General features: G+C 44.7%; 4 protein-coding genes across 4 annotated transcripts in view; 3 read left to right on the top strand and 1 right to left on the bottom strand.

Annotated features, from left to right (window-relative positions):
* Positions 1-43,725: 43,725 nt before the first annotated feature.
* Positions 43,726-56,480, top strand: LOC141197705 (uncharacterized). Its single transcript, XM_073662791.1, has 7 exons — positions 43,726-43,794; positions 45,005-45,154; positions 45,284-45,463; positions 45,547-45,670; positions 45,754-45,851; positions 46,049-46,139; positions 53,551-56,480. The coding sequence occupies exons 1-7, from the start codon at positions 43,726-43,728 to the stop codon at positions 54,585-54,587; spliced, it is 1,749 nt and encodes a 582-aa protein (XP_073518892.1). The 3' UTR covers positions 54,588-56,480.
* Positions 56,481-74,828: 18,348 nt separating this feature from the next.
* On the top strand, positions 74,829-99,157 carry LOC141197706 (oocyte zinc finger protein XlCOF8.4-like). The gene is made up of 8 exons (XM_073662792.1): positions 74,829-74,893; positions 97,109-97,190; positions 97,320-97,499; positions 97,583-97,706; positions 97,790-97,887; positions 98,086-98,176; positions 98,298-98,341; positions 99,143-99,157. Exons 2-8 carry the CDS (start codon positions 97,113-97,115, stop codon positions 99,155-99,157), a joined length of 630 nt encoding a protein of 209 aa, XP_073518893.1. The 5' UTR covers positions 74,829-74,893; positions 97,109-97,112.
* Positions 99,158-99,733: 576 nt separating this feature from the next.
* LOC141197737 (uncharacterized) lies at positions 99,734-103,972 on the top strand. The gene has a single exon (XM_073662821.1). It carries the CDS (start codon positions 100,289-100,291, stop codon positions 102,305-102,307), a length of 2,019 nt encoding a protein of 672 aa, XP_073518922.1. The 5' UTR covers positions 99,734-100,288; the 3' UTR covers positions 102,308-103,972.
* A 24,490-nt stretch (positions 103,973-128,462) lies between these two features.
* Positions 128,463-144,179, bottom strand: part of LOC141197754 (uncharacterized) — a 17,226-nt gene continuing 1,509 nt past the window's right edge. The window contains exons 2-7 of the mRNA XM_073662843.1: positions 133,336-133,485; positions 133,102-133,206; positions 132,895-133,018; positions 132,714-132,811; positions 132,427-132,517; positions 128,463-130,054 (exon numbers count right to left, since the gene is read on the bottom strand). Coding sequence (XP_073518944.1) covers positions 128,889-130,054; positions 132,427-132,517; positions 132,714-132,811; positions 132,895-133,018; positions 133,102-133,206; positions 133,336-133,443 — 1,692 coding nt within the window. The 5' untranslated portion in view covers positions 133,444-133,485 and the 3' untranslated portion in view covers positions 128,463-128,888. The remainder of the gene's footprint in view (positions 130,055-132,426; positions 132,518-132,713; positions 132,812-132,894; positions 133,019-133,101; positions 133,207-133,335; positions 133,486-144,179) is intronic.

Consider the following 144,179-nt stretch of genomic DNA (forward strand, 5'->3'; position numbering starts at 1 on the left):
TAAACCAAGCTCAAATTCTGTGTTTTTTTCACAGGCACCAAACCAGATATGTATCAAGGTATTCTAATGTGGTTAATGGTTGTGTAGTCAATGGGAGGTATGTGTCACAGAGATGGCTGGTCTCTGATGTAACCCGGAGTGTTTCTCGGGCACATAAGCACTAAGAGGATCGTTTGGTGCACCTGGGAGCCGGGTTACGGGTAGCTAGGAGAGAATGGGCGAGTCCAGCTACCCACATACCTCACCTCTGGGTGTGGTTAACAGCCTATAAAATGGAGGCTGCTGTTTGGCACATGGTCTGTGTGTTTGGAGGGAGAAGGCCTCCTGTGTATGTTTGTCTTCAGACCAAGCCAGGATACTAGACGCTACCCCAGCTTGTGTGCCACACAGGCCTGGCTGAGCAGAGACCTGCTAAGGACATTTACTTTGTTTGCCTGATCTAAAGGCTATTTTCTTTTCTGTTTGGCTTCTGGGATTATGAAGCAATAAACCCACATGAACTTTTAAAGGAACATGCCTCCTGTTTTCCTCCTGTCACACCCAAGTGAGTAAAACTTCTACAATTGGTGTTAGACTTGCGGGCAGCGTTCCCAGCAGAGACGTGTGAGTGCTACAGGATGGACTGCATGCCCTGGGGGAAGTCTGTTGCAAGCCAGCAAGCATCGCCAGACGAAATGGAAAACCTGCTGAAACACCTAGTCCAGTCGCAGCAGCATCAACAGGAGACCAACAGCCTGTAGTTACAGCAGATCCAGCAGCACTAGCAGGAACAACGTCAGCAGATGCAGCTTCTAGCAACCGACATCCAGGGCAGGACGAGCACTCCAACCCCAGGTCCGACTGATTACTCCCATGTCCGGAAGGCGGTATGACGGGCTTTTCAGAAAATGACCCCAGGGGATGACATGGAGACCTTCCTGATGGTGTTTCAAAGGGTGGCCGAGAGGGAGAAATCTCCACAAGAACAGTGGGCAGAGGTACTGTCGCCATACTGGACTTGGGAGAGCCCCAGAATTTAGCTTTGCAGGATGCCAAAGAGTATGGCAAGCTAAAAAGTGAGATTCTTGCACCCTTGAGGTTGACAATGCTTATCAGGGCACAGTAGGTTCGTATCACCAGAACAAACCACCTCCGTCCCAAATGTTTGACTTGCTGCACCTGCACCTGCTGCAGCCAGAGTCCTCAATGCCTGCGCAGATGGTAGAGTGGGTGGTGATGGACCGGTTTGTGCACTCCCTGCTGAGGCCCATACAGCTTTGGGTTGCCCAGGGTGATCCCCGGTATGCTGATGAACTGGTCGGACTGATCGAGAGATACCAGGGGGTTGAAGTTCCTTGGGAAGGCAGCCCACTACATGCTGGAGTTCCCAACAGGGGGTGGAGGCCCAAAAGGTGGTAGGACTTCCAAGGTCCAAATGGACGAGGGAGGTGGTGCCCAAGTTCCATACAGATGATGTTGTTTGCTGGAGGTGCCACGGCCCAGGCCATATAGACGCCCGTTGTCCCCTGACCCTTGAGTCAATGGACTGCAGCATAGGACAACATATTATGTTCATATTATGCTTATCCGGCCTGCAGTGTGAACTGTCCACCCAGCGAGGGGTCACAAGCATGTCACGTGAAGGTGAATAGATGGGAAATACCGGCACTGCTAGATTCCGGGAGCCTGGTGACTCTTATGAGGGCCACCCTTCTTCTCCAAATTATCCCGGGGAAAAATGTCGGCATTCAGTGCATTCATGGTGATGCTAAAGACTACACTACAGGCCAGAGTGGACATTGAAATGGCCCACGGTACAGAGTCCCACGAGGTCGGCATCATTCAGGACTTGTTGCACCCTATTATTATAGGCTGGGACTTTTGCTTGTTTTGGGATCTTTAGGGGAAGGGTTCTGGGTTCGCTGGCTCTGATAAGAAAAAAGTTAACCCTAATGAGGTATCACCACACCCAGAGTCAGACAGGTTTCCTTTTTGTGTCCTTGTGGGGGATGAGGAGGTAGTGCCCACTGAGTCTGCCATTCCAGAGTTAGGGATGACCAGTGAGAATTTTGGGTCTGCCCAACATAGGGACCTAACTCTGAAGGAAGTCTTTAATAATGTCACTATTATAAATGGGGTTGCACAGGAGTCGGGGGCTGACACAAGGTTTCCCCATTTTATGATGAGTAAGGAGTTGTTGTACCGGGTCAAGAAAGTGAGGGAGGAGAGTGTGGAGCAGTTAATAGTGCTGGACCCCTTTAGATGGAAGGTGTTGGACATGGCCCATTCACATGTCTTGGGGGGGACATCTGGGAGTGGAAAAACGCAGGAAAGGATCGTGCAAAGGTTCTATTGGTGAACATTGGACATAATTTCAAAAAACATCACAATAAAAGATAATACCTTACCAACACCAGGTCAGATTGCCAATGCACTGCAGGATGCAGCAAGCCTGCATGATAAAGGCAGGGCCAGCACATGTGCAAAATACTGAAGCAGACAGCCACTCACTAACGTACCAAATTCATGGAGGGGGTGGCTGTGTAGTATTATACATGCACACCGATGGAGTCTGCATAGGGCGGGCGCCAGTCACACAGATATGTGTGATGCACAGTGCAAAAAAATGTGCAAAAAAGATGAAAAATAGTGTATAAGATAAATACCCCACCAGGCCTCTTTAGTGTTGGCTGGGTGAATTGGGGCATATGTCTTGTGGGCTTGCATGTATATAGTGCTTAGCAGCCCGTCTGATCTAATAGTATGGGTGTCATCAATAGGCTGCAAGCCAGACAATGTGCATCACACATATCTGTGTGACTGGCGCCCTATGCAGACTCCATCGGTGTGCATGTATAATACTACACAGCCACTCCCTCCATGAAATGGTAGGTTAGTGAGTGGCTGTCTGCATCAGTATTTTGCACATGTGCTGGCCCCGCCTTTATCATTGAGGCTTGCTGCATCCTGCAGTGCATTGGTAATCTGACCTGGTGTTGGTAAGGCATTATCTTTTAGGCTATGTGCCCACGATGCAGAAATGCTCTGGATTTTTTCTTGAGCGTTTCTGCATCTCCCTGGCAGAAAAAATGCATGCGGATTGTACGGAAGTTAAGCGTTCTTCACATGCATTTCCGCATGTGGGTTGTCAAGCGCTTTCCAAGCGATTTTAGCATCACTTCGAAAGTGCTTGACAACTTGGTAACACTATATAAATCCATGCAACCAGCATGGATTTATATAGGGTGACTGAAAGAATGGTAAAAAATAAAAAATAAATATATACTTACCTTCTGATGGCCCCCGGTGTCTTTATCCGATGCGTCCTGGCTTGTGGGCAGCTCGCAGTAGACTAAAGGACTTGCCAACGTCAGCGGTCGCGTGACCCATCACATGACTAATTGACGTCATGGCAGGTCCTTTTCAGACCATCGCGAGCTGCCAGCAAGCCGAGACGCATCGCTAAGGACACCGGGGGCCATCAGAAGGTAAGTATAATGTATATTTTTTATTTTATTCTTTTTTTTTACAGGTTCTATGGTACCCAGGTCAGGAGGAGAGTCTCCTGTTCTCCAAACCCAGGTACCATCCGCACATTGAAACGCATGGATTCCGAATCTGCAGATGCAATGATGCGGATTCCATGCGTTCCAATGCAAGTCAATGGCGGTGAAAAAGCCGCGCTTCCGCAAAATAATTGGTAGTGCTGCGGATTTTTCCGCAATGATAATCCGCGGCGGAAATTTCCGCAGCATGTGCACAGCACATGGGATTATCATTGGGGAACATGGCAGACCTTCTACCAAGCGTTTTTAAGCGTTTCTGCAGCGGAATTGCCGCTGCGGAAACGCTTAAAAAATGCATAGTGGGCACACAGCCTTACTGTGATGTTTTTTGAAATTATGTCCAATGTTCACCATTTTTAATGTTTAGTGTTAGGACTCGCAAGTATGAGGACCCTTGACGTTTGGGTTGCGAGCTTGTGTATTTTGGCCAAAATATCGACCAATACCTCACGTGGTGTATTTATCTTCTACACTATTTTTCATATTTTTTGCACATTCTTTTTGCAGGATGCGGCCAGGCCTCTTTAATGTTGGCTGGGTGAATTGGGGCGTCTGTCTTGTGGGGGTGCACGTATATAGTGCTGGGCAGCCCGCCTGATCTAATAGTATGGGTGTCATCAACAAGCTGCAAGCCAGAAACTGTGCATCGCACATATCTGTGTGACTGGAGCCCTATGCAGACTCCATCGGTGGGCATGTAGAATACTAGACAGCCACCCTCTCCATGAATTGGTATTTTAGTGAGTGGCTGTCTGCATCAGTATTTTGCACATGTGCTGGCCCCGCCTTTATCATGGAGGCTTGCTGCATCTGGTGTTGGTAAGGCATTAACTTTTTCAAAGGTTCTATTGGCCCGGATGTCACCGGGAAATATTTAAATATTGCAGGTCTTGCACTACGTGCCAGTTAACCGCCCCCACCTCTCACTTTTGAAGTCCCCTCGTGCCATTGCCCATTGTTGAAGTGCCGTTCGAGAGAATTGCTATGGACTTGGTCAGTCCCCAGGTTGAATCTGCTCGTGGGCATCAATTTATATTGGTTATCCTGGACTATGCCAAACGCTATCCTGAAGTGATTCCACTGAGTAACTCCTCCGCAAAGAATATATCCCGTGAGTTGGTCCAAGTTTTTTCCCCAACAGGCTTACCAAAGGGAGATACTCACCGACCAGGGAACTCCCTATATGAGTAAGGTGATGAGGGAGTTATGCAAAACCCTCCAAATCTCCCAACTGAGGACTTCAGTATACCATCCTCAGACAGATAGCCTAGTCGAAAGGTTTAACAAGACTCTGAAGAGTATACTGAGGAAGGACATAAAAAGGGACAGTAGAGACTGGGACTGTCTCCTACCATATCTGTTGTTCTCCAACCGAAAGGTTTCACAGGCCTCTACAGGGTTCTCGCCATTCGAACTTCTGTATGGCCGACATTCGCGGGGTCTTCTGGATGTCACAAAGGAAATCTGGGAAGCCGAATTCACGCCCCACAGGAGTGTCATCGAGCACGTTGCTCTGATGCAGGAGAGGATTGTGAAGGTGATGCCCATCGTAAAAGAACATCTCCTCCAGGCACAAGAAGCTCATGCCAGAGTCTACAACCGGTCAGCCAGAGTGAGGGAATTCAATCCGGGAGACTGGAGTCCTCATGCTAATTCCTACGGTGGAAAGTAAGTTCTTGGCCAAGTGGCAAGGGCCGTATAAGATGGTGGAAAAAGTGGGTGAAGTGAACTACAAGGTTCATCAACCGGGACGACGTATGCCGTACCAGATATACCACATCAACCTCATTAAGCCGTGGCAAGACAGAGAGGCTGTGGAAGCTCCATGCTTGCTGTGCAAGCTAGAAGGTGACGTTGGAGGAGTCGCAGTAGCGGAAACGCTAACGAAGGCCAAGAAACAGCAGTGTCGGGAGTTGATGCAGAAGAACAGGGATCTCTTCTCGGAATTGTCGGGCTGCACAAGGGTCATAGAACACAAGGTTCTGACGGAGCCACATGTGCGGGTGAACTTGAAGCCCTATCTGATACCTGAGGCCCGACAAGAGTTGATATCCAAAAGAGGTAGCTTGTATGCTGAAGCTCAGTGTCATTGAAGAATCCAAGAGCAGTTGGTCGAGCTTGATCGTCTTGGTCCCAAATCCCAATGGTGAGTGGAGATTCTGCAACGACTATTGGAAGTTGAATGAGGTCTCCAAATTTGATGCATATCCCATGCCACGCGTGGTTGAGCTGATCAAGAGGCTTGGGGAAGCAGGGCACATAACCACCTTGGATCTGACGAAGGGATATTGGAAGATCCTCATGGCACAGGTAGCCAAAGAGAGGACTGTGTTTTCTACGCTAGACGGATGCTTCCAGTATGCCCGGATGCCGCTTGGACTGCAGGGGGCCCCTGCAAAATTCCAGAGAGCTATGGATTGCATCTTTGCATCCCATAAGAAATATGCCGCAACATACCTGGACAATGTTATTATCTTCAGTCCAGACTGGGAGAGTCATCTGGAAAAGATTCAGGCTGTGTTTGATGCTCTGAGGAAGGTGGGGTTTTCAATAAACTCGAAGAAATGTGGCATGGGGAAATAAGAAGCCAAGTACTTCGGATATGTAGTGGGTAGAGGCGAGATAAAACCCCAAAATACTAAAGTAGAAGCAATCCAAAATTGGCTGAGACTGGTGTCAAAAAAGCAAGTCAGAGCTTTCCTGGGAATCGTGGGATACTACAGGAAATTCATCTCAAACTTCGCCATGTTGGACGCACCCCTGACTGACCTCCTTAATGGGACAAAATCAGCCAAGGCCAAGTGGACTGCAGAGGCGGAGACGTCCTTTCAAAAGATTAAACTGTGTAGGCAACTGGTCCTGGTTCCCCCGGACTTCAAGAAAGAGTTTATACTGCAGACAGATGTCTCAGATGTCGGGTTAGCAGCAGTCCTTTCCCAGGAGATACACGGGGAGGAGCACCCTGTCCTCTACCTGAGTAGAAAGCTGTCCTCCTGCGAGAAAAATTATTCGGTCATAGAGAAGGAACGCTCGGCTATAAAGTGTGCGGTGGACACCTTATCGTACTGTTAGGTCGAAAATTTAGATTATTATCCGACTATGCTCCACTCAGATGGATGAGGGAAAAAAGTGAAAAAATGCCAGAGTCACCCTCGGGTTTTTAGCCCTACAGGACTCCTACTTCCCTGTAGAACATAGAGCAGAGAGGCTACATGGTAATGCCGATGATCTCTCGAGAATCCCCTGTCTGGTAGTAAAAGGTGTCAAGCCCACGGCTTTAGGTGGAGGGGGGGGTATGTAAGGTGGCTAATGGTCTCGTAGTCGATGGGAGGTATGTGTCACAGATGGCTGGTCTCTGTGATGTAACCCTGAGTGTTTCTCTAGGGCACATAAGCACTAAGAGGATCGTTTGGTGCACCTGGGAGCCGGGTTACGGGTAGCTAGGAGAGAATGGGCAGGTCCAGCTCTCCACACACCTCACCTCTGGGTGTGGTTAACAGCCTATAAAATGGAGGCTGTTGTTTGGCACATGGTCTGTGTGTTTGGAGGTAGAAGGCCTCCTGTGTATGTTTGTCTTCAGACCAAACCAGGACACTGGACGCTACCCCAGCTTGTGTGCCACACAGGCCTGGCTGAGCAGAGACCTGCTAAGGACATTTACTTTGTTTGCCTGATCTAAAGGCTATTTGGTTTTCTGTTTGGCTTCTGGGTTTATGAAGTAATAAACCCACATGAAATTTTAATGGAACATGCCTCCTGTTTTCCTCCCATTGTGCCCCAGTGAGTAAAACCCCTACAATATGTATAAAGGAAAGGGTATGGCACTCACAGAATGTTGCAATAATCCGCCTCAATGCATTTTCCCAACAGGTTCATTAGGAGGTTTGATAGAGGGATGATAATTCATGATGTTCAGCATAGTGTGCCTAACAGCCAGGTGTCCATGTTTAAATATCCCACTTCATGCAAAACCCCTCCCAGACTAGGAGGCTCATTCCCATTCCTAGAGGTGAATTGTCACAGGATATACAGAATAGAGTCTGTCTACAATAATATACTGCGCCTACACTACTTCTCATGAGCTATAGGTTCGATAATGTCCATCACCTAGTGTGCATGTCGGGAAGTGATGTGCTTTATGCTGAAACACCAGATAAACTGATTGCCGCCGCGCCACTCGTACCTGTGGCTGCGCGTGCCCGCAGTTATCATTCCATCTAGGATCATTGTCCACAAATGTGCATGTCCAGATGTCTGTGTTCCACACCGGAGCGCATATGGTATTGGATTGCATTCCACCAATAGATAAATCCTCTCTCTGAGATCAGTATCACGGGAGACTAAAAACAAGTATTGCACATCCTCCCATCATGCAATCGGCATGTGGATCTACTTTATCACTACAAAATATATGGGATGGTGGCCCACAGTATACTCCTAAATGGTCATATTTGACCCCTATTGCATAATTAGAGATACACATGGAACACCACACTTGTTAGTTACTAAATAGTAGAATTTGTGATATAACTGTTAAGAAATAATTCTGATATAGAAGCTCAGATCTCTTGATGAAGTAAAACAATATGTGAACCTCGTTCACAGGGAACTGAGTAGCAATGGGTAGAGTATAAAATCCTAAAATGTAATCCAGAATGGGTCTGTATTCATACAAAACAGGCATAGGAAATTTGCTCATTCAGTCCCTTAGGGCCTAGTGAATCCAGTCTGGAAATCCACTCACTTTCCTTTTTGAGGATACATCTATTGAGATCACCACCTCTCACATTGGGTTTAACCACCTCAATGATGCAAAAGGAAATGTCTCTTGTTTCACCTCAATGTGCACTGTTCATGTGTCTCACTAATGGGGTGTCCCGATGTCACGCCAGGTGTGAGGGCAACACAGTGAGTCACGCTAGGTGTGAGTGCAACACAGAGGAGAAAGGGAAAGGGAGCCCAGATACTAGGGAAAAGGGGGAAGAGGTGACCTCCTAATCTGGACTAGCATCACCCTGTCTCCCCCTAACATCCCTATACAGCCTCCGCAACTGTCACCCATCACATGCCTCGCCCAACTATCCCTGGCATAAGGCTATAGCTGGGGGTGGAAGGAGATGAGCACTAGTCAACCCCCGCTAGCACTCTAAAGACAAAAGGGGAAGACAACACAGGGGAATTACAACTTTGCTTTAGAAGAAACTCCAAACAGGGCACACGGCCTCAAGACTCCAAAGAGGACGTGATGCTGCTTCAGCCAAGTTCCAAGTAGAAATGAGTATACCCAGCGACGCCAACATAGACACACCAGGTATATATACACCCAGACTAAATGGAGGTAGAATCTGGGTCCTAAACAAAGCCTCCCATCTAGGCAGCTGTCTGCATTGCCAAAGGTGGAGATCTCCTGCAAACCCCTGCAGGGCGACAGTCTGTCACCTCTGACACACCTGTGACACCCAACCATGGCGTATTTCACCCAAATGCCCCCTACACACTCCTCTTAGACTGCCTCTTGGTCGTGCATACATAATCTAGGAGGTAGGTGCATGTGGCCACATATACAAGTCCTGAGGTTTTACAGTTGGAATAATCCCTCTGGAAAAAGGTTTCACCTGTAGAAGAACTCAAGAAAGATTTACATGGTCTCATCCAATTACATGTACAACTTTCTACACATCTAAATAAACCACAGATTCTTCTATCTAGCCATGTCCACTTGGGTGCAGTTTTTTTTTAGAAACTATGCACTAAACGGTCTCTAATTGACCAACCCTTTCTGAAAGTTATTGTGGGAGTAGATCACACAGCACCCTCAGGTCCAGGTCGGCCACAAGTACATCCTAGTGTTTTCTGAGGATAGTAAAGATATGGTCACTCTGATTGTCACAAGTTCCTATTGTAACGGGTCTGGGAGGCGGAACCTCTGAGCTACTATACAAGGGGGCGGTCCTTGTAAGGGAGCGGGTGGCGACCAGGCAGGCAGTCACAGCAGGTGACCGGGACAGTCTCTAGAAGAACGGGCAGGAGGTCACGGCAAGTGACCGGGGCAGTCTCTGGATGAACGGGCAGATGGTCACGGCAAGTGACCGGGGCAGTCTCTGGGTGAACGGGCAGATGGTCACGGCAAGTGACCGGGGCAGTCTCTGGGTGAACGGGCAGATGGTCACGGCAAGTGACCGGGGCAGTCTCTGGGTAAAGGGTTGGTACGACCTGTGGCGGCTGATGGTAGAAGTGAGCTCCCAGGTGAGCAGGCGAGAGTCCCTGGATAAACGGGTGGTCACAGCATGTGACGGCGGAGCCTCCAGGAAGACCAACAGACAGGCGGCAGATGAGCGCTCCCAGGTGAGCGGGAAGAAGTCACTGGACAGGCGGGTGGTCACAGCACGTGACGGCAGAGCCTCCAGGTAGGCTAGCAGACAGGCAGCAGATGAGCGCTCCCAGGTGAGCGGGCAAGCTGGTCCATAGACAGACTGACAAGAGTTGGAAGGCAGACCGTCGGACCTCAGGCAAGCAGGCAGGTAGTTGATGTGCGCTCCCAGGTGAGCGGGCAAGCTGGTCCTTAGACAGACTGACAGGAGTAGTAAGGCAGACCGTCGGACTTCAGGCTAGCAGGCAGGTAGCAGAATATCAGGCAGGAATAAGACAGCAAGCTGGCAGGAATCTGGCAGGTATCTGGCAGGTAACTGGCAACGGGACCTGAGGGCTGAAGCAGAGTAGTGAACAGTGCAACAACATTGCTCGGGCACCTCCATTTTGGAGGAGGTGCCTTATATATGGTGAAGTCCTCCAGCCATTGGCCGGGGACTCCTTAGGACGGCGCGCGCGGCCCCTTTAAGAGGGAGGGAGAGCGCGCGCGCGCGCGCCCTAAGCACAGTGGCCGGGAAGGAGCGCGCGCTGCCAGCAGAGCGGGAGGAGGACGCCGGGCACGGAGCAGAGAGGTGAGGGGAACAGCGTCCCTGCCTAGCAGAGGGCAGGGACGCCGGCGCTACACCTATTACTTGTGTTATCCCATATTTTTCTTGGTGTCTTGGTTAGGTATGTAGGAGTGTCTCTCTCTCCTGTTTTTCTGCAAACAATCGTGCGGAATCCAAAATGTACTGTGGGTACCTTTTTTCCTTGAATCTGGTGTTTATGTCTATTGCCTGTATATTAATATCTGTGACATTAGAGCAGTTTCTTCTCAACTGTAAACATTGGCCCTTGGATATTGTTTTTTTTTTTTTGGTAGGATGCGGTGGTGGCTATCCCACTTTAATAGTTTATGGTAGATGAGTGTCCCTAGGGTCCAAACCAGGGCTGTGGAGTCGGAGTCGGTGCCCATTTTGCTGAAGTCGGAGTTGGAGTCAGTATAAAATGGACCCACACAGACGCCTAAAATATATAATAAATTGGGTACAATAGTTCAATGCAGTTTGTGAGGAATATTTTTTCATAAGAATTTGGGAAAGTTATGAAATGTCCTATAAATGTCTTTCCTATTCCTGATCTAAGGGTCTAGACTTTTAGCTGAGAAAAATGTGTCCTATTGTAAATTTATCACTTAAACATGAGCCATGTATGAGGGAGTCGGAGTCGTGAAGTCGGAGACGGTGTCATGGATATTTAGGAGTAGGAGTCAAAGGTTTGGCTTACCGACTCCACAGCCCCGGCTCCCATCCCGTACTTTCTTGATTGGTACATCAAGGAAAGGCAACTAGTAATAATTAAACTCTGATATAAATATAAGGTCCATTCTATGGATATTGAGTTCCCTGACAAATTCAAGACATTGCTCACTCGTCCTTGACCAGATGATAAAAATGTTGTCTATATATCTATATCATGCCCCAATATATGGATGCCACCACTTATAATCATCCCTGAGCATTTTGGTTTCCTCCCACCAGCCCAGGAATAGATTAGCAAATGAGGGGGTACAGGGGCTCCCCATCGCAGTACCCCTGAGCTGTTGGAAGTACTTCCTGTCAAAAAGAAAGAAGTTATGAGTAAGAGTGAATTTTAGAAGATCCTCCATGAAGTCATTATGTCTGCTACACTCTATTGATCTCGATTTCTATAAACATCTTACTCCTCTGATATCATCTTCATGTGATATATTACTGTACAAAGCCTCAATATCTAGTAAGGCCTGCTCCCCTACATGCCTGTATACATGCTCGAGAGTATACATGGAGGGGAGCAGGCAGAGGGAAAACCAACTCCAGAGGGATTAATCCAACTGTAAAACCTCAGGACTTATTCCAACTGCAGGACCTCAGGCGGTACTGTGGGAACATTATACTGTGTGGGGCATCATCCATACAGCATAAGGGGCATAATGGGGGGGCATCATACATACTGCATAAGGGGCATTACACTGTGTGGGGGTATCATACAGCCTGCATAAGGGGCATAATGGAGGCATTACACTGTGTGGGGGCATCATACATCCTGCATAAGGGGCATAATGGAGGCATTGCACTGTGTGGGGGCATCATACATACTGCATAAGGGGCATAATGGAGGCATTACACTGTGTGGAGGGCATCATACATCCTGCATAAGGGGCACCATACATCTTGCATAAGGAGCATGGCACTGTGTGGGGCATCATACATACTGCATAAGGGGCATAATGGGGGCATTACACTGTGTGGGGTATCATACATACTGCATAAGGGGCATAATGGGGCATTACACTGTGTGTGGCATCATACATACTGCATACGGGGCATAATGGAGGCATTACACTGTGTGGGGCATCATACATACTGCATAAGGGACATAATGGGGGCATTACACATACTGTATAAGGGGCATAGCGGGGTCATTACACTGTGTGGGGCATCATACATACTGCATAAGGGGCATAACGGGGGGCACTACACTGTGTGGGGCATCATACATCCTGCATAAGGGGCATAATGGGGACATTACACTGTGTGGGGCATCATACATACTGTATAAGGGGCATTACACTGTGAGCGGCATCATACATACTGCATAAAGTGCATAACGGGGACATTACACTGTGTGGGGCATCATACATACTGCATAAGGGGCATAATGGCGGCAATACACTGTATGGGGGGCATCATACATCCTGCATAAGGGACATAATGGGGGCATTACACTGTGTGCGGGCATCATACATACTGCATAAGGGACATAATGGGGGCATTATACTGTGTGGGGGGCATCATACATCCTGCATAAGGGACATAATGGGGGCATTACACTGTGGGGGGCATCATACATCCTGCATAAGGGACAAAATGGGGGCATTATACTGTGTGGGGGGCATCATACATCCTGCATAAGGGACAAAATGGGGGCATTATACTGTGTGGGGGGCATCATACATCCTGCATAAGGGGCATAATGGGGACATTACACTGTGGGGCCATCATACATCCTGCATAAGGGGCAAAATGGGGGCATTACAATTTGGGGCAGTAAAGGGGTCCTGTACTATGAGAACAATACGTTTCCTCCCTTCCTGTCTCTATAGTTGGGTCGTATGTATCTATTACAGGAAACAGAACAAAAACCTTATGATTCTTATAAAGGGGCAACACAAGACCCCAAAAGAGTCTCCGTGCTGAAGGGGTTAATGCCCCCTGCGCCCAGTAATAGGGGGTCTCCACATACCTCCACCTGCAGAGCCGCCACCACATATATGGCTGCTCTGTGCGCACAGGAGCTGTGATGAGGTCACAGGAGGGGAGGAGTCAGGGGTCACATGATCAGGGGCCTCAGTGGATGCAGGACTCTGCTGTGCTGGTTGTCATGGTGCTGGATGAGCTGAAGTTTATGTGTGGGGTCAGGAGGGGTTTACAGTGTGGATGTAGCAGAGCCGCGTGTGTACGAGGTGTACGGAGCAGAGCCGCGTGTGTACGAGGTGCACGGAGCAGAGCCGCGTGTGTACGAGGTGTACGGAGCAGAGTCGCGTGTGTACGAGGTGTACGGAGCAGAGCCGCGTGTGTACGAGGTGTACGGAGCGAAACTGCGTGTGTACAGAGCGGAGCCGCGCACGTAAGAGGTGTACGGAGCAGAGCCGCGTGTGTACGAGGTGTACGGAGCAGAGTCGCGTGTGTGCGAGGTGTACGGAGCAGAGCCGCGTGTGTGCGAGGTGTACGGAGCAGAGTCGCGTGTGTACGAGGTGTACGGAGCAGAGCCGCGTGTGTACGAGGTGTACGGAGCGAAACTGCGTGTGTACAGAGCGGAGCCGCGCACGTAAGAGGTGTACGGAGCGGAGCCACGCATGTACGAGGTGTACGGAGCGGAACCACGCATGTACGAGGTGTACGGAGCGGAGCCACGCACGTCCGAGGTGTACAGAGCAGAGCCACGCACGTACAAGGTGTATGGAGTGGAGCAGCGTGTGTACGAGGTGTACAGAGCGGAGCCGCGTGTGTACGAGGTGTACGGAGCGGAGCCGCATGTGTACGAGGTGTACGGAGCGGAGCCGCGTGTGTGCGAGGTGTACTGAGCAGAGCCGTGTGTGTACAAGGTGTGCATATCTGTGCGCTGTAAGGTTGCTGCCGGACAGGTCGTGGACGGGAGGTATGTGTCCCTGAAGTACCAACCTTCGGTGATGTAGGACCCGGAGAAGCAGGCTCCAGCACACATAGTGCGGAGATGGAGTTAATGGACCCAGATTAAGGGGTCGGGTTTTACGAGCAGCTGAAAGAGCTGGGGGTGGGGGGGGATCAGCTGCTCACTTACCTCCAGTCCAGGTCTTGGAAGGCCTGATTTAAGACAGTTGCGCCTCTCTCAGTGTGCTGTGTGTTGTGCAAGGTGAGCAGACCTTACATGTGCTGCTCAGAGTCTGCTGGAGGCAGAGAAAGGCATCTGCATTTAAGCGGCTGAAGCCGTGCGGCATATGGACGGGTTATTTTGAGTTTTGTTCTGTTATACCTTTTGTGCCAGAAAAAGGCTGTTATGTTTTGTTTTCCTGGTTGGTTTATGGACATTTAATAAACCACCAGTTTGCTTTGGAACCTGAGGACTGCATTCCTGTGTGAACCTGCGCCTACCCGAGAGCTAATCTGTCACAAATTGGTGGAGAATGCGGGCACAAATCCCAAGGGGCAGTGTGACTGCTACAGGAAAATGTCCTGGGTGAAGGCCACCAGCCAGCAAGATTCGTCCGACAGCATGGAGGAGCTGATAAAGCAACTGGTGCAAGCGAATATGCATCAGCAGCAAGCTCAGCAGGAGACCAACAAATTGATAGTACAACAGTTCCAGCTTCAACAGCAATAGATGCAGCAGCGACAGCAGTAGGAATAGATGACGCTCCTGGCGGAGGCCCTCCATATCAGTGAAGCCGCACCACCTCCAGGCCAAAGCAACGAGACCCAGGTGAGGAAAACTGTAAGAGGGGTGTTGCAAAAGTTGACTCCGGGGGATGACGTTGAGGCGTTCCTGGCCGTGTTTGAGAGGGTGGCGGACCGTGAGAGACTACCACCGGAGCAGTGGGCGGAGGATCTTGCACGATATCTGATCGGGGAACCACAGAAGGCGTATTTTGAGCTGGCACTGCAGGACTCTAAGGAGTATAGCAAGTTTAAAGCTGAGATCCTGGTGCGGCTGGGCATAACCCTGGCAGTCAGAGTACAACGAGTCCACCTCTGGGACTTCCACAGGGACAAACCTCCTTGGTCACAAATGCTTAATCTTTTACACCTGGGGACAGAAGTGGCTGCAGCCAGAGACTTGTTCCCCAGCCAGATGGTCGAGAGAGTGGTCATGGATCGGTTTATCCACTCTCTGCCAAAGCCGATTTAGTCCTGTGTTGCCCAGGGAGATGCCCAAAATGCAGACTTCCTGGTGGGCCTAGTAGAGAGATACCGGGCGGTAGAGGTTTCCTTGGGTGGTCAAGCAGTGGTTAGGTAACCTTTCTGGGGCTCTCAAAAGAAGGGGACTAAATCTTAACTGGGCGTTCATCCAAAGTCCAAGAGGCAGATGAATCGCAGCTGGGGAATCAGTCCCAATCCATCCTCTGTTGGAGTTGTCATGCCCCTGGCCAGCATTGCTCCTACTTTGCCTACCCTGCTTGTAGCGCGGTTCATCAACACGGCGAGAGCCCTCACGCGTGCTCAGTGAACTCAAACTCAGGAAGTTTGCTAACCCTGATAAGCGCCAAACTCCCTCATTGGCTGGTTCCTGGGAAGGTGGTGGGTGTCCGGTGTATCCATGGGGACGCTAAAAATTGTCCTGTTGCCCGGGTGGATGTAAACGCGGACTGTGGCACCACAGCTCAGGAAGTGGGGGTTGTTAAAGACTTGTTGCACCTGATGCACGGGACTGTGCATTATTCTGGGACGTGGGGGAAAGTGGTGACACCTGGTTGCTCAAATGACAGCCAGAACACCCCTGAAGAAACCTCGCCGCAGGCCGTAACCGAAGAGTTTCCCATGTGTGTTTGTGGGTGATGAGGATGGGGTAGCATCCCCTGACGCCAACATCCCTGACCTGGAGGTGTCCGAGGGAAACTTTGGAACTGCCCAACTCAGGGATTTAACTCTTAAAGGAACATTTGATAATGTGTCTATGCTTAACGTTGTTGCTCAAGAGCCGGGGGTGACACCAGATACCCATACTTTGCCGTCAATGGGGACTTGCTATACCGAGTCACCAAGGTGAGAAGGGAGCTCGTCGAGCAGTTGCTGGTGCCGGGAATATACAGTCGTAAGGTATTAGACATGGCCCATGCACATGTGTTAGGTGGTTGCCTGGGGGTAGAAAAAACACAGGAACGAATCCTCCAGAGGTTCTATTGACCCGGTTGTCATCGAGAAATTGTAAATTATTGTAGGTCATGTCCCACCTGCCAGCTGACCTCCCTGGTGACACGCCTCCGGTGCCGTCACCTATCATTGAGGTGCCCTTTGATCGCATAGCCATGGATCTGGTGGGGCCCCTGGTAAAGTCTGCCAGATGCCATCAGTATATCCTGGTGGTACTCGACTATGCAACATGGTATCCGAAGGCTGTGCCGCTACATAACTCCTCCTCCAAGTGTATAGCTCGGGAGTTGGTCCATTTTTTTTCTAGAACGGGGTTACCTAAGGAGATCCTAACTGACCAATGGACCCCATTTATGTCAAAGGTGATGAGAGAGTAGTGCAAAACTCTGCAAATCACACAACTACGGACCTCAGTCTACCATCCACAGACTGATGGCTTGGTGGAAAGGTTCAACAAAACCTTGAAGGCCATGTTAAAGAAGGTCATAGAGAAGGACGGCCGAGACTGGACAGCCTACTTCCGTACCTTCTCTTCTCAATCAGAGAGGTACCACAGTCCTGTACTGGATTCTCCCCTTTTGAACTGTTGGATGGCTGACACCCCCCAAGGACTCCTGGATGTGGCAAAGGAGACCTGGGAGGCGGAGTCTATACCCTACAGGAGTGTAATCAAACACGTGGCCCAAATGCAAGAGAGAATTGCCAGGGTGATGCCCATCGTGAAAGAGCACCTCCTCCAAGTACAAGAGGCGCAATCTAGGGCATACAATAGATCAGCACGAGTGAGACACTTCAACCCTAGGGATCGGGTACTGGTACTTACAGTGGAGAGCAAATTCCTGGCGAAGTGGCAGGGCCCCTACGAAATAGTTGAAAAGGTTGGTGAGGTCAACTATAAACTCCACCAGCCAGAGAGAAGGAAGCCCTACCAGGTGTACAACGTCAAATTGATTAAGCCATAGCGAGATAGGGAACCCGTGGAAGCTTCGTGTTTAGTGGCTGAGCCTCACGCTGATGTGAAAGAGGTCAAGGTGGCAGAGTCACTGTCAAGTGCCCAAAAGCAACAGTGCAAAGAGTTGCTACAGCGAAATAAAGACCTGTTTTCGGAGTTGCCAGAACTCACTCGGGTCATAGAGCATGAAGTACTCACAGAGCCTCATGTTCGTGTCAACCTAAAACCATATCGGAGCCCAGAGGCCTGCAGAGAGGTGATCTCGAAAGAGGTGAAACGGATCCTGAACCTGGGAGTCATTGAGGAGTCCAAGAGTGGCTGGTCCAGTCCTATAGTCTTAGTGCCGAACGCAGATGGAGAATCACGGTTTTGCAACAACTATAGGAAGCTGAACAAGGTCTTGAAGTTTGACGCCTACACAATGCCTAGGTTAGATGAGCTTATTGAAAGGCTAGGACCCGCTCGGTACATCACCACCCTGGACCTCACCAAAGGATATTGGCAAATTCCCCTGTCCAAAGAGGCCAAGGAGAAGATGGCCTTCTCGATGCCAGACGGATGTTATCAATATGTCAGGATGGCGTTTGGGTTGCAGGGAGCTCCGGCCACCTTCCAGAGAGCCATGGACTGGATCTTAGCACCCTGCAAAAAGTATGCAGCAGCCTACCTAGATGACATCATCATATTCAGCCAGGACTGGGAAACTATTCTTGGAAAAGTTCAAGCCATACTTGACGCCCTAAGGAAGGCGGGCTTTACCATCAACCTGAAGAAATGTGCCACGGAGATTGAGGAAGCAAAGTATCAGGGCTACGCGGTTGGTAGAGGGGAAATAAAACCACAAATAAATAAGGTCGTGGCAATCCTGAACTGGCCACAGCCCCTCTCGAAGATGCAGGTCAGGGCATTTCTAGGCATCGTGGGCTACTATCGAAGATTTGTCCCTAAATTTGCCCTGATAGCAGACGGATCTGCTGAAAGGGACGAAGTCAGCTATGGCCAAGTGATCCACGGAAGCTGAAGTGGCCTTCCAGGAATTGAAACTGGCCCTCTGTAAACAGCCAGTCTTGGTGGCGCCCAACTTCTCCAAAGAGTTTGTGGTCCAGATGGATGCATCGGATGTTGGGCTGGGAGCAGTCTTGTCCCAGGACATTAACAGAGAGGAACACCCTCTAATGTACCTCAGTCGGAAACTGTCCACATGCGAGAAGAACTACTCTATAGTGGAAAAAGAATGTTTAGCCATCAAGTGGGCGTTGGACACTCTGACATATTGCCTGTTAGGTAGAAGGTTCAGGTTAGTGTCGGACCATGCTCCACTGCAGTGAATGCGAGAAAAGAAGGGGAACAATGCCCGAGTAACTAGATGGTTCCTAGCCCTACAAGATTTTAGTTTCCAGGTAGAGCATAGGCCTGGGAAACAACATGGGAATGCTGATGCCCTGTCAAGGGTCTATTGTATGGTGGCAGAAGGTGCCGAGGCCCCCGCTTTGGGCAGAAGGGGGGTATGTAAGGTTGCTACCGGACAGGTCGTGGACGGGAGGTATGTGTCCCTGAAGTACCAAGCTTCGGTGATGTAGGACCCGAAGAAGCAGGCTCCAGCACACATAGTGCTGAGAGAGAGTTAATGGGCCCGGCTTAAAGGCCCGGGTTTTACGAGCAGCTGAAAAAGCTGGGGGAGGGGAACAGCTGCTCACTTACCTCCAGTTCAGGTCTTATAAGGCCTGATTTAAGACAGCTGCGCCTGTCTTAGTGTACTGTGTGTTGTGCAAGGTGAGCAGACCTTGCATGTGCTGCTCAGAGTCTTCTGGAGGCTGAGAAAATCACTACATTTAAGCGGCTGAAGTTGTGCTGCATATGGACTGGTTATTTTGAGTTTTGTTCTGTTATACCTTTTTGTGCCAGAAAAAGGCTGTTATGTTTTGTTTTCCTGGTTGGTTTATGGACATTTAATAAACCACCAGTTTGTTTTTGAACCTGCAGGCTGCATTCCTGTGTGAACCTGCGCCTACCCAATAGCTGATCCATCACAGCATGTACAAGGGGTACGAAGCGGAGCCGAGCGTGTACAAGGCGTACGTAGTAGAGCTTTACGTGTACGAGGTGTACGTAGCCGAGCCTTGCGTGTACGAGGTGTACAGAGCGGAGCCGTGCGTGTATGAAGTAGAGCTGTGTGTTGTGGTGTTTACAAGGCGTTCTTTATACTCCATTTAAAGTCTGGCAGTTGTGTGTTGTTCCAAACTATTCACACTTGGTCGCTGACCAATACCATACTACAAGGCCAGTACCTAAAACCGTGGTCGTCATACATCAGATATTACTGCGGTACTAATCCAGAAATTTTTAGGGAACGTGTCAAATATTCCCTCACCTACTGTACTCATCCCTTGTAGATTGTGAGCCCTCGTCGGCAGGGTTCTCACTCCTCCTGTACCAGTCTGTGACTAATTTTTGTTCAAATTATTGTACTCGTTGTTTGCTATGTATACCCTGTTACACATGTAAAGCGCCAAGGAATTAGTGGCGCTATAATAATAATTATACTCCGTTTAACCCCTTAAGGACCGAGCCACTTTGTAGGTTAGTGACCAGGCCATTTTTTTTCAATTCTGACCATTGTCACTTTATGAGGTAATAACTCTGGAACGCTTCAAACGGATCCCCCTGATTCTGAGACTGTTTTTTTTTGTGACATGTTGTACTTCACAACATTGGTAAAATTTCTTTGACATCACTTGCGTTTATTTGTGAAAAAAAATATGGAAAATTTCTAAAATGTCACAATTTTCATACTTTGAATTCCTATGCCTTTAAATCAGAGAGATATTTCACAAAAAATAGTTAATAAATAACATTTCCCACATGTCTAACATATCTACTTTATTTCAGCACAATTTTGGAACCAACATTTTTTTTTATTAGGTAGCTATAAGGGTTAAAAGTTGACCAGCGATTTTTCATTTTTCCAACAAAATTTACAAAACCATTTTTTTAGGGACCACATCACATTTGAAGCGACTTTGAGGGGTCTATATGACAGAAAATACCAAAAGTGACACCATTCTAAAACCTGAACCCCTCAAGGTGCTTAAAACAACATTCATGAAGTTTATTAGCCCTTCAGGTGCTTCACAAGAATGTGAATGGAAAAAAAATAAACATTTTATTTTTTTCCACAAAAATTTTACTTTTGTCCAAAATTTTGCATTTTCACAAATCTAACATGAGAAAATAGACCATGCAATTTGTTGTGCAATTACTCTTGAATACGCTGGTATCCCATATGTGGTGGAAAACTAGTGTTTGGGGTCACGACAGAGCTCGGAAGGGAAGGATCACCATTCGACTTTTGCAACAAAAAATTGGCTGGAGTCGGTAGCGGACGCCATGTTGCGTTTCAAGAGCCCCTGATGTGCCTAAACAGTGGAAACCCCCTACAAGTGACCCCATTTTGGAAACTAGACACCTCAAGGAATTTATCAAGATATGTGGTGAGCACCTTGAACCCACAGGTGCTTCACAGAAGTTTATGACGTTGAGCCGAAAAAAATAAAAAATCTTATTTTTACTACAAAACTTCTGTTTTATGCCCAAATTTAGCATTTTCAGAATAGGAAAAAGAGAAAATGCACCATACCATTTGTTGTGCAATTTCTCCTGAATACGCTGATACCCCATATGTGGGGAAAACTAGTGTTTGGGGGCTCGGAAGGAAAAGAGCCCCATTCGACTTTTGCAATGGACGCCATGTCATGTTTGGAGAGCCCCTGATGTGCCTAAATAGTGGAAATTCCCCACAAGTGATACCATTTTGAAAACTACACCCATTGAAGATTTTATCCCGGGGTATAGTGAGGATTTTGAACCCACAGGTACTACACAATGTGATAACATTAGATCGTCATATAGAAAATTTCAATTTTTTCACAAAACTGTTGTGTTAGCCCCAATTTTTTCCCTTTTGCAAGAGGTAACATGAAAAAATGGACCACTCAGTTTGTTACCCACTTTCTTCTGAGTGTGGCAATATTCCACATGTGGTCAAAAAACACTGTTTGGACAAATGGCAGGGCTCGGAGCGGAAGAAGCACTATTTGAATTTTACAACACAGATTTGGCTGAAATAGAGTTCGTGACATGCCAAAACAGCAGAAACGCCACAATTGACCCCATTTTCTAAACTGCATCGCCTAATGAATTAATTTATGGGTGTAATGAGTATTTTGAATCCACGTTTTGTTAGAGGATTTACTTCAAAATGAGTGTGAAAAAAAAAAAAATTCTTTTTTTTCACAAAGCGTAATATTTAGGACAAATTTTCAATCCATAATAGTGAGAGGTGAGGAAGTGGACTCCAAAATTCAGATTCCTCTTGTGCGCAAACGTAGCGCCATTAGCAAAGTTTGACTGAATGACCGGACCCAAAAGGGATGGAGCACCCTGTCTTTTTAGGTCATAAATTCATATATATAGGGTACAATGTCCCCAGCATCACATTTGGCAGTAAATACGACTATACCTTGCTCACAGAGCATACCACAAGTTATTTCATTAGTGCTGGAAAAAATTGCATTGAAATGAAAGGCAACATGTTTCAAAATGGAGTGTAACAATGTTGCAAAGCTGAGCATGTTCACAGGATAAAAGAACATCCGGATCTACTGCCACTCTCGGGAAAAAAGGGACTAGTTGTACAACTTCTCTATAGCGCAATCAATCCCTATATGAGGGACGGATGTGCCAAGTGACGCTGGCACACTATAGCAGGTCCCTGCCCGGCAAGGTAGGAAATGCCATGAGCGCAGAACAACCCATCCTTTTACAGAATACATAAAGAGACAGTATGCCACAGTACATGAGGGCAGTTTTTGCAGGTATAACGGGCTTTATAATAGCCAAATAAAACAATAAGAAAGCCCATTCTTTATTGACCAGAAACAGCTCGTGTACTAGGTATCCTCCATGAAAATCCGCCATTTCTATAACGCCAAACAGTAGAAAGGTTTATAATGACTTCTTTAGATGGCACGGCATAGTCAATCTGGCGAAAAAAAATAAAATGTATGCTATTTCAGTAAATTCCTCTTACAGTATTCATCTAGGGGTATAGTGAACATTAACTTTTAAATTTAGTTTTTTTTTTGGACTCCAATTTATTAATGGACGAAGAAATAAAAAGAATAAACAGAAAATGGTAGCAGGTCGCAAGGGTAAAAATGAAAAAAATAAATCCACTTATTCTAGGGATGTGTGGTAGGGACGGAAACATTCCCTAATGCAGAGGCCCGGCTTATCAGGACAAGTGTCACACTGGTAAATGGTCTCCCTTCTAACTCCACCTTTATAACACACCCTGCATCTCTTTTGGGGTCGACCTTTTTTGGCTGTCGGTGGCACTTGTGATGGAAAATGCTGCCCGGGGACAAAACTGCTGGCCGCGCTAGATGATTCAACCCCCACCCTCCCTTGGTCTCCAAATATTAAGTGTTTTATGACTTTTTCCTGGAACTCAAGATATGTTCCTTGGTTCCCCAGTTTTCTGGTATAGAACAAAGGAATTGTATAGGGCCACTTGGATAAGGTGTACGGCAAGTTTTTTTATACCATACGTGAGACTTGTGAATGGCACTGTAAGGCTGCAGCATCTGGTCCGCAAGGTCCACACCACCCATGAACTCGTTGTAGTCCTGTATGCAGACTTGCTTCCAGACAGTAGAACTTGCCCTGCGTACAGAGACCTGGATGCTTCTGTCAGCATGTATAGATGACAGCATGAGGACATCTTTTTTGTCACAAAATTTGACAAGCTGCATTTCTGCATTACAGAGTGCCTTTATTTCACCTGCCTTTAATTTTTGGGTGACAAGAGTCTTGGGCAGCGCTCTTTGGTTCCGGTGTATGGTTCCACAGGCCACGTTTTTTTTGGCAGACAGGCACCTCAACAGGGGTACACTCGTATAGAAGTTATCTACGTACAAGTTGTACCCCTTATCTAAAAGGGGATGGACCAGGTCCCAAACAATTTTCCCAGCTATGTTTAGGGAGGGTGGGCATTAAGGAGGAACAATCTGGCTATCTTTCCCCTCATACAGCCGGAATTTGTGTTTTTAGCCAGTGTCGCTTTCACACAGCTTATATATTTTTAGTCCGAATCGGGACCTTTTATTCGGCAAGTACTCCTTGAAGTGCAGCCTGTCCTTGAAAAGGACCAGAGACTCGTCCACACAGATGTTTTTTTCGGGGGTATACGTCTGGGAAAATTTATTATTAAAATAATTTATTAGGGGCTTGACTTTGTAGAGTCGGTCATAGCTGGGGTCACTGGGAGGCGGGCAATTTGCATTTTCTGTGAAATGTAGAAATCGCAGAATACTTAGGAATTGTCACCGGGGCATTACCTCTCTGTACATAGAGGTGTCAAACAGGACATCAGTTGACCAATATGATCTTATCATGTTTTTTTTTTTTTTATCAGACCCATATTGAGAAAAAGGGCACAAATTTTGAAAACATCCGCCACATCAATAGGACTCCAGTTATTACTTTTGGAGTAATAGGATGTGGGGTGGCCGTCAAGGAACTCAGCAGCATAAGAACTGGTCTGCTCAATCATTCAATTTATTCATTCTTCACTGAAGAAAATTTAAAAAAAAATCCACCTCCCTAAATTCAGCAGTGTTCACATGGATGCCCGTGGCAGAAATGAATTCTGGCACGCACGGAGTATAGGATTCGGTGGGCACCCAGTCATTTACAGCGGCAGTAGAGCGAGCATGTTCTCGACAACTGCGCTGTTGCTGAGTCTCGTCATCGCTAGAACTAGTTTACGAGGACATCTACAAAAATTGCTCGTCTGTCTCACTGGCGCTGTCTGTATCCGAACAGATCATGGCGTAAGCCTCATCTGCCGTATACATGTGTGCAGCCATTTCAGTATATATATATATGTGTGTGTAGGTCAGTGATGATGTTGGAGTGTGGGTCTAGAACGAGCTCATCCTCTTGACAATGTCTTTGACTCTAGCAGACCTTCTCCTGATAGGAGTATTGTGCTGCAGAGTCCTGGGTAAAAAGGCATGCACACAGTATTGTATTTATAATTGAAATACCACAGGCAAACGTGACAACACTTTGTTGTGATCTGCTACAAGCACTAAGGGAAGACAGGAGATCTGTCCCTACAATAGAACTAAGCTAGATCCCTACGATGTAACGGGGAACCTGATCCTGCGATCAGACCCGCTAAAGTCCTCAGCTAGTCAGAACGAAGACCTATAGATGTGAGGGAGGGATCCCTACAAGAACTAGGGACTGGGAGAAAGATGGACACCTCCTAGCAGAAATTGTAGCAGTAAAAAGACAAACAAACAACATAGAACATAGAGGTCAAAAGACCTAGCTAAACTGACTGAGAAAGGTTACAAAGCACCTGGTTATCTTAAGAGTAGAAATTACAATGAAGTCCAGCATGGCCAGAAGGGCGGATCAGGATTAAATAGGCAAAAAAGGTCAAGTGACCAGCAAAATAGAAAAAACCTAACAGGAGAGTTCTAACAGTACCCCCTCTTCTATGAGGATCCTCCGGATCCCCTAGGCCCAGGCTTCTCAGGAAACCTCTTGTGAAATGCTCTGACAAGTCTGGAAGCAGAAACATCATCCGCCCTCACCCATGAGTTATCCTCGGGACCGAAACCCTTCCACGCGACGAGATACTGCAAACTCCCCCTATACCGTCTAGAATTAAGGATGCGGGAAATTTCATATTCCCCATCCTCCACCACCGGAGGAACAGTGGCAGTGGCGTCTCTATCTGATACATCAGCTTTTTTCAACAGAGAAACATGAAACACCGGATTAATCTTCCAGGAGGTAGGAACCTCCAACCTAACAGCAGATTGGTTAACTACCTGAAGCACCTTAAAGGGCCCTACAAACTTGGGACCCAATTTTTTAGAAGGAATCCTCAATCGCAGATTTTTAGAGGACAACCAAACCATGTCACCAACCGTAAACAAAACCTCTTGACGTTTCCTGTCAAAGTACCTTTTAGATTTTTTGTTAGCCTCCTGAAGATTACCACGCACATCCGTCCAAACTCTCTCCAAATCACCGGAAAAACTCTCCTCCTCAGGCACAGCCGATACCAATTTGGAGAATGACCCAAAAGACGGATGTCTCCCAGAACAACAAAAAAAAAGGCGAACACCCAGCAGAAGAGGATGTATGGTTGTTAAGAGCAAATTCAGCAAGCGGCAGAAACTCAGACCACCCCTCTTGATTGTCTGCCACAAAACAACGCAAGAACTGCTCAACATCCTGATTCTTCCTTTCTGTCTGGCCATTAGACTCAGGATGATATCCAGATGAAAATGACAAATGAACTCCCAACCTGTCACAAAAGGCACGCCAAAAACGAGCCACGAACTGAGGTCCCCTATCAGAAACAATGTCAGTAGGAACACCATGGAGTCTGACAATTTCCTTGACAAAGGCCTTATCGAGTGTCTTAGCGCAGGGCAGTTTGATGAAGGGAACCAAGTGACACATCTTGCTAAAACGGTCCACGACCACCCAGATGACCGTGAAACCCTCAGAGGGGGGAAGGTCAGTAATAAAGTCCATAGCCAGATGTGTCCAAGGTGCACTAGGAACCTCCAGAGGGCAAAGCAACCCCGCAGCAGGAGTATGTGAAGACTTAGATCTAGCACACACAGTACATTGACGCACCCACTTAATGACTTCCTTCTGCCATCCAGGCCACCAAAAACTGCGACCCACAAGTCTCTTGGTCTCAGAAATTCCTGGATGACCTGCCAACCAAGACTCATGACACTCCTAAAGGTCCTAGGCACAAACAACCTCCCATGGGGAGTGTTAGATGGGGCATTCTCCTGTGCTTTGAGAATCTCATCTTCCAAAACGGAGTCCAATGCAGCAATCACAACACCTTCTTGTAAAATGCTCTCCTCCTCCTCAGCACCAACCATGGGAGAAAAGCTGCGAGACAACGCATCAGCTTTAACATTCTTGGTACCCGGGATGTAAGTAACGGAAAAATTAAACCGCGAAAAAAAAGTGCCCACCTAGCCTGACGGGCATTCAAGCGCTTGGCAGCATCAAGATAGATCAGATTTTTATGATCAGTGAAAACCTGAATGGGAAATTCAGCACCTTCCAAGAGATGACGCCAGTGTTCAAATGCGAGTTTAATAGCCAGCAATTCCTGATTACCAATATCGAAATTAAGTTCAGTCTCAGAAAAATTTTTTGAAAAAAAGGCACAGGGATGTACTCCATCCTTGTTTTCCTGAGACAACACCGCACCGACCCCCACAGAAGAAGCATCAACCTCAACCAAAAACGACTTAGTCACATCAGGCTGCATAAGGATGGGGGCAGAGCTGAACCTCTCCTTTAGAAACACAAAAGCTTCAATGGCCTCAGTAGTCCACTGAACCATATTAGCACCTTTCCTGGTGAGATCGGTCAGTGGTTTAACAATAATATAAAAATTTTTAATGAATTTTCTGTAATAATTGGTGAAACCCAAAAACCTCTGTATCAATTTCAAACCAATAGGCCTAGGCCATTCCTGCACAGCTTGAACTTTCACCGGGTCCATCTCAAAGCCCTCGCTGGAGATAATGTAGCCCAAAAAACTAATTCTCTGCACAGCAAACTCACATTTCTCTAGCTTAGCAAAAAGCGAATTGTCAATTAATAACTGTAATACTTCACATACGCTCCGCCAATGAGACTCCAAATCAGGCGAATAAATCAAAATGTCATCCAAATACACAACCACATTTTTGCCGATCAAAGGTCTAAGGATGTCATTAATAAGATTCTGAAAAAATGCTGGTGCATTGGTAAGACCAAAAGGCATAACCAGATTCTCAAAATGACCCACAGGAGTGTTAAAAGCAGTCTTCCATTCATCACCCTCCTTCATGCGCAACAAATTGTATGCCCCCCGGAGATCAATTTTAGAGAACCACTTGGCCCCCACTAACTGGTTAAACAAATCAGGAATCAATGGCAGTGGGTAGGGATTGCGTACAGTAATTTTATTAATCTCGCGAAAGTCCAGACAAGGACGTAAACCGCCGTCCTTTTTTTTAACAAAAGAAAAATCCAACAGCCACAGGTGACTTAGAGGGTCTGATATGACCGGCGGCCAAGCTCGTCTGTATGTATTCCTTCAAAGCCTTTCTCTCAGGAATAGTAAGATTAAATAAACGACTTTTAGGAAGAGTCGCTCCAGGGACAAATTCATGGTACAATCATAGTCTCTATGGGGAGGCAAAATTTGCGACTCCTCCTCAGAAAAAACGTTCCAAAAATCCTGAATAGGTACAGGTAATTCCCCTTTATCCACAGCAGCACCGCCCCCGGCTCTCACAGCAGCAGCTATGCCACTGACAGCGCCGAGCTGCTGCTCTGATCGTGCAGGAGATGCTGATATTTCAGCACCTCCTGAGCGATCGTGCTGTGATCGGTCAGTCACATTGACTGACCGATCGCAGCGCTATGGGTGCGCAGACCGCCGGCATGGGTCCCTGCACCGCACCCCGTACCGATCAGCTGTCTGTGACAGCTGTCGGCACGAAACTGTCACTGCCTGCTTACAGGCAGTGACAGTTTAAATGCATGACAAACACTGCACGGCAAAGAGCAGGAACTAACACACGCTAATGACATGCTGTGTCCGTCATTGAACCTTATGGGGTTAACTTCAACAACAACAGCAATTTCCATGTAATGGAAACAACAATGGCAGCTTCCGTCTAACGGCAGCAACAACGGCAACAACAACAGCTTACATCTAATGGGAACAACAATGGCAATTTCCTTCTAAGGGCAACAATAGCTACAATTTCTATCTAATGGCAACATCGACAACTTCCATCTAGTGGCAACAACAATTTCCATCTAACTGCAACAACAACTTCCATCTAACTGCAACAACAACAACTTCTATCTAATGGCAATAACATCAACAATGTCCATCTAAAGGCAACAAAAATTTCCATCTAAAGGCAACAACAACTTCCATCTAACGGCAAGAACAACTTCCATCTAACGGCAAGAACAACTTCCATCTAATGGCTACAACAACTTCCATCTAACGGCAACAACAACATCCATCTATCGGCAACAACTTCCAACTAACGACATCAGCAACTTCCATCTCACGGCAATAACATCAACAATGTCCATCTAACGGCAACAACTTCCACCTAACGGCAAGAACAACTTCCATCTAATGGCTACAATAATTTCCATCTAACGGCAACAACAACGTCCATCTAACGGCAACAACTTCCAACTGACGACATCAACAACGTCCATCTAACGCCAACAACAACTTCCATCTCACGGCAAAAACATCAACAATGTCCATCTAACAGCAACAACAGTTTCCATCTAACGACAACAGAAGCTTCCATCTAATGGCAACAACAACTTCATACTAACGGCAACAATAACAACTTCCATGTAATGGCAGAAACTTCTTCCATCTAATAACAACAACAACTTTCATCTAACGGTAATCACTTCCATCTAATAAAAAAAAGCCTACAAGAAGCAAAATGAACATAAACCCTGCTATAAATAAAAAAAAAAGGTTAGTAACACTGTTTTCATCAAAAATAGCATGAAAGCTATCCCACCAAGACATATTGATCCCATTCAGAATAGCCCTACTCTGTCTAATATTAAAAACCTTACCATGTGTCAAAGTTGATTTCAGTGCTTTAAATGTATTATCCAGCTCTAGGAATGGAGGCCACACCCTGGCTTGCACAGAATGCAAAAAATACAAAGAAAAAACACAGAATTTGAGATTGGTTTACGTTGGTGTACATGCAGCACTGAAACGCACACCCTGGCTTCCATCTAATGACAACTACTTCCATCTAATGGCAACAACTTCACCATCTAATGACAACATGTCACACTGTCACAGAATACTGGAGGTAGGGGGCCTAAGCTGACCCTAAACTGGGGCCCTGACTAATCCCTCATCCTGGAGGTACTGTTAAAGGTACAGAGGTCCAGGCCGCCAGCGTAACCCCTACCTCCTGAGGATCCCTGCACCACAGTAATCTAGTCCTGAGAAGGACCCCGATCACAACAATTGGGAACCAGCGATAATATGCCCACACACAGTATTTAGACGAACGAGACAGTACAAGGGAAAAACCAAAACCACCTTGCATACAACTTCAACAAAACTACAACAGAGGGAACACCAACGGGAAAGGAGATAAATGATAAAGCGAGGAAAGGGAAATAACACTTTCAAATACACTTATCTCAGCAACTCCAAACACCACGATCCGCTCTGTAAGTCTGAATGAAAAGCTTTCACCGACACCTCACAAACAGACCTGCAGGAATATAAAGGAGTCTCACTAACGAAGCATTGATTGCAGCTGGGCGAGGCTGGACCTCAGCTAGCCCAGAGAGAGAGAGAATTAACTCCTTCACTGCCGAGAAAACACAAAGCACCAACAAGTCAGCTGCGAGAAGTCAGGCTGTGTACTCGTGACGATCTTCGTGGCAACACACCCGTGACAGTACCCCCCCTTCTACGAGGGGCCTCCGGACCCTCAGGGCCAGGTTTATCCGGGTGAGTCGTGTGGAAGGCCCGAACTAATCGGTCTGCGTTAATATCCGACGCAGGAACCCACATCCTCTCCTCAGGACCATACCCCTTCCAATGAACCAAGTACTGAAGGGACCGGCGATTAAAGCGTGAATCAATGACCCTCGATACCTGGAACTCCAAGTTACCATTGACAACCACAGGAGGGGGAGGTAAAGGTGACGGTACCACCGGCGCCACATACCTCTTAAGCAATGATCTGTGAAACACGTTGTGAATTTTAAACGTAGGGGGGAGGTCAAGACGGAATGCCACCGGATTAATAACAGAACTGATTCTGTATGGCCCGATGAACCTGGGACCCAGTTTCCAGGAGGGAACCTTAAGTTTAATATTCCTGGTAGACAACCATACCTGATCGTTCACACTTAGGTCCGGACCAGACACTCTCCTCCTATCAGCCATACGTTTGTATCGGTTCCCCATAGTATTCAGATTCTTCAGCACCCCTCTCCATACTGAAGCGAGAGATGAGGAAAATCGTTCCTCCTCCGGAACCCCCGAAGAGCCCCCCCTACTGAAAGTACAAAACTGGGGGTGAAAACCATATGCCCCAAAAAACGGGGACTTACCAGTGGACTCGCTTCGCCTATTATTGAGAGCAAACTCTGCCAGAGGTAGGAAAGAAGCCCAGTCCTCCTGGTTCTCTGACACAAAACACCGAAGATATGTCTCCAAGCTCTGGTTCATACGTTCCGTCTGACCATTGGTCTGAGGATGAAAAGCCGACGAGAATGACAAATGCATCCCCCGCCGTGCACAAAACGCCTTCCAGAACTTGGACACAAACTGAGACCCCCGATCAGACACCACCTCGGAGGGTACCCCGTGAAGCCTCACAATCTCCCCAATGAACACCTGCGCAAGAGTTTTAGCATTAGGGAGAGCCGGAAGAGCGATAAAATGTGCCATCTTGCTGAACCTGTCCACTACAACGAGTATGACCGTTTTACCCGAAGACGGAGGGAGGTCCGTAATAAAGTCCATAGACAGATGAGTCCAAGGACGCTCCGGGATCTTCAAAGGTAAGAGGGCCCCAGACGGACGGGTATGTGAGGTCTTAGAGCGCGCACAAACCCCACAGGACGCGACAAAAGTTACCACCTCTTTATGTAAGTTAGGCCACCAAAACCGACGCGAGAGGAGATCCACAGTTGCTTTACTCCCCGGGTGTCCTGCAAAAACTGAGTTATGGTGTGCCTCGATCACCTTTTGTCGCAACTGATCTGGAACGAACAGTCTCCCCGGAGGTCCAACAGGGGCGTCCCCCTGAGCCTCCAATATCTCCTCCTCCAGCTCAGAGCATACTGCCGAAACCACCACCCCCTCCTGAAGAACAGGAATCGGGTCGTCCGTATTCCCGGCCCCAGGGAAACTACGAGATAAGGCATCCGCCTTTACATTTTTAGACCCAGGACGATATGTAACGACGAAATTAAACCTGGTAAAAAACAATGACCACCTAGCTTGTCTGGGATTCAGACGTTTAGCGGACTCCAGATATAGCAGGTTCTTGTGATCGGTGATGACGGTGACCGGATGAACTGCCCCCTCCAAAAAATGGCGCCACTCCTCAAAAGCTAACTTAATGGCCAGGAGTTCCCTATTGCCGACATCGTAATTCCTCTCAGCGGACGACAATTTTTTAGAGAAAAAGGCGCACGGATGCCACTTACCAGGGGACGAACCCTGTGACAATACTGCTCCCACCCCTACCTCGGAAGCGTCTACCTCTACAAAGAATGGCTGAGACGCATCAGGTTGAATGAGTATGGGTGCCGAGGCAAAACATTTTTTCAAGGAGGAGAATGCTTGACAAGCCTTGTCAGACCACCTAGAAAAATCCGTCCCCTTTTTAGTCATGTCTGTGAGAGGCTTAACCACGGACGAGAAATTACGAATGAACTTCCGGTAATAGTTAGCAAACCCCAGGAAACGTTGTAGTGCCTTAAGATTCTCCGGCCGATCCCACTCAAGAACTGCCCGCACTTTCCCAGGGTCCATACGAAAACCGGACGCAGAAACCAGGAAGCCTAAAAACTGGAGTTCCTGTACGGCGAACACACACTTTTCCCACTTGGCATACAGTTTATTATCCCGCAAGATCTGTAACACCTGTCTAACGTGCTCCTGATGAGACACCAGATCCGGCGAGTAAATTAAGATATCATCCAGATATATGACAACAAACTGTCCCACCAGGTGGCGAAAAATATCATTAACAAAGTGTTGAAACACCGCCGGGGCATTAGTCAGACCGAATGGCATGACAAGGTTCTCATAATGCCCCTCCGGAGTGTTAAAAGCCGTCTTCCACTCATCCCCCTCCTTCATCCTAATCAAATTGTACGCCCCCCTGAGATCCAACTTAGAGAACCATTTGGCGCCCACGATCTGATTAAAGAGATCGGGAATAAGTGGGAGCGGATACGGATCTCGGACCGTAATCCGATTAAGTTCACGGAAATCCAGGCAAGGGCGTAGGCCTCCATCTTTCTTCTTAACAAAGAAGAACCCCGCGGCCACCGGTGAAGATGAAGGTCTAATATGCCCCTTAGCCAGACTTTCAGAAATATAATCCTTCATGGCCTGCCTCTCAGGACCAGAAAGGTTATACAACCTAGCTTTAGGTAACTTGGCCTCAGGGAGCAGTTTTACAGAACAGTCATACTCGCGATGAGGAGGTAGTTCCTGACACCCATTCTCCGAGAATACATCCTCAAAGTCTGCCAGAAATGGAGGTAAGACCCAAGGAGTAACCGCACCGATGACCGTGTTCATGCAGTTTTTATTACAGAATTTACTCCATTGGCTTATCTCTCTGGTTTGCCAATTAATAACAGGGTTATGCTTAGCTAACCAAGGAAGGCCCAACACTATAGGAGTGGGAAGACCCTCCAACACGTAGCAAGACAACAGTTCTTTATGTATTGCCCCCACTTGAAGTTTTACGCCATGCACAGCTTGCAAAAAACTTCCCTGACCGAGAGGCCTGGCATCGATCGAGAATATGGGGATGGGTTTAGCCAACTCACTCAATCGCATACCTTGAACCCGGGCAAACCGAGCATCAACCAGATTAGCCCCGGCCCCACTATCCAGAAGAACAGATATCCTCTCAGTTCTCGTACCCACCACCACCTCCGCCGGTACGAGAAACTGAGACGAACCTAGGGACGAAATACCTACTCCCAGATTGCCGTCCACCACACAACCTGGGATCAACAGTTTTTTCGACGACTCTTTACTCAGCAAGGGGCGGGATGGACACCCCCCAATAAAATGTCCCTTTTTCCCACAGAGGAAACACCTTCCTGTCTTATGGCGCACCACCGGTCCCCTTCCCCGAAATGATGTCCCTCCTAATTGCATAGGCTCCTCCGGACTGACCAGGGGAACCACCATATGAGGGGACCTTATAAGAGGTGGAGACATTACAGGGGGTAGAGTTATCCCGCACCTCTCCCGAAGCCGTCTGTCAACGCGAATAGCAAGGGCCATAGCGGCTTCCAGTGACGCGGGAGAGTCATACTGTGCCAACACATCCTGTAATTTGTCGGATAAACCATGACAAAACTGGCTCCTAAGAGCCGGGTCATTCCACTGGGTGTCCGTGGCCCACCTACGGAACTCCGAACAGAATTCCTCCGCCGGACGATCTCCCTGCTGAATCCTACGTAACTTAGACTCAGCAAGGGAGATCCGATCTGGGTCATCATATACGAGTCCCAAAGCAGCGAAAAACCTATCCACTGACTGGAGAACTGGGGAGCTAGGGGGAAGAGAGAACGCCCAAGATTGTGGGTCCCCTTGTAGGAGCGAGATGACAATTCCCACCCTTTGTTCTTCACTGCCCGATGACCGAGGCCGCAGCCGAAAGTACAATTTGCATGCCTCCCGGAAAACAAAAAACTTGTCCCGCCCCCCAGTGAACCTGTCAGGGAGAGCTACTTTAGGTTCTGGTCCGGCTTGCTCCAGAGGATGCAAAACCTTGGACCTAACGTCCGCCAGCCCCATGGACAAACTCTGCAACTGCTGAGCTAGACCGGCTACTGGATCCATGGTAGCTGGAGAAAAACTAAGTTGGTCGGTGAAAATGTCACACTGTCACAGAATACTGGAGGTAGGGGGCCTAAGCTGACCCTAAGCTGGGGCCCTGACTAATCCCTCATCCTGGAGGTACTGTTAAAGGTACAGAGGTCCAGGCCGCCAGCGTAACCCCTACCTCCTGAGGATCCCTGCACCACAGTAATCTAGTCCTGAGAAGGACCCCGATCACAACAATTGGGAACCAGCGATAATATGCCCACACACAGTATTTAGACGAACGAGACAGTACAAGGGAAAAACCAAAACCACCTTGCATACAACTTCAACAAAACTACAACAGAGGGAACACCAACGGGAAAGGAGATAAATGATAAAGCGAGGAAAGGGAAATAACACTTTCAAATACACTTATCTCAGCAACTTCAAACACCACGATCCGCTCTGTAAGTCTGAATGAAAAGCTTTCACCGACACCTCACAAACAGACCTGCAGGAATATAAAGGAGTCTCACTAACGAAGCATTGATTGCAGCTGGGCGAGGCTGGACCTCAGCTAGCCCAGAGAGAGAGAGAATTAACTCCTTCACTGCCGAGAAAACACAAAGCACCAACAAGTCAGCTGCGAGAAGTCAGGCTGTGTACTCGTGACGATCTTCGTGGCAACACACCCGTGACACAACTTCAATCTAACGGTAACAACAACTTCCATCTAACAGCAACAACTTCCCCATCTCATGACAACTTCCATCTAACGGCAACAACAATTTCCATCTAACAGCAACAACAATTTCCATCTAACGGCAACAACAACTTCCATCTAATGGCAACAGCTTCCATCTAATGGCAACAACAACAATGTCCACCTAACAGCAACAACTTCCATCTAATGGCAACAACAACTTCAATCTAACGGCAATAATAACTTCCATCTAATGGCAGCAACTTCTTCCATCTAATTGCAACAACAACTTTCATCTAACGGCAGCAACAACTTTCATCTAACGGCAATAACAACTTCCATCTAACGGCAATAACATCAACAATATCCATCTAATGAAAACAACAACTTCCATCTAACGGCAACAACAGTTTCCATCTAATGACAACAGAAGCTTCCATCTAATGGCAACAACAACAATGTCCACCTAACAGCAACAACTTCCATCTAATGGCAACAACAACTTAAATCTAACTGCAACAACTTCCATCTAATAAAAAAAACTACTAGAAGCAAAATGAACATAAACCCTGCTATAAATAAATAAAAAGCTTAGTAACACTGTTTTAATCAAAAATAGCATGAAAGCTATCCCATCAAAGCAAATTGAACCCATTCAGGATAGTCCTACTCTGTCTAATATTAAAAACCTTACCATGTGTCAAAGTTGATTTCAGTGCTTTAAATGTATTATCCAGCTCTAGGAAGGGAGGCCACACCCTGGCTTGCACAGAATGCAAAAAATACAAAGATAAAACACAGAATTTGAGATTGGTTTACGTTGGTGTACAGTCATGGCCAAAAGTTTTGAGAATGACACCAAAATTATATTTTCACATGATCTGCTGGCCTCTGGTTTTTATTAGTGTTTGTCTGATGTTTATATCACATACAGAAATATAATTGCAATCATATTATGAGTACCAATAGGTTATATTGACAGTTAGAATGAGTTAATGCAGCAAGTCAATATTTGCAGTGTTGCCCCTTCTTCTTCAAGACCTCTGTAATTCTCCCTGGCATGCTCTCAATCAACTTTTGGACCAAATCCTGACTGATAGCAGTCCATTCTTGCATAATCAATGCTTGCATTTTGCCAGAATTTGTTGGTTTTTGTTTGTCCACCCGTCTCTTGATGATTGACCACAAGTTCTCAATGGGATTAAGATCTGGGGAGTTTCCGGGCCATGGACCCAAAATCTCTATGTTTTGTTCCATGAGCCATTTAGTTATCACCTTTGCTTTATGGCAAGGTGCTCCATCATGCTGGAAAAGGCATTGTTGGGCGCCAAACTGCTCTTGGACGGTTGGGAGAAGTTGCTCTTGGAGGACATTCTGGTACCATTCTTTATTCATGGCTGTGTTTTTAGGCAAGACTGTGAGTGAGCCGATTTCCTTGGCTGAGAAGCAACCCCACACATGAATGGTTTCAGGATGCTTTACAGTTGGCATGAGACAAGACTGGTAGTAGCGCTCACCTCTTCTTCTCCGAATAAGCTGTTTTCCAGATGTCCCAAACAATCGAAAAGGGGATTCATCAGAGAAAATGACTTTGCCCCAGTCCTCAGCAGTCCACTCCCTGTACCTTTTGCAGAATATCAGTTGGTCCCTGATGTTTTTTCTGGAGAGAAGTGGCTTCTTTGCTGCCCTCCTTGAAACCAGCCCTTGCTCAAAGAGTCTCCGCCTCACAGTGCGTGCAGAAGCACTCACACCAGCCTGCTGCCATTCCTGAGCAAGCTCGGCACTGCTGGTAGTCCGATCCCGCAGCTGAAACAGTTTTAAGATACGGTCCTGGCGCTTGCTGGTCTTTCTTGGGCGCCCTGGAGCCTTTTTGACAACAATGGAAGCTCTCTCCTTGAAGTTCTTGATGATGCGATAGTTTGTTGACTGAGGTGCAATCTTTGTAGCTGCGATACTCTTCCCTGTTAGGCCATTTTTGTGCAGTGCAATGATGGCTGCACGTGTTTCTTTACAGATAACCATGGTTAACTGAAGAGAAACAATGATACCAAGAACCAGCCTCCTTTTAAAGTGTCCAGTGATATCATTCTTACTTAATCATGACTGATTGATCGCCAGCCCTGTCCTCATCAACACTCACACCTGTGTTAATGGATCAATCACTAAAACAATGTTAGCTGCTCCTTTTAAGGCAGGACTGCAATGATGTTGAAATGTGTTTTGGGGGTTAAAGTTCATTTTCTGGGCAAATATTTACTTTGCAAGTACAGTAATTGCTGTTAAGCTGATCACTCTTTGACATTCAGGAGTATATGCAAATTGCCATTACAAAAAATGAAGCAGTAAACTTTGGAAAAATTACTATTTGTCTCATTCTCAATACTTTTGGCCATGACTGTACATACAGCACATAAACGCACACCCTGGCTTTCATCTAATGACAGCTACTTCCATCTAATGGCAACAACTTCCCCATCTAATGAGAACAACTTCAATCTAACTGCAACAACAACTTCCATCTAACAGCAACAACTTCCCCATCTGATGACAACAACTTTCATCTAACCGCAACAACAACTTCCATCTAACGGCAACAACAATTTCCATCTAACGGCAACAACGACAACCTCCATCTAATGGCAACAAAAACTTCCATTTAAAGTCAACAACAAAAGCAATTTCCATGTAATGGAAACAACAACAGCAACTTCCGTCTAACGGCAACATCAACGGCAACTACGTACATCAAATGGCAACAACAATGGCAATTTCCTTCTAACTGCAGCAACAACAACTTCTATCTAACGGCAACAACTTGCATCTAACGGCAAGAACAACTTTCATCTAACGGCATCAACAATTTCCATCTAACGGCAACAACAACTTCCATCTAATGGCAACAATGGCAACAATAACTTCCATTTAACGGCAACAACAACAACTTCCATCTAAAGGCAAAAACAACAGCAAATTTCATGTAATGGCAACAACAACGGGAACTTCTATCTAACGGCAACAACAACTACAACTTCCATTTAACGGCAGCAACAATTTCCATCTAACGGCAACAACAACTTCCATCTAATGGCAACAATGGCAACAACAACTTCCATCTAATGGCAACAACAACAACTTCCATCTAAAGGCAACAACAGCAATTTCCATGTAACGGGAACAACAACGGCAACTTCCACGTAACGGCCACAACAGCAACATCCATTTACGATAACTACAACTTCCATCTAATGGCAGCAAAAACTGTGACAGCAGCAATTTCCATGTAACAAGGACAACAGCAACAGCCCCAACATGACAATGCCTGTAGTTTTCTTAGCAAAATCCTGCTGACAGGTTCCCTTTAATAAGTTTGCATTAAATTACGTTGAAACCTGATAAATATGAAGCTCTATATTTCTTTATGTCTTCTCAAGGAGCTTTGTTCCATTATTAATATGACATTAGTTGCAGCATGCCACATTGTTACCATAGAATCAATTAGATAAAACTTCATTGTAACATTAAGGGCATATAGAGAATCAGTATGTGCCCATATCATGTCATGGGCACAGAATTCAGGAGCAGTTTGGCACAAGACTGAATTTGCCTCTTTTAAAAAAATGGAAGAAAACTAAAAAGTAAGGAGACTTTTTATACACTGAGAAGCTGGACTGTTCATCCTTCTGAGTCTTCGTGTGCATGTTCACATTACACTTTTGGATCACAAGCTACAACATGATGGCCTATAGACCACTGCAGACCGGACAAAGAGGGTCAGGATGACTTACTGTGTTTAGCAGTGAAACATTGATTGTCTCCATCATTTCCAGAAGGAGTAGATTCTTTGACTCCCAAGAAAAAAATCAAAAATCAAATATAATCATACATTTCTATATGAATGATTGATGTTTAATCATGCAGAATCAAATCGGTTTGCTTCTTCAAGTCCCGCGAGCAGGACGAATCTAGCACCAGTATCCAGAATGCCTCTCTGTAAGGCCTCTTTTACACATTCGGATATTTCCGTTACTGTAAATATCCGTGTCCATGTGTGTGATATGTGTAGCAACCGTGTGTTACCCATGTGCCCCATCAGTACCGGCACTTGGGAATCAGTGGTACAGTTAACGCTGTTCTCAAGTATCGGGTGCAGAATGCTGCCCTCATCATTGTCCCCTGCTTACACTGCGATCAGCGATAGCAAGGGACAATGATGAGAGTAGTATTCTGCTCCCGCTGAGCTCAGCCCAGAGCAGGGGCCTGCTCGCTGTAGCGAGTCATTCTCCCCGCCATGAGCGGTCAGGTGAATTACAGTGGGGGACATCTTCGGACAGGTGAATATAAGGATTTTTTAATTTTATTCTTATTTTTACACCAGGACACAGGGGGAGCAGAATACTACTTTCAAGATTGTCCCTTGCTCGCGCTGATCGGGGGACAATGATAAGGGGAGCGTTCAGCACCCGGTGCTTGGGAACAGCGCTACCTGTACCGTTGATTCCCAGGCGCCGGTACGTGTGATACTGATGACACACGGATGTCATCCATGTGTCATCACTGTGCACGTGTGCAAGACGTTTTGCGGCCGTGCTGTGAGAAAAAAATGGACGTATCAGCGTGTTTTGCCCACAGATACACTGTCCGTGGAAACACACTGATGTGCACAGACCCATTCATTTTAATGGGTCTACGAGTGTCAGTGTCTCCAGTACATGTGGAAACGGACACCACACGTACACGCAACACTGACGTCTGAAAGGCCTAATGAAGGGCACGCTTCCATCTCCTCCTAGTGACTGGGTGAATAGCTTAATTGAGGCCCCTGAAACACTGATGAGAGTGATGGAATGATTGCTTTATCTTTACCTATCTCCTGTCTGGCCTTATATATTCATAAGATCCAGCCAGCACGTGTCCTCTGTTTACTGTAACTGAATGAAAACATCAATTCCTGAGAGATTTGTGCACCTTAGCTGACGAGTTGTAATGAACGAACCCATGGATGTTTGGGTTCAGCAGGTTCAGCCGAACACCTAAAAAATTTTGGTTTGGGTACCCGAATGGTATCTGAACCTGAACCTCATTCATATGAATGGGGGGCCCAAACATCTGTGGGAAACACAGGCTCTGATCGGCGGTAAGATTGTTATCACTGGTCAGAGCGCTGCGGACTCACGCTGTTAGATGAAGTCCGTCTCCAGGATCCATGCCCGATCACTAGATGTTTGGAACAAACCCAGAACTTTACTGTTCGGGTTCACCCATCTCAACTGACGAGCAAGCAAATTGCTAATAAAATACAACAATAAGATCTACGTAACCGGTGCCGACCGAACCTGGGGATTCTACAGCTGTACCCACACAACTCCGCTCCGTACTCACATGGCTCCGCTCCATACACACACGGCTCTGCTCCGTACACCTCATACACACCCTGTTCAGCTCCGTACACATTATACACGCGCGGCTCCTCTCCGTACGCCTCGTACACGCGTGGCCCCGCTCCGTATGCCTTGTACACGCGCGGCCCCGCTCCGTACGACTCGTACACGCGCGGTTCCGCTCCGTACGCCTCGTACACGCGCGACTCCGCCCCGTACACGCGCGACTCCGCCCCGTACGCCTCGTACACGCGCGACTCCGCCCCGTACACCTCGTACACGTGCAGCTTCACTCCGTACACCTCCTACACGCGCGACTCTGCCCTGTACGCCTCGTACGCCTCGTACACGCGAGGCTCCGCACACCTCATACACACACGGCTCCGCTCCGTACACCTCGTACACACGCGTCTCCCCTCCGTACGCCTCGTACACGCGCGACTCTGTCCCATACACGCGCGACTCCTCCCCGTAAGCCTCGTACACGTGCAGCTTCACTCCGTACGCCTCCTACACGCGCGACTCTGCCCTGTACGCCTCGTACACACTCGACTCCGCCCCGTACGCCTCGTACACGCGAGGCTCCGCACACCTCATACACACACGGCTCCGCTCCGTACACCTCGTACACACGCGTCTCCCCTCCGTACGCCTCGTACACGCGCGACTCTGTCCCATACACGCGCGACTCCTCCCCGTAAGCCTCGTACACGTGCAGCTTCACTCCGTACGCCTCCTACACGCGCGACTCTGCCCTGTACGCCTCGTACACACTCGACTCCGCTCTGTACACCTCCTACACACACGGCTCCGCTCCGTACACCTCGTACACGCGCGGCTCTGCTCCGTACGCCTCGTACACGCGCGGCTCTGCTCCGTACACCTCGTACACGAGCGGTTCCGCCCCGTACACCTCGTACACGCGCGACTCCGCCCCGTACACGCGCGACTCCTCCCCGTAAGCCTCGTACACGTGCAGCTTCACTCCATTTGCCTCCTACACGCGCGACTCTGCCCTGTACTCCTCGTACACACTCGACTCCGCCCCGTACGCCTCGTACACACGCGGCTCCGCTCCGTACACCTCGTACACACGCGGCTCCGCTCCGTACACCTCGTACACACACGGCTCCGCTCCGTACACCTCGTACACGCGCGGCTCCGCTCCGTGCACCTCGTACACACACGGCTCTGCTCCGTACACCTCGTACACGCGCGGCTCCGCTCCGTGCACCTCGTACACACACGGCTCTGCTACATCCACACTGTAAACCCCTCCTGACCCCACACATAAACTTCAGCTCATCCAGCACCATGACAACCAGCACAGCAGAGTCCTGCATCCACTGAGGCCCCTGATCATGTGACCCCTGACTCCTCCCCTCCTGTGACCTCATCACAGCTCCTGTGCGCACAGAGCAGCCATATATGTGGTAGCGGCTCTGCAGGTGGAGGTATGTGGAGATCCCCCATTACTGGGTGCAGGGGGCATTAACCCCTTCAGCACGGAGACTCTTTTGGGGTCTTGTGTTGCCCCTTTATAAGAATCATAAGGTTTTTGTTCTGTTTCCTGTAATAGATACATACGACCCAACTATGGAGACAGGAAGGTGGAAACGTATTGTTCTCATAGTACAGGACCCCTTTACTGGCCCCACAGTGTAATGCCCCCATTATGCCCCTTATGCAGGATGTATGATGCCCCCACACAGTGTAATGCCCCCATTATGCCCCTTATGCAGGATGTATGATGCCCCCACACAGTGTAATGCCCCCATTATGCCCCTTATGCAGGATGTATGATGCCCCCACACCATGTAATGCCCCCATTATGCCCCTTATGCAGGATGTATGATGCCCCCACACAGTGTAATGCCCCCATTATGCCCCTTATGCAGGATGTATGATGCCCCACACAGTGTAATGCCCCCATTATGCCCCTTATGCAGTATGCATGATGCCCCCCACAGTGTAATACCCCCATTATGCCCCTTATGTAGGATGTATGATGCCCCCATTATGGCCCTGATGCAGTATATATGATGCCCCCACACAGTGTAATGCCCCCATTATGCCCCTTGTGCAGTATGTATGATGACACCACACAGTGTAATGCCCCCATTATGCCCCTTATGCAAGATGTATGATGCCCCCATTATGCCCCTGATGCAGTATATATGATGCCCCCACACAGTGTAATGCCCCCATTATGCCCCTTATGCAGTATGTATGATGCCCCCACACAGTGTAATGCCCCCATTATGCCCCTTATGCAGTATGTATGATACCCCACACAGTGTAATGCCCCCATTATGCCCCTTATGCAGTATGTATTATGCCCCCACCCACAGTATAATTTCTCCCCAGTACCACCTGAGGTCCTGTAGTTGGAATAATCCCTCTGGAAAATGGTTTTCCCTCTGCCTGCTCCCCTACATATAGACCCTTGAGCATGTATACAGTCATGTAGGGGAGCAGGCCTCACTAGATATCGAGGCTTCGTACAGTAATATACCGCATGAGGATGATATCAGAGGAGTAAGACATTTCTTGAAATCGAGATCAATAGAGTGTAGCAGACATAATGACTTCATGGAGGATCTTCTAAAATTCACTCTTACACATAACTTCTTTCTTTTTGACAGGAAGTACTTCCACCAGCTCAGGGGTACTGCGATGGGGACCTGTTGTGCCCCCTCATATGCTAACCTATTCCTGGGCTGGTGGGAGGAAAATACAATATTCATAGATGATCATAAGTGGTGGCATCCATATATTGGGGTTTAGTATAGATATATTGACGACATTTTTATCATCTGGTCAGGAACGAGTGAAAAGTTTCTTGAATTTGTCAGGGAACTCAATATCTATAGAGTGAGCCTGAGATTTATGTCAGAGTTTAAATATTACCAGTTGCCTTTGCTGGATGTACTAATCAAGAATGAAGGGGATGGGACCTTAGGTACACTCATCTACCATAAACCTACAAGCACTAATAAACTATTGAAGTGGGATAGTCACCACCCCATCCTCATTAAAAAAAAGCAATATCCAAGAGCCAATTTTTACGATTGAGAAGAGACTGCTCTAATGTCACAGAGTTTAATATACAGGCAATAGACATGAACACCAGATTCATGGAAAAGGGTACCCACGATACATTTTGGATTCCACACGATTGTTTGCAGAAAATCAGGAGAGACAGACATTCCTCCATACCTAACCAAGAGAGCAAGAAAAAGATGGGATAACACGAGTAATAGGAACTTATCACAATCAGAGTGACCATATCTTTAATATCCTCAGAAAACCCTGGCCAACCGGGACCTGAGGGTGCTGTGGGATGTACTCCCACAATAACTTTCAGAAAGGGTCGGTCAATTAGGGACCGTTTAGTGCATAGTTTCTATAAAAACCTGCACCCAAGTGGACTTGGCTGGATAGAAGAGTGTGCGGTTTCTTTAGATGTGGATAAAGTTGTACATGTAATTGGATGAGACCATGTAAATCTTTCTCGAGTTCCTCTACAGGTAAAATCTTTTTCCAGAGGGATTATTCCAACTGTAAAACCTCAGGACTTTTATATATGGCCACATGCACCTGCCCCCTAGATTATGTATGAACGACCAAGAGGCAGTCTAAGAGGAGGGTGGGGGAGGGGGCATTTGGGTAATTTATGCCATGGTCAGGACACCCCAATTAGTGAGACTCATGAACAGTGCACATCGAGGTGAAACCGGAAACATCTCGTTTTGTATCATTGCGGCGGTTAAACCCAATGTGAGAGGAGGTGATCACAATAGATGTATCAAAAAGGAAAGCGAGTGGATTCCAGACTGGATGCACAAGCCCCTAAGGTACTCGAGGAGCAAATTTCCTATGCCTGTTTTGTGTGAATACATCCATATTCTGATTTACATTTTTGGATTTTATATTCTACCCATTGCTACTCAGTTTCCTGAGAATGGGGTTCACATATTGTTTTACTTCTTCGAGAGATCTGAGCTTCTGTATCAGAATTATTTCTTATTAGTTATATCCCACTTATACTATTTAGTAACTAACAAGTGTGGTGTTCCTTGTGTATGTCTAATTATGCAATAGGGGTCAAATTTGACCATTTAGAAATTTACTGTGGGCCACCATCCCATATTTTCTAGAAGTAGATCTACATGCTTATTGTATGATGGGAGGATGTGCAATACTTGTTGTTAGTCTCCCATGATGCTGATCTCAGAGGGAGGATTTTTCATTTGATGGAATGCGATCCAATATCATATGCACTCCGGTGTGGAGCGCAGACATCTGGGCATGCGCAATCGTGGACAATGATCCTAGATTCGCTCCGGCGTGGAATGATAAGTACGGGCATGCACAGTCACAGGTACGAGTGGAGCAGCGGCAATCAGTTTATCTGGTGTTTCAGCATAAAGCACGTCACTTCTGGACAATCGCACTAGGGGATGGACATTATCGGACCTCTAGCTCATGAGAAGTAGCGTAGGTGCAGTACATTATTGTAGACAGACTCCATTTTGTATATCCTGTGACAATTCACCTCTAGGAATGGGAATGAGCCTCCTAGTCTGGGAGGGGTTTTGGATGAATTGGGATATTTATACATGGGCACCTGGCTATTAGGCACACTATGCTGAACATCATGAATTATCATCCTTATATCAAGCCTCCTGATGAACCTGTTGGGGAAACGCGTTGAGGCGGATTATTGAAACATTGTCGGTAAATGAGACGAGAATTAGCTTTATGGAAGATGAATCTTTGAGAAAGTGTTCAGCTGCAGACTCCAAGAAAGAAACTGCTTGTTGTCTGTGGCCTAAAATATATAGGTTTTATTACCAGATGTAAAGAAGAAATCTAAATACTGTAAAATAATATATCTCCTCATATGTTTCCCTTTATTATCTCCAGTAATTGTATTATTACACAGGACTTTTATGATGTTACATCGGCTCATCATCTTCTCATTTAGGTCCCTACAATATCAGATCCTCTCAGTGAAGGTCTTCCATTTAAGAGAATTTTTCTTATGGACCCATCAAAGATGGATATGGACAGAGACAAGATGGCGAAGAGGATATTACATCTTACCCTAGAGATCCTCTTCCAGCTTACTGGAGAGGTGAGAGATTCTGATGACGTCACATTACATCATTCTTATCTATGGGAATAACAGATGGACAGAACTGGAGAGGTGAGGACTCTGGAAATGTCTGAAGTGAGATTTAATAATGTGTCTCTCCATAACCAGGATTACATAGTAGTGAAGAAGACCTCTAGTGGGCACTGCCAGGCCCCTGTATCTGAGGGATGGGAAAGACCCCTGAGCCCAATCACAGGGCCTCCATCTCACCTCTTGATTCATGAGGACATCAATGACCAGAAGATCCTAGAACTTGCCTACAAGATGATTGAGCTGCTGACTGGAGAGGTGACACTGCTGGGAATGCTGGGACATTACACAGTAATACTATGAAAGGATCAGGGGTATGACTGTATGATTGTATGTGTCAGGTTCCTATAAGATGTCAGGATGTTGCTGTCTATTTCTCCATGGAGGAGTGGGAGTATTTAGAAGGACACAAAGATCTGTACAAAGACGTCATGATGGAGGTTCTCCAGCCCCTCATATCACCAGGTAACAGACGGGGCTAAATACACACGGTCTATAATTATCTGTATGTAAAGAATGAATTCAGTCCCTGTATGTGTTTCCTCCAGATATATCCAGTAAGAGGACAACACCAGAGAGATGTCCCCGTCCTCTTCTTCCACAGGACTGTAAACAAGAAGAGCCCAATGTTCCTCAGGATCATCAGGTAGATGGAGAGAAGGTGTCATGAGAGCTCCCCTATGATGTGTACACGGCTGTGAAGGTCTTGTGCTCAGTCTTGTTTTATCCACCAGTATTATGTGTTTTTTGCTTGTGTAATGAGAACGGTGGAGATGGCAGGATTAGAGCTGATCATAGATGTGACTTCTCATCTGTCTGTGACTTTTACAATATTTGTTTCAGGGTGAAGATCTGACCCATATTAACACTACAGAGACATATGTAAGGGGTGATGAGTGGTGTAAAGAGGAAATTCCTACATATGACTACCCAGGTGAGTAATAACCACTAAACTCAGAGAAGTCACAGATTCTTCTCAGTCACCGGCTGTGGCTGCTTTATCAGTGGTGTAGTCCGTCCGTATCACAATCATGTGATCACCATTTTGCCTCTAGACCACAACATTCTCCTCCACCCAAAACTGTTCAAATGATTTTGAGCATTAAAACCCTTTTCCATAGAACTTACAACCTGGAGAATCCACCTACCCCCTGGGATTAGTAGACGCTGATCGTTACCTGCCCAGATCTGTAAACTACAAAGCCAAATGACCGCATACATAGAATTTGCTGACAAGTTAGAAAATCACTTGATGAAAAATAATATGATGGGTCTGTAAGAGAAAGCGGAGGGTAATGATGCTGTTCCTTCCTAGATCCCTGATATCTTATTGGATGAATCCACCTTCTCTCCCTTCTGTGCTGCTGAATGTGCTCATATGGTCCCTACAAGACCAGGTCCAGTCTTTCTGGCCAAACTTTACTTTTATGATCTACAACATTAAATGTGCAGTGAGGCCAAGTGTGAATTTCTGTACAATAACAACAGAGTTTCCCTTTATCCTGATTTTTCAATTTATTTTAAAACCGACTAACTTCAAACAGGATAGTGATAAACTATATTAAAAACATTACACCTGTGCTATGATATACTGTATCTCTAAGCTAAATTTAAGACACCTCAGCTCTGCACTATTATAAAAAGTTCTCTTTGAATGTCTAATATTTCTTCATGAAATTCATCTGACAGAAAATATTGGCCCTTACGATAGTTTAGATTGCCAAGAGCCCCCGAGCCCCATACTCTAATTACCCCAGAGAGGTTTCACCACTAGTTACTCACTATTTACTGATGGAGACTGTTGAGTTTGATCATTTCAGTAGATGTGTTATTGTCTATACTCACAGTTTTGACTACAGTAATTAGTGCCAAAAATACTCTGATTTAACCCTTTCCTACAGCCAGTTTTGTGTTCCTATCAGGGCCCATTTTTCAAATCTGACGTGTGTCACTTTATGTGGTGATAATTTTGGAATTCTTCACAAAGGATAATAGGAAACAAATGGACCTTACAAATAATATTCCAACTTCTCTTGAATGTGACACTACCCCATATACGGTTGTACACTACTGTCTGGGCACATGGCAGGTTAAGAAGGGAAGAAGCGCCATTTAGCTATTTGAATGCAGATCTTGATAGAATAGTTCGCAGACACAATGTATTGGGGGCACTGTTCATAGTCACCTGGCAGCTCAAAAGATGGCTACCACGAACAGGCTTGGCGCCATCTACTCCATTTTCCTGATCCCTGGGTTTGCCTTGCTCATCACCCTTTAACCCCTCTATATGGATTTGGACTTAGACAGAGACCCCTAGGCTTGGGCCATGGTGTTACCTGCTGTTCTGTGGTGTGAGATGGGAAGAAGAATAGTCAGGTAGCCGGGTCATATCCATGAGGGCAGAGAAAATACAAAATCAGAAGACGCAAGAGTAGTCAGTAAACGGGCCGAGGTCACAACAGGAAACAAATACACAAGCCGGGAGCTGAGCACAGAGGACTGAACCAGAGGAGAACAAGCCTGTATCTGGCAGCTTCCAGCAATATGCTTTCAGCTTTAGTAGGGTGTGGTGCTTTCCAATTGGCTGAAGCAGGAAGCAGATTACTCCAGCTGGACAGCACACACACCCATACTGCCAGACTGGATAGTACTACAGGTCCCAGGCTTCCTAATCTTACTGGCTGGACAGAGCCTGCTCCGCCCAGAGCTTCTGGTTCTGACGTCTCCTCCATCACCAGCGCCGCCTGCAGGATGAATAAGGCGGCTCCTGGTGACAGAAGCAGACGTCGCAGGAGCAGATCCCAGAGGAGATGGGACCCACCATTTACAGAAGCCCTAATGTGACCAAATTTCAGAAAACCAGAGCAGTAGAAATCCCCATAAAGTGACTCCATTTTGGAAATTATAACCCTCAGTGAATTAATCTATAGGAGTAGTGACTATTTTGACTCTACAGGCACTTTCTGGATATTAGCACGCAGTGGATGTTGGAGAGTGAAAATTACAAATATATCATTTTATTGCTCAACACATAGTGTCCAGATTGTGCTCCAGGAGACACACACCATCAATTAAGTGGGTTCTTCTCACTATAGTAATGCCAAATACATGGATGCTAAATGTGTTTTGGGCGCACTGCAAGGCTCAGAAGCGAGGGGGAGATCTGACTTTGGGAGAGTGGATATTGCTGGATTGGTTTATGGAAGCCATGTTGCTTTTCAAAAGCCTTTGAGCCACTAATGATGTGGAAACCTCTGGTTTTCCACTGACAGATGATGGACCTGAGTGAGGACTTATTTTTTTGTGAGATGAGTAGAACTTTTTATTGGTATTTTTTCACCTACATAACATTGTTTGGTGGCTTTTTATTCCATATTTTGGAGGCAGAATTAACAAACAGTTGAACACCACGCTCCACTGGTTCTTTCTATGAGGTTTTCTATTAGACTGTGAACTGTTATTGTCTTGGTGAATAATGATGGCTAACATAGGGCAAAATTAAAAAAAAATCTCTGAAAAAGATACAGCCTTACCAACACCAAATCATATAACAAATGCACTAGCAGGATGCTGCAGACCCCCATGATAAAGGCAGTGCAGGTGCAAAATACTTATGGAGCAATCACTCACAAACCTACCAATTCATGGAGGGTGTGGTTGCCTAGTATTAAAGACTAGATGGTGGCCCGATTCTAACGTATCGGGTATTCTAGAATATGTCTCCCGACGGTGGCGTACTTATTTTAAATCTGGCGCCAATTGGCCGGAGACGGTGTTTAAATTTGGGGCTGATATCGCTGATTGGTCGCAGCCGCCGGTCGCGACCAATCAGCGAACCGTGTTAGTGAGGACCGGGCAATTATAGTGAGGACTTATAATGCCCCATGCAGGATGTCACATCCCCTCCCTCTCTTATAATGCGCCATGCAGGATGTCCCTTGTCCCCCCCCACCATATAATGCCCCATGCAGGATGTCACATCCCCCCTTCCATTATAATGGCCCATGCAGGATGTCACCCCCCCTCCCTTATAATGCCTCATGCAGGAAGTCACATCCCCCTTCCCTTATAATGCCCCATGCAGGAAGTCACATCCCCCCTTTATAATGCCCCATGCAGGAAGTCACCTCCCTATAATGCCCCATGCAGGAAGTCACATCTCCTCCATATAATGCCCCATGCAGGATGTCACATCCCCCTTTCCATTATAATGGCCCATGCAGGATGTCACCCCCCCCTCCCTTATAATGCCCCATGCAAGAAGTCACATCCCCCCCTCCCTTATAATGCCCCATGCAGGAAGTCACATCCCCCCCATATAATGCCCCATGCAGGAAGTCACCTCCCTTACAATGCCCCATGCAGGAAGTCACATCCCCCCATATAATGCCCCATGCAGGATGTCACATCCCCCCTTCCATTATAATGGCCCATGCAGGATGTCACCCCCCCTCCCTTATAATGCCCCATGCAGGAAGTCACATCCCCCCTCCCTTATAATGCCCCATGCAGGAAATCACATCCCCCCATATAATGCCCCATGCAGGAAGTCACATCCCCCCCATATAATGCCCCATGCAGGAGGTCACATCCCCCCTCCCTTATAATGCCCCATGCAGGATGTCACATCCCCTCCCTCTCTTATAATGCACCATGCAGGAAATCACATCCCCCCCTCCCTTATAATGCCCCATGCAGGATGTCACATCCCCCTTTCCATTATAATGGTCCATGCAGGATGTCACCCCCCCCTCCCTTATAATGCCCCATGCAGGAAGTCATATCCCCCCCTCCCTTATAATGCCCCATGCAGGAAGTCACATACCCCCCATATAATGCCCCATTCAGGAAGTCACCTCCCTTATAATGCCCCATGCAGGAAGTCACATCCCCCCATATAATGCCTCATGCAGTATGTCACATCCCCCCTTCCATTATAATGGCCCATGCAGGATGTCACCCCCACCCTTATAATGCCCCATGCAGGAAGTCACATCCCCCCCCCTCCCTTATAATGCCCCATGCAGGAAGTCACTTCCCCCCATATAATGCCCCATGCAGGATGTCACCCCCCCTTATAATGCCCCATGCAGGGTGTCACCCCCCCCCCCTGTTTAATGCCCTATACAGGATGTCACCCCCCCCCCTTATAATGCCCCATGCAGGAAGTCACATCCCTCCTCCCTTATAATGCCCCATGGAGGAAGTCACATCCCCCCCAAATAATGCCCCATGCAGGAAGTCACATCCCCCCCATATAATGCCCCATGCAGGAAGTTATATCCCCCCAATATAATGGCCCATGCAGGATGTCACCCCCCTTATAATTCCCCATGCAGCAAGACACATCCCCCTCCCTTATAATGCCCCATGCAGGAAGTCACATCCCCCCATATAATGCACCATGCAGGAACTCACATCCCCCCCATATAATGCCCCATGCAGGAAGTCACATCCCCCCATATAATGCCCCATGCAGGATGTCACCCCCCCCCTGTTTAATGCCCTATGCAGGATGTCACCCCCCCCCATATAATGCCCCATGCAGGAAGTCACATCCCCCCCCTCCCTTATAATGCCCCATGCAGGAAGTCACATCCCCCCCTTATAATGCCCCATGCAGGAAGTCACATCCCCCCCTTATAATGCCCCATGCAGGAAGTCACATCCCCCCCATATAATGCCCCATGCAGGAAGTCACATCCCCCTTTCCATTATAGTGGCCCATGCAGGATGTCACCCCCTCTCCCTTATAATGCCCCATGTAGGAAGTCACATCCCTCGCTCCCTTATAATGCCCCATGCAGGAAGTCACATACCCCCCATATAATGCCCCATGCAGGAAGTCACCTCCCTTATAATGCCCCATGCAGGAAGTCAACCCCCCCATATAATGCCTCATGCAGTATGTCACATCCCCCCTTCCATTATAATGGCCCATGCAGGATGTCACCCCCCTTATAATGCCCCATGCAGGAAGTCACATCCCCCCCCTCCCTTATAATGCCCCATGCAGGAAGTCACTTCCCCCCATATAATGCCCCATGCAGGATATCACCCCCTCTTATAATGCCCCATGCAGGGTGTCACCCCCCCCCTGTTTAATGCCCTATGCAGGATGTCACCCCCCCCTTATAATGCCCCATGCAGGAAGTCACATCCCCCCTCCCTTATAATGCCCCATGCAGGAAGTCACATCCCCCCCAAATAATGCCCCATGCAGGAAGTTATATCCCCCCAATATAATGGCCCATGCAGGATGTCACCCCCCTAATAATGCCCCATGCAGGAAGTCACATCCCCCCCCCCTTATAATGCCCCATGCAGGAAGTCACATCCCCCCCTTATAATGCCCCATGCAGGAAATCACATCCCCCCCATATAATGCCCCATGCAGGAAGTCACATCGCTCCCATATAATGCCCCATGCAGGAAGTCACATCCCCCCCATATAATGGCCCATGCAGGATGTCACCCCCCTTATAATGCCCCATGCAGGATGTCTCCCTCCCCCCTGTTTAGTGCCCTATGCAGGATGTCACCTCCCCCCTCCTCTATAATGCCCCATGCAGGAAGTCACATCCCCCCCTCCCTTATAATGCCCCATGCAGGAAGTCACAACCCCCCCATATAATGCCCCATGCAGGAAGTCACATCCCCCCCATAAAATGCCCCATGCAGGAAGTCACATCCCCCCATATAATGGCCCATGCAGGATGTCACCCCCCCTCCCTTATAGTGCCCCATGCAGGATGTCACATCCCCTCCCTCTCTTATAATGCGCCATGCAGGATGTCACATCCCCTCCCTCTCTTATAATGCCCCATGAAGGATGTCACATTCCCCCTTCTATTTTAATGGCCCATGCAGGATGTCACCCCCCCTCCCTTATAATGCCCCATGCAGGAAGACACATCCCCCCCACCCTTATAATGCCCCATGCAGGAAGTCACATAACCCCCATATAATGCCCCATGCAGGAAGTCACCTCCCTTATAATGCCCCATGCAGGAAGTCACATCCCCCCCATATAATGCCTTATGCAGGATGTCACATTCCCCCTTCCATTATAATGCCCCATGCAGGATGTCACCTCCCCCCTCCCTTATAATGCCCCATGCAGGAAGTCACATCCCCCTCTCCCTTATAATGCCCCATGCAGGAAGTCACATCCCCCCATATAATGCCCCATGCAGGATGTCACCCCCCTTATAATTCCCCATGCAGGATGTTACCCTCTCCCCTGTTTAATGCCCTATGCAGGATGTCACTTCCCCCCCCCATATAATGCCCCATGCAGGAAGTCACCTCCCCCCCATATAATGCCCCATGCAGGATGTCACCCCCCCCCTCACTTATAATGCCCCCTCCACGATGTGACACCCCCCCCCACCTCACCATTTAATGCCCTATGCCCCCATACAATAAAAAAACAAAAAAAATCCAATACTCACCTCACTTCTTACCTGCTGCTGGTGCTGCTCCGGACTCCTCAAGCTCTGCACTGCCTGTGACGGCTTAGGAGAGAGCGCAATGTAAAAACATCACCGCGCCCTCTGACCTGAGACGTCACAGAGCAGCAGCGGAAGAGACAGGAGCTGCTGCGGAAGCACGGGGAGAGGTAAGTATTGTGCCAGGTGCCGGGGCCCTGAGCAAGTGGGAGGGGAGGAGGGGGCGCTGACACCGGCACCGCACCGCTCATGGACCGGCGTCACCGCTCCCCGGTCCTCCCTTCACACTTGCCGTCGGGAGATCAGCGGCCGTTGCCGCTGATCTCCCGACGGTAGCCGAATGGAGGTCAGCGGCGCCTCCGGTCGGGGTACTTATGTTGCCAGCAGCTGGCTGCATTGCCACTGACCTCCGTGCGGCAGATGAACCGCTAACGGCCGCCATCTTTTTCTGAAATCTCGCGTCGCTGATTGGCCGCGGCCGGACCAATCAGCGACGCGGGATTTCCTGGACAGACAGACGGGATAAGATAATTATATATATTAGATGCACACAGAAGAAGCTTGCATAGGACACCAGTCACACAGGCAGGTTTGATGCACAGTGTCTGGCTTAGCCTATTGATGATGCTCATACTATTAGATCAGGAGGGCTACCCAGCACTATATAAGTGCACCCACATGGACAGACACCCCAGTACACCCAACCAACACTAAATTGCTAGTGCATTTGTTATCTGATTTGGTGTTGGTAAGGCTGATTTTTCTGTGATGTTTTCTTGGTAAATAACTTTTACATAAAGTGAATTTTTACGGAGAGTTTAAGTAGAAATGTTCATCAATATAAATTTTAAGGATATGTTATTCATAAATAATAATTGGTTTTATTCTTTCCAGATGACTGTACCGAGAGATCAGAGGGACAGCTGAAATCAAGTTTTATCAGACATAAGATAACCCACACAGAGGAGAAGCCTTTTTCTTGTTCAGAATGTGGGAAATGTTTTAGCCATAAATCATCTTTGGTTATACACCAGAGAACCCACACAGGAGAGAAGCCTTTTTCATGTTCAGAATGTGGAAAATGTTTTGGCCATAAATCAGCTTTAGTTAATCACCAGAGAACTCACACAGGGGAGAAGCCTTTTTCTTGTTCAGAATGTGAAAAATGTTTTAGCCAGAAATCAGGTTTGGTTAATCACCAAATAACTCACACAGGGGAGAAGCCTTTTTCCTGTTCAGAATGTGGGAATTTTTTTATCCAGAAATCAGCTTTGGTTAATCACCAGAGAACTCACACGGGGGAGAAGCCTTTTTCCTGTTCAGAATGTGGGAAATGTTTTAGCCAGAAATCAGATTTGGTTAATCACCAGAGGACTCACACAGGGGAGAAGCCTTTTTCCTGTTCAGAATGTGGAAAATGTTTTAGCCATAAATCAGATTTGGTTAATCACCAGAGAACTCACACAGGGCAGAAGCCTTTTTCTTGTTCAGAATGTGGGAAATGTTTTAGCCATAAATCAGCTTTGGTTAATCACCAGAGAACTCACACAGGGGAGAAGCCTTTTTCTTGTTCAGAATGTGGGAAATGTTTTAGCCAGAAATCAGTTTTGGTTAATCATCAGAGAACTCACACAGAGGAGAAGCCTTTTTCTTGTTCAGAATGTGAAAAATGTTTTAGCCAGAAATCAGCTTTGGTTAATCACCAAATAACTCACACAGGTGAGAAGCCTTTTTCATGTTCAGAATGTGGGAAATGTTATGCAGATAAATCAACTCTTAACAAGCATCAGAAAACTCATACAAGGGAAAAGCCTTTTTCATGTTTAGAATGTGGGAAATGTTTTATACGGAAAGCGCATCTTGATGACCACCAGAGAGCCCACACAAGGGAGAAGCCTTTTTATGTTCAGAATGTGGGAAATGTTTTGTGAATAAATCATCACTTCTTAGTTACCAAAGTACTGACACAGGAGAGAAGCCATTTTTATGTTCTTAATGTGGGAAATGGTTTCCTTGGAAATCAACTTTTTTTAAACTTCAGAGAAGTCACACAGGGGAGAAGCCTTTTTCATTCTAATCTAAAATTGTATCTTTTTAAAGGGGTTTTCCACTACTAGGACAACTTCTTCTCATTCCTCATGTTTGGCCTTGTTAAAATAAAAAACAATCATACGCAACTCCCATTCTGGCACCGTTCCATTGGTGTCACAACTTGCGTTTCCAGTGCTCACATAAGGTTGTTACATCACACAATCCTGCTCCTAATCAACACCACCTTTGGATGTATTGAACATCAACAGGAAGGCCATGGCATGGACATAGCACCGAGAGAACGCACACACTGAAAACACTCTCTTCAGACCGTGTTCCTGGGGGAATTATAAGCAATTTACAGCCTCAAACATGACGTCCGATATAGGAAAGAAAGAGGAGATCGGAGGTTAATCTGAGGTCCTCCACCTCCGTCAGCATGTCTGGTATGCAGCGTTTCTTATGGAAGGTCTTATCTTCCTGCTCCGGAGCCATTACTGCCTCATCTCAGCGTGGTAAAAGAAGCAGTCTTAACCCTCATGATGCCAGACAGCTCCAGCCTGTAAATCCTGCACCAACTTCTCTCTTAATGTCGGCCTGAGCAGTGCTTGCTTCACAGGGACATTTACTCCCCCAGCCACAGGGAATTCTGATATGGAGAACGCCATAATTGATTTGTATATCATATTGCATCTATCCCTACTAAACAATAGATGCAGCATTATATACAAATGCTGGAGACCAAATACAAAACTGAAATACGTCCCCTCACTTCTAGCCTGTCACAGCTTACTGACGAGGTACAGAGATTAGAGGCGGATGTCGTACAAGATGTGGGCTATCAAAATGCTCATAAATAAACAGTCTGTTTAATTTGGTTGATGACCATGAAAATCACAATAATATCTGGATAAGGGGTATACATGAAAGCATCAATGCACAAGCGATCATGCCAACACTATTGACATTAATCAATAATATCCTTGGTGACCCTATTGATAAGTAACTGGAGACTGACAGGGAACACCATACATTAGGCAATCATGGCCCAGATCCTGAGCATCCAAGGGACATTATCTGTCACATACATTTTTTCAATGTAAAAGAGGCCATTGTGAGGAAAGCAGGGGAGTTGAGTCCTGGTGATTTTCAATGGAAAACGTATACAATCGATCACATATCTATCCTGAATGACACTTGCTAAAAGAAGGGTATTGAAACCACTACTTGATGCTCTATTGAAAAATGGCCTGATGTACTTCTGCGGTACCCTTTCCAGCTGCAGGTCCGAAAAATGGAACATTGTATACTTTGAAAGATCAAAGTGACGAGACCTTTCTGTGATGTCCTAGACATTCCCAGAATCCATATATCTGACTGGCCACCTGCTCCACCATTGCCACAGAGAGTTCCAGCACGTCACAGAAGGTGTTCAATGGATCAGGAACTTGATGATGATGCAGCCAGATGGGAAAGGAACCTGCCAATCATATGAGCTCCTGAAATGAATCTTGTCTTCCCTGATGAGAGACAGTTTGCAGATGCTTACTTATTTCTTTAAGCATATAATTAGATATATCTAAATAGAGCATTAGGTGCCACTCTTCCACTATATAGAATGTCTAAGTTCATATAAGATCTTAGACCAGCATATAAGTTGAGTTCACATGATACTACTGTAATATCAGGCTGTATTACTTTACTTGCTTTATATTCCATGGTTCCACCTAATAGGAATCCTAGAACTGAAAGTTTGACTTACGCCTGTAAAGACAACCCCCAGTTAGGGACTTGCATTGGGATCTGCTTGTTTCGCAATTTCCTACTGTTTTGATATATTCATAATCTATACTTCTTAGACACTGAGAGGTAGATGTTACTATCTACCGTCTATACTTCCTCTTTTCTTTTAATCTTTCTCTCTTCCCCCTCCTCCTTTTTTTTCATATAATATGGCACAACTCAAACCTTGTTCATTGAATGTCAGAGGACTTAATGTTCCAGAGAAAGGAGCTCAAGTGTTTTATCGTAGGCATAAACAGCACGTACATTTTCTCTTTCTTCAGGAGTCACACTTTAGAGACGATCATATACCTCAGTTTTCTAACAGATATTATTCATCTTGGCGTCCCAGAAAAATGCAGTTTTGAAGTCTAAGGTGCTGAGTATAGGCCGCCACAGATCACTGCTGCATACTATTGTAGAAACACTGTCTGACACGGAGAGGAGGTATGTGTTTAAGATCTCGATCTACTCCAAAATTTTGACTTTGGTAAACGGCTATCTCGCTAATTGTGACCAAATTAAGACAGGCCGTCAATACTTACTTTTTGCTAAGGACCTTATCATCATTGGAGGTGACTTAAATTTTGTCTTGGATCCTTGTTTAGACGCGTCCCTGGGCTGGTGTCACCAATCTAAATCACAATCAAAAGCTTTGCTAAACCTGCTCTGGTCTTTCCAACTGGTCGATGTATGGAGGATACTACATCCAGACTTAAAGGATTGTACGTATTATCCTCCTTTACACAATACATATAGCCGTAGAGACTTTTCCTTAATAAGCCATCACTTGCTTACATGGAAACCTACATCTCACTATGATACTATGTTACATTTGGATAAATATCCTTTGATGGTTAAGACAAAATGGGAGGAGGATGTGGGTCCCTTATCTGAGGAGCAATGGGGGAAATACTGGATTTTGACACCGAAACTTTCATTGTCAGAGTCACAAAGATTGTCCCGAATTCTTCTCATTCATAGGGTATATAGATCCGCAAGTATTTTATTTAAAATTGAAATACAAACGGATGACACATGTCCTAGATGTGGTTAAAATGTTACCCACTTGATGCATATGATGTGGGAATATTGGCGACTACTGGACGGGGGTGATCGCTCTTGTACTATCTGTATTTGGGATATTACTTCAGTTGGAACCTAAAATCTGTATCCTAGGACTCCTGGGAGAGGACATAGATCCAGACTCCCATATGGCAATAGCTAGCTCAGGAATATTATTCCAAGACAAAAAGTTGTTAGTACTACATTGGATAGACAATTCTCCCCCAACGATAACAGAACTAAGATCCAGGATAAATAACACTCTATGGTTGGAAAGTGGATCTTATATAAAAAGGAACGCTCTCAAGAAATTCATACACATATGGGAACAATGGTTAATTACTCCAGGTATTGCTTCAGAAATACTACCCTGGATCATTTGTACATATCCCTGCAATAAACCAGGAATGTATATCCTTATATCTAAGGTGTCAGCAAATATTAATTGTCTCAGTCCACACAATTGTCCCTTCTTAGATATATTCTTTTTCTTTTGATGTCCCAATAGTGAAAATAAGCCGTCAGGAAGTATTCAGATATTTATGTACAAATGTAAAATTACTATTCCAAAACATTGTACTATAGAGCGATATTGGGATTTATATCATTGTAAACCGGTTCTTGTATTGTTTACTGGTTTTTCTTTCTTATTATTTTTTTTGTCACAAAGTTTATATGACAAAAACAAAATGTTGGTCTTTCTTTTGTTAAATAAAAATGATCTGATTGAAAAAAAGAAAGGAGGGAAGGTCTTTACTAGATCAAACGTATAGAAAATATCAAGATCGCATGTGAAGGTACTCATACGAATTCACAGATAAATGTGGTCTCTCATTGGCAAGAAGGTTACATCTACGGATGCAAAGGACATACGTATCCAAAATAAAAGGAGCACCGCGGCTATAAATTCATAACCCCACTGACATAGCTGAAGCATTTCATTGCTATTATAGCTCACTATATAATATTCATGGACAATACCACTAATACTCTTGAAACAAAAATTTATAAATATATTATGGACACTGCCGTTCCTTCCTTACAGACCCCTGAGCAGGAGGTACTAGACAAAGCTTTCACTGAACAAGAGATAGGAGAGGCCAATAAATCATTCCCTATCGGGAAGAGCCCTGGGCCAGATGGGTTCAATAATAGATTTTATAAGATGTTTGCACCTCTGTTATTACCTTTTTAACTAAATTGTTCAATAAAATCTCAGAAGACCTTACCCCCCAATCACTTGAAGCTTATATAATGGTTTTATCAAAGCCTGGAAAAGGACCAAATACCTGCCCTAATATTCATCCAATATCATTCATTAATGTAGACGTCAAAATATTTTCTAAAATAATTACAACATGGCTCTCCCACTATCTACCCTCAATTCTTAGCAACGATCAGGTTGGTTTTGTTAAGGTTAGAGAAGCTCGTGATAATATACTGTAGATAAAACATTGTTGTTAAATTCACATGCAAAAGCCGAGGGGATCCCAATGTGCCTTGTTTCTGTCTACGCTAAAAAAGCATTTGACACAGTGCATTGGACTTTCTTGAAGAGCACCTTACCACAAATTGGGTTGCGCTCTTTCTTGTCTAAAATTCGATCCTTATACGCTGACCCTAAAGCAATATGGTAAACGGCCTTCATTCTGACACATTTTCTATTAAAAATGAGACAAAGCAAGAGTGTCCCTTATCACCTCTCCTATACACATTGGTGATGGAACATTTCACGGTAGCGTTATGTAAAAATCCAGATACTAGTGGAGTTACTATAGACTCACATATCTATAAACTAGCTCTACATGCAGATGACTTGTTGCTCTATGTTTCAAACCCACTTATCTCATTTCCCTCTATAATAAAGGATTTAAAAGAATTCGGCCATGTAAGCAATTTTAAAGTCAACTACTCTAAAACAGAAGCCATAAACATAACTTTTAACGCTGAACCGACACAATAACTTATTTCTAACTTTCCCTTTAAGTGGCAGAAAGATGCTAGAAAGTACCTGGGTATACAAATTCCGGTGAACTTGGATGATCTGTATCATTTAAATTATATCCCCCATCCTTGAACAAACGATTCAAAATCTAATTAATTAGAACTTAAAACCCTTGTCCTGGTTTGGACGTTTTAATGTGATCAAAATTGGCATTTTACCAGATCTTCTTTATATATTTCAGACCGTTCCGTGCTGCGTTCCTCAGACCTTTTTCTCCCATCTCAACAATTCTAACAGCAAGTTTGTATGGGGAACATCGAGGCCTAGGATACGTGTTAAAATATTGTGTCGTCCCAAAGAATAAAATGGGGTACTAATCTGCCAGATCTAAAAAAAAATCCCATCAATCTTCGATTCTTATGAGAACAGTGGACTGATTTAGGTTTATGTAAAATAAGCAGTGGATGAAACTGGAAGAGGACCTCTCTCTCTGGACACTCACATCTCAACCTTGGATTGACAAAATACATGCAGAAACTAAACTATTAATGATACTCACTATTCTGCCACCGATGTACGTGGGGCGAGATGTGTCTCAGGGATGTGACACGGATCTCTGTATAAGCAATGGCATATAGCGTCAACTCACTGACCTGCGATTCTGTTCCTCATGACCTGCACGTGGTAATCCGGAATGATGATGCAGTGATGAATTCAACAGATTTATTTACAGTTCTTGATGAAGTGAGATGAGGGAAAGTGAAGGATGAGGAAAGGGTAGGAATTGTAGGTATTAGAGTTGCTAGGTAAAGTGGTAACAAGAGAATCCTTTCTCCAGTCCTGCAGCATGTGTAGTCAAGATGGATGTGAAGAAGAAGGAAGTGCTGAGCAGGAGATAGGAGGAGTTACAGACCGAAAGGTGTTGTGGGTAAAACACAGGAATAATACATGTTATAACAATGGCCAGTAAATGGCAGCAAAGCACAACAATACAATAATCATGTAACATTAGGTAATGCTCAAAATGGCTGAAAGTCTTTTCAAACAAAGAGCTGGACAGCACACTCCCTATCTGAAATCCCTGGATTTCACTATATTAAATGTCTTGAGGTGGAGGTGTTTTCCTCAAGTACTGAGGGATACCTCAACCTGAAAGACAAACAATGCATGCAAAGCAACAATAACAAATAACAAACGAGGTAGACGAATGTCTATAACAGTTACTTAAGCAATCCAAAGGATGCCCATCTTCGGATTGGACAAGCCGCACTAGGCCAAACTGTCTCCAACCCAATTGTAATCCAGTGGTTACAGTTCTTGGAAAGTTCCTTATGATTGAATGGATAGTCCTTAATTCTCAACTGACATAAGTAAGATGACCTCTGATATAGGCCTAATGAAAGATTTGGGGTCACCTTGCTTCTTGACTGTTACTTCCACTTTGAACACCTTGCCATCTTCACTTGAAAAGGTTTTCGATATAAGTCCCATAGGCCATGCGTTTCTTTTTGCTTTCTGGTCTCATGAGAACAAAATCTCCTACTTGTGAGCTAGGTTTAACTTGTTGCCATTTTCTCTGTCCATGAAGAAGATTAAGGTACTCCCTCTTCCATCTACTCCAGAAACAGCCAGATGTTGCACGTGTTTCCAACGTCTCTAATATTTGTTACCGGACACAGAGTCTTCAGGTGGGTTAGGAAGGGTTCCAAGTTTCTGAGTGAGGAGAGTTGCTGGTGTTAGAATAGCAGGAGATTCCGAATCCATAGATATGGGAACAAGTGGTCTTGAGTTTACAATAGCAGATACTTCTGCTAAGAAAGTGGTTAAGGTCTCTTGACTGAGTCTCGAGAGGTTTGAGTCCATCAACATAGACTCCAGTATCCAACGAGTGATGCCTATCATTCTTTCCCATGATCCGCCCATATGGGAAGCGTGAAGAGGGTTGAAGACCCACGAAAAGCCATTGTTTGCCAAGAAATCCTGGACTGCTGTTGAATCTAATTGTAGTTCTCGACAGGCACCTACAAAGCTTGTTCCACAATCAGACCTTATTTGCTTGACTGGTCCTGGTATGGCGAGGAATCGTCTTAAGGCATTGATAAAACTGGGAGGAATCCATTGATTCTATTACTTCTATGTGTATTGCTCGTACACTCATGCATGTGAACAACACTGCCCAACATTTACTTTGTGCATGTCCGCCTCTAGTCCTACATGCAGTGACTTCCCACGGGCCAAAAACGTCCAAACCAATATAGGTAAACGGTGGCTCTGTGCTTGTCCTATCAGCAGGCAAATCAGACATCTGTTGTTGTTGCAGTTTTCCTCTTGCCTTGCGACACTGAACACAAAGATGAATTAAATGGGAAACTTGTCTCTTTGCTCCCACAATCCAGAGGCCTGCAACTCTTAAGGCACCTTCAGTGAAGTGTCTGCCTTGATGTTTGACCTTTTCATGGTAATGTCATATTAGCAGAGTGGTGATGGCCAGGAATGATTAGAGGATTCTTTTCTGCCTCCTCCAACTTGGCTTTGTTTAAATGACCACCGACTCTCAGTAAACCCTTCTTATCAATTACGGGATTTAAGTTGACAATAGGGCTGTTTTAAGGGACATCTTGCTTTTTAAGTATACATTCCATTTCATTGCTGCACATTATGTATCACAAACAGTTCACTCAGAATAATGTCTTCTGCAGAGAGAGGCTTATGACAGATGTGCCAACTGCGACACTCAGCGTTACTGTCCTTATTGCAGTAGCATTGTGCGATGTGGACTAACCTTGCAATAACACGAACAAGCCTTGTCCATCTGGAGAAGCGATCAAATCGCCGACAGTCCAAGCCATCCTTTTCCTTGGAATTGGTGATGAGGGTGCTGACATCAGGACGGATCTCTGGGTCAACATCTGGATCCTGAAGACTGAAGTTGTCTTCAACGGCAGTCTCTTCACACTGGTCGCAAAGGAACTCCGGTCCTGTTAACCAAGAAGAGTTTACGAAGGCACCAACAAACACTGGCCTAGTAGCAAGGTCAGCAGGGTTAAGATGGGTTGGAACATACTGCCATTGCTCAGGTTTAGGGGATTTCCTGATCCTTTCAACGTGGTTACTGACATAGAAGCATTTTTTCTGGTTGTATATGTAGCCCAGAACAACCTTGCTGTCTGTGTAGAATCTTATGTCAACCACGTGAAAAGCTAGTTCACTCTGTATGAAGTCTGCAATCTCCATGGCTAGTACAGCCCCACAGAGCTCAAGTCTGGGTATGGTGTGCTCGGGTTTAGGAGCCAATTTAGCCTTTCCAAATAGAAATCCAACATGGGCTTCATTGTTAGAGTCTATAACCTTCAAATAGGCAACAGCTGCAATAGCTTCAGTAGAGGCATCAGAGAATATATGGATCTCTTTCCTTTGACTCATAGCAAGAGATGCTGGAGTGTAACAACGTGGTATGTGGATTTTATCCAAGGCGCAAAGAGATTCCCTCCATGACTTCCACTTTAGTTGTTTGGCAGCAGGGAGTGGTGCTTCCCAGTCCTTAATAGACTCTGAAAGTTGCTTTAACAGAAGCTTGCTTTGTATAGTCAGGGGTGCAACAAACCTGAGTGGATCATATAGACTGTTCACCACTGACAGAACTCCACGCTTAGTAAATGGTTTTTCTGTACCACTAACCTGAAAACTGAAGGAGTCCTTTAGTAAGTTCCATCTCAAGCCCAGACTTCTCTGTACTGGTGGGTTGTCTGAACCTAGATTCAAGTCTCTGAATTCTGAAGCATGATCATTAGAGTGAAAGGCCTTCATGACAACAGCACTATTGGAGGCAATTTTATGCAATCTTAAATGAGCTTTAGAAAGCATACCTTGTGTCCATTTGAGCAGATCTATGTCTTCGTCCGCTGTGGGCAGGGATTTGAGACCAATGTCCACGTAGAAGTCCTTTTCAACAAACTGTTGGGCGTCCTTCCCGAATTCTGCTTCACCATCAGAGGCGGTCCTACGTAGGCCGTATGTAGCAACTGCAGGAGGACTGTTTCCAAACACGTGCACCTTCATGCAGTATTCAACTATTTCCTTGCTGGTGTCATTGTCTCGGTGCCATAGAAAACAGAGATAATTTCTGTGATCTTGTCGCACGATCAAACAATGGAACATTTGTTCAATGTCAGCAGTAATGGCGACTGGCTCTTTTCTGAATCTCATGAGCACTCCCACCAGGTTATTAGTCAGGTTGAGACCAGTGAGGAGAACATCGTTCAGAGATACACCATCAAGTTTGGCGCTTGAATCGAACACCACTCTGATTTGTTTAGGCTTTCTTGGATGGTATGCTCCAAAGGAAGGTAGATACCAGCATTCTTCATTGGCTTGCAAGGGTGGAGCTGGCTCTGCATGGTCATTGCGAAATATCTTCTCCATCAATGCTACAAAATGGTCCTTCATTTCAGCCTTATTTCGCAATGTTCTCTGCAGTGAGGTGAACTTTGATAAGGCCTGTTCTTGGTTGTTAGCAAGCATGGCCCTTGTACCCTTGAAGGGTAAGGGAACGACCCAATGGTCAGATTTGTTCTTGAAGAATCCACTGTCCATTATTTTAATAAATTCCTTGTCTTCTATGGATAAGGCGACCTTGTTGTCATCTTGTGTTGTGTGAAACACTGTTCTCCCTAAGTCGTCACCATAGGGAGTGGGAATGATGTCAGGCTCTTGGATGAAGTCAGAGAACCTTTCTTTCACCTCGTAGTGATGAGAGCATGGTTTGAAGTGACTTGTGCAACCATTTTGAAGTACATACGTTTTAAAGGAGTTGACTTCGGATGCCTTGTGACTCTTATCCAGACATACATTGCCCACGATTACCAAGCCTAGATCAAGTATTTGGGCGTATGGAGCATCATCTGGGCCATTGCATTGTTGGCGCACTTTGTGGACCCTTAGAATGTCTCTCCCCAGTAGGATTAGAATATCAGCATTCGTGTCCAGAGGAGGAATTTCGTTAGTTAAGTGCCTCAAGTGGGGATGATGAAGCGTGGGAATTTCTTCCATGTTATCAGGTATCTGGTCACATTCAATTAAAGTTGGCAAGGGTATGTGCATGTTCCCCTTGATTGAAGAGATAATGTACCCAGAGGCTCTCCTACCAGAAGTCTCAATATGACCAGAACAGGTGATGAGGGGTTACGGAGCCGTTTGTCCTTTTATATTGAAGATCTCAAAGGGTTTTGGCTTTGCTAGAGACCTGTTACTTTGCTCATCTATTATGGCATACATTTTGGCATACATTTTAGAGGCCTTGTCGGGTTGTCCTTCTGGATAGACCTTGACCAGACATACTTTAGCGCAGCATTTAGGACCAGTCCCTTCTCCACATACTTCCATATATGAGGAGGAAACAGCAGTTGCAGCTGGATCAGAAACTTGTGGCTCCCCGCCATGATTTTGAGCAGGATTGGGTGCTGCATTGTGAATTGTGTGGAGCTGGTGTGGGATGCATAGATGTAACGTGTTTGTCACTACTGCATTCAGTGCACTTAATGACAGCCTTACAGTCCTTAGCAAGGTGGTCTGAGGAGGTGCAACACTTGTAACATATCCCTAGCTCCTTGAGAGTATCTCTGCATTCCTGCAAAGTCTTTGCCCTGAATCCACGGTATTCCTTAAGTGGGTGATAGTTTTAGGAGCAACAGCGTTTGTTTTGTTAAAAGAGGGTGCAGTAAGGGGAACGTCAGTCTTTCTCACAGATACTGTGCTCCTTATCTCTTTACGTTTGGTGATATTGTTATCATACCTTGTAGATCATGATGATGATGAAGCTGGTGGAGTAGGTTCAGTGAAGTCAAAGCTGGGATCATTCTTCTTCCAAGCTTGATCACTGACGAACCTGGAAAAATATGAAAAGGGAGGAAAAGACACATTATGCTGTCCTTTATACCGTGAGCCATGGTCTGCCCATTTATCCTGCATGCATTTTGGCAACTTGAGGCTATGTGCCCACGATGCAGAAATGAAGCAGAAAATTTCTGCAGCATTTCTGCATCTCCCTGGCAGAAAAAAACGCATGCAGATTGTACATGTGTTTTTCCTGCCAGGGACAAGCGGAAATGAAGCGTTCTTCACATGCATTTCCGCATGCGGGTGTCGAGCGCTTTCCAAGCGATTTTAGCATCACTTGGAAAGTGCTTGACAACTTGGTCACACTATATAAATGCATGCAACCGGCATGGATTTATATAGTGTGACCTGAGAGAATGGTAAAAAATAAATATTATACTTACCTTCTGACAGTCCCCGGTGTCTTGCTTCGCTCCGTTCTGGCTGCTGGGAGATCGCCGTACACTGAAAGACCTGCCGTCACATGACTATGACGTCAGCGCAGGTCCTTCAGTCCTTCGCGATTTGCTGACAAAGGAGAACAAGCGCTGCGGGGGCCGCCAGAAGGTAAATATAATCTTTATTTTTTATTTTATTCTTTTTTTTCCAGGTACAATGGTACCCAGGTCTGGATGAGAGTCTCCTCTCCTCCAGACCTGGGTACCATCCGCACATTGAACCATGTGATATCCGCTTGTGGAGATGCAGTGATGCGGATATGACGCGGTCCAATGCAAGTCAATGGCGGCGATTATGCTGCGTGTTCACAAAATTAATGGACATGCTGCAGAATTTTGAGCGCAGCATAAACGCTGCGGAAAAATCCAGTGCGGCTTGTCATGGGGGACCATGGGGGGCGGATTACCAAGTGTTTCCCAAGCGTTTATGCCGCGGAAATTCCGCAGCATAAATGCTTGAAAAACGCATAGTGGGCACACAGCCTGAGAATTACTGGAGTCACGCCATGAGCAGTATCAAGGTAGCTCAGTCCTGAAAGACGTGGGTCTAATTTTGCCAATTCTATTTCCTTTAGCAGGTCACTCAGGTCTTGAAGTTTTCGATTGTCCTTGTTAGTTATTTTTGCGAAGGCTTGCAGTTTCTTAAATAAGGCATACTCTATGGCTTCTGAGCTGCCGTGGGTTTGCTCCAGTCTCTCCTATGCTGCAATAAGACCTGCATCTGAATAGTCCTCATGAACTACCCTTATTGTCTCGATGCGCTCCGCTGATTCAGGGCCTAACCAGTTGACAAGCAAATCAAGTTGTTCCTTGCCGGTGAGATTAAGGTCTTGGATTACTGCTTGAAAGGTTGATTTCCAGGCTCTATAATTTTCGGCACAATCATCAAACTTTGAGAGACTGATGTTTATTAACTACCTGCGAATCATATATCTGGCGAATTCAGACATGTCCGACCTCCCAGTCATAGTTGCAGGATTAACTTGTGGTATCCCTGGGGAATGTAAATTCTCTGGCTTATATGACTGAGACAGGTCAGGACGGAATGATGTGGCATGAGGGTTAAGTTGTGGTTTAGTCTCTATAGGATCTGCTGGCTGCGGCCTAAATTGTGGGATAGTGCTGGAAGTTACCTTGTCGGCAGTAGGTGGCAACATTTCTTGGCTTACGGGTGCATCCGTGTGGTGGATTGGAGGTGGCATTGGTACAGATGGTAAATGTTTTAGCACATAGTCTGTAGTGCGATCAGCTGGGTCCTCCATTTCTCCTGGAATAAAGCAGTCCATATTAGCATCTTGAACTAGTGCTTGTTCAAGGACCTTCAGTTTAGCGAGGGCTGCTGCTTCTTCCCTTTCTGCTTGGCGTATTTTTAATTGAGTTTCCATCTCAGCTTCCTGCTTTTTCAATTGGGCTTCTACTTCAGCCTCCTTCCTAGCAAAGGAGCTTCTTACTCTAGCTTCCTCTGCAGATGCACGTATTTCCAGTATCTTGTCAGACAATGTTGACTTCCTGGACTGAGATGATCTGGAAGACCGAGATGTGATTTTGGTCAAGGCTGTACGATGTGATCTAACCTCTTGGAGGTGTGCGATGCGGAGTTCTGCCTTATCCTGGGCATCTCACACTAATACGGTCTTTTCTTGGAGAAGAGTCTCCATTTCAGCTCTGCTGGGGCATCATCCATATCACAGTTACTCGGGAATGCAATGTACTTAACAGACAGTCTCTGGTAGCGATCATAGGCGGCAGATAAACTCTTCAATTTGGCGGTTAAATCTGCTGCGTCATTGTTAGCACATGGAAGAGCTGCTAAATAGTGCTCAACTCTGCCCCGTAAATAATCTATGTTATCATGGAGCTCATCTCTGGTTGTCTCCAGGTTCTCTATGACCTTTTGTGTTGGCTTGGTTACTCGTTGTGGTCGTACATCCTGCTCTGCAGTAAGTGTGGACTCTGCTCCTGGAGCATCTGTGGTGTCAGGAACATGATGTGCTTCTCCACAGATGGATCCACTGTGCCTTTTGTAGACATGCTTTAGCTAAGATGGTAGACTTGCTAGCAGACATGCATATGCACACAGATACTGAAGACTTAGGTGTCTTGTTACTATTCTGCCACCGATGTACGTGGGGCGAGATGTGTCTCAGGGATGTGACACAGATCTCTGTATAAGCAATGGCAGATAGCGTCAACTCACTGATCTGCGGTTCTGTTCCTCATGACCTGCACGTGGTAATCCAGAATGATGATGCAGTGATGAATTCAGCAGATTTATTTACAGTTCTTGATGAGGTGAGATGAGGGAAAGTGAAGGATGAGGAAAGATTAGGAATTGTAGGTATTAGAAGCGCTAGGTAAAGTGGTAACAAGAGAATCCTTTCTCCAGTCCTGCAGCATGTGTAGTCAAGATGGATGTGAAGAAGAAGGAAGTGAGGAGCAGGAGGTAGGAGGAGTTACAGACCGAAAGGTGTTGTGGGTAAAACACAGGAATAATACATGTTATAACAATGGCCAGTAGATGGCAGCAAAGCACAACAATACAATAATCATTAGGTAATGCCCAAAATGGCTGAAAGTCTTTTTAAACAAAGAGCTGAACAGCACACCCTCAGATGACTTCCCTGATGGGTACAGTGTCCAAAATGGGGTCACTTTAGGGGGTTGTATGTTGTTCACACCTCGGGGGCTTTGCTATTGGCCCCCACAAGCGAGGACCAGGGCTGTGGAGTCGGTAAGCCAAACCTTCGACTCCGACTAATCAATTTCCATGACACCGACTCCACGACTCCCTCATACATGGCTCATGTTTAAGTGATAAATTTACGGTAGGACACATTTTTTCAGCTAAAAGTCTAGACCCTTAGATCAGGAATAGGACAGGCATTTATAAGACATTTCATAACTTTCCCAAATTCTTATATAAAAATATTTCTCACAAACTGCAATGAATTACTGTACCCAACTTATTATATACACTGCTAAAAAAAATAAAGGTAACACTCAAATAACACATCCTAGATCTGAATGAATGAAATATTCTCATTGAATACTTTGTTCTGTACAAAGTTGAATGTGCTGAAAGTCACACAAAAATCATCAATGGAAATCACATTTATTAACCAATGGAGGCCTGGATTTGGAGTCACCCCCAAAATGAATGTGGAAAAACACACTACAGGCTGATCAAACTTTGATGTAATGTCCTTAAAACAAGTCAAAATGAGGCTCAGTATTGTGTGTGGCCTCCACGTGCCTGTATGACCTCCCTACAACACCTGGGCATGCTCCTGATGAGGTTGCGGATGGTCTCCTGTGGGATCTCCTCCCAGACCTGGACTAAAGCATCCGCCAACTCCTGGACAGTCTATGGTGCAACGTGACGTTGGTGGATGGGACGAGACATGATGTCCCAGATGTGCTCAATCGGATTCAGGTCTGTGGAACGGGCGTGCCAGTCCATAGCTTCAATGACTTCATCTTGCAGGAACTGCTGACACACTCCAGCCACATGAGGTCTGGCATTGTCCTGCATTAGAAGGAACCCAGGGCCAACCACACCAGCATATGGTCTCAAAAGGGGTCTGAGGATCTCATCTCGGTACGTAATGGCAGTCAGGCTACCTCTGCTGAGCACATGGAGGGCTGTGCGGCCCTCCAAAGAAATGCCACCCCACACCATTACTGACCCACTGCCAAACCGGTCATGCTAAAGGATGTTGCAGGCAGCAGATTGCTCTTCACGGGGTCTCCAGACGCTGTCACGTCTGTCACGTGCTCAGTGTGAACCTGCTTTCATCTGTGAAGAGCTTAGGGCACCAGTGGCGACTTTGCCAATCCTAGTGTTGTGGCAAATGGCAAGCGTCCTGCACGGTGTTGGGCTGTGAGCACAACCCCCATCTGTGGACGTCGGGCCCTCATACCACCCTCATGGAGTCGGTTTCTAACCGTTTGTGCAGAAATATGCACATTTGTGGCCTGCTGGAAGTCATTTTGCAGGGCTCTGGCATTGCTCCTCCTGTTCCTCCTTGCATAATGGCGGAGGTAGCGGTCCTGCTGCTGGGTTTTTGTCCTACAGCCCCCTCCACGTCTCCTGGTAGTGTCTCCTGCCTCTGGACACTACGCTGACAGACACAGCAAACCTTTTTACCACAGCTCGCATTGATGTGACATCCTGGATGAGCTGCACTACCTGAGCAACTTCTATGGGTTGTAGAGTCCGTCTCATGCTACCACGAGTGTGAAAGCACAACCAACATTCAAAAGTGACCAAAACATCAGCCAGAAAGCATTGGTACTGAGATGTGGTCTGTGGTCCCCACCTGCAGAACCACTCCTTTATTGAGGGTGTCTTGATAATTGCCAATAATTTCCATCTATTGTCTATTCCATTTGCACAACAGCATGAGAAATTGATTGTCAATCAGTGTTGCTTCCTAAGTGGACAGTTTGATTTCACCGAAGTCTGATTTACTTGTAGTTATATTCTGTTGTTTAAGTGTCCCCTTTATTTTTTTGAGCAGTGTATTTTAGGAGTCGGAGTCGGTCCATTTTATACCAATTTCAACTCCGACTCCACCAAAATGTGCTCCGACTCCACAGCCCTGGCGAGGACTGCCAAACACACACGGCTCTGCTCCGTACGCCTCTTATACGCGCTGCTCCGCTCCGTACGCCTCGTACACACATGGCTCTGCTTGGAACGCCTAGTACACATGCTGCTACGCTCGGTACGCCGCGTACACTCGCTGCTCCGCTCCGTACGCCTCGTACACACGCGGCTCCGCTCCATATGCCTCGTACACACGCGGCTCCGCTCCGTACGCATCGTATACGCGCGGCTCCGCTCCGTACGCCTCGTACACGCGCGGCTCCGCTCCGTATACCTCGTACACGTGCGGCTCCGCTCCGTACACCTCGTACACACGCGGCTCCGCTCCATACACCTCGTACACACGCGGCTCCACTCCGTACACCTCGTACATTCGCGGCTCCGCTCCGTACACCTCGTACACACGCTTCTCAGCTCCATACACCTCGTACACACGCGGCTCAGCTCCGTACACCTCGTACACACACGGCTCTGCTCCGTACACCTCGTACACACGCTGCTCTGCTCCGTACACCTCGTACACACGCTGCTCTGCTCCGTACACCTCGTACACACGCTGCTCTACTCCGTACACCTCGTACACACACAGCTCTGCTCCGTACACCTCGTACACACGCGGCTCTGCTACATCCACACTGTAAACCCCTCCTGACCCCACACATAAACTTCAGCTCATCCAGCACCATGACAACCAGCACAGCAGAGTCCTGCATCCACTGGGGCCCCTGATCATGTGACCCCGACTCCTCCCCTCCTGTGACCTCATCACAGCCATATATGTGGTGGCGGCTCTGCAGGTCGAGGTATGTGGAGATTTCCCATTAGGCTCTATTATTTCTTCCTCTTCCTTCTATGTCGCCTCCATACTCCGTAGCGCTGTACACAAATTATTATCACTGTCCCCATCAGGCCTCACTCTCTCCTTAGTCTTTCTTCACACCTGTTCACATTTGCCGCCTTCGCAATCTGTGTAAATGACTCGTCCCCTGGGCCGAGGGGTACCCGGAACCGGGCTTCTGGGGGTTGTAGGGTCCATGGCGGTGACCCGGTCCCGTGGCTCAGGGTGGTCAGGCCAATGGCGGTATTTTGTGTTTTTTTTTGTGGTTTAATGTCCGACTACGCCACCCGTGGAGTGCGGTCAGTGCGGACCGCCGCTGCAAGGCAGACCGCTGGGGCTGATGGTATATGCAGCTTAGGTAGTGTGACTCCCCACGAGAAGAGTGAAGCCCCAGGGCACTGTAGTTGATGGTGAGGGTGATGGTGCACGGGAGTCCCAGTACTAGTAGTGCTGGTGCGGCGCTGAAGCAGGAACGACTCAGAGTCTTTGCAGTGCAGTTCAGGGTCTTTACTGGTGATATTAAGGCAGACCCTCCCGGGAGTACTGGCTAGCATAAGGGGCCTGGTCAGTCTGCGAGCAAACAGGAGTTCCCCTGGCCAGGTGGAGTTGTAGGCCTCCCCATCTATCTGCACTCTTTCTGGCTACCTTGCCGTAAGCGGGTTGAAGTAGCCCATGTCCCTGAGTATACCGTGTGGTGCTCACCCGTATGGCTGGTGACTTGGGGCCTTCTGTTAGCCTCCGCTCCTGGATGGCGGTGCTGGTCCCTTCCTTGTGACTGAGCCTCCGGGCTTCTATGGCCAGAGGACCTGGAATCCCCTGCCGGCTGGTTTCTGCTGCTGGGTGGATATCCGTCCCCACAGCCTCGGACTCCGGTGTCCGGTTATTAGGTTCTAATGCCAGGGCGAGCTATATCTCTGCTCAGCTCCAGCCCCTGGTCTTCAGCTACTGCTCCTACAGAGCTCCTGCTGTAACTCTCCCTGTGTCTGGAACTGTCTCCAGGCTCTGACTAACTAATCCCGCCCCAGACCCAGTTTATAAGGGCTGATTCCTCCCCTCCCAGGTCTGGGCGGGCGGTGTTGCATGTTTGAGGGCTCCTGACCAGAGAAACCTCCCACTTGCTCTCAGTAATATTTCTATTACTGTGGCAACCAGACCCCTGGGGTGCCACATAATGATGTTTTCATCCATTTTTAGGAATATTTAACCCCTTGGCATCAGGCGATTTAAAATTTTTGTGCTTTAGAACTAAATTCACTTTAAAATGCACTGAAAAAAAAGAAAAAAAAACATCATTAAATGTCCGGTGTGAATGAGCGGCGATGTCATCCTCCCGGTCGGTGCGATACCAAAATTAAGAAGAATTTATTATTTAGTGGTTAAAATAAAATTCTGAATTTGAGGAAGGAGAAGGATTTAAGTGTTTATTGTTTTTAATATATAATATATATATGATCGAGAGGAGATGAGTTTAATGACAAACATATGAAAACATTATGTCTGCATAACCTGTGATTTCTTACATCATAAGACACAATACGTATATCCACATCATTGGTTTTTCCTTTAAAAAAATTGATTGTTCCTTATAAAGCATGTAATTGACAAAGTTATATCTTTTTTTGAAGTAGAGAGACCTTATCCATACGTACACCCACATATAGACAGGCTTACAGTATATGTAACCACACAGAGGGTCAGCACTTGTGAGGGAGCCAACACAGATTCCCCCCTGCCCAGGGCAGCCCTGCGGTAATAGTAATACACCCCCCTCCCCCAATTGCCATAGACAATAATGATGCACAACTTTATTCCCCTCCACAGTTATTGTGCTCAACAATACTAAGGGCTCATTTATATGTCTGTGCAATGTATGGACTGGCCGTGGGTCTCCTGACCTGAGCATGACGGCTTCATAGAAGTATATGCAGCTCCATGATGAAGTCCTGGTGATAAGAAACAGGGAAGGGTCGATGGAATCTTCCCACCTGGTGGAGTTGAGCCGGTCAGGCACAACTGTGCTGAGAGAAGTAGCACAATGGTATTCCTCGTATAGACTGCTTCCCCACTGTTGAAGTCAACAGAAGGAGGCAAAAAATGAGGAAAAAAGGCTTTATGATGGCCCTAGGAAGATGTCAGATCGATTTTGTAACACATTGCTATCTTTTAATATGTTTTTTGTTTTTCTACACCTTCTCATCTTTGTCTTCAGCATGACAGCGCCCACCATAAAGCTTCTTTTCTCATTTTTTACCTCACAATTATATAAATATATGAGGCTGTCATCCCACTCCGGTCAGGAGACTCGCGGCCAGCCCATGCATTGTAGTCTCACTTGGACATGTGAATGACCCGTAACGAGGTTGTTTTTATCCTCTTTGCTGTAATCTATAGCAGGGTTCCCCAACTCCAGTCCTCAAGGCCCAACAACAGGTCATGTTTTCAGGATTTCCTTAGTATTGCACAGGTGATGTAACTATTGCCTGTGCTGATGATGGAATTATCAGCTGTGCAATACTAAGGAAATCCTGAAAACATGACCTGTTGGTGGGCCTTGAGGACTGGAGTTGGGGAACCCTGATCTATAGGACACAGTTCAGACCGAGCTTTCATCAGTCCTCATAGAGCAGAGACGCTCAGCACGTGATACCAGTAGAGCCCACAGTATTAGAAATATTTATTTTTTCTCCCACCACATATTCAAAAAACCTCACGGAAAAAAGGCGGCCATATTTACCAAAACCAAGATGCTGTGACCCTGAATCACTTCTCACGGACAAGCCGTGAGTCAGGATAGTCAAGGAGTTTGAGGTCAATAGCCAGGTTGGTACATTATAAAAAGAGGGAAGAGACAAAGACCTAGTCAGGTCACAGTCCAGAGTCAGAATTCCAAGGTCAGCGTGTGTCAAGGCAAAAGGGGTAATACAAACTGGTAGTCAATAGGGAAAGCCAGGGTCCGGCAAAAGAAGATCAGAATGTCTGAATTCAGAGCATAAAGCACAGCGGGAACAAACCACATAGAGCTGAAAGCTACGACCGGCAGCTATCGGGGACTTACAGCTCAGCTAAGTAGCTGGGTAATCACTAGGAACAGGGAACACCTGAAGGAAACTCAGCACCTCCCAGTCTCAGATTGGACGTGCTGAGCTGTCAATCAAAGTACCGACAGCTCAGCACGTCCCTGCACTAGATTAGATGACTGAGCTGTCTGTCACTGCGTCTAAGACACACTGAGCGGAGGAATCGTGACAGACACAATATCAAATACACTGCAGGACACAACAGTCCCCATGATAAAGGCGGAGGCAGCACAGGTGCAAAATAGATGAAACAACCACTCACACCGATGGTTCATGGAAGGGCGGCTGCGTAGTATTATCTGTGTGACTGGCACCCTATATCGGCCTTATCCATCTGCACTTAAAAGTGTGGTACATAGTGTCTGGCCTATAACCTAATAGAGACGCTCACCACACACTAAACACTTATACAGGCTCCATCCTGCAGGGTACAGCAGAGTCCTGCATCCACTGAGGCCACTGATCATGTGACCCCTGACTCCTCCCCTCCTGTGACCTCATCACAGGTCCTGTGCGCACAGAACAGCCATATATGTGATGGCGGCTCTGCACTTGGAGGTATGTGGAGATTCCCCATTATTCTTTATATCGCCTCCATACTCCGCAGCGCTGTACACACATTAATATCACCATCCCCATTGGGGCTCACACTCTCTATAGACTTTATTCACACATTGCAATTGCATTTTGCAGCTACAAAAATAATTAGATTTTTACATTTGTGTGACCTCCCAACTGTCAGAGAATATAAAGAGGGATAGATTGTACATCATGATGACATCTTAGGCCACGTCCATAACCATTCCTCTAACCCTTAACACCACCCATTGCCATTTAATACTACCCTGAACACATAAAGTAAATGGACAACCCCTTTACACTTAGGCCGTATCCTCAGTGTTCCTTTCTATCCTCAGACCATCTCCTCTGCATTTCTTGTTAGTCTCCTCAGCGCTCTTCTTTATTCTCGGGCCATCTCCTCAGCGCTCCTCTTTACGCTCAGGCCATCTCCTCGGCGCTCCTCTTTACTCTCAGGCCATCTCCTCGGCGCTCCTCTTTACTCTCAGGCCATCTCCTCGGCGCTCCTCTTTACTCTCAGGCCATCTCCTCGGCTCTCCTCTTTACTCTCAGGCCATCTCCTCAGCGCTCCTCTTTACTCAGGCCATCTCCTCATGGCTCCTCTTTACTCTCAGGCCATCTCCTCAGCGCTCCTCTTTACTCTCAGGCCATCTCCTCAGCGCTCCTCTTTACTCTCAGGCCATCTCCTCGGCGCTCCTCTTTACTCTCAGGCCATCTCCTCGGCGCTCCTCTTTACTCTCAGGCCATCTCCTCAGCGCTCCTCTTTACTCAGGCCATCTCCTCAGTGCTCCTCTTTACTCTCAGGCCATCTCCTCAGCGCTCCTCTTTACTCTCAGGCCATCACCTCAGCGCTCCTCTTTACTCTCAGGCCATCTCCTCAGCGCTCCTCTTTACTCTCAGGCCATCTCCTCAGTGCTCCTCTTTACTCTCAGGCCATCTCCTCAGCGCTCCTCTTTACTCTCAGGCCATCTCCTCAGCGCTCCTCTTTACTCTCAGGCCATCTCCTCAGCGCTCCTCTTTACTCTCAGGCCATCTCCTCGGCGCTCCTCTTTACTCTTAGGCCATCTCCTCGGCGCTCCTCTTTACTCTTAGGCCATCTCCTCGGCGCTCCTCTTTACTCTTAGGCCATCTCCTCGGCGCTCCTCTTTACTCAGGCCATCTCCTCAGCGCTCCTCTTTACTCTCAGGCCATCTCCTCAGCGCTCCTCTTTACTCTCAGGCCATCTCCTCAGCGCTCCTCTTTACTCTCAGGCCATCTCCTCAGCGCTCCTCTTTACTCTCAGGCCATCTCCTCAGCGCTCCTCTTTACTCTCAGGCCATCTCCTCAGCGCTCCTCTTTACTCTCAGGCCATCTCCTCAGCGCTCATCTTTACTCTCAGGCCATCTCCTCGGCGCTCCTCTTTACTATCAGGCCATCTCCTTAGCGCTCCTCTTTACTCAGGCCATCTCCCCAGCGCTCCTCTTTACTCAGGCCATCTCCTCGGCGCTCCTCTTTACGCTCAGGCCATCTCCTAAGCGCTCCTCTTTACTCTCAGGCCATCTCCTCAGCGCTCATCTTTACTCTCAGGCCATCTCCTCGGCGCTCCTCTTTACTATCAGGCCATCTCCTTAGCGCTCCTCTTTACTCAGGCCATCTCCTCAGCGCTCCTCTTTACTCAGGCCATCTCCTCGGCGCTCCTCTTTACGCTCAGGCCATCTCCTCGGCGCTCCTCTTTACCATCAGGTCATCTCCTTAGCGTTCCTCTTTACTCAGGCCATCTCCTCAGCGCTCTCCTTTACTCTCAGGCCATCTCCTCAGCGCTCCTCTTTGCTGAGGCCATCTCCTCAGCGCTCCTCTTTACGCTCAGGCCATCTCCTCGGCGCTCCTCTTTACTCTCAGGCCATCTCCTCAGCGCTCCTCTTTACTCAGGCCATCTCCTCAGCACTCCTCTTTACTCTCAGGCCATCTCCTCAGCGCTCCTCTTTACTCTCAGGCCATCTCCTCAGCGCTCCTCTTTACTCTCAGGCCATCTCCTCAGCGCTCCTCTTTACTCTCAGGCCATCTCCTCGGCGCTCATCTTTACTCTCAGGCCATCTCCTCGGCGCTCCTCTTTACTATCAGGCCATCTCCTTAGCGCTCCTCTTTACTCAGGCCATCTCCTCAGCGCTCCTCTTTACTCAGGCCATCTCCTCGGCGCTCCTCTTTACGCTCAGGCCATCTCCTCGGCGCTCCTCTTTACTATCAGGTCATCTCCTTAGCGTTCCTCTTTACTCAGGCCATCTCCTCAGCGCTCTCCTTTACTCTCAGGCCATCTCCTCAGCGCTCCTCTTTGCTGAGGCCATCTCCTCAGCGCTCCTCTTTACGCTCAGGCCATCTCCTCAGTGCTCCTCTTTACTCTCAGGCCATCTCCTCAGCGCTCCTCTTTACTCAGGCCATCTCCTCAGCGCTCCTCTTTATTCTCAGGCCATCTCCTCAGCACTCCTCTTTACTCTCAGGCCATCTCCTCAGCGCTCCTCTTTACTCTCAGGCCATCTCCTCAGCGCTCCTCTTTACTCAGGCCATCTCCTCAGCGCTCCTCTTTACTCTCAGGCCATCTCCTCAGCGCTCCTCTTTACTCTCAGGCCATCTCCTCAGCGCTCCTCTTTACTCTCAGGTGATCTCCTCAGCGCTCCTCTTTGCTCTCAGGCCATCTCCTCAGCGCTCCTCTTTACTCTCAGGCCATCTCCTCAGCGCTCCTCTTTACTCTCAGGCCATCTCCTCAGCGCTCCTCTTTACTCTCAGGCCATCTCCTCAGCGCTCCTCTTTACTCTCAGGCCATCTCCTCAGCGCTCCTCTTTACTCTCAGGCCATCTCCTCAGCGCTCCTCTTTACTCTCAGGCGATCTCCTCAGCGCTCCTCTTTGCTCTCAGGCCATCTCCTCAGCACTCCTCTTTACTCTCAGGCCATCTCCTCAGCGCTCCTCTTTACTCTCAGGCCATCTCCTCAGCGCTCCTCTTTACTCTCAGGCCATCTCCTCAGCGCTCCTCTTTACTCTCAGGCCATCTCCTCAGCGCTTTCCTTTACTCTCAGGCCATCTCCTCAGTGCTCCTCTTTACTCTCAGGCCATCTCCTCAGTGCTTTCCTTTACTCTCAGGCCATCTCCTCAGTGCTCCTCTTTACTCTCAGGCCATCTCCTCAGCACTCCTCTTTACTCTCAGGCCGTCTCCTCGGTGCTCCTCTTTACTCTCAGGCCATCTCCTTAGCACTCCTCTTTACTCTCAGGCCATCTCCTCAGCGCTCCTCTTTACTCTCAGGCCATCTCCTTAGCACTCCTCTTTACTCTCAGGCCATCTCCTCAGTGCTCCTCTTTACTCTCAGGCCATCTCCTCAGTGCTTTCCTTTACTCTCAGGCCATCTCCTCAGTGCTCCTCTTTACTCTCAGGCCATCTCCTCAGCACTCCTCTTTACTCTCAGGCCGTCTCCTCGGTGCTCCTCTTTACTCTCAGGCCATCTCCTTAGCACTCCTCTTTACTCTCAGGCCATCTCCTCAGCGCTCCTCTTTACTCTTAGGCCATCTCCTTAGCACTCCTCTTTACTCTCAGGCCATCTCCTCAGCGCTCCTCTTTACTATCAGGCCATCTCCTTAGCGCTCCTCTTTACTATCAGGCCATCTCCTTAGCGTTCCTCTTTACTCAGGACATCTCCTCAGCGATCTCCTTTACTCTCAGGCCATCTCCTCGGGACTCCTCTCTGCCCTCAGTCTGTCTCCTCATCGCTTTTCTATGCTCCCAGGCAGTCTCCTCAGTGCTTCTCTCTACACATAGGCTGTCTCCTCAGTGTTCCTCTCTGCTCTCAAGCGGCCTCCTTTGCACTCATCTCTAACCTCAGGCTGTCTCCTTACCACTCATCTCTTCCTTCAGGCTGTCTCCTGAGTGCTTCTCTCTATCCTCAGGCTGTCTCCTCAGCGCTCCTCTTTACCCTCAGGTCATCTCCTCAGCGCTCCTTTCTACCCTCAGGCTGTCTCCTCAGAGCTCCTCTTTACGCTCAGTCTCTCTCCTCAGCGCTCCTTTCTACCCTCAGGTCATCTCTTCAGCGCTCCTCTCTGCTTTCAGAACCTCTACTCAGTGCTCTGCTCTCAGGCCGTCTCCTCTTTGCTCCTCTCTGTATTCGGGCCATCTCCTTTCTTCTCTGCTCTCTGGATACCTCACTGGTGCTCACAGGGGTGGATTAAGAGTAGCAAGGGCCCCGGGCAGTTTAGAAGGCGCGGCCCCCCCCCCCAGACACCCCCCCTCAACACACACCTGATTTATCACGTGACATGTCACATGATCCCCTGTGATAGTTCACGTGAAATTAATTTGCCACAATATTAATTATATTTTTTTTTTAGGCTGTGTGCCCACTATGCGTTTCTTAAGCGTTTCCGCAGCGGCAATTGCGCTACGGAAATGCTTAAAAAACGCTTGGTAAAAGGCCTGCCATGTTCCCCAATGATAATCCCCATGTGCTGTGCACATGCTGCGGAAATTTCCGCTGCGGATTATCATTGCGGAAAAATCCGCAGCATTACCAATTATTTTGCGGAAGCGCGGCGTTTTCGCCGCCATTGACTTGCATTAGAACGCATGGAATCTGCATCCCTGCATCTGTAGATGCCGAATCCAAGCGTTTCAATGTGCGGATGGTACCCGGGTGTGGAGGACAGGAGACTCTCCTCCGGACCCGGGTACCATAGAACCTGTAAAAAAAAGAATAAAATAAAAAATAAATATTATACTTACCTTCTGATGGCCCCCGGTGTCTTTATCCGATGCGTCCTGGCTCCCCGGCAGCTCGCGATGGTCTGAAAAGGACCTGCCGTGACGTCATTTGGTCATGTGATGGGTCATGCGACCGCTGACGTCGGCAGGCCATCAGAAGGTAAGTATATATTTTTTATTTTTTACCATTCTTTTACGGTCACACTATATAAATCCATGCTGGTTGCCGGTTGCATGGATTTATATAGTGTGACCAAGTTGTCAAGCACTTTCTAAGTTATGCTAAAATCGCTTGTCAACCCGCATGCAGAAATGCTTGTGAAGAACGCTTCACATCCGCATGTCCCTAGCAGAAAAAACGAATGTACAATCCGCATGTACAATCCGCATCTAAAATCCGCATGCGTTTTTTCTGCCAGGGAGATGCAGAAACGCTAAAAAAAAAATCCGGAACATTTCTGTATCGTGGGCACATAGCCTTACATTAATTGTGTGACTCAATATTGAGAACACGTAGCCATCTATACACAGCGGGAGGCCGCACGGCCCCCCCCCCCCAGAGACAGCAGGAGACCGCACGGCGCCCCCCCCAGAGACAGCAGGAGACCGCACGGCGCCATCTATACTCAGCAGGAGGCCGCACGGCCCCCCCCCCGCAGAGACAGCAGGAGACCGCACGGCGCCCCCCCCAGAGACAGCAGGAGACCGCACGGCGCCATCTATACTCAGCAGGAGGCCGCACGTAGCCATCTATACACAGCAGGAGGCCGCACGTAGCCATCTATACACAGCAGGAGGCCGCACGGCGCCATCTATACACAGCAGGAGGCGCACGGCGCCATCTATACACAGCAGGAGTCCGCACGGCGCCATTTATACACAGCAGGAGGCCGCACGGCGCCATTTATACACAGCAGGAGGCCGTACGGCGCCATCTATACACAGCAGGGGGCCGCACGGCGCCATCTATACACAGCAGGAGGCCGCACGGCGTCATCTATACACAGCGGGAGGCCGCACGGCGCCATCTATACACAGCAGGAGGCCGCACGGCGCCATCGATACACAGCAGGAGGCGCACGGCGCCATCTATACACAGCAGGAGGCCGCACGGCGCCATCTATACACAGCAGGAGGCCGCACGGCGCCATCTATACACAGCAGGGGGCCGCACGGCGCCATCTATACACAGCAGGGGGCCGCACGGCGCCATCTATACACAGCAGGGGGCCGCACGGCATCATCTATACACAGTGGGAGGCCGCACGGTGCCATCTATACACAGTGGGAGGCCGCACGGTACCCCCCCCCCAGAAACAGCAGGAGGCCACACGGCGCCATCTATACTCAGCAGGAGGCCGCACGCAGTCGCACACACACACAAACATATACAGATATACATACACGCATAAACACATTTGAAACACAAAAATACATATAAGCAAACATCACACAATGATATCTGCCTGCACATACACACACACACATATATACACATACACACACACATACATATACACACACACACATACATATACACACACACATACATACATACATATACACACATACATATACACACATACATATACACATACATACATACATATACACACACACACATACATACATATACACATACATACACACACATACATATACACATACACACACATACATATACACATATATATACATACACACACACACACACACACATATATATACATACACACACACACACTTATAGACTGGGACAAAGTTCTTAATCAAGGAAATACGAATAGTAAATGGGAAACCTTCAAAAGAATTCTGAATACTCAGTGCGAGAGGTATATACCGTATGGGAATAAAAGGGCCAGAAATAAGAGGAAACCAATATGGTTGAAGAAGAACGTAAAAGGGGCGTTAAATAGCAAAAAAGAGGCATTCAAGAGATTAAAACAGGAAAACAGTAAGGAGGCGCTAATGTGTTACAAGGAAAAAACGAGAACCTGCAAAAAACAAATAAAAATAGCGAAGGAGGAAACAGAGAGACGTATTGCTAGGGAAAGTAGATCAAATCCCAAACTGTTCTTTACGTATATAAATAGTAAAAGGATTAAATCAAATAATATTGGACCGATAAAAAGTGATGAAGGCAAAATCATAGAGAAAGATGAGGATAAAGCTAATCTATTAAATAAATTTTTTTCGTCAACTTTCACAAAGGAAAAAGAACTAACAGGCGAAATGAGAAGTGACAAACTTAATCCTCCACTAAGTATGACAAATCTAACCCAAGCTGGGGTACAGAAACGCCTCAGTAACATTAAAATAAACAAATCACCAGGACCTGATGGCATACACCCACGGGTACTAAGGGAACTAAGTAATGTGATAGACAGACCGTTATATCTTATATTTAAGGACTCTGTTGAGACTGGGTCTGTACCACTTGATTGGCGACAGGCGAATGTAGTGGCAATATTCAAAAAGGGAGCAAAAAGTAACACCGGAAACTATCGGCCGGTGAGTCTGACGTCCGTTGTGGGCAAAATTTTTGAAGGCTTTATTAATGAGGCAATCATGGAGCATCTTGATGCTAATAATCTATTAACCCCGAACCAACATGGATTCATGAGGAATCGCTCCTGCCAAACAAACCTGATTGACTTCTACGAGGAGGTTAGCTCTCGAGTAGATCAGGGGGAACCAGTGGATGTCGTGTATCTCGACTTCTCAAAAGCGTTCGATAGCGTGCCACATAATGGGTTGGTATACAAAATGAGAATGATGGGGCTGGGGGAAAATGTCTGCAAGTGGGTAGCTAACTGGCTAAAGGATAGAAGGCAGAGGGTGGTTATAAATGGAATATACTCAGATTGGGTAAGCGTCACTAGTGGGGTACCACAGGGGTCTGTACTAGGCCCAATGCTATTTAATATCTTTATTAACGACATAGTCAACGGGATAAATAGTAAAATATCAATATTTGCAGATGACACAAAGTTATGTAAAACAATTAATACAAAAGAGGATAGTGAAGACCTACAGAGGGATTTGGATAAGCTGGGTAGGTGGAGCATTAAATGGTAAATGAGGTTTAACGAGGAGAAATGTAAGGTCATACATATGGGAAGGAAAAATGGAAGTCACCAGTACTCACTGAATGGGAAACCATTGGGGAATTCAGAGATGGAGAAGGACTTGGGCATCTTGATTGATAGCAAACTAAATTGGAGTGCCCAAAGTCAGGCCGCTGCTGTAAGGGCAAACAGGGTAATGGGATGTAGCAGAAGAGGTATAGCTGCAAAGGATGAGAACATTGTTCTTCCACTGTACAAAGCACTGGTCAGACCACACTTGGAATACTGTGCTCAGTTATGGGCCCCAATATATAGAAAGGATATAAATGAGCTTGAAAAGGTACAAAGGAGGGCAACAAAATTAATAAGGGGAATGGAGGGACTGCAATACCCAGAGAGGTTGGCAAAACTAGGACTATTCAGCCTGGAAAAGAGAAGGTTGAGGGGGGACATAATAAATGTATACAAATATGTTAGGGGACAGTATAGAGACCTTGCCCGGGATTTGTTCAAAAGGAGGGATATTACGGTAACAAGAGGGCATTCACTAAGACTGGAAGAGAAAAGGTTTCAGCACCAGCATAGGAAGGGGTTCTTTACGGTAAGAGCAGTGAGAATATGGAATTCACTGAGTGAGGAGACGGTAATGTCGGATTCACTAAACCAGTTCAAGCGGGGACTGGATGCTTTTCTAGATACCAGGCAGATTTCTGCATATACTTAAAAATAGAATAAAATAGTAGGTTGATACAGGGATTTATTCTGACTGCTGGTTTCAGAGTCGGGAGGGAATTTTTCCTCAGGTGAAGATTGGCTAAATCATTTGGGGTTTTTGCCCTCCTCTGGATCAACTTTAGCAATTACAGAACTAACAGGTCGAACTTGATGGACGCAAGTCTTTATTCGGCTTTACTAACTATGTAACTATGTAACATACATACATATATACACATACATACACATACATATACACATACATATACACATACATACATACACACATATATATACATACACACACACACACATATATATATATATATACATACACACACACACACACACACACACACACATATACATACATACATACATATACACACACATACATACATATATATATATACACACACACACACACACACACACACACACACACACACACACACACACACACACACACACACATACATACATACATACATACATACATACATACATACATACATACATACATACATACATATATACACACACAGACTCACCATCTCCCGGCTCGGCTCCAGTCCTCAGGCTCTCCGGTGGTAAGTAGCAGTGCAGGCCGGGGCGCACTGCATGACGTCACAGCTAGGAGACACGGCCGCGCACAGGGCCGTGTCTACTAGCAGTGACGCGGCCGGGCCAGCACAGGGAAGTTAACTGCTGCAGTGCTGGCCCGGCCGATCAAGAAATAGCGGCCGTGCGCCGCTGCTGGGGGAGCGGTCCGGGCCCCCCCTCCCGCCACTGATGCCGGTATGTGCCGCGGCGGCGGCCCGCACATATAATGAGGGCAATCCGGACATAGACACCCCGCCCGGAGCCACGGGCCCTCTGGAGGCTCGGGGCCCCGGGCAGTCGCCCGGATTGCCCTCATTATAATCCGCCTATGGGTGCTCATATCTAACCTCAGGCCATCCCCTCAACACTCTTCTCCACTTTCCGGCTGTCTCCTCAGCGCTCCTCTCTTCCCTCAGACCATCTCCTCAGCATTCCTCTCTTCCCTCAGACCTTCTCCTCAGCGTTCCTCTCTGCTCTCAGGCCATCTCATCATTATTCCTGTCTGTCCTCAGGCTAAGGCTCATTACAACATTGAACATCACAATGTGCCCTGAACCAACAGCAGAAAGTATAGAAGAGGTTTCCCCTATCAGTGTTCTGTACACAATCTACGAGCCTGTGTAACAAATACTATAATCCGCATTACTCACCTTCCCCTGCTCCAGTGCCGGCTCTCTGCTGCTGCTCGGGTCTTCTTTATAGGCTGCAGTTGTGATGTCATGTCTTTAGCGTGTGTGATAACTGCAGCCAGTCAGCGGTCTAATGCGCTACAGGTGTGATGTCACCAGGGCTGAAAATTTAGTATCTAACAATTTTTCCGTGTCGCCATTTTCTGAGACCCGTAACTATTTTCATTCTTCCATCGATGGACCGGAATCAATGATTATTTCTTGTTTTCTTCTTTTTGTTGATACAATTTTGGAGGAAATATGACATTTTAATAGCTTTTTATTACATTTTTATGTGGAATTGTGGTGGCCAAAAACATTATTCCTAGTTTTTCGATTTGTACCATATGCAAAAAAATATTTCAAAATGTTATTAATTCAGGCAGTTATGTACATGGCAATACCGAATATTTTTTTAATGTACTGGGCAGCACGGTGACTCAGTGGTTAGCACTGCAGCCTTGCAGCGCTGGGGTCCTGGGTTCAAATCCCACCAAGTACAACATTTGCAAGGAGTTTGTATGTTCTCTCCGTGTTTGCATGGGTTTCCTCCGGGTTCTACAGTTTCCTCCCACACTCCAAAGACAAACTGATAGGGAATTGAGATTGTGAGCCCTGATGGGGACAGCAATAATTATGTATGTAAAGAGCTGCGGAATATGTTAGCGCTATATAAAAGTAAAGATTCTTATTATTATTATGTATTACATTTTGCTATTTACTTTGGGGGGGGGGAAGCGGAATCATATAAACATTTATTGTTTGTGTTTTTTTATATTTTGTCTTATACGGTACAGACCAAAAGTTTGGACACACCTTCTCATTTAAAGATTTTTCTGTATTTTCATGACTATGAAAATTGTACATTCACACTGAAGGCATCAAAACTATGAATTAACACATGTGGAATTATATACTTAACAAAAAAGTGTGAAACAACTGAAAATATGTCTTATAATCTAGGTTCTTCAAAGTAGCCACCTTTTGCTTTGATGACTGCTTTGCACACTCTTGGCATTCTCTTGATGAGCTTCAAGAGGTAGTCACCGGAAATGGTCTTCCAACAATCTTGAAGGAGTTCCCAGAGATGCTTAGCACTTGTTGGCCCTTTTGCCTTCACTCTGCGGTCCAGCTCACCCCAAACCATCTTGATTGGGTTCAGGTCTGGTGAATGTGGAGGCCAGGTCATCTGGCGTAGCACCCCATCACTCTCCTGCTTGGTCAAATAGCCCTTACACAGCCTGGAGGTGTGTTTGAGGTCATTGTCCTGTTGAAAAATAAATGATGGTCCAGCTAAACGCAAACCGGATGGAATAGCGTGCCGCTGCAAGATGCTGTGGTAGCCATGCTGGTTCAGTATGCCTTCAATTTTGAATAAATCCCCAACAGTGTCACCAGCAAAGCACCCCCACACCATCACACTTCTTCCTCCATGCTCCACTGTGGGAACCAGGCATGTACAGTCCATCTGTTCACCTCTTCTGCGTCGCACAAAGACACGGTGGTTGGAACCAAAGATCTCAAATTTGGACTCATCACCGTGTCTTTGTGCGAAGCAGAAAATGTGAACGGATGGACTCTACATGCCTGGTTCCCACCGTGAAGCATGAATGAGGAGGTGTGATAGTGTGGGGGTGCTTTGCTGGTGACACTGTTGGGGATTTATTCAAAATTGAAGGCATACTGAACCAGCATGTCTACCACAGCATCTTGCTGCAGCATGCTATTCCATCCGGTTTGCGTTTAGTTGGACCATCATTTATTTTTCAACAGGACAATGACCCCAAACACACCTCCAGGCTGTGTAAGGGCTATTTGACCAAGAAGGAGAGTGATGGGGTGCTACGCCAGATGACCTGGCCTCCACAGTCACCAGACCTAAACCCAATCGAGATGGTTTGGGGTGAGCTGGACCGCAGAGTGAAAGCAAAAGGGCCAACAAGTGCTAAGCATCTCTGGGAACTCCTTCAAGATTGTTGGAAGACCATTTCCGGTGACTACCTCTTGAAGCTCATCAAGAGAATGCCAAGAGTGTGCAAAGCAGTCATCAAAGCAAAAGGCGGCTACTTTGAAGAACCTAGAATATAAGACATATTTTCAGTTGTTTCACACTTTTTTGTTAAGTATATAATTCCACATGTGTTAATTCATAGTTTTGATGCCTTCAGTGTGAATGTACAATTTTCATAGTCATGAAAATACAGAAAAATCTTTAAATGAGAAGGTGTGTCCAAACTTTTGGTCTGTACTGCATATATATATATGTGTGTGTGTGTGTGTGTGTGTGTATGTATATATATATATATGGGCAGAGGAAGTGGGGGGGTAGGTAAGGTTGCAGCTGGACACGTTGTGGATGAGGGGAGGTATGTGTCCCCGAGGTACCAAGCTTCGGTGATGTAGGACCCGGAGAAGCAGGCTCCAGCACACATAGTGCTGAGAGGGAGTTAATGGGCCCGGATTAAAGGGCTGGGTTTTATGAGCAGCTGAAAGAGCTGGGGGGGGATCAGCTGCTCACTTACCTCCAGTCCAGGTCTTGGAAGGCCTGATTTAAGACAGCTGCGCCTCTCTCAGTGTGCTGTTTGCTGTGCAAGGTGAGCAGACCTTGCATGTGCTGCTCAGAGTCTGCTGGAGGCAGAGAAAAGCATCTGCATTTAAACGGCTGAGGCCGTGCTCTATATGGAACTGCTATTTGATGTTTTGTTCTGTTATACCTTTTCGGAACCTGAAAGAGGCTGTGATATTTTTGTCTCCTGCCTGGTTTATGGACATTTAATAAACCACCAGTTTGTTTGAACCTACGGACTGCATCCCTGTGTGAACCAGCGCCTACCGTAGAGCTGACCCCTCACAATAAATATATATATATATATATTTTTTTTTTTTTTTCCATTACTCTCCTTAGGTGTCCTGCCTATTTTTCCCCACTTCCACATAGTGCTATAACCATCTATAGTGTCCTATAAAGTATTAGCCCCCCCCCCCTCATTACCATATATGACTCGCCCCCTGGGCCGTGGGGCACTCGGATCCGGGCAATAGGGAAACGGTGGGAGTAGTAGTGGCAACCCGGTTCCGTGGCTCAGGGTGGTCAGGCCAGTGGTAGTCCGTTATGTGCTGATGTTTATGTCTGACTACGCCACCCGTGGATTGCGGTTATTAGGAACCGCCGCTGCATGCAGACCGCTGGGGCTGATGAGGTGTGCAGCTAGGGTAGTGTGACTCCCCACGGGAAGAGTGCGGCCCCAGGGCAGTATAGTGGATGGTGGGAGTGATGGTAGTGAGAGTCCCAGTGCTGGTAGCGCTGGAGGAGCAAGGAGCACACAGACAACAGGTTGCAGTCCAGGGTCTTTACTAGAACAGGTAAACTGACCCACAAACAGTCCCGGCTAGGAGGGGACCTGGATGTCTGAGAGCAACGGGGAAATTGGCCCTGGTCAGGGTGAGGGTGTAGGCCTACCGTGCTTTCTGCGCTCCTTCTGGCTATCTCCTCCTTATAGAGTAACAGCCCACGTTTCTGAGCTTTCCGTGTATTCTCGCCTGTATGGCCTGCGACGTGGGTTCCTTTCTGCTCCCAGCCTTGTACGGCTTTACTGGTCCCTTCGGTTGTGGCAGGGCCTCCAGGCTTCTTAGGCCAAGGAATATACAGTCCCTTGCGGACTGGTTCTCTGCTGGGGGATGTGGAATCCTTCCAGCCTCAGACACCAAAGTCTGGTAAACTAAGTCCGTTTCTGCCAAGACAGGCTCTCTTCGCCTCTTGTCTCTGGCTTGTGGCTCTCCTCCTGCCACACTTCCTCTTAGGTGCAATCAACTTTCTGTCCCTGCTCCACTCTGGGACACGTCTCAGTGCTGAGACAGGCCATCCAGTTCTCTCTAACCCTGCCCCCAGTACCAGCTTTTATAGGGGCAGCCAGCTCCCCCTACTGGCCTGAGACAGGAGGCATTGCATACTAATGTTCGCCTGACTAGAGAACCTCCCCCTTGCTCTCAGACACAGCTTTAATACATTTTGTGGCATCCAGGCCAGGGTGACACATATACAGTAATGTTCCTCATCTTTGTTACCCCCATAGTTTTAGTGCCCCACACCACTAATAGGGTTCTTCTCCTCTTTTGCTGTATTCTACAGGATATGGTTGTAATCATTTATTTTTTGTAACACCTGAGCATACACTGCACCCTGCTAGGTGCAACCATGCCAGTGTTTCTTTTTGTATTACCATAAAAAAAACAGTGCACCCCTAATACACATTGAAAGAACTGAGAGATTTAAACTTGCTTATAACATATCATAATCACAATGGAGACAAGCTTCAGATTATTACCCAACTATTTTCACTTTTTGGCTTTGTCAGGGGTGAGATGTGGAATCCACGGTCTATGGATTGAAGGATGATTCCTGAACATTGCACCCATAGCTTGTAGCAGGTGAGAATAAAAAATAGGTTTCTTGATCACTTTGAAGCATACACTGTGTGCGCAATTATTAGGCTAGTGAATATTCTGACCATATCATCATTTTTATGTAGATTTTCCAAATACAAGCTGTATAAACTTAAATGTTTAGTGGATGAAGTAGATCAGCTGATGTGTATTTTGTAATGAGGGGTGTGTGGCCTATGGATATTGAAACCCTTTATCAGGGGGGTACAATTATTAGGCAGCTTGTTTTTCTCTGGCAAAATGGGCCAAAAACAGTTTTTACTGACTATAAAAACTCAAAAATGGTTAAGTCTTACAGAGGGATGCAGCACTCCTTAAATTGTTCAGATATTGGGTGTGATCACAGAACCTTCAAAAGTGTATATGATCACAAAAGAAAAAAAAGAATAGCATTAACTGCAAAAGATTTCAGAAGACTCAAATGTGAAGCATCCAGGAAGATATTATCCTCTTGTGCTGTCCTATTCCAGAACTACAGCCTTCCTGGAGGCCAGAAGTACAAAGTGTTCCGTGCTCAGAGACAAGGCTGAGGCTGAATACCGACCACCACTGAACAAGATACAACAAAAGACTTGTCCAAGAAATATTTAAAGACAGATTTTTCAAAGGTTTTATGGACTGATGAGAGTGATTCTTGACGGACCAGATGGATGGGCCCGTGGCTGGATCAGTAATGGGCACAGACCTCGATTTCGACTCCGACGTTAGCGAGGTGGAGGTGGGGACTGCTATAGGCTGGTATTATTACACATGAGCTAGTTGGACCTTTTCAAATTGAAGATAGATGGAAAATCAACTCCCAAACCTTCTGCCAGTTTTTAGAAGACACTTTCTTTAACCCCTTTACAGCCCATGACATATTAATACGCGTCTGTGCCCTGGGCTTTAAGAGCCCGACCAGTATTAGTACGTCATCGCGATCCTGCGCGCACACAGGCTGTGCGGGCGCGATCGCCGCCGGTTGTCAGCTGATTGTCACAAGTGGATTGAACATGTCAACAAGTGGATTGACTCACATCTGCAACCTCTGGTTGAATGTCTGCCTTCCTTCCTCAAGGATACTGGGGACCTTTTGAGGAAGGTAGGTGGTCTCTATGTTGAGGAGGATGCCATTCTGGTGACTGCAGATGTTGAGTCACTATACACAAATATAAGGCACTCTGATGGTCTCTCCGCAGTCAAATTCTTTCTTGATACGTCATCATTACCTATACCTCTGAGGAGCCTGATTCTTGAGCTGTTGGAGTTCACCTTGAACCATATTTTTTTCATTTTCAAGGGGTCCTATTTTCTGCAGCTCCAAGGGACAGCCATGGGCGCGGCCTTTGTGTCCGCTTATGCTAATCTGTTCCTGGGGCTGTGGGAAAGGGACCTCTGCCTGTCAGATTGTGTCCTTTTTTGGACGCACTACATCGATGACGTCCTTATAATCTGGCAGGGCTCACCCACTTCTCTTGAAAATTTTATGAATGAATTAAATTGTAATAACTATAATATCCACTTAACATATCAATTTGATCCCTATCGAGTGGAGTTTTTGGATGTCTCCCTGAGAAGGGATACATCTAATTGCCTACAAACCTCTGTGTTCCGTAAACCAACGTCAACAAACATGCTTTTGCATGCTAAATCTTCTCATCCTCGGCACATGATCCAGGCGGTACCTGTGGGGCAGTTCCTCCATATTCGGAGGATCTGCTCCACGGACACGGAATTTGAGAGACAGGCTGTGGAATTAAAGGAGAGATTCTATGCGAGACGATATAGCCGGCGAATGATTAAGCAGGCATATAGAAGGGCAAAGTCCTCCTCAAGACATGATTTGGTCTATGGGAGCCAGGCTAATAGAAATAAGAAGGAACAAGTACGTTTTGTTACCAACTTTAATTGCCAATTTCCTCGTTTGAGGAATATTTTGGCCCGTTCTTGGCACATCCTTAAAGCTGACTCAATAATATCACGCTTTATCTCGGATAGACCGTCTATTTCTATTAGACTTTCGAGGAACCTTCGAGATCATTTGGTACATTCACACTATGAGAATGCGGCAGGTATTACCACTTTTTTGGATGGACAACCCAGGAGGAGTGGGTGTGTACCGTGTCGTCGATGTGTAGCATGCCCTAACGTGGAACGGAGTGATACATTTTCTAAAGTAGATGGATCTAAGGTATATAGGATTAATAAATTCATCACGTGTACTACCAAATATGTGATCTATTTTGCGACATGCCCATGTGGTTTTATCTATGTGGGCATGACCACCCGCCAATTTAAGGTAAGGGTCCGGGAACATGTGTTGGCCATTTTTGCCGCAGTCGACCACATGGACACATCCACCGTGAAGACAATTCCACGCCATTTTAAGACCTACCACAATTGTGATGCCTCCCTATTTAAGGTAAGAGGTATAGACTGCATTATACCAGGTATACGGGGTGGAAAACTGGGTCTTAGATTGGCCCAGATGGTGTCCAGATGGATCTGGACTCTGAATACCTTATATCCAAACGGATTGAATGAAAGCATCAGTTATTCCCCCTTTCTCTGACCGGTCATCGGATAACCGGGTGTCTATGCGCGAGTGCGTCTATAAGGCATTCGCTCATGGTTACCCAGGAATATAATTATGGGATTCAGTGGATTACACTTTAGTTTTAGATGTTTTGTGTATGTTTTTATCATGTGATTTACTTTTGTTTTTTATAAAATTTTTATAGATTCATGTTGTGCTTTTGGGGTATTCTTCTCCCCTTTGTCACTGTGGACACTTTCTTATGGATATGTGAGAGGATTTCTTCTTGGATGACCAAAGACCAAATACCACTGCGAATTTTGAAAAGGAATAATCGGATATGGACATCTCTTGCTTTTTCATTGAATTTTATACCCGATTGTATGGAGGATTGCCCTGCATGATATGCTATGTTGGGGGTATAATGATATGTGACTAATTAACAATAGTTTGGGGTCAAATAAGCTGTGCGGGTATTAATTAATAATCTTGGGACCTCCTCTTGGATGTTTCCCGTTTTACACCATTGTTTATTTATTTTTTACCCTTTGAATATGATCAATTGTTCTATGCCAGGATCCCTATGACATTGTTTCCCTCATTAACATACCTTATGATGTCCGCCTCACACTTTTCTTCCCTTCTCCTCGTTTTCCTTTCTCTCCTTCCTTTCCACCCCTCCTTCCTTCCCCCCCCCCTTTTTTTCTTTTCCTCTCTTTTCTTTTTCCATGTCCACGTTCACTATGGGTGTTTTTATTCACCTCTCACAGTCATGCCTTGAAGTTTATATGCACAATATAGAAGGTAACATTGTAGCCAAGTACGCATGCGCGTCGCGGTGCCTTGGGTGCCCGCCGGCTCTCTGTATCTATAATGACGCTTGGCAATGCATTGCTTGCCGGGGGTCATGTGACGCGGAGGCTGGCCGGCGTCTTGGTCTCCGTGGTGACGCATGCGTCACATCCGGCTCCACGCGAGTGCCGTACAGCGTTGCCTGTCTCCAAGGTGATGGCAGCACTATTTCCGGCATGGAGCGCCGGCTGGCGCCTATATAAACCTGTCGCTCCATTTATCTTCATGCCCCCTGAAGAAGGGAGTGTGAAACGCACGTCGGGGCATCTCACTGCACTTGTGTGCTCTCCCCACGGGTCCCCCTGTCTCAAGCTTCCTGGATAGAACTCCGTGACTTGAAATCCCTGGTATGTATTAGCAATCAATACTTATCTGTACTCACTAGCATTTACTACAGGGATTGCTCATTGAAGGGAGTTGATGAGTAATTCCCTCTCATTTTACTCTTTATATATTATAGAGGTGATTTACTTAACTACCATGCATATATATATTTATTGACTTTGATTATTAACCACTGTTGCTATGACAACAACAGTTTGGTGTATTCTTTTTAAGCCTGAGTCATATGATTGTAATAGTTGGTATATGTGGGGTCCTTTGGGGTAGTGACTGTGTTTGTGAGAAGCTTTTTTATGCTACCACTGTTCTCAAGTTCACTTTTTCCCCCTTTTTTCCCCCTTTTTTGTGCCTTATATTTATAATAATTAATTTTTTAATAATAAACTTTATATGAATTTCTAAAGATAAATCTTTGGTAGTCCCTCTTTCGTTGTTTTCTTTGGTCTTCTTATTAAAATTTAACGATGGGATTCAATTAGTCCTTCCATGGATATATATATCATTGATGAATATTATTTACGATAAACCCCATTTGGGGCATATGCACTATCGTGTCCTATGAATTGTTATGGTTATGTGCAGGGAGCGGTCCCGCACCGCTCCCAGCACATTAACCCCCGCAATGCTGCGATCGAAGTCGATCGCAACATTGCGGTGGCAAGGGGAGGTGATCGGTATACTCAACTCCTCTTCCGGCCTCCAGCGCTGTCTGATGGAGCTTCCCGGGTGTTGCCATGACGACCCGATGTCATCATAACATCCGGGTCACCAGGCAGCAGGAACATTGTTTGGTCTTGCGCAGTGCACGACCACACAATGTTCTCACTGTGCAGCGCTGACTGCCTGCATGGCACAGGGATGGTGCTCCATCCCTATGCTGAGGAGGCGATCAGAATAAAATAAGTGAAAGTCCCATAGTGGGACAAAGTAAAAAAGTGTAAAAACTCTCAGAAAGTGGAAAAAAATTTTTTAAAAATATTTAAAAAAAAAAATAATCCACCAAAAATAAAAATATAATGTACCCATCAATAAATATTATTATGAAAAAAAAGCAAACAAACAATAAAAGTACACATATTTGGTATCGCCGCGTCCGGAACGACGTGACCTATAAAACTGTCCCACTAGTTAACCCCTTCATTGAACACGGTAAAATAAATAAATAAAAAACAAAGCAAAAAACAATGCTTTATCATCATACCACCAAACAAAAAATGGAATAACATGCGATCAAAAAGACGAATATAAATAAAAATGGTACCGCTGAAAACGTCATCTTGTCCCGCAAAAAACAAGCTGCCATACGGCTCCATCATCCAAAAAATCTAAAAGTTATAGCTCTCAGAATAAAGCAATGCAAAATAATATTTTTTTCTATAAAATAGCTTTTATTGTGTAAAAGCGCCAAAACATAGAAAAACGATATAAATGTGGTACCGCTGTAAACGTACTGACCCGAAGAATAAAGCTACCTTATCAATTTTACCACACGCGGAACAGAATTTAAAAAAAACAAAAAAACAATTCATGAATTGTTGGTTTTTGTTTATTCTGCCTCCCAAAAATCGGAATAGAAAGCGATCAAAAAATGTCACGTGCCTGAAAATGGCACCAATAAAAACGTCAAGTCATCCCACAAAAAACAAGCCATCACATGACTCTGTCAGCCAAAATATGGAAAAATTATAGCTCTCAAAATATGGCGATGCAAAAACTAGATTTTACAAAAAATGCGTCTTTTAGTGTGTGACAGCTGTCAATCATAAAAACCCCATATGATTCTGGTATAACTGTATTCGCACCACCCGAAGAATAAAGTCATCTAATCACTTATACCACAAGAGGAACGGCGTAAAAAATAAACTCTCGGGTTAGGGTTGTGCTAGGTTTAGGGTTGTGCTCTTTCAAAAGTAAGAAAAAAAGATGGCGATATGGCGACTAGTGTTGAGTGCAAGTGCTCGCTACTTGAGTTTGCATTGGGTGCTCTGGTATGCATTGAGTATCGTGGGTATTTCAGTGACATGCTCGAGTCTCCGCCCCATATGCTTCGCGGCCAAAAAAACGTTGCGGAGATTGCCTGCCTTGCCTGTTTAGACACACAGGGGCTCTACAAATACGACATGGTTCCAATTTGTTAGCGGACACCATGTCACGTTTGGAGAGCCCCTGTGTGCCTAAACATTGGAGCTCCCCACAAATGACCCCATTTTGGAAACTAGACCCCGCAAGGCACCTATCTAGATGCATAGTGAGCACTTGGAACCCCCAGGTGCTTCACAAATTGATTCGTAAGAATGAAAAAGTGGGAAAAAAAACACTTTTTTATTTTTACGGATTAATTTGTGAAGCACCTGGGGGTTCAAAATGCTCACCACCCATCTAGATAAGTTCCCAGGGGGGGGTATAGTTTCCAAAATGGGGTCACTTATGGGGGGTTTCCACTGTTTAGGCACATCAGGGGCTCTCCAAACGCAACATGGCGTCCGCTAATTATTCAAGCAAATTTTACAATCGAAAATTCAAATGGCGGTCCTTCCCTTCCGAGCCCTGCCGTGCGCCCAAACAGTGGTTTTTCCCCACATATGGGGTAAGTGCGTGCCCAGGGGAAATTGCACAACAAATTTTGGGGTCCATTTTTTCCTGTTACCCCTGCGAAAATAAAAAAAATTTGGTCTAAAGTAACTTTTTTGTAAAAAAAAGTTAAATGTTCATTTTTTTCTTCCACATTCAAAAAATTCCTGTGAAGCACCTGAAGGGCTAATAAAGTTGTTGAATGTGGTTTTGAGTACCTTGAGGGGTGCAGTTTTAGAATGGTGTCACTTTTGGGTATTTTCTGTCATAAAGACCTCTCAAAGTGACTTCAAATGTGATGTGGTCCCTAGAAAAATGGTTTTGTACATTTTGTTGGAAAAATGAGAAATCGCTGGTCAACTTTTAACCCTTATAGCTCCATAACAAAAAAAATTTTGGTTCCAAAATTGTGCTGATGTAAAGTAGACATGTGGGAAATGTTATTTATTAACTATTTTGTGTGACATATCTCTCTGATTTAAGGGCATAAAAATTCAAATTTTGAAAATTGCAAAATTTTCGCCAAATTTCCATTTTTTTCACAAATAAACGCAAGTGATATCGAAGAAATTTTACCACAATCCTGAAGTTCAATATGTCACGAAAAAACAGTCTCAGAATCAGTGGGATCTGTTGAAGCGTTCCAGAGTAATTACCTCATAAAGTGACAGTGGTCAGAATTGTAAAAATTGGCCTGGTCATTAATGTGCAAACCACCTTGGGTTGTAAAGGGGTTAAGCAGAGGTACAGAAAAAATCTACATCTTTAAAAAAACAGGATTGTTCTGCGGGACAATGCTCAATCACAGCATTGAAGTCTTCATTGCTCAGTGCCCGGAAATATTTTAAAGATGAAAGACTAATGACATGACTTTTTCCTCACTGGACCTAGACCTTACTGAGAACTTTCGAGCTTTTCTTAAACTCGAGATTTATGGTGAAGGAGAACAGTCCCCTCTCTGATCAGTGTCTGGGACTATGGTTGGTGCTCCCCACAAAGATGAACGTCAACAGAGTAAGAAATGAATGGACTCCATGGATGAATGGCTTATCACTGGTGTTGAGAAGAATGGTGGCTATATTGGTCACTGATATATATTTATTAAATGTCAGAAATGTATTCTATAACAGATGAAAATAAATAATTAAGATGGAAAATTTTCATTTTTCATATAGTTGCATAATAATTCTGGACAGAGATATTCTGCTAAGACAACACCTCACGTTTACTTTGTTAAATATTCAGGTTTCAGGTTTATTACCCTTTGGATTGACCGACAGCACTGGAGATGTGAAATAATAAAAGTAATCATCAAAAATACAAATTATCTAATAATTGTGCACACAGTGTAGAGAAGGTGGTGGAGTTAGAAGAACTTATCTTGGAGTGGTGAGATATAAACAAATAAACCATTAACATATTTTATTGGCTGTACAAAGACTGCTGTTTCTTTATATTGTTAAATTACCTGAATTATTTTATAACTTCCGTAATCCCAACTGATAGCACATAGGTATCTCTGTCTGACCTGAAGATGTATGAAGTGCTCTACCACATTATTGCTTCATACCGGCATCACAATGCTGTTAATTTTTTTTTATTACACAGAATTTTATATATTTTACACCAACTCATCTTCAATCCACTCAGATTCACACAATATGAGATACTAATAATTTATCTATATAATTTTCCTATAGAAGAATGGATAGAGACAGAAGGAAGATGGTGGAGAGGATATTACACCTCACCCCAGAGATCCTCTTCCGGCTTACTGGAGAGGTGAGAGATTCTGATGACGTCACATTACATCATTCTTATATATGGGAATAACAGATGGACAGAACTGGGGAGGTGAGGACTCTGGAAATGTCTGTAGTGAGATTTATTAATGTGTCTCTCCATAACCAGGATTACACAGTAGTGAAGAAGACCTCTAGTGAGCGCTGTCAGGACCCTGTGTCTGAAGGATGGGGAAGACCCCTGAGCCCAATCACTGGACCTCCACCTCACCCCCTGATACATGAGGACATCAATGACCAGAAGATCCTAGAACTCACCTACAAGATGATTGAGCTGCTGACTGGAGAGGTGACACTGCTGGGAATGCTGGGACATTATACAGTAACGCTATGAAGGGATCGGGGGGATGACGGTATCATTGTATGTGTCAGGTTCCTATCAGGTGTCAGGATGTCGCTGTCTATTTCTCCATGGAGGAGTGGGAGTATTTAGAAGGACACAAAGATCTGTACAAGTTCGTCATGATGGAGGTTCCCCAGCCCCTCACATCACCAGGTAATAGACAGGACTAAATACACACGGCCTATAATTATCTGTATGTAAAGAATGAATTCAGTCCCTGTATGTGTTTCCTCCAGATCTATCCAGTAAGAGGTCAACACCAGAGAGATGTCACCGTCCTCTTCTTCCACAGGACTGTAAACAAGAAGATCCCAATGTTCCTCAGGATCATCAGGTAGATGGAGAGAATGTATCATGAGATCTCCCCTATGATGTGTAGACGGCTGTGAAGGTCTTGTGCTCAGTCTTGTTTTATCCACCAGTATTATATGTTTTATACTTGTGTAATGAGAACGGTGGAGATGGCAGGATTAGAGCTGATCATAGATGTGACTTCTCCATCTGTCTGTGACTTTTACAATATTTGTTTCAGGGTGAAGATCTGACCCATATTAATACTACAGAGGCATATGTGAGGGGTGATGAGCGGTGTAAAGAGGAGATTCCTACATATGACTACCCAGGTGAGTAGTAACCACTAAATGCAAAGAAGCCACAGATTCTTCTCAAGTACCGGCTGTGGCTGCTTTATCAGTGGTGTAGTGCTGTTGTGTCACAATTGTGTGATCACTATTTTACCTCTAGACCACAACATTTTCCTCCATCCAAAAATGTTCATATTACTTTTTGTAATTGTGAAAGACCTTTTCTGTAGGACTTACAAACTTGAGGATCCACCTACCCCCTGGGATTAGAAGACACTGACCCTTACCTGCCCAGATCTGTAAACTACAAAGCCAAATGACAGCGTACGTAGAATGTGCTGACAAGTGAGAAAATCAGTTGAAGAGAAAGTGGAGGGTAATGATGCTGCTGGCTTCCTAGAACCCTGATATCTTATTGGATGAATCTACCTTTTCTCCCTTCTGTGCTGCTGAATGTCCTCATATGGTCCCTACAAGACTAGGTCCAGTCTCCCTGACCTAACTTAACTTTTATGATCGACAACATTAAATGTGCAGTGAGGCCAAGTGGGAATTTCTGTACAATAACAGCAGAGTTTCCCTTTATGCTGACTTTTCAATATCTTTTAAAACTAACTAACTTCATACAGGATTGTGATAAACTATACAGAAAAGATTACACCTGTGCCATGATATATCTCTAAGCTGTGCGTGGCTGATGGCTGTAATATACATTTATTCACGCCTGCAGGAGATGTGGTGGCATGGCTCCAGCCCTGGTTTCATGGATTCACTCCACGTCATAAATTACATTATGTTTTCAGTCCTAAGGAATTCAGATTACTGCTCAATCTCTCCTGAAATGGGGGCGCTAATACTTTCTCTACTCTTCTGCTCAGGACTTATAGTAGCTCCAATGGTCCACCATAAATGAGTGCAACTCCGATTTAGTGTTGGAGCTCTCCCCTCTTACATATGTTGTTGTTTGGGATGTAACATATCTTTTATTCTGTCTTTTTTTTACAGGTTCATTCTGTATGATAGCTTTATTGTGGTGGGATCAGTCAGTAAATGAGCCGGGGTCACAACAGGAAACAAATACACAAGCCGGGAGCTGAGCACAGAGGACTGAACCAGAGGAGAACAAGGCTGTATCTGGCAGCTTCCGGCAATATGCTTCCAGCTTTAGTAGGGTGCGGTGCTTTCCAAATGGCTGAAGCAGGGAGCAGATTACTCCAGCTGGACAGCACACACACCCATACTGGCAGACTGGATGGTACTACTGGTCCCAGTCACCCTAATCTTAGTGGCTGGACAGAGCCTGCGCCGCCCAGAGCTTCTGATTCTGACGTCTCCTCCATCACCAGCGCCACCTGCAGGATGAATAAGGCGGCTCCTGGTGAGAGAAGCAGACGTCGCAGGAGCAGATCCCAGAGGAGATGGGACCCACCATTTGCAGAAGCCCTAATGTGACCAAATTGCAGAAAACCAGAGCAGTAGAAATCCCCATAAAGTGACTCCATTTTGGAAATTATAACCCTCAGTGATATAATCTATAGGAGTAGTGACTATTTTGACTCCACAGGCGCTTTCCGGAAATTAGCACGCAGTGGATGATGGAGAGTGAAAATTACAAATATATAATTTCATTACCCAACACATAGTGCCCAGATTGTGCTCCAGGAGACACACACCATAAATTAAGTGGGTTCTTCTCACTATAGTAATGCCAAATACATGGATGATAAATGTGGTTTGGGCGCAAGGCTCAGTAGCGGAGGGGAGATTTGATTTTGGCAGAGCGGATATTGCTGGATCGGTTTATTGATGAGTAGAAGCTTTTATTGGTATAATTTTCACGTACATAACATTTTTTGATGGCTTCTTATTCCATATTTTGGAGGCTGAATGAATAAACAGTTGAACACTACGCTCCACTGGTTTATTCTTTGAGGTTTTTAATTAGACTGTGAACTGTCATTCTGTCAATAACTTGTCATTTCTACAGACATTTTAAGAAGAAATGTTCAAAAATATAAATTGAAGGATATTTTATTCAAAGTTAATAATTGTTTTTTTTTCTTGGCAGATGACTGTACCAGGAGATCAGAGGGACAGGAGATTTTTAAATCGGATGATCTTGAGATCCCACAGGATACAATTGAAGTGAATATGATTACTCCAGATATACCATCATCCATTCACAGCAAAGATCTGTCATCTGATCCTTTGAAACAGGTCCTGTCTTCTGATTCATTACTGACTACTAAGGAAAGTCAAAATAAAAAAATAAGCATTAAAAAACAAACTGCTCATAAAGGAAAGAAGTCATTTTCACTTTCAGAAAATGAAAATAGTTTTACCCTCGAAAAGTCTATTCTTAAACATCAAAAAATTCACACAGTGGACAAGAGATTTTTTTGTTCCAAATGTGGGAGATGTTTTAACCAGAAATCAGATTTTGTGAAGCACCAGAGAACTCACACAGGGAAGAAGCCTTTTTCATGTTCAGAATGTGGGAAATGTTTTAACCAGAAATCAGATTTTGTGAAGCACCAGAGAACCCACACAGGGGAAAAACCTTTTTCATGTTCAGAATGTGGGAAATGTTTTAACCAGAAATCAGCTGTTGTTATACACCTGAGAACCCACACAGGGGAGAAGCCTTTTTCATGTTCAGAATGTGGGAAATGTTTTAGACATAAATCAGTTTTGGTTAACCACCAGATAGCCCACACAGGGGAGAAGCCTTTTTCTTGTTCAGAATGTGGGAAATGTTTTAGCCATAAATCAGTTTTGGTTAACCACAAGAGAACCCACACAGGGGAGAAGCCTTTTTCATGTTCAGAATGTGGGAAATGTTGTAACCAGAAATCAGATTTGATTAACCACCAGAGAACCCACACAGGGGAGAAGCCTTTTTCATGTTCAGAATGTGAGAAATGTTTTAACCAGAAATCAGATATTGTTGTACACCTGAGAACCCACACAGGAGAGAAGCCTTTTTCATGTTCAGAATGTGGGAAATGTTTTAGCCATAAATCAGTTTTGGTTAACCACCAGAGAACCCACACAGGGGAGAAGCCTTTTTCTTGTTCAGAATGTGGGAAATGTTTTAACAATCAATCGGTTTTGATTAATCACCAGAGAACCCACACAGGGGAGAAGCCTTTTTCATGTTCAGAATGTGGGAAATGTTGTAGCCAGAAATCAGATTTGATTAACCACCAGAGAACCCACACTGGGGAGAAGCCTTTTTCATGTTCAGAATGTGAGAAATGTTTTAACCAGAAATCAGATTTTGTTAAGCACCAGAGAACTCACACAGGGGAGAAGCCTTTTTCATGTTCAGAATGTGGAAAATATTTTGATCGTAAAATTATTCTTGATGGCCACAAGAGAACTCACACAGGGGAGAAACCTTTCTCATGTTCAGAATGTGGGAAATGTTTTAACCAGAAATCAGCTGTTGTTATACACCTGAGAACCCACACAGGGGAGAAGCCTTTTTCATGTTCAGAATGTGGGAAATGTTTTAGACATAAATCAGTTTTGGTTAACCACCAGATAGCCCACACAGGGGAGAAGCCTTTTTCATGTTCAGAATGTGGAAAATGTTTTAATCGTAAAATGATTCTTGATAACCACAAGAGAACTCACACAGGGGAGAAACCTTTCTCATGTTCAGAATGTGGGAAATGTTTTAACCAGAAATCAGATTTGATTAAGCACCAGAGAACTCACACAGGGGAGAAGCCTTTTTCATGTTCAGAATGTGGAAAATGTTTTAATCATAAAATTATTCTTGATAATCACAAGAGAACTCACACAGGGGAGAAACCTTTTTCATGTTCAGAATGTGGGAAATGTTTTAACCAGAAGTCAGATTTGATTAATCACCAGAGAACTCACACAGGGGAGAAGCCTTTTTCATGTTTAGAATGTGGAAAATGTTTTAATCGTAAAATGATTCTTGATAACCACAAGAGAACCCACACAGGGGAGAAGCCCTTTTCATGTTCAGAATGTGGGAAATGTTTTAACCAGAAATCAGCTTTGGTTAAGCACCAGAGAACTCACACAGGGGAGAAGCCTTTTTCATGTTCAGAATGTGGGAAATGTTTTAACCAGAAAGCGCATCTTAATAGCCACCAGAGAACTCACACAGGGGAGAAGCCTTTTTCATGTTGAGAATGTGGGAAATGTTTTAATTGTAAAATGATTCTTAAGAGACACAAGAGAACCCACACAGGGGAGAAGCCTTTTTCCTATTCTTTTTTTTTTAATCCAAGACATTTTTATTGAGATTTTTTCATTAGTTTTTTTTTTACAAAACAATAAACCAGTACATACAATAATAAAATAACATACCATAGGGATGAGATACATGCATCTCTCCTATATATCCTTATAGCTTGCCCATTACCGTCTGATAACTTGCAGTTACTATATCTAACAATTAACATTCTACATTCTTGAAATCTCTTATATAACCATAATATTGTAATAAACATTATAATCCTATACACATATAGGTGTGCTATATTACCCATACCACATGTTAGAGAATTCCAATACACATTACAATGAAACATTAGACCTCGCCAATACCCCCCTTCCCCCATAAGTCATTGTCTCTCCTACAATATCCCCCTTGATGGCATTCCAGGTGTTTCCAACCATAAGCCCCATATTTTCTCATATGTATTCATTGAGTTTTGTTTTTTATATACCCCTTTTTCTAATCTGATAATATTATTTATCCTATTTTTGCGTTCACTAATTTCTGGAGGCGAGGGGTTAATCCATTTGGATGCAATATGTCTCCTAGCTTGAAATAAAATATGTGAAATCCCTATTGACATTGGGTTAAATTCCATATCATCCTCTAATATACCTAATAGGCATTTTTTGGGGTCTGGTTGAATATCTATTTTATATACCCTCTTTATAATAGACAGAACTCCTTTCCAGTATTTACCTATCTCCCGGCATTCCCATAGCGGATGTAATAGGCCCGCAGCATCCATTTTACATCCTGGACATTCAGCCGCAGTCCGGTATCCTATGTTACATAGGAATCTAGGCGTCTTATATTTCCTATGTATTAATATGATCTGGGAAAATCTCTGAGCCTCATTTAAAGATAATTGGGGAACCAGTTCTAATACCGCTCTCCATTGATCCTCAGAAATTGGACCTATATCTCCATCCATTTTTGTCTAGCTGGAGAAGGAAATATTTTTAAATAATTATCAAGAAGGACTCAGTAAATATCAGAAATACGACCCTTAGGATTTCCCTTCTCTAATACCAACTTAACAAAAGTATTATTTTCTACCCAAAAGGGCGTCCATCTTGATTGTGCATTAAATGAATGCCGAAACTATAGATATTTATACAATTGTTTGTCATCCCAAATCCCCCCTTTAATTGATCAAAGGACTTAAGTATTCCTTCAGACAATATGTTTTATATCATATATATGTGTTATATTGTATATATTCCTTTATCCACTCAACTCCGGAATCCCTCTAATTTATAGACCTCTGCATATTTATTATTAAACCATATAGGTGTAGATTCATTGCAGTCTCCTATTTCCATTATATCTTTACCCCTATCCCAGACCTTGTAGAGTAGAGCAAGTGTAGGGTATATTGATTTCTTGTGTGCGAGGTCATTCAGTTCCACTATATGAATAGGAATATTCCACGGTGTTCCTGAGGTAATTAACCCCTTAATACTATTTGGGTTTGCAGCGCTTTGCCACCCACCCAAATGTTGCAATTGCGCTGCCATATAATACTGTGGGGCAAGAAATTCTTTAGTCAGCCACCAATTATGTAAGTTCTCCCACTTAAAAAGATGAGGTCGGCCTGTAATTGACATCATAAGTCAACCTCAACTATGAGAGACAAAATGAGAAAACAAATCCTGAAAATCACATTGTCTGATTTGGAAAGAATTTTTTTTCAAATTTTGGTGGAAAAGAAGTATTTGGTCAATTACAAAAATTCATCTCAATACTTTGTTATATATCCTTTGTTGGCAATGCCAGAGGTCAAACATTTTCTGTAAGTCTTCACAAGGTTGGCACACACTGTTGTTGGTATGTTGGCCCATTCCTCCATGCAGATCTCCTGTAGAACAGTGATGTTTTGGGGCTGTCGCTGGGCAATACAGACTTTCAACTCCCTCCAAAGGTTTTCTATAGGGTTTAGATCTGAAGACTGGCTAGGCCACTCCAGGACCTTGAAATGCTTCTTACGAAGCCACTCCTTTGTTTCCCTGGCGGTGTGCTTGGGATCATTGTCATGCTGAAAGACCCAGCCACGTTTCATCTTCAATGCCCTTGCTGATGGAAGGAGGTTTGCACTCAAAATCTCACGATACATGGCCCCATTCATTCTTTCATATACACGGATCAGTCATCCTGGTCCCTTGGCAGAGACACAGCCCCAAAGCATGATGTTGCCACCCCCATGCTTCACAGTAGGTATGGTGTTCTTTGAATGCAACTCCGCATTCTTTCTCCTCCAAACACGCCGAGTTGTGTTTCTACCAAACAGTTCTACTTTGGTTTTATCTGACCATATGACATTCTCCCAAAACTCTTCTGGATCATCCAAATGCTCTTTAGCAAACTTCAGATGGGCCCGGACATGTAATAGCTTACGCAGAAGGACACGTCTGGCACTGCAGGATCTGAGTCCCTGGTGGCGTAGTGTGTTACTGATGGTAGCCTGTGTAACGTTGGTCCCAGCTCTCTGAAGGTCATTCACTAGGTTCCCCCTGTGTGGTTCTGGGATTTTTGCTCACCTTTCTTGAGATCATTTTGACCCAACGGGGTGAAATCTTGTGTGGAGCCCCAGATCGAGGGAGATTATCAGTGGTCTTGTATGTTTTCCATTTTCTAATTATTGCTCCCATAGTTGATTTCTTCACATCAAGCTGCTTGCCTATTGAAGATTCAGTCTTCCCAGCCTGGTGCAGGGCTACAATTTTGTTTCTGGTGTCCTTCGACAGCTCTTTGGTCTTCACCATAGTGGAGTTTGGAGTGTGACTGTTTGAGGTTGCGGACAGATGTTTTTAATACTGATAACAAGGTCAAACAGGTGCCAGTACAACAGGTAATGAGCGGAGGACAGAGGAGCCTCTTAAAGAAGTTACAGGTCTGTGAGAGCCAGAAATCTTGTTTGTTTGTAATTGACCAAATACTTATCTTCCACCAAAATTTGAAAAACAATTCTTTCCAAATCAGACGATGTGATTTTCAGGATTTGTTTTCTCATTTTGTCTCTCATAGTTGAGGTCGACCTATGATGTCAATTACAGGCCTCTCTCATCTTTTTAAGTGAGAAAACTTGCACAATTGGTGGCTGACTAAATACTTTTTCTCCCCACTATATATTAGTGCATTAAAAATTGCCAAAACACCAGATTCCTTGTCACTTTGTAGTTATTCACATTTTATCCTAGCCGATTTCTTTTTCCATATAAGAGAATGAAACTTGCTATGAATTTTTTGAAAATGGGAATTATGGATCCAAATAGGGGCATTATGCAGAATGTATAAGAGTTGGGGCATCAATATAATTTTTAATAAGTTCCCTCTTCCTACAGCTGATAATGGTAATCTCCACCACGCATCGATTTTCTTTTTATACTTTTCCAGAAGAAGATATACAGTACAGACCAAAAGTTTGGACACACCTTCTCATTTAAAGATTTTTCTGTATTTTCATGACTATGAAAATTGTACATTCACACTGAAGGCATCAAAACTATGAATTAACACATGTGGAATTATATACTTAACAAAAAAGTGTAAAACAACTGAAAATATGTCTTATATTCTAGGTTCTTCAAAGTAGCCACCTTTTGCTTTGATGACTGCTTTGCACACTCTTGGCATTCTCTTGATGAGCTTCAAGAGGTAGTCACTGGAAATGGTTTTCACTTCACAGGTGTGTCCTTTCAGGTTTAATAAGTGGGATTTCTTGCCTTATAAATGGGGTTGGGACCATCAGTTGTGTTGTGCAGAAGTCAGGTGGATACACAGCTGATAGTCCTACTGAATAGACTGTTAGCTGCTTTTTTCTTGCCATAATACAAATTCTAAGTAAAGAAAAACGAGTGGCCATCATTACTTTAAGAAATGAAGGTCAGTCAGTGCGAAAAATTGGGAAAACTTTGAAAGTGTCCCAAAGTGCAGTTGCAAAAACCATCAAGCGCTACAAAGAAACTGGCTCACATGAGGACCGCCCCAGAAAAGGAAGACCACGAGTCACCTCTGCTTCTGAGGATAAGTTTATCCGAGTCACCAGCCTCAGAAATCGCAGGTCAACAGCAGCTCAGATTAGAGACCAGGTCAATGCCACACAGAGTTCTAGCAGCAGACCCATCTCTTCAACAACTGTTAAGAGGAGACTTTGTGCAGCAGGCCTTCATGGTAAAATAGCTGCTAGGAAACCACTGATAAGGACAGGCAACAAGCAGAAGAGACTTGTTTGGGCTAAAGAACACAAGGAATGGACATTAGACCAGTGCAAATCTGTGCTTTGGTCTGATGAGTCCAAATTTGAGATCTTTGGTTCACAACCACCGTGTCCTTGTGCAACGCAGAAAAGGTGGACGGATGGACTCTACATGCCTGGTTCCCACCGTGAAGCATGGAGGAGGAGGTGTAATGGTGTGGGGGTGCTTTGCTGTTGGGGATTTATTCAAATTGAAGGCATACTGAACCAGCATGGCTACCACAGCATCTTGCAGCAGCATGGTATTCCATCCGGTTTGCGTTTAGTTGGACCATCATTTATTTTTCAACAGGACAATGACCCCAAACACACCTCCAGGCTGTGTAAGGGCTATTTGACAAAGAAGGAGAGTGATGGGGTGCTACGCCAGATGACCTGGCCTCCACAGTCACCAGACCTGAACCCAATCGAGATGGTTTGGGGTGAGTTGGACCGCAGAGTGAAGGCAAAAGGGCCAACAAGTGCTAAGCATCTCTGGGAACTCCTTCAAGATTGTTGGAAGGCCATTTCCGGTGACTACCTCTTGAAGCTCATCAAGAGAATGCCAAGAGTGTACAAAGCAGTCATCACAGCAAAAGGTGGCTACTTTGAAGAACCTAGAATATAAGACATATTTTAAGTTGTTTCACACTTTTTTTATTAAGTATATAATTCCACATGTGTTAATTCATAGTTTTGATGCCTTCAGTGTGAATGTACAATTTTCATAGTCATGAAAATACAGAAAAATTTTTAAATGAGAAGGTGTGTCCAAACTTTTGGTCTGTACTGTATATTCAGTGCAATGTAATCCGGAGATCTTTTTGTTATACTTATACTTGGTATTAGAATTTCTCAACCATTTGTATTTGTGTATGTTCTAATATGCTTGAATCAGGGATATCCTCAAATGGTAGAATAACCGACTTATCCCGATTAATGGACAGTCCTGACCATTCACCAAACTCTCCAATAATGTTCAGAATAGGATCAATAGTCTTCTGGATATCACCTACTGTACATATAACGGTTTGTGTATTATACAATCACTGTATTTTATGTAGTGTGGTCTCCCGCTTCTGCAGTGCCACCATGTAACCAATTGCTTGTGAAATAAAGGTTTTTGACCAAACTCGTGTTTGGTGTTTCTGCTTTGGGTTTCTGATTATTCCCAAATGGTCTGCCATTCATATCCTAGCATAGATATATCACCATCCTATTGGTACTAGACAATTGTCTGATACGTAGATACTTTCCTTTGGTTTGATATATATTACTTGCTTCGTTCAATTTTTATTTTTGTTGTGTTAACTCCTTTACCCCCTAAGGTGATTTGCACGTTAATGACCAGGCCAATTTTTACAATTCTGACCACTGTCACTTTATGATGTAATAACATTGGAACGCATCAACGGATCTCACTGATTCTGAGATTATTTTTTTGTGACATATTGCACTTCATGATAGTGTTAAAATTTCTTCGATGTGACTTGCGTTACTTTGTGAAAAAATCTGAAATTTGGCGAAATTTTAATTTTCATGCCCTTAAATCAGAGATTTATGTCACACAAAATAGTTAATAAATAACATTTCCACATGTCTATTTTACATCAGCACAAGTTTTGAACCCAAATTTTTTTTTTTGTTAAGTTATAAGGTGTAATTCAGCGGCTTGTTGCATTGCTAAAATGTCCAGGGGGTGTGTTCTGGCTAACCATTTTACCTCCCCCCTCAGGTGACTGATCAAATGACTGTGACATAATCACAGGTCCTGTGTGTACAAAAGGATATATAAATCCTGGTGGGTTTTTTTAATTAGTAGAGAGAGAGGGAGGCCTGGTGAGGCAAGAAGCCTGGTCCCTGTAACTGGGACACCATTAGCCTGGAAGGCAGAGGAGGGATCCCTGTGTCTGGGATACCAGTAGCCTTGGAAGGCAAGAGGCCTGGTCCCTGTGTCTGGGACTCCATTAGCCTGGAAGGCAGAGGCTGGATCCCTGTGTCTGGGATACCAGTAGCCTTGGAAGGCACGTGGCCTACAGACTACGTCTGGGAAGCCTTAAAGCCACAGCTGTGGCAGAACCAAGCTGATAGAAGCAGTTGAGACCCATCAAAGGTAAATCGGCGCTTTAAGTGAATATTGTTGCTGTACCTTGCTGAAGTCTGTATTTGAAGCCAAGCGGGCATAGCTGCCACTGAAAAGGCTCTAGGATACATGTGTAACATTCCCGCGAGCCACTGAGATGGACTATGTTATGATGTGTAATAAACTGCTGGTCTTCATATTACCGGAAAATGTTGCATGTGTGCTTTAATTGATCCGGTGAAGCGAGTACCCCCAGCGTGATGAATAGCGCTACCCTACAAAGAGTTAAAAGATGACCAGCGATTTCTCATATTTCCTACATAATTTAAAAAAAACTTTTTTTTAGGGACCACATCACATTTGAAGTGACTTCGAGGAGCCATTATGACAGAAAATACCCAGAAGTGACACCTTTCAGGTGCTTCACAGGAAGTTTTGGAATGCGGAAGAAAACAATGAACATTTAACTTTTTTTCACAAAAATGTTACTTTAGAAACATTTTTTTTTATTTTTGCAAGAATAACAGGAAAAAATAGACCTCAAAATTTGTAGTGCGATTTCTCCAGAGCACACCGATACCCCATATGTGGGGGAAAAACACTGTTTGGGCATATGGCAGGGTTCGGAAGGGAAGGAGCGCCATTTGACTTTTTGAATGTAAAATTTGTTTGAATAATTAGCGGATGCTATGTCATGTTCTGGGAGCCCCTGCTGTGCCTAAACAGTGAAAACTCCCCATAAGTGACACCATTTTGGAAACTAGACCCCTCAGGGAACTTATCTAGATGTGCGGTGAGCACCTTGAACCCCCAGGTGCTTCGCAGAAGTTTATAACATTGAGCCATAAAAATAAAATTTTCTCATTTTTCCCACAAAAATGTTTTTCATCCCCCAATTTTGCATTTTCGTAAAGGTAACAGGAGAAATTGCACAATACCATTTGTTGTGCAATGTCTCCTGAGTTAGCCGATACCCCATATGTGGGGCAAAACCACGGATTGAGTGCATGGCAGGGTTCGGAAGGGAAGGAGCACCATTTGACTTTCTGAATTTAAAATTTGCTTGAATAATTAGCTGATGCAATGTCGTGTTTGGGGAACCACTAATGTATCTAAACAGTGGCAACCACCCAATTTTGGAAACTAGACCCCTCAAGGATCTTATCTAGATGTATGGTAAGCACCCTGAACCCCTTGGTGCTTCACAGAATTTTATAACGTAGAGCCGTGAAAATAAACAAAACTTTTTCCACAAAAATTATCTTTTAGCCCCAAATTTTTTATTTTCACAAGGGGAAGAGGAGAAAATGGACCGCAAAAACTGTTGTGCAATTTCTTCTGAGTACGCCAATACCCCAAATGTGGGGAAAAAACACTGTTTGGACGCACGGCAGGTTCAGAAAGGAAGGAGCACTGTGTGACTTTATGAACGCAAAATTGGCTGGAATCGAGAGCTGACGCCATGTCGCGTTTGGAGAGCTCTTGATGTGCCTAAACAGCGGAAAGCCCCCACAAGTGACCCCATTTTGGAAACTATACCCCTCAAGGATTTTATCAAGGGATATAGTGAACATTTTGAACCCAGATGTACGACACAGAATTTTGATAGCACTAGGTCATCATATTGAACAAGTTGTCATTAGTCTTGAGCGCAAGTGCTTGCTACTAGAGTTTGCACTGGGTACTCAGGTATGCACCAAGTATTGTGGGTTCTCGAGTGACATGCTTGAGTCCTCGCCCCGCATGTTTCACGGTTGTTAAACACCCAAAAAAACATGCGGGGATTGCTCGTGTATGTGTAAGGTGCCCCAGCGAGGTAGTTGTGGGCGAGCTGTAGCCCCCTCTCGCTATGGCACCCTACAGACAATACGTGTCCTCCCTCTGAAGTGTGGCTGTGTATGTAGTGCTCTTCACTTACTTCAAGCCATCCGATCGCGGCTGTCTCCAGGCAATTTTCTTCTGGGACCAGGGCAGCAATAATTTCAGAGGACACGAGGTTCTTAACCAGAACTTGGACTTTACTTGGGGAAGAGGAATATATACAATATTTACAGTCGGATATAATGGATAAGGCCCGACAGGCAATCATCTCTCTCACAGGCGCTGTTAACTGCTTCAGCCCTGGTTCCCTCTTTAAGCGGAGCATCTCTGTGGCTATAATTCCTGGCCCAAGAGACTCCTCTGTATTGACAGTGACCGGATCCGATATCTCTCCCCCACGTCTTAGCTTGGAGTCCTATTTAGCTTCCTCTGCTTCCTGCAGACTAGAAGTGCCCCGTGTCCTCACTACGCTTTGATGAGTTTCTCTGGCGAGCGAACAGGACTCGTGCTCTTGTGTGGGGAGAATTGCGCACTGGGATCTCACTGTCTGAGGGTTCGGAGCTCCCGTCTACCCTAGCAGCCACTATAGTCAGGCTGTCTGATCAACTTGCAATCTCAACTCGTACTGAAGAATCACTTCCTGATTCTGGAAACTAAACAGAGACTTTCCTAATATGCCCACCCTCAGTGAGCTGTCATCACAGAACTTTAACCCATCACTGTCTATAACTTTGCTGGCAGACTCAACCTGACATCTGCACCCAGAACAGTGGCATCTTGTGGCTGTTTTCAGGTACTACAGCCCAGAAGGAATTATGCCAGGAACAAGCTCTATATCTCTCTAGGCTTGCTAAGGGCACAAAGTTCCCCCTCTACTCTACTAACTGGACCGCTAAAACTAACCCCCTTAGCTTGATCTACCACAGTTAGGGAGGTCTGACCTCAGGGACACTTCCTTGAACTATCTCAGTACCAAGGGAAGGCTACGCCCTTCCCCACTATTACATATGGCCGGCAATCCCCAAGTGTTTTTTTTTTGCTGTATAACAGCCGTGAAACATGCAGGGTGGAGACTTGAGTATGTCACCACAGTACCCACGATACTCAGAGCATACCCAAGCACCTGATGCAAACTCAAGTAGCGAGCACTTGCGCTCAACACTAGTCGCCATATCCTCATTTTTTTTCTTTTACTTTTGAAAAAATCCCAACCCTAACCTTAACACAACCCTAATCCTAACCATAATCCTAACCCCAACCCTAACACAACCCTAACCCTATGCAGAGGGATCCATTCACTATAAAGAGGCAGCAGAGTTACTCTGAACTCTATCTGGCCTTTGTTTAGCCGTGTCCTTTTTTTCAGAGGTTCACAAAACTGTGGCTAACGGCACTTTTATGCACATCTAATTAAAAGACAGACTCCGTGGGATCACAGGCCAGACTGCATCCACGGTGCCTCCATCTGACTCATTACAGGAAGTCTTCCGCCGGGGGTTCCGTCTGAATCACGTATTTCAGAGATTTACACAGAAACCCCGGTGTAAGAACTCAGTGCGGAAAGCAGGATAAATGTGAGCCGAGCCTTACTTCGATCTTTGGGAAGCAGAATGAACAAATGGCAGCAGGTGAAGAATTGATTTTATTTATTTTTTATGCCGTTCCTCATGTGGTATAAGTGATTAGATTACTTTATTCTTTGGGTGGTGCGATTACAGTGATACCAGATTTATATCGGGTTTTTATGTTTGGCTGCTGTCACAAACTAAAATACACTTATTTTTGCAAAGACTAGTTTTTGCATCGCCATATTTTGATAGCTATAATTTTTCCATATTTCGACCGACAAAGTCATGTAAAGGTTTGTTTTTTGCAGGACTACTTGACGTTTTTATTGGTGCCATTTTCGGGCATATGACATTGTTTGATCGCTTTCTATTCCAATTTTTGAGAGGCAGAATAAACAAAAACCAACAGTTCAGGAATTGTTTTTTTTTATGCTGTTCCGCATGTAGGGTGACAGCACTGAATTTAAATTCTTGGTGATATTGGGCATTTTTTGATATATGAATTATTTCTGTCGTTACAGAGTGTCCAAGTAAAAAATTTTTGATTAAATCCAAAATGGATCTTAAAGCTACAGATCTGGTCTGGCAATCTAAGGCTATAGACATTTTTAAAAAAGGTAGTACATGTGGTTTTAGTGACACCTCCACCTCAAATAAAGAAGCCATACATCAATACAAAAATCTATTATTCAAGAAAACCAAACTTTGGTGGACCAAAACTTTACTTGAGAATTATCTAGATCAAAAAATAATTCCTAGGAGTCTGAGAATCCAGCTTTTTCCCACTTTTGAAGATGAAACCCTTGTTAGTAAATGGATCACAGTAGCAACTACATGTTCCATGTTGTTCATTAAGATCAAAGTGGACAAAAATACCGCCCTATTGGCGGAAATGGATAATGAGATTGAAAAAATAGAAAAAGTCATGCATAAAGATATGTCAACTGAGAATCTTGAAAAATGCCATAAAGATATTGAGAAGGACTTGGAAAAATGAGAACATAATATAAGTCAAGGCAAATTGAAAAAATTCGCCAGAGATCAGGCGGATTATGAATCCAATAAAGTATACAGATGTCAATTCATGAAATTGAATAGAAAAACATCCTTGATGTGAAGTATATCCTCAAATTCGCTGTCATCAGCAGCAGAAAGCACATCATCCAATAGGGACCAGGATGGACCGGATGGTGCCAGTTATCGTGGTCAGAAAACAAGATATTTTGATAAAATGAAATTTGGAGCACCTACTCATGGAGGAGGTAGAAACCGAAGGAATGATAAACTTAAGGTGATTAATCTCTTGACCTATATTCTCACTGAGGCACAAATAAATGTGTTAGAAAAATGATTAACCTTTTTTCCGTCTCAACCCTTAGACCCATTTCTAGCAATCAAAGATGTTCATTTCTTCGCCAGAAAACTTATATTGAAAAAACTTCATCATAAAACCAACAATGAATAAATTTTTACCACTAAAGAAGAAATTGAGGCTTTACAGATCTTGGAATCACTAGAAGAAGAAAACACGACTATTGCAGCAGAGGTAAGTACTTTCCCCATACAACTTTTCAATAAATCCAAAAAAATTTGGCTCTAAATTTATGTCCAGCAGTAGACATTTTCACCAAACTTGTATCAGTAGAAATTGAGCAACGTAACACTAAAAACTTACTTAAATTTGAGCAATGCAGACAGAACAGCATTAAAAGAAATGCAAGATTGGAAAGATGTTGTATTTAAGGGGACAGATAAAGGTGATAACTTAGTTATCTGGCCTAATACTGTGCATGAAGAACAGGCATATAAATTGTTGAATGATACCAACTGTTACAGGAAATTACCAGCTAAACCTATGTCGGCCTTTCAGATGGAATTGATCAACATCTAGAGAGAGCTCAGAAAGAAGAAATGATCCCTAAAAAAATGGTCGATGTGATCAAAGAACTAAATTTCAGATGGCCAACTCTATATCTAATTCCGAAAATTCATAAGGATCCAATGGATCCCCCTGGAAGACCCATTGTAGCGGGTATTGGAGGCCTTTGTGATCTAATTGGGCAAACCATTGATTATTTTTAAAACCTCTGGTAACCACTTTACCGTCTTATATTAAAGACACCACGGCGGCTTTACGGAGATTAGACAACATGCATCTGACTGAGAACATGATTATGGTAACAGCAGATATTGAATCTCTGTACTCTCCATTAGGCATACCGATGGGCTAACTGCAGTTGCGTGGTTTCTGAGAGGGAGTAACATTGAATCTGACATGGCGGAACTAATCTTGATTCTCCTTGATTTCGTTTTAACCCATAACTGTTTCATTTTTAATAATAAAGTGTATTTACAACTACAAGGAACAGCTATGGGGGCCACATGTGCCCCTTCATACGTGAACTTATTTTTAGTGGCATGGGAGCAAGAGATTTTTTCGGACGACTTGATACCGGACATAGAAAATATATATCACTGGCTGCGTTTTATTGATGATGTGGGGTTAATTTGGGAAGGGTCATTGTCTGCCCTGAATGAAGTAATGTCCAGAGTCAACAACAACAAATTAAATTTAAAACTTTACTTTTAAAACAGGTTGAGATGTGGAGTTTCTTCAAAATCCACACTGAATCAGATGGAAATTTGTCAACGGATGATTATAGAAAGAGTACTGCTACCAATTCATAACTTCATGCCAGTTCATCTCATCCTAGTTCTACCATTAGGGAAATCCGAGTAGGCCAGTTTTTACGGATTAAAAGAATTTGTTCTGAAGAGAAAGCCTTTGAGGAAAACTCAAGAGATCTACGATGTAGATTCCAGGCGAGAGGTTATAGTCGGAAAAAAATTAACCAAGGCTATCTAAGAGCTCAGAAAATCTCTAGAAACTAACTATTGTACCAAAATCATAAAGTTAAGGATAGTGACATGGACAAAAACCAGGTACGATTGATTGCTAACTATCGTAACCAATGGTTTAAATTTGTAGTAATTATTAAAAAACATTAGCGAGTACTACAAGTTGATCCCGTTCTGAAGAATTACTTACCTGCAAATCCTGCAATAACAGCACGACGTTCCAAGAACTTGAGAGACCTACTAGTACGCAGCCATTATGAGTGGGATCAGAGGAAAAAGAGTGAGACGTGGTTGGCAACCAAAGGCTTTTTTCCTTGTGGCAGATGCAAAGCCTGTCCAAATATGGTTAAAACTAAAACAATTCCAAAATGCAGATGGCACTAGGGTATATGATATTCGGCACCATCTCACATGTAGTTCTAAAGGGGTAATCTTCCATGCAAAATTTTTTTTATAGGCCTCACTACGAGAGAACTTCGAACATGTATCCGACAGCATATAAGAGATATAGAAAAATCAAATATGGAAGAAGACCTTGAGAATTTAAAGACATTACCCAAACACTTCCGTATGTGTCATAACAGGGATGCCAGTTTACTACAAGTTATATACATTGATCAGGTACATCTGGGTTCGAGAGGGAGCAATATTAAGAGGATACCGGCCAAGTAGAAAGTAAGTGGATTTTTTGATTAGGGACCTTGGCACCATCTGGGTTAAACGAAAGATTTGGTTTTGGTTCATTTTTGTAAGGGTGGAGGCACTGTAACTTAATGATGTTGTTTTTAAGGTTTTTAACATGTTTTTAATTATGATTTTAATTACATCTTTTTTCTATACAATAGGATAATAATAATTTTTACCTCTCTCCCTGTGCCTCCTCCCTTCTATTCACACCTGGTTTCTTTCATGTATAATTAGTTAAGAGGTATAAATTTAGAGGGCCTCGTCTCTGACCATGCATGGTCTCTGAGCAGTTATCCTAAGTAGCAGTTTCCAAAGTAGTTGACGGAAATATGCCGGAAATGGGGCCAGAAGTGACCAGAAGGTATGAGTAACTATTTATTAATTGTGTTTAGTTTCTCCTTCTCATTCACACTTAAACCTTCATTATGCTTACATATGCCCTTACTGTCTTTGCACCACTAATTGTTACTCTCTTTCGCAATCCCCAAACCCCAGCACCCTCTAACCAAATAATCATCTCTCCTTCCCTCTTACCTCCCCACATGACCTCATCTGCAGTCCTGCTCCTTAACTTCAGATCTATCCTGCCAAAACACAAAACAACCGGACATTCTCCTTCTCCCACCTGCTCTCCCTCTCTCTGCTTCTCCTCACTGCTCGTGACATTTCTCCCAATTCTGGACCCGCACAACTTACACCTCCCACAAATTCTCCCTTGTATCGCTTCCAACCAACTGCAAACTACCGCAACCTCTCCTACGTAAAACCCGTGCCCCTGACGCCCACCCCCATGCTCCCTCTCTCTGGAGCACTCTGAAACGCCCACTCTGTCTGCAACAAGCTCCATTTTGTCCACGACCTCTTTACCTCTCATCATCTCTCCTTCCTGGACATCACAAAGACATGGTTGACACCCTCCAACACTGCCTCCCCTGCTGCGCTGTGTTACTGTGGCCTCCATTTCACCCACACTCCTCGCCCTGGTAACAGACATGGCAGAGGAGTGGGTCTTCTCCTTTCTACCAACTGCACCTTCAATCCCATCCCACCACTACCCTCCCTTATTCTCCCTTCTTTTGAAGTCCACTCTATCCGCATCTACTCTCCCTCCAACCTCCAAGTGGCTGTCATATACCGACCTCCGGGCCCGGTCACTGCCTATATTGACCAAGTCTCCACCTGGCTTCTTTACTTTCTCTCTGCTGACATTCCCACAATCATCATGGGCGATTTCAACATCCCCACTGACACTCGCCAGTCAACAGCATCCAAACTCCTGTCGCTTACTTCATCCTTTGGACTTACTCAGTGGTCCTCCTCAGGCACCCACACAGACGGACACACACTAGACCTCATCTTCACCCGACTCTGCTCCCTATCTAACCTCACAACCTCCCCCGTATCCCTATCTGAACACCATCTACTCACTTTCTCATCCCTGTTCATCTCACCTGTCACCCAGCTCCAGAAACTAGCACACGTCCGCAGAAACCTTGCACATGTAGACACTCACACACTCTCTGACTCTATTCTACCACTGACATCCATATCTTCACTCCAGAGAATGCCACTGCTTTCTACAATGTCACTCTCGCTTCAGCTATTGACTCGGTCGCCCCTCTTGTCTACGGCAGAGTTAATAGGCAACCCTGGCACAACAACCTCATTAAACAGCTTTGGCAAGCGTCCAGGGTTACGGAGCGGCGTTGGAAGAAAACACATTCACAAGATGACTTCACTGCATTCAAACAAGCAACACTCGCATTCAAATCAGCCCTCACCTCTGTTAAAAAGGCCTACTACTCAACCCTCATATCTTTCTTACCCTACAACCGCAAACAATTATTCAACACTTTCAACTCTCTCCTCCGTCATCTCTGCTGAGGAGTTTGCTACACACTTCAAAAACAAGATTGACCAAACATGGCAAGTCTTTACTGTCCGACCACCACAACCCCTTTGTTTCTTAGACCATTGCCCTTCCCCCATGACCTCCCTTTTCAACATCACGGAAGGAGACCTCATTCATCTCCTCTCCAAATCACACCTCACCACTTGTGCTCTCGACCCCATCCCATCCCACCTCCTCCCCAACCTCACACTCATCCCATCCCTTACCCATCTCTTCAACCTATCACTAACTTCTGGTACCTTCTCCGCTGCCTTCAAACATGCCACAATCATGCCCATCCTCAAAAAGCCATCCCTCGACCCAACTGCTTTGTCCAGCTACCGCCTGATATCGCTGCTCCCATTTGCCTCCAAAGTGCTTGAGCAACACGTTCACGCTGAACTTTCCTCTCACTTCTCATCTAACTCTCTCTTCGACAACCAACAATCTGGCTTCTAACCCCACCGTTACACCGAAACTGCCCTTACCAAAATTACTAATGACTTAAAGCTAACAGACAATTCACAGTTGACCACTGCCTCCTACTACAGATCCTCTCTTCCTTTGGCGTCAAAGACCTTGCCCTATCTTGGAACTCCTTATACATTTCTAATCGCACATTTAGCATCTCCCACTCCCACACCACCCCCTCATCCCGCCAAGGCTCTGTCCTAGGACCCCTATTCTTCTCCATCTATACCCTTGGCTTGGGATAGCTCATAAAATCTCATGGCTTCCAGTACCATCTGTACGCTGATGACACCCAGATCTACCTCTCTGGCCCAGATATCACCTCTATGCTGTCCAAAATCCCAACATGTCTTTCAGCCATATCCTCCTTCTTCTCCTCTCGCTTCTTCAAGCTCAATGTGGACAAAACTGAACTCATCTTTCCCCCATCTCTCATATCTTCCCCACCTGATCTTTCTATCACAATAAATTACATCACACTTTCCCCTGTACCGGCAATCCGCTGCCACGGAGTAACTCTTGACTCTGCCCTGTCCTTCAAACCCCACATCAAAGCTCTCACCACCTCCTGTCGCCTCCAGCTCAAAAATATTTCCAGAATCTGTCCTTTCCTCAACTCTCAATCTACTAAACTACTTGTGCATGCCCTCATCATCTCCCGCCTCGACTACTGCAACACCATCCTCTGTGGCCTACCTGCTAACACTCTCACACCCCTCCAGTCCATCCTCAACTCTGCTGCGCGATTGGTTCATCTCTCACCTCGCTACTCCTCTGCTACCCCCCTTTGCAAATCCCTTCACTGGCTCCCAATTGCTCAGCGTATCCAGTTCAAATTACTAACACTGACCTACAAAGCCATCCATAACCTTTCTCCTCCGTACATCTCTGAACTAATCTCCTAATATATTCCCTTATGTAATCTCCAGTCTTCCCAAAACCTCCTTCTCTCCTTCACACTTATTTGTTCCTCACATAATCGCCTCCAAGATTTCTCTCAAATATCTCCCATCCTATGGAATTGTGTGCTTCAACACATCCGATTAGCCTCCACATTTGGATCCTTCAGACAAAACCTGAAGACCTCTCTCTTCAAACAAACTTACAGCCTGCCATGACCTTGCTTGCTGCCACCTCAACAACACCGGAGCTACTGCAACCCCCCAACCTACTGCCTCCTTCCCCGTTCCTGTAGAATGTAAGCCCGGAGGGGCAGGGTCCTCTTCCCTCTGTACCAGTCTATCATTGTTAGTTTGTTTTCTGTAAGTGATATCTGTATTTTATATGTAACCCCTCCTTATGGTCAGCACCATGGAATCAATGGCGCTATATAAATAATAATAATAATGCCTAGCACTAGAAAGTGACTGCCTTTATGCTGTCTATCCGGCGAGCACGCCGGTATGCTGATAAGTTTAACTCATTAAAATTCATTTAACAAGCATGTGATATACAGACAACATAGAACACAGATATTAAAGTAAGCAGACTTTGGCTCGTTTAAAGCACCTGTCAGCAGGATTGTGCAAACTAAAGTACATACACAGTCAGGTGGGCGACATTACACTGATTGACATGATACCTTTGTTGATGAAATCCATCCAGTGGTTCTTGTGTAATCTTTATAGTCATTTCTGAGATAATGATATGCTCGTGCTCTGGGGCGGGCATTTGGGGAGGTGCTTTATCTTGCTGCTCTGCTTGTGTATTAATTTGTATGCTTTATGATAGGTCACTGTGCGTTCAGTGACCTGCACCCTATTTTAAATAATGCAAATTCAATTGGGTATATCCAAGTCTGACATTTATATGCATCAAAATGGCGCCTACGCCCGTGCATGCGCAATAACGCATTTTGATTGAATTGATTAGATCTATGTTTCAACCGGGTTTTGTCCTCAACTATTTTTTGGCTCTATTTAGCATCCAATTGCTATAACCTCTCTCGGATTGTCTATTTTTGGTATTTCTTCTCTTATATAGCCACTTTCCGTGCTACAATTACATTTTGCCCGGATCATCTCCCCTCTAGTTGTATGTTTTGGGTGATGACTCTTTGTGTGCAGGATTGTATTACCTGCTATACTTTTCTGAAAGTTGAGGTGATCACAGTTTTATAGGGAATGTCAACCAGATTTAAATACAAAAAATCAATGTGTGTCCGTTCTTGATGGAAAGTAAAACTTAAGTTAAATGGGTTGCAATTAAAATAATCACATTTTGTACAGCAATTCCATATGATGATCATATCATCGATGTATCTACCCCACCGCCATATAAAGTCTCTATATGGATTGTCCACGCTGTATACATATGACTCCTCCCACCAGCTCATAGCTAAGTTGGCTAAAGAGGGGGAGTATTTTGCCCCCATTGAAACTCCATTGATTTGCATGTAATATGTTTCATTAAACAAAAAATAATTGTTTTGTACGAGCAAATGTACAACATCCAAAACAAAATTGTAAATCTGTTGAAAAATTACTGTATTTTTTCATGTGAAAAGTGAAAATTTAGAGCATAAAGAGCTATTTTGTGGGGGATCGATGTACACAGTGAGAAGCTAGCCAAGAAAAATTTGGACCGCTCCTTCACTGTGCCTTTTACCGGCTCCTCTTCCTCTCCCCTTTCCCTTTGTCGGGGTCCCTCAAGGATCAGTCCTAGCCCCCTTCTGTTCTCCTTGTACACTGCTCCTATTGGACAAGCAATCAGTAGATTCGGTTTTCAGTAGCATTTCTATGCTGATGACACCAATTATACACCTCTTCTCCAGACATCACCCCTGCATTATTACAAAACACCAGTGATTGTCTTTCCGCTGTCTCTAACACTATGTCCTCCCTCTATCTAAAATTGAATCTGTCAAAAACTGAACTACACGCATTTCCTCCCTCCACTAACCTACCTGTGCCCGATATTGCCATCTCCGTTTGTGGCTCCACCATTACTCTCCAGCAACAAGCCCACTGTCTTGGGGTCATACTTGATTCAGATCTTTCCTTCACTCCTCACATCAAATCACTCGCTCGCTTGTGTCATCTACACCTGTAAAGAAAAGCCTGCGAGACTTACTACTCCCATACTCTATGATGTATCCGGCACACCTGAGGATTGTAGTCTCAGGAAAGGGGCTCATTCATGAATCACTCCGGGAAACTAAAGAATGGCTGGACATCAGCGAAGGTAAATTGAAAGCTGATAAATCCGGACCTCCATAAACATCAACACTTTTGCTTTGGTGGCTTTTGAATCTTGATACCATTTGATATGGACAGCGGGAATCTCTAAACAGGTTTTGAAGAAGAGCTTTTCTTTTTAAGTCAGGTGTTGGACTTATAAAGGCTCCCAATCTCCCCTCCGGGGAGAAATGTCTGTAATGTTTGATTGGTTGTATTGCAATGTTAGAAGTTATTTATGTTATGTGTTAAAAAGGGGTACATGCAAAAAAAGAATGGAGGATGGAGGAACAGCTCAAAACGGTCTACTGGTTATTCTGTTTCCCTGTGCACATATGGCTAAGCTTGTAAATACTATAGCGTGGAATGTGCGGGGAATGGGAGACCCAACCAAGAGGTGGCTATATATACTGGTTACATCAATACCAACCAGCTATTGTCTGTTTGTTGGAAACACATTTGACTCATGAAACAAAACAAATCATTAATAGGTCGTGGATAGGCCATGTTTTTCATTCAGTATTTTCTTCTCATGCCGGAGGGGTATCTGTTTTGATTCATAAATCAATCCCATTTAAATCCCTTAAAACGGCATTGAATACTGAAGGACGGTGTATTGGTATATTAGTCTATATACAGAATTAAAATAATTTTGGTAGCTTTATATAAACCCCCTCCATATAAAGATACAATTATTTAAAAAAATCTTATACTTTACATTGGAGCCTCCTAAGACTCCAGTTTTGTTGATGGGAGATTTCAATAATTATTTCCATCCACATTGGGATAGACTGCATATGGGTAACATCCCTGACTCGGCCTCCTCTACGGGGATGGCTAGATTATTTTCAGAAATTGGGTATGTGGATATTTGGAGAGAGAGAAATCCTTCAATTAGACAATATTCATGCTACTCAGTGTCACACCATTCCTTGTCAAGGACTGACTTGGCAATTGGAACAGAATCTCTGAATCCGTTAATTCACAAAGTGAAATATTTACCCAGGAGAATCTCAGACCATTCTCCGATACGTGCGCAATTGAGAACAGGCGAATAGAGGGGGCAATGAAATGCCCGTGCTGATTGAACCATATTGGCTAATGTTGGTGGGTAATTCTTTAAAAGAGGATCTGATAGAATTTTTGAATTAAACAAGGAATCAACATCAAAAATCAAGAGGAGTTGATTGAGAAATTTCATCTAAGCCCTAATCAGACATTACAATTGGAACAAATTAGACGCTCTATCATGAGTCACGTGAAAGACACCTCCCTAGAAATTACTACTAATGGCTTTGATTGCTTAGTGAGGGCCACGAGGACGTCATCATCTATTTTTATGCAATGAGGGATGTGATGTTGGGGGTAAATACTGAATTATCTTTCAAACACTGGGAGAAGCAATTTAATGATCAAGACATTGGAGTTAAGATAAGAGAAAGTTGGAGAAAAAACTATAAAGCAATAACTAATGAGATGTGGAGGGAAACCCAATTTAAGATCATTCATAAAGTCAGATCCACCTTTGATCTCCCCAAAACGCCCCTTAAACCTGATAGAATTCTGCGGATTTATTACATGGGCTTTGGCTGTGTCCAAGACTACGCATCTTCTGGGGGGCTACTCTAGATTGCATTAACCCCTTTATGACCTGGAACGTATTAGTACGCCCCAGGTCATCACCCCCAGTTCAGCGTGGGCTCCGGCGCTGAACCCGCACTGAACCGGGCACATGTCAGCTGATTTATACAGCTGACATGTGCCCGCAACAGCCAACGGGGGAATCGCGAGCCACCCGAGGCTGTTAACCAGTTAAATGCCGCTGTCAATCTCTGACAGTGGCATTTAACATTGCCGCGCCGGAAGCACGGCATTAGCCCCGCCCATCGGTGACCCGGTCACATGATCTTGGGTCACCGATGGGTTGACATGATAACCCGGGGTCTGCAGCAGACCCCTGTGGTTGTCATGTCCTTATTGCTATGAGCACCGCCCCCATGGGTCGGCGGTCATAACAAGTGACCATTTCTGCTGCATACAGGCGATCTGCTCACCGCCTGTATGCAGCAGAGGCAATTGGACAACTGTTGCTTTGAATCTCCCATGGAGACTATTGAAGAAAGCAAAAAGTGTAAAAAAATGTTTCTAAAAATATAAAAAAATAAAGCAAATATAAAAGTTTAAATCACCCCTCTTTCGCCCCAATCAAAATAAAATAATAATAAAAAACCCATATACGCATATTTGGTATTGCCGCATTCAGAATCGGAAGATCTATCAACATAAAAAAAGAATTAATCCGATTGGTAAACGGCGTAACGAGAAAAGAATTCTAAATGCAAGAATTACGTTTTTTTGGTCGTCGCAACATTGCAATAAAATGCAATAATGGGCGATTAAAATATAGGATCTACCCCAAAATAGTGTCAATAAAAACATCAGCTTGGCTCGCAAAAAATAAGCCATCACCTGGCCCCAGATCACAAAAATTGGCGACGCTACGGGTCTCGGAAAATGCCTTTTTTTTTCACCACTTAATAAAAAAGAACCTGTACATGTTTGGTATCTACGAACTCATAATAACCTTGAGAATAATAATTTCAGCTCAGTTTTAGCATTCAGTGAACGTGGTAAAAAAAACAACTGTAGAATTGCATTTTTTTTTGCAATATCACCGCATTTGGAATTTTTTTCCTGTTTCCCAGTACACAATATGATAAAACCAGTGATGTTGTTCAAAAGTACAACTTGTCCTACAAAAAATAAGCCCTCACATGGCCATATTGACCAAAAAATAAAAAAGCTATACCTCTGGGAACAAGGGGAGCAAAAAATGAAAATACAAAAACGGAAAATCCCAAGGTCCTTAAGGGGTTAAAGAAATGTGGAACTTTAAAACACAACTCCCTCTTATGATGAAATTGTTTCACTACTGGCCTAGAGATAAAATGAAAGAAGGAAGTTCTCCGGATAAGATGGCCCCATTATTATAGGTTTTGGTTCTATTGGCAAAGCGTATGTTACTAGGCTGCTGGTTGGAACCTTCAATCCCGACTTTACAGGATTTCATCTCACAATTAAAAAATCTATTATATCTAGAAAGAATAGAAGCAGAAAAAATAAGAAACTCACGAGCAAATACTTTGTGAAATGGAAAAACTTTTATTGGAAAACACTGAAATCAAGAAGAAATCACATATTGTAACGCCGTTTGTTAACTCTGTTTGGTGTCACACTGAGAGATTGAGAGGGTCCCTAGGAAAACTCCTACAAGACCCAACAGATGATCCTACAAATATTGTTTGATACATACGAATCTATTGGGAAAAGTAATAGATATTAGAACATAATGAGAAACCAACTTGCATAAAGGTGTGAAATGGCTAGACAAAGATTAATAATCAATAGCATGTAGATCAGGAAAGGAAGGAGGAGGAGAATAAGAACGAATTAGTAAGGAAGGATTGGTCTATGTCACAGCGTATGGCTGAAAGCTCAAGAATCAACAGCAAGACCCATCTGGATTGATTATTTCTTGTGTTTGGATGTGTTTTGAATTATCTTTACAAAAATACCAATAAAATATGTTTAAAAAATAATAATAATACTATGGGATGCCATGAAGGCCTATGGTAGAGGAACACTTATAAGAGATATTATTAGATACAAAGCTAAAACTAAAGAATTCACACAAGATCTCCAAAATGGGGTACAACAGGCTGAGGTGCAATACATCCTAAACCCGTCAGATGGTAATGGGTGGGAGTAAGAGGCAGCTCAGAGATTATTTCATGATCATCTTATCTCTAAGGCGGAAAACAAGCAGTTCTTTACAAAGCAAAAATATTTTGAACAGGGGGAAAGTGTGAGGCATCTTCTCTCTACCGAAGATAAATCACAGGAGGGTCCATCTTATGTCACCGAAAATGAAGACACCATAACGGGAAACAATAATGTGCTAAATGCCTTTCATACTTACTATTCTAGTATTTATGAATCAAGATTTAGAGGAAATGAGGATGAACTTGGATTGTTTCTTGAGGATATAAAATTACCTAAGTTTAAAGAGGAAAGTAGCTCCTAGGAAATCCACTGACAATGTCTGAACTTGAGGATACATTACAGTCCCTTGCTAATGAAAAGGCACCGGCTCTGATGGACTGTCATGTGAATTTTTTTAAAAAATGTAAGGATCTCCTAATCCCCAAACTATTAGATACTTTTAATGAAGCATTAGAATCGGGTCACATACCAAAATCTATGCTGTCATATCGTCCCATTTTTCTTCTATTGGTAGACACTAAAATTATTGCAAAGGCCCTGGCAAATAGATTATTTCACATTATTACAGAGATTATTCATCAGGATCAATCAGGCTTTATGCCAAACTGGTCCACAGCAATGAATTTACAAAGGCCTTTTTTGAATATTCAGAAATCAGATGTAATAATAGGACATAAAGCTATTCTTTCTTTCTTTCTCTATGCAGCTAAAGCATTCGATGGCATAGAATGGATATACCTGTAGGAGGTTCTGAAAAGGTTTGGGGTGGGTTCCAAATTCCTATCATACATACAGGTTTTGTACTTGGGACCTCAGACTAAAATAAGAACTAACGGTCTCTTATCCGCTTCAATCACGTTGGGGAGGGGCACATGGCACGGATGCCCCCTGTCTCCCCTTCTTCTCGCGATGGCCATTGAACCTTTGGCCTATATGTTGAGTGCTAGTCCGGATATTGTAGGCTTTAAATATGGTATCTTAGATGAATGATTTTCACTCTATGCTGACGATTTACTGATATATATACAGTTGAAACCAGAAGTATACACTATATAAAAAGACACATATGCATACTTTTCTCAATATCTGACATTAGTGATGAGCGAGCATGCTTGTTTAACCCTTTAAACAACCACGCTCGGGTACTCGCAGAGTAGTTTCGGCGTGCTCGGCATTTCAGTTGAAGCAACTGCGTCTGCATGTGTCGCAGCTGTAACACAGCTGTGATATATGCAGGGATTGCCTGTTTGTTAGGCAATCCCTTCATGTGTCACACACGTATAAGAGCAGCGGATGATGGCGGAAGCTGGTAAGATTGTGTCAATATCCACTATGAAACGAGTACTGTATCAACATGGGCTGAAAGTCCACTCTGCCAGGAAGAAGCCTTTACTCCAAAAGAAACATAAAAAAGGAAGATTAATATTTGCAAGTGCACACAGGAATGCAGACCTTAATTTTTGGATATATGTCCTGTGTCTGATGAAACTAAAATTGAACTTTTTGGGCATAATGACCATTGTTGCGTTTGGAAGAAAAAGGAAGAAGCTTGGATGCCTAAGAATACCATCCCAACTGTGAAACACGGGGTGTCAGCATCATGTTGTGGGTTTGTTTTGCTGCAGGAGGGACTGGTGCACTTCACAAAATAGATGGCATCATGAGAAAAGAAGATTATGTGGCAATACTGAAGCAGGATCTGAAGACATCAGTCAGGAAGATAAAGCTTGGGCGGAAATGGGTCTTCCAAATGGACAATGACCGAAAGCATACTGCCAAAATGATAACAAAGTGGCTGAAGGATAGCAAAGTCAATGTTTTGGAGTGGCCGACACAAAGCCCTGATCTCAATCCTATTGAAGATTTATGAGCAAAGCTGAAAAAGCAGGTGCGAGCAAAGGTGACCTATAAACCTGGATCAGTTACAGCAGTTTTGTCAGTAGGAATGGGCCCAAATTCCAACCAACTATTGTGAGAAGCTTGTGGAAGGATATCCCAAACTTTTGACCTAAGTCATTCAGTTTAAGAGCAATGGTACCAAATACTAATGAAATGTATGGAAACTTTTGACTTTGCAGTAAGTTATAAAAATTCCTTAAAACATTCTCGCTCTCTCATTCTGGCGTTTGGCAAATATTATAAATTATGGTAATCCTAATTGACCTACAAAGGGAAAGGTTTATTCTGATTTCATGTCAGATATTGAGAAAAACATGCATATGTTTCTTTTTATATAGTGTATGTAAACTTCTGGTTTCTACTGTAGGTGATATCCAGAAGTCTATTGATCCTATTCTGAACATTATTGGAGAGTTTGGTGAAAGGTCAGGACTGTCCATTAATTGGGATAAGTCGTTTATTCTACTATTTGATGATAATTCCAGCATATTAGAACATACACGAATACAAACGGTTGAGAAATTCTAATACCGAGTATAAATATCACAAGAAGATCTCAGGATTACATTGTACTGATTCTATATCTTCTTCTGGAAAAGTATAAAAAGAAAATAGATGTGTGGTGGAGATTACCATTATCAGCTGTAGGAGGAGGGAACTTATTAAACATGATATTGATCCCCCAACTCTCATACATTCTGCATAGTGCCCCTATTTGGATCCATAATTCCCATTTTCAGAAAATTCATAGCAAGTTTCATTCTCTTATATGGAAAAAGAAATCGTCTAGGATAAAATGTGAATAACTACAAAGTGACGAGGAATCTGGTGGATTGCCGATTCCTAATGCACTATATATTATATTGCAACATTTGGGTGGGTGGCAAAGCGCTGCAAACCCAAATAGTATTAAGGGGTTAATTACCTTAAGAACACCGTGGAATATTCCTATTCATATAGTGGAACTGAATGACCTCGCACACAAGAAATCAATATACCCTACACTTGCTCTACTCTACAAGGTCTGGGATAGGGGTAAAGATATAATGGAAATAGGAGACTGCAATGAATCTACACCTATATGGTTTAATAATAAATATGCAGAGGTCTATAAATTAGAGGGATTCCGGAGTTGGGTGGATAAAGGAATATATACAATATAAAACATATTGTCTGAAGGGAAACTTAAGTCCGTTGATCAATTAAAGGGGGGATTTGGGTGACAAATAAACAAATCTATAAATATCTACAGTTTCGGCATTCATTTAATGCACAATCAAGATGGACGCCCTTTAGGGTAGAAAATAATACTTTTGTCTATTATAAAGAGGGTATATAAAATAGATATTGAACCAGACTAAAAAAATGTCTATTAGGTATATTAGAGGATGATATGGAATTTGACCCAATTTCAATAGGGATTTCACATATTTTATTTCAAGCTGGGAAGCATAATTCATCCAAATGGATTAACCCCTCACCTCCAGAAATTAGTGAACTAAAAAATAGGATAAATAATATTATCAGATTAGAAAAAGGGGTATATAAAAAACAAAACTCAATGAATACATATGAGAAAATATGGGGTTTATGGTTGGATACACCTGGAATGCCAGCAAGGGGGTTATTGTTGGAGAGACAATGACTTATGGGGGAAGGGGGGTATTGGCGAGGTCTAATGTTTCATTGTAATGTGCATTGGAATTCCCTAACATGTGGTATGGGTAATATAGCACACCTATACGTGTATAGGATTATAATGTTTATTACAATATTATGGTTATATAAGAGATTTCAAGAATGTGGAATGTTAATTGTAAGATATAGTAACTGCAAGTTATCAGATGGTAATGGACAAGCTGAAAGGATATATAGGAGAGATGCATATATGTGATTCCTATGGTATGTTATTTTATTATTGTGTGTACTGGTTTCTTGTTTTGTCAAAAAAAACTAAGGAAGAAAATCTCAATAAAAATATATTGGATTAAAAAAAAAGATTCGAAAAAAGGCTTCTACCCTGTGTGGGTTCTCTGGTGCCTAATCAAATTGGATGTCTGGTTAAAACATTTCCCACAATCTGAACATGAAAAAGGCTTCTCACCTGTGTGGGTTCTCTGGTGCTTAACCAAAGCTGATTTATAGTTAAAACATTTCCCACATTCTGAACATGAAAAGGGCTTCTCCCCTGTGTGGGTTCTCTGGTGCGTAACCAAAACTGATTTTTGGTTAAAACATTTCCCACATTCTGAACAGGAAAAGGGCTTCTCCCCTGTGTGAGTTCTCTTGTGACTATCAAGAATCATTTTACAATTAAAACATTTCCCACATTCTGAACAGGAAAAAGGCTTCTCACCTGTGTGGGTTCTCTGGTGCTTAATCAAACCTGATTTCTGGTTAAAACATTTCCCACATTCTGAACAGGAAAAGGGCTTCTCCCCTGTGTGAGTTCTCTTGTGACTATCAAGAATCATTTTACAATTAAAACATTTCCCACATTCTGAACAGGAAAAAGGCTTCTCACCTGTGTGGGTTCTCTGGTGCTTAATCAAACCTGATTTCTGGTTAAAACATTTTCCACATTCTGAACAGGAAAAGGGCTTCTCCCCTGTGTGGGTTCTTTGGTGGCTATCAAGATGGTCTTTCCGGTTAAAACATTTCCCACATTCTGAACAAGAAAAAGGCTTCTCCCCTGTGTGAGTTCTCTTGTGTCTATTAAGAAACTTTTTACGACTAAAACATTTCCCACATTCTGAACATGAAAAAGGCTTCTCCCCTGTGTGGGTTCTCTGGTGATCAACAAAAACTGACTTCTGGTTAAAATATTTTCCACATTTGGAACAAAAAAATCTATTGTTCGCTGTGTGTATTTTTTGATGTTTTAGAATAGACTTTTCGAGGGTAAAACTATTTCCATTTTCTGAACTTGAAAATGATTTCTTTGCTTTAGGAGCAGTTCGTATTTTAATGCTTATTTTATTTTGATTTTCCTTAGTAGTCGGTAATGAATCAGAAGACAGGACCTGTTTCATAGGATCAGATGATTGATGTTTGCTGTGAAGGGATGATGGTGTATCTGGAGTAATGGCATTCACTTCAATTGTATCCTGTGGGATCTCAAGATCATCAGATTTAAAAATTGAAGATGTCAGCTGTCCCTCTGATCTTCTGGTACAGTCATCTGCCAAGAAAAAAACCCAATTATTAATTTTGAATAAAATATCCTTGAAATTTATATTTTTGAACATTTCTACTTAAAATGTCTAAACAAACATCCCTGGGCTACATGCTAATCCAGGGAAATGAAGAAATATATGCTCAAGTTTGAAAATCTATTTTATGAGACACAAATCTAAAAAATAGAGGATTAAAAATATTTTAAATATTCCTCTATTTTTTAGATTTGTGTCTAATAAAATAGATTTTTAAACTTGAGCATATATCTCTTCATTTCCCTGGATTAGCATGTAGCCCAGGGATCTGCTTGTTTAGATTGATTAAGAAGTGGTATGCAATCTTTATTTATTTTTCAGTGGGATTCTTGTGTTAATTGTGCTTAAAATGTCTGTAGAAATGGCAAGTTATTGACAGAATGACAGTTCACAGTCTAATAGAAAACCTCATAGGATGAACCAGTGGAGCGTGGTGTCCAACTGTTTGTTCATTCTGCCTCCAAAATATGGAATAAGAAGCCATCAAACCATGTTATGTAGGGAAAAATGATACAAATAAAAACTTCTACTCATCCCACAAAAAACAAGTCCCCACTCAGGTCCATCATCTGTCAGTGGAAAAACAGAGGTTTCCACATTATTAGTGGCTCAAAGGCTCTTGAGAATCAACATGGCTTCCATAAACCAATCCAGCAATATCTGCTTTTCCGAAGTCAAATCTCCCCCTCGCTTCTGAGCTTTGCAGTGCGCCCAAACCACATTTAGCATCTATGTATTTCACATTACTATAGTGAGAAGAACCCACTTAATTTAAGGTGTGTGTCTCCTGGAGCACAATCTGGGCACTATGTGTTGGATAATAAAATGGCCAATCTGTAATTTTTACTCTCCAACATCCAGGACTAATTTTCGGAAAGTGCCTATGTAGTCAAAATAGTCACTACTCCTATAGATTAATTCACTGAGAGTTGTAATTTCCAAAATGAAGTCACTTTATGGGGAATTCTACTGCCCTGGTTTTCTGACATTTTGTCATATTAGGGCTTCTGCAAATGGTGGGTCCCATCTCCTCTGGGATCTGATCCTGTGAATCGGCTTCTGTCACCAGGAGCCGCCTTATTCATCCTGCAGGCAGCGCTGGTAATGGGAGTAATTAAAGTATGGGGCTCGGGGGCTCTTGGCAATCTAAACTATAGTAAGGGACAATATTTTCTGTCAGATTAGTTTCAAGAAGAAATATTAGACATTCAAAGAGAACTTTTTATAATACTGCAGAGATGAGGCGTCTTAAATTTAGATCTCGGGCATTTGGAAGAGGTAATGGAGACCTTTTTGAAAGACTACCAGGGAGTTACAGAGTCACATAAATGAGGAAAGCCGATCCCACTACAATGAAACTATCATACAGAATGAACCTGTAAAAAAAAAGAAACAATATAAAAACATGTAACATCCCCAACAACGTATGTATGAAGGGAGAAATCTAACACTAAACTGGACTTGCACTCATTTATGGTGGACCATTGGAGCTACTATGAATCCTGACCAGAAGAGTAGAGAAAGTATTAGTGCCCCCATTTCAGGAGAGATTGTGCAGTAATCTGAATTTCTTAGGATGAAAACATAATGGAATTTATGACGTGGAGTGAATCCATGAAACCAGGGCTGGAGCCAACACATCTCCTGCAGGCGGGAATAAATGTATATTACAGCCATCAGCCACGCACAGCTTAGAGATATATCATGGCTCAGGTGTAATGTTTTCTGTATAGTTTATCACAATCCTGTTTGAAGTTAGTTGGTTTTAAAATAAAATGAACAGTCAGGATAAAGGGAAACTCTGTTGTTATTGTACAGATATTCACACTTGGCCTCACTGCAAATTTAATGTCGATCATAAAAGTGAAGGTTGGCCAGAAAGACTGGACCTGGTCTTGTAGGGACCATATGAGCACATTCAGCAGCACAGAAGGAAGAGAAGGTGGATTCATCCAATAATATATCAGGGATCTAGGAAGTCAACAGCATCATTACCCTCCGCTTTCTCTTACAGGCCCATCAGAATTTTTCTTCAAGCGATTTTCTAACTTGTCAGCACATTCTACGCAAACTGTCATTTGGCTTTGTAGTTTACAGATCTGGGCAAGTAATGGTCAGCATCATCTAATCTCAGGGGGTAGGTGGATCCTCCAGGTTGTAAATTCTATAGAAAAGGGCTTTCATAATTTCCCAAAGTAATCTGAACATTTTCAGACGGAGGAGAATGTTGTGGTCTAGAGGCAAAATTGTGATACAGCTGGACTACACCACCTATAAAGCAGCCACAGCCGGTGACTGAGAAGAATATGTGACTTCTGTGCATTTAGTGGTTACTACTCACCTGGGTAGTCATATGTAGGAATCTCCTCTTTACACCGCTCATCACCCCTCACATATGTCTCTGTAATATTACTATGGGTCAGATCTTCACCCTGAAACAAATATTATAAAAGTCAAAGACAGATGGAGAAGTCACATCTATGATCAGCTCTAATCCGGTCATCTCCACAGTTCTCATTACACAAGTATAAAACATAATAATGGTGGATAAAACAAGACTGAATACAAGACCTTCACAGCAGTCTACATATCATAGGGGAGATCTCATGACACCTTCTCTTCATCTACCTGATGATCCTGAGGAACATTGGGATCTTCTTGTTTACAGTCCTGTGGAAGAAGAGGACGGGGACATCTCTCTGGTGTTGTCCTCTTACTGGATAGATCTGGAAGAAACACATACAGGGACTGAATTCATTCTTTACATACAGATAATTATAGGCCGTGTGTATTTAGTCCTGTCTATTACCTGGTGATGTGAGGGGCTGGGGAACCTCCATCATGAAGTCCCTGTACAGATCTTTGTGTCCTTCTAAATACTCCCACTCCTCCATGGAGAAATAGACAGCAACATCCTGACACCTTATAGGAACCTGACACATACAATGATACCATCATCCCCTCGATCCCTTCATAGCGTTACTGTATAATGTCCCTGCATTCCCAGCAGTGTCACCTCTCCAGTCAGCAGCTCAATCATCTTGTAGGCGAGTTCTAGGATCTTCTGGTCATTGATGTCCTCATGTATCAGGGGGTGATGTGGAGGCCCCGTGATTAATCTCTGATTATGGAGAGACACATTAATAAATCTCCCTCCAGACATTTCCAGAGTCCTCACCTCTCCAGTTCTGTCCATCTGTTATTCCCATAGATAAGAATGATGTAATGTGACGTCATCAGAATCTCTCACCTCTCCAGTAAGCCGGAAGAGGATCTCTAGGGTGAGGTGTAATATCCTCTCCACCATCTTGTCTCTATCCATATCCATCTTTGATGAGTAAATCAGGAAAATGTTCATATATAGAAGATCTTCACTGAGAGGATCCGATATTGTAGAGACCTGAATGAGAAGAAGATAAGTTGATGGAACATCATAAAAATCCTGTGTAATAATATATCTATTGGAGATAATGAGAGGAAACATATAAGGAGATTTATTATTTCACATCATTTAGTTTTTTACTTTACATCTAGTAATAAAACCTTTATATTTTAGGCCACAGACAACAAGCAGTTTCTTCCTCGGAGTCAGCAGCTGAAGGCTAAGTGCCCACGTTGCGGACCTGAAGCATATTTTTTACGCTTCTCCCTGGCGGGAAAATCGCATGCGGATTTTACATGCATTTTTCCCGCCAGGTAGAAGCGTTTGTGAGGCGTCTTTGCATGCATTTCCGCATGCGGGTTATCAAGCACTTCTCCAAGTGATTTTAGCATCACTTGGAAAAGTGCTTGACAACTTGTTCACACTATATAAATCCATGCAACCGGCATGGATTTATATAGTGTGACCAAATAATAGTTAAAAAAAAAAGAATCAGAATGGTAAAAAATAAAAAAAATAAAGTTTATACTCACTTTCCGATGCATTCTCTGCCCCGTCCGGAGTCTTGAGCGGCTCATGCTGTTGTGTGCAGGACCTGCGGTGACGTCATTGAGTCATGTGATGGGTCACATGACTCAATGACGTGGCAGGTCCTTCACACAACAGCGCGACGGCGGGAAAACACCGGGAAGACATCAGAAGATAAGTATAAACTTTATTTTTTCTTTTTTTTACAGGTTCTTTGGTACCCAGGTCTGGATGAGAGTCTCCTCTCATCCAGACTTGGGTACCATCCGCACATTGATTCCGCTGCCCTTCCGCAAAATTAATGAACATGCTGCGGATTTTTGACCGCAGCATATACGCTGCGGAAAAAATCCGCAGCATGGGCATTGACATTGCGGAATGCCATTGGGGACCATGGGGTGCGGATATACATGCGTTTTACAAGCGGTTACGCTGCGGAAATTCCGCAGCATATACGCCTGTAATACGCAACGTGGGCACGCAGCCGAATACGTTTCTCATAGACTCATCTTCAATAAAGCTAATTCTCGTCGCATTTTCTGACACTGGAATGGAGAATAACCTCGGCATTCAATGGTTCAATTTTTTTAATGCAGTCCAAAAACAAAAGTTAGCGTTTAGGTCGATCTGACCTTCATCAGTAACTGTTGGAAATAGCACAAAGAACAAAACAATAAATAGAAGAATAATAATAAATAATAAAATTAAAAAAGCATATACAAATGGATCATTGCGCAATAACATGATAATATCTCTTGTTTAACCTGAACAATAAACATGCTGTCAAACAGTGCATAATATTTCATCAAACCCCATTAATACGGATACAACATCATAGTATAGAGCAAGTATATATAAAAATTGAAACGAGCTGACACCTACTAGACTGCTGGATGGTATTCAAAGGTAGGAATTCAAAAGTGTGGAGATATGGTGACACTGGTTGCTTGGGTCTGCAGAAAAGAGCAGAAAGTGGCAGACTCACAGTTATCAGCTGAGAGGTACTGTGGAGGCAGAGATAGACAGAATAGAGCTGGATGTAGCATACCTGTGACCCCTAGTTCCTGGTTATAAGGTGGTACTGCACGTAGTGGCTTAGAGGAACGCGGTGTCCACCGCTAGTTCCTGGTACTGTGCGCATTTTCAGGGGTAGGATGGTTTCTAAAGGTGGGGGGCGGGAATAGTGAGGGCGGCTGACCAATCGCGGCCGACCAATCGCGGCCAATCCCGCAGTGCTGTGTAGTGTGAACTCCGGAAGTGCACGTGTGACGTCACCGGAAGTGACACGCTGCTCCCAGGAAGCTGTGCGTTCCACAGGCCGGTGTAAATGCGTTCCAGTGAGCTGGAATATTGAGTGCCAGGGAGAGAGAACGTGCGTTACACCAATATAGAGCCCCCAATGGGCATGAGCCAGAGCCTTTGTTGGAGTTGAGAAGGATCCAGGAGAGGGGACAAGAGTGTCCAGAGAGGAATAATCTGCAATAAAGAAGACAATATATGAGTAGGATATGGAGATCAAAACATGTATATTATTGACCTATTCAAATTGAAGACCACATTTAAAAACGTAAAATACATTTCAACATGGGGTCACAAGTTTCTCTATACCAATTGTTCATTGAGAACCAAACTCCAAACATAAAAAAACCTTATATAAAAAGCCAGTAGGTCACAGTCCCTATTAAGGTCTTTCGGCTCTAAGGACTGTAATTCATGAATCCAGAAGGCTTCTCTACGTTTGAGAAGGCTCACTTGGTCGCCCCCTCCGACGTGGTGTCAAAACTTGTTCCAATACCTGGTATTTGAATTGAGAAATACTATGTCCTGCCATGATAAAGTGTTGGGGAATGGGTAACATTAGGTTTTTGCACAGAATTGTGGACTTGTGCTTTGAATCCATTTTGGGATTCTGGAAGAACAGTTGTTTAGGACCTTGGTGCGCTGTGCCCAAATCGGCACATACCAGAGAGTCTCTAATATTGGTTGCTCTCTTAAAACACGGTAGTAAGGGGGTTGTTGGAACGCAAGGATCGTGGGATAGCTGGTTTGTAAGATGTTCCAGTTTTTCCTAATGGTTTTATGTAAGATGTAGGCGAAGGGGTGTAACGTGTGAACGAAGGGGATTCTGTCCTTAGTGTTTGGACGATCAGTTCTGGAATTCGACGCCTGGGGATGCAAGAAGCTAGGTGGATAGCCTCGTTCAATGAATTTGGTCGTCATTTCTTGTAACCTCTGATTGCGGATAGTGTGACTGGACACTATCTGTTTGACCCTCTGAAATTGTGATGTAGGTATAGATTTCTTCAACGACCTTGGATGATTGTTAGAAAAGTGTAATAGGCCATTGCGATCGGTGGGCTTGGAATAGAGGTCAGTTGTTAGGTGGCCCTGTGTATCCTTGATCCTTGGAAACTAACACTGCTTGAATCATATGTCATGGTGAAGCTCAAATCTGGCTATGCGGAGTTAAGTGTGGAGAAAAACCTCTAAGGATTCTAAGGGACCCTCTCATATGCAAAAGATGTCATCTATGAAACGTTCCCAGAGAATGGAATGTTCTTGAAAAAGTGGATTAGAGTAGACCACCTGATTCTCGAAAGATGACATGAAGCAATTTGCATATGGGGGGGCCACATTGGTACCCATCACGGTGCTTTTCACCGAAAAGCCTTAATAGGGACTATGACCTACTGCCCTTTCTATAAGGTTTTTTTATATTTGGAGTTTGGTTCTCATTGGACAATTGGTATAAAGAAACTTGTCACCCAGGGATCTTATGTGACCCTATGTTGAAATGTATTTTACGCTTGGAAATGTGGTCTTCAATTTGAATAGGTCAATAATATACATGTTTTGATCTCCATATCCTACTCATATATTGTCTCCTTTATTGAAGATTATTCCTCTCTGGCACATTCTTGTCCCCTCTCCTGGATCCATCACCACTCCATCAAAGGCTCTGGCTCATGCCCATGGGGTCTTATGCTCTATACTGGTGGAACGCACGTTCTCTCTCCCTCAAACTTCCGGCTCACTGAAACGCATTTACACTGGCCTGTTGAACGCACAGCTTCCTGGGAGCAGCGAGTCACTTCCGGTGACATCACACGTGCACTTCCGGAGTTCACACTACACAGCCCTGTGGGATTGGCGGCGATTGGTCAGCCGCCCTCACTATTCCCGCCCCCCGCCTTTAGATACCATCCTGCCCCTAACAACGCACACAGCACCACCAGGAACTAGCGGTGGACACCGCATTCCTCTAAGCCACTACGTGCAGCACCGCTTTACAGTGGGTATGGAAAGTATTCAGACCCCTTTAAATTTTTCACTCTTTGTTTCATTGCAGCCATTTGGTAAATTCTAAAAAGTTCATTTTTTTCTCATTAATGTACACTTTGCACCCCTTCTTGACTGAAAAAAAACAAATGTAGATTTTTTTTTAATTTATTAACAAAGAAAAACTGAAATATCACATGGTCATAAGTATTCAGACCCTTTGCACAGACAATCATATTTAAGTCACATGCTGTCCATTTCCTTGTGATCCTCCTTGAGATGGTTCTACTCCTTCATTGGAGTCCAACTGTGTTTAATTGAACTGATAGGACTTGATTTGGAAAGGCACACACCTGTCTATATAAGACCTCACAGATCACAGTGCATGTCAGACCAAATGAGAATCATGAGCTCAAAAGGAACTGTCCAAGGAGCTCAGAGACAGAATTGTGGCAAGGCACAGATCCGGCCAAGGTTACAAAAGAATTTCTGCATTACTCAAGGTTTACAGTGGCCTCCATAATCATTAAATGGAAGAAGTTTGGGACCATCAGAAGTCTTCCTAGACCTGGCCGTTCAGCCAAACTGAGCAATCGCTGGAGAAGAGCCTTGGTGAGAGAGGTAAAGAATAACCCCAAAATCACTGTGGCTGAGCTCCAGAGATGCAGTAGGGAGATGGGAGAAATTTCCACAAAGTCAACTATCACTGCAGCTCTCCACCAGTCGGGCCTTTATGGCAGAGTGGCCCAACGGAAGCCTCTCCTCAGTGCAAGACATATGAAAGCCCGCATAGAGTTTGCTCTAAAACACATGAAGTTCTCCCAGACTATGAGAAATAAGATACTCTGGTCTGATGAGATGAAGATAGAACTTTCTGGTGATAATTCTAAGCGGTATGTGTGGAGAAAACTAGGCACTGCTCATCACCTGCCCAATACAATCCCAACAGTGAAACATGGTGGTGGCAGCATCATGCTATGGGGGTGTTTATCAGCTGCAGGGACAGGACGACTGGTTGCAATTGAAAGAAACATGAATGCGGCCAAGTACAGAGATATCCTGGATGAAAACCTCTTCCAGAGTGCTCTGCACCTCAGACTTGGCCGAAGGTTCACCTTCCAACAAGACAATGACCCTAAGCACACAGCTAAAATAACAAAGGAGTGGCTTCAGAACAACTCTATGACCATTCTTGACTGGCCCAGCCAGAGCCCTGACCTAAACCCAATTGAGCATCTCTGGAGAGACCTGAAAATGGCTGTCCACCCATGTTCACCATCCAACCTGACGGAACTGGAGAGGATCTGCAAGGAAGAATTGCAGAGGATCCCCAAATCCAGGTGTCAAAAACTTGTTGCATCAATCCCAAGAAGACTCATGGCTGTACTAGCTCAAAAGGGTGCTTCTACTCAATACTGAGCAAAGGGTCTGAATACTTATGACCATGTGATATTTCAGTTTTTCTTTAATAAATTTGCAAAGCGTTCTACATTTCTATTTTTTTCAGTCAAGAAGGGGTGCAGAGTGTACTTTTAATTTTTTTTTCTCATTACTTTTTAGAATTTATTAAATGGTTGCAATGAAACAAAGGGTGAGAAAAATTTAAAGGGGTCTGAATACTTTCCGTACTCACTGTATATAGAATGGAGTCTGTCTACAATAATGTACTGCGCTTGCGCTACTTCTCATGAGCTAGAGGTCCGATAATGTCCATCCCCTAGTGTGCATGTCCGGAAGTGACGCGCTTTACACTGAAAAGCCAGATAAACTGATTCCCACCGTGCCAGTAGTACCCGGGACTGCGTATGCCCGCAGTTGTGTTACACGCCGGAGCACATCTAGGATCATTCTGAGACTGCAAATGTCCATAAGTATGAGTTGCACGCTGAAGCACATAATGAATTTGGATTGCATTCCAATATAGAAAAGTCCTGTCTCTGAGATTAGCTTCATGGGAGATTATACACAAGTATTGCACATCCTCCCATCATGCAATAGTCATGTAGATCTACTTTGTCACTACAAAAAATATGGGATGATGGCCCACAGTATATTCCTAAATGGTCAAATTTGACCCCTATTGCATAATTAGAGATAAACAAGGATCACCACACTTGTTAGTTACTACACTGCATGCAGAATTATTAGGCAAGTTGTATTTTCGAGGATTATTTTTATTATTGATCAACAACTATGTTCTCAATCAACCCAAAAGACTTATAAATATCCAAGCTTAATATTTTTGGAAGTTGGAGTGGGGTTTTTTTTAGATTTGGCTATCTTAGGAGGATATTTGTTTGTGCAGTTAACTATTACTGTGCAGAATTATTAGGCAACTTAATAAAAACCAAATATAATCCCATCTCACTTGTTTATTTTCACCAGGGAAACCAATATCAGTGCACAAAATTTAGAAATAAACATTTCTGACATGCAAAAACAAAACCCCCCAAAATTAGTGATCAATATAGCCACCTTTCTTTATGATGACACTCAACAGCCTTCCATCCATAGATTCTGTCAGTTGCTTGATCTGTTTTCAATCAACATTGCGTGCAGCAGCCACCACAGCCTCCCAGACACTGTTCCGAGAGGTGTACTGTTTTCCCTCCCTGTAGATCTCACATTTTATGATGGACCACAGGTTCTCTATGGGGTTCAGATCAGGTGAACAAGGGGGCCATGTCATTATTTTTTCTTCTTTTAGACCTTTACTGGCCAGCCACGCTGTGGAGTAGTTGGATGCATGTGATGGAGCATTGTCCTGCATGAAAATCATGTTTTTCTTGAACGATACCGACTTCTTCCTGTACCACTGCTTGAAGAAGTTGTCTTCCAGAAACTGGCAGTAGGTCTGGGAGTTGAGCTTCACTCCATCCTCAACCTGAAAAAGTCCCACAAGTTCATCTTTGATGATACCAGCCCATACCATTACCCCACCTACACCTTGCTGGGGTCTGAGTCGGAGTGGAGCTCTCTGCCCTTTACTGATCCAGCCTCTGGCCCATCCATTTGGCCCATCAAGAGTCACTCTCATTTCATCAGTTCATAAAACCTTTGAAAAATCAGTCTTAAGATATTTCTTGGCCCATTCTTGATGTTTTATCTTATGTTTCTTGTTCAAAGGTGGTCGTTTTTCAGCCTTCCTTACCTTGGCCATGTCCCTTAGTATCGAATACCTTGAGCTTTTCGATACTCCAGTAACGTTGCAGCTCTGAAATATGGCAAAACTGGTGGCGAATGGCATCTTGGCAGCTTCACGCTTGATTTTCCTCAATTCATGGGCAGTTATTTTGCGCCTTTCTTGGCCAACACGCTTCTTGGGACCCTGTTGGCTATTTGCCATGAAACGCTTGATTGTTCGTTGATCACGCTTCAAAAGTTTGGAAATTTCAAGACTGCTGCATCCCTCTGCAAGACATCTCACAATTTTGGACTTTTCAGAGCCTGTCAAATCTCTCTTCTGACCCATTTTGCCAAAAGAAAGGAAGTTGCCTAATAATTAAGCACACCTTATATAGAGTGTTGATGTCATTAGTCTACACCCCTCCTCATTACAGAGATGCACATCACCAGATTTACTTAATTGGTAGTTGTCTCTCAAGCCTATGCAGCTTGGAGTAGGACAACATGTATAAAAAGTATCATGTGATCAAAATACTCATTTGCCTAATAATTCTGCACACAGTGTAAATAGTATATATGGGATATAACTGATAAGAAATAATTCTGATATAGAAGCTCAGATCTCTTCATGAAGTAAAACAATATGTGAACCCTATTTACAGGGAACAATGAATGAACAATGAGAGTAGCAATGAATAGAGTATAAAATCCAAAAATGTAACCCAAAATGGGGTTGTATTCACACAAAACAAGCATAGGAAATTTGCTCATTCAGTCCCTTGGGGTCTAGTGAATCCAATCTGGAAATCCATTCACTTTCCTTTTTGAGGATACATCTATTGTGATCACCTCCTCTCACATTGGGTTTAACCACCTCAATAATACAAAAGGAGATGTCTCCGGCTTCACCTCGATGTACACTGTTCATGTGCCTCGCTAATGGGGTGTCCCGACCATGGCATATATCGCCCAGATGCTACCCCACCTTACTCCTAGATTCCCTCTTGACCTTGCCTACATAATCTAGGGGCAGGTGCATGTGGCCATATATACAAGTCCCGAGGTTTTACAGTTGGAATAATCCCTCTGAACAATGGTTTTACCAGTGGAGGAACAAGATTTATATGTCTCATCCAATTACAGAAAAAACATTCTCCACATCTGAAGAAACCAAAGATTCTTCTATCTAGCCATGTCCCCTTGGTTTTTTATAGACACTATGCACTAAATGGTCCCTAATTGACTGACCAATTCTGAAAGTTATTGTGGGAGTAGATCCCACAGCACCCTCAGGTCCGGGTCGGCCACAAGTACATCCTAGTGTTTTCTGAGGATATTAAAGATACGGTTACTCAGTTCCTATTACCAGTGTTATCCCATCTTTTTCTTGGTCTCTTGGTTAGGTATGGAGGAATGTTTGTCTCTCCTGTTTTTCTGTAAACGATCGTGCGGAATCCAAAATGTACTGTGGGTACCTTTTTCCATGAATCTGGTGTTCATGTCTATTGTCTGTATATTAAAATCTGTGACATTAGAACAGTTCCTTCTCAACTGTAAAAATTGGCCATTGGGTATTGCCTTTTTCAGTGGCATGGGGTGGTGGCTATCCCATTTCAATAGTTTATTAGTGTTAGTAGGTTTATGGTAGTTAAGTGTCCCTAGGGTCCCATCCCGTTATTTCTAGATTAGTACATCCAAGAAAGGCAACTGGTAATAATTAAACTCAGATGTAAATCTAAGGCCATCGCTATTGATGTAGAGTTCCCTGAAAAATTAAAAAAAAATTGTTCACTCGTCCCCGACCAGATGATAAAAATGTGGTCAATATATCTATACTGTACCCAAATATATGGATGCCACCACTTATGATCATCCCTGAATATTGTGGTTTCCTCCCACCAGCCCAGGAAGAGGTTATCATACGAGGGGACACAGGGGCTCCACATCGCACTACCCCTGAGCTGGTGGAAGTATTTCCTGTCAAAAAGAAAGAAGTTATGAGTAAGGCTATGTGCCCACGATGCAGAAATGAAGCAGAAAATTTCTGCAGCATTTCTGCATCTCCCTGGCAGAAAAAACGCATGCAGATTGTGCATGCGTTTTTCCTGCAGAATACATGCGGATTCACATGCGTTAACGCATGTGTTTCCGCATGCGGACTGACAAGCACTTTCCAGGCGATAGCATCACTGGGAAAGTGCTTGACAACTAGGTCACACTGTATAAATCCATGCAAAAGGCATGGATTTATACAGTGTGACTGTAAAAATAAAACAAATAAAGCTATACTCACCCCCGATGCCCCGGCGTGTGCTGTCGCGCTCGTCCTGGCTTCTTCCAGCTTGCCGGCACATCGCGAGACAGCCTGCGGTCACATGACCGTGACGTCATCTCAGGTCCTGGAAGGAGAAGCGCTGCCGGCAAGCAGAGAGAAGCCGCCGGACACGTGAATATAAACTTTATTTTTTATTTTATTCTTTTTTTACAGGTACAATGGTACCCAGGTCTGGATGAGAGTCTTCTCTCCTCCAGACCTGGGTACCATCCGCACATAGAGACGCATAGAATTCGCTTGTAGAAATGTACAGACACGGATTCTATGCGTCTCAACGCAAGTCAATGGCGGCGCTTCCGCAAAATTAATGAACATGCTGCGGATTTATTTGCGCTGCAGAAACGCTGCGGAAAAATCAGCAGCATGTGCATTGACATTGCGGAATGCCACTGGGGACCATGGGGTGCGGATTACCATGCTTCTTTGATGCGTTTCCGCTGCGGAAATTCCGCAGCATAAACGCATGAAAAACGCATCGTGTGCACGCAGCCTAAGAGTGAATTTTAGAAGATCCTCCATGAAGACATTAGGTCTGCTACACTCTATTGATCTTGATTTCAAGAAACGTCTTACTCCTCTGATACCATCCTCATGCGCTATATTACTGTACAAAGCCTCAATATCTAGTAAGGCCTGCACCCCTACATGCCTGTATACAAGCTCGAGGGTATACATGGAGGGGAGCAGGCAGAGGGAAAACCATTTTCCAGAGGAATCATTCCAAGTGCAGGACCTCAGGCGGTACTGAGGGAACATTACACTGTGTGGGGGCATCATGCATAAAGCATAAGGGACATAATGGGGGCATTACACTGTGTGGGGGCATCATACATACTGCATAAGGGGTATAATAGGGGCATTACACTGTGTTTGGGCATCATGCATACTGCATAAGGGACATAATGGGGGCATTACACTGTGTGGGGGCATCATACATACTGCATAAGGGGTATAATAGGGGCATTACACTGTGTTTGGGCATCATACATCCTGCATAAGGGGCATAATAGGGGCATTACACTGTGTGGGGGGCATCATACATCCTGCATAAGGGGCATAATGGGGGCATTACACTGTGTGGGGCATCATACATCCTGCATAAGGGGCATAATGGGGGCATTACACTGTGTGGGGGCATCACACATCCTGCATAAGGAGCATTACACTGTGGGGGCATCATGCATACTGCATAAGGGACATAATGGGGGCATTACACTGTGTGGGGGCATCATACATACTGCATAAGGGACATAATGGGGGCATTACACTGTGTGGGGCATCATACATCCTGCATAAGGGGCATTACACTGTGGGGGCATCATACATCCTGCATAAGGGGCATAATGGGGGCATTACACTGTGGGGGGCATCATACATCCTGCATAAGGGACATAATGGGGGCATTACACTGTGTGGGGGCATCATACATCCTGCATAAGGGGCA

The sequence above is a fragment of the Phyllobates terribilis genome, unplaced genomic scaffold (genome assembly GCF_046119375.1).
Source record: "Phyllobates terribilis strain yellow unplaced genomic scaffold, ASM4611937v1 Scaffold_86__1_contigs__length_6382490, whole genome shotgun sequence".
Classification (NCBI taxonomy): Eukaryota; Metazoa; Chordata; class Amphibia; order Anura; family Dendrobatidae; genus Phyllobates; species Phyllobates terribilis.

Bases quoted from the DNA above. Each gene is read 5' to 3' on its own strand.
- LOC141197706 (XM_073662792.1), top strand. From the start codon at position 97,113: ATGGATAGAGACAGAAGGAAGATGGTGGAGAGGATATTACACCTCACC. The intron at 97,191-97,319 runs GTGAGAGATTCT...CTCCATAACCAG, and splicing joins TCTTCCGGCTTACTGGAGAG to GATTACACAGTAGTGAAGAA. The intron at 97,888-98,085 runs GTAGATGGAGAG...TATTTGTTTCAG, and splicing joins ATGTTCCTCAGGATCATCAG to GGTGAAGATCTGACCCATAT.
- LOC141197705 (XM_073662791.1), top strand. From the start codon at position 43,726: ATGAACAGTGCACATCGAGGTGAAACCGGAAACATCTCGTTTTGTATC. The intron at 45,852-46,048 runs GTAGATGGAGAG...TATTTGTTTCAG, and splicing joins ATGTTCCTCAGGATCATCAG to GGTGAAGATCTGACCCATAT. The intron at 46,140-53,550 runs GTGAGTAATAAC...TATTCTTTCCAG, and splicing joins TCCTACATATGACTACCCAG to ATGACTGTACCGAGAGATCA.
- LOC141197737 (XM_073662821.1), top strand. From the start codon at position 100,289: ATGATTACTCCAGATATACCATCATCCATTCACAGCAAAGATCTGTCA.